This window comes from Gymnoscopelus braueri (genome assembly GCF_963280865.1).
Source record: "Gymnoscopelus braueri genome assembly, chromosome: 6".
In the NCBI taxonomy this organism is placed as follows: domain Eukaryota; kingdom Metazoa; phylum Chordata; class Actinopteri; order Myctophiformes; family Myctophidae; genus Gymnoscopelus; species Gymnoscopelus braueri.
Window position 1 is genome coordinate 15,860,286 of NC_137607.1, and position 129,234 is coordinate 15,989,519.

Sequence of the window (129,234 nt, forward strand, 5' to 3'; positions counted from 1 at the left end):
GGGTGTTTTTATGATTCTGAATCCATTGCAAGCATTTGTTTTGCACCAAAACCACTCCTTGGGCTAAAAACGGCCATAGCCATCCTTTTCCAGGTATACTTTTTGTGTAAAAAGCCCATTGAGATTGGGCCGTTTTTAGCCCAAGGAGTGGTTTTGGTGCAAAACAAATGCTTGCAATGGATTCAGAATCATAAAAACACCCTAGATTGACACCTCACATGCTACTTAAAACAGAATTAAATTTTGATTCTTTTTTTTGATTTTTTTTTAACCAAGGTTATGGTGGGTACCCCAACTTTAAGGAGCTGTCAAAAATTCTCCTAGGGGGACTGCATTTCAGTCTTTGTGAGATGTGTTACTAGACACCTTTACAAACACATTGGTGAAGATTTTTTTTGGTAAGGAATTTATTCCAAGATTTTTTTAATGACTATGACCCCTGACTATAGGTGGTTAACCCATTAAGACCTGGAACTTCTTGATTTGAGCGAAAAAAATGCATTATTTTACACTTTGGCTATTCAAAAATAGCAGATATACAAGCTCGTAGCGCGGCACCGAGTGCCGCGCTACGAGCTTGTAGATCTGCTATTATTGAGAAATCGTGAAAATGTGTGCAAATCTTGGAATATATATTGTTTTAAAGCGAACATTTTTAACTCAAATCTTTGCTTCTGGGGGGTCCTGGAACAAAATATTTTGAGTTGCCGGCCAAATAAATATAATTTTGGGGGTCCTTGACGTGAAAAAGTTTGAGCACCACTGATATAGAAACATTTTTTTTTCAGAATACTGTTGGGATTTAGAAAACATTTGTAGAATCGGCTTCAGGTCTTAATGGGTTAAACATGCACACATAATATTCTTGACTGCTCCACCCCCCCCCCCCTCCTCTCTCTCTCAAACAACGTTAGTTGTATTGATCAGAATCCCCAGAAGGAAACTTGAGCACACACACACACACACACACAGCTGTGTGATTGTTATTTGATGACAACGAACGATGCATCTTCGTCAGAGAGTAAAGTGTTGCTTCTCTGTGGTTCTATGTGTGTGTGTAGATCAGCCGTTTGGAGCAGACGTGGACCGCACTGAGAAGGAGCTACACACAGACGGCCATCAACTACGAGAAAACACTTAAACCCTTCTACAAGAGCCTGTATGAGGGCACAGGTACTGGAGGCACACATGTGCACACGCACGCACTCACACACACACGCGCGCGCCCGCGCGCCCACCCACCCACCCACCCAAGCACCCACACACACACACACACACACAAGCAAGCGTCTGTCTGTGTTAGGCATGTTAACGATGCACTCAACTCACGATACGATTCGAATCACGATACTAGGTTCACGATACGATTTTTCACGATTTTTTAAACAAAATTAGTTTCCAGATTTTTTTTTGTCTTACACAAATCCAGTATTTTCTTCTCTTTTACTTTTTACAATACTGTGTTTTCTCTTATCCTCTTTTCAATACAGTAGCAAATGATGATTCTTTTTTTGTCTTGTCTCAAGTGCGCCCTCTGCTGTTTACATCATGATACATTTTTGATTAAATGGATTTAAATTGTCACCAGTTTGAATCGATTTTAATTACACTAGTCTGTGTGCATGCACGACTGCAGTAGATAGATAGATAGATAGATATATAGATAGATAGATACTGTACCTTTATTGATCCCGAGGGGGAACTCAGTCGCCCAAAGGCAGCACAGCAGTTAAGAGTTACTCAGAGTTACTGTCGTATACAGCCATACAAAGGCAAGGAAAACATTAAGAAGCACCGACAACACTAAACAACAAAATACAGTTCTCATCAGCTCTCCTTTAGCTCTCCTGATTGTTATTGCCTGCAGGTGTTCCACTCCTAAAGCAGGTAGGAGAAGGAGAGAGAGAGAGAGAGAGAGAGAGAGAGATGAGAAAGAAAGAAAACATTGCAACAAAAAGTACCATCAATGATGAACAAAGAGTATACAACAGTATAAACCCTGTACGAACATCCTGTAATAGAGAGAGAGAGAGTATGTGAGAGTGTGTGGGTTGCAATAAGGTATATCCAGGCCTTTCACCCAGAGCCACACGTAATAAAAGTCACACAAGTAGATAAAGGTTAAACAAGGCCACTCACTCTTGATTTGTGATAAACAAACATTGTTGTCATTCTCAGCCTCCCTCCCCCCTGTGGTGTGTGTGCCTCTGCTGCTGCCCCTCCTCGCCCTGATGGAGCGGCCGTCAATCACTCCCGAGGGGGCGGAGCTGTGGGAGACCAGCGAGCAGGGCTGTGACATCATGCTGCGCCACCTGCAGGCCGCGCGCGGCGTTGCGCACAACGCACACAGCTACACGGCCAACGCACAGACGGCTTTACAAGGTAACCCACAGTTTATTAGCCTTTATGGTTTACTGTATGTAATCCCATCTGATCTCACACAAGCTATACATATATATCGTCGCTGTCCTGTGGAAACCTTGTATATCCCATACTGTTACTTTTCAGAAAAAGAAAAAAAAAGAGCCCGTGTTCCACTGGATCCAGTGCAGTTATTATTCAGTCACAAGCGCTTGTTAATACTTTTCAGTATCCATTGATTGGTTCAGTAATTATAAAACCCACAGACAGACGTCACCACTTTGGCTTTCACTCAAAAATAGCCGATCAAAAATAGCCTATCTACAAGCTCACAACAGCTTGTAGATCTGCTATTTTTGCTACTTTTGTGTGATACACGAGGTACGGCAATAATCTACAAAACAAAACAAAAAGTTGAATTATGGAGACACAAGGTTTCTCCCCGTCACGACAGCGACTATATATATACATAAAGTACTGTTTTGTACTTGGGCTCCATGTTAGTGTGTGGACTTCCAGAATTAGTGCAGATTTAGGTAATAACTTTGAAGACTCGAGAAGACTATTTATTTCTTCAAATGTGTCTGTGTGCGTGCGTGTGTGCATGCGTCCGTGCATGTGTGTTCATTCAATGAATTGAGTACAAAGGACCCCAATGGAAACAAGCCAATGTGTTTAAGATCCTCTTAACAGACCTTGCATTGAACTGTACTTCCCTGTGCTTGTCTTTGCAACACACTTTATTAAAGTATTCAATCACTGTGTGTGGGCGTGTGTAGGCTTCCAGTGCGACGAAGACCTCCTGGAAGTGTTCAAGACCGACTTTCAGCTGCGGCTGCTCTGGGGGAGCCGCGGAGCCACCGTCAACCAGTCCGATCGCTTCAACAAGTTCTCCCTCATCCTCACCGCGTTGTCACGGAAACTGGAGCCCCCTCCCAAAACACACACCCAGATCTGACGAGCGGAGAGAGGAGCACGGACTTTCTGAGAAAGATCTTTTCTCTTCCTTGTTTGTTGTTGGAGTATAACGTTAGCGGTTGGAGTGGAAAAACACATTCTGCAAGCTGCTCCGTTGCCACAGTGTGTTTTGAAACACTCTCGACAGACAGTGTGTTACTCAGTAACGTGCACTCCTGCTGATAGGTCTGATAGATCTGTTCTGTGGTGCAGTGGTTTCTCAAAACGTTTCAGTTTCAAGGAAAACCCATAACTCTGAGGGTGTACAAATGAAACCAAATGGACACAGACCCGTAAGGGCCCATTTGGTTCCATTCGTACACTCTCTGAGTTACAGACCCATAAGGGTCCATTTGGTTCCATTTGTACACTCTCTTACAGACCTGTAAGGGTTCATTTGGAACCCCCAGCCTCCCCCCCACCCCCAAGGAACCCTGAGGATCCCACTTTGAGAACCACTGATATAATGTCTCGGCTCGATTTGGAGAAAAGCGGTGAAATAGTTCCAAACAGAGCTGTGGATGGACTGACTGACTGACTGACTGAATATGACCACTAGTGGGAATATTATAGTCAACAGCCATGTTCCATCGTGCACCACCAATACCTGTAACTTCTATGTAGCTTATGATTCAATGCCAGCTGATTTTTATTTTATTTTTTATGTTGGACATCTTGCAATGTGATGATGTAATATAATTTAAACACTGAGGTTTTTTTTTTACTGTGGGGATCATTTAGCCAGAGAACCTAATATGTAGCTCACACACACACACACGTTCAATGTACAGTATATCTATAGAGTTCATATTGTTATATTGTGGCTTACATACTGTACATAAATAGCAGAGTTATTATTGTTATTTTGTGATGGGTTCGAAGACCAGCATGCTTTAATGAAACCTGGGTTCCAGGATGACATGACAACAGCAACCGTTTAACATTTCACTGACTGCAACATACTGTACATACAGAGCAATTTATCATTGCTGACTTGCAGTATGTTAACATTAGGCATAACTCAGGTAATTAACCATTTCTTCTGAGACTGGATGTATGGAAAGTACAAAATGCAATGCTTCCTCTTTCACGAAAAAAAAGTCACGTTTGACTTCCACTCCAGCCAGTAGCAGAAATTGACGCCTTTTTAAAGGGATTGGCCGGTGTTACTGAAACAAATACTTAAAGGGATGCCTTGACATCTTGAATTTTTGTCTATTTATTTCCCGCCAAGGTACTTTGGATAAAATGTTTTTTTGTTTTGTTTTTACATTGGCACTCCAATGAAGAGCATTTCCCTTCGTACCAAAGTGTTTTAACTATCAACAAGTAGTGATAGGGGAGGGTTTTGCTTATCGATTATGAATAAATGTTTTACACACTTAATGTGTCAAACAGCAGTAACATTCAAAATATCAGTGCATCCCTTTTAGACACTTAAATAGTGTTTTTTAATTCCTGGAGTAAAAAGACAGAATGGAATAATAAAGCTGTAAGAGGAGGAGGGGACGAACACTCCTGCAGAGCCAGTGCTACTGTATATGGGTAACAGAAATACATATTTAATAATGTTAATGTATAATACAGGTTGTATTATACAACCTGTAAAAAAGCGGGGGGGGGGGGGTCTACATGTCTGTCATATTAGCCTGTTGTCCCCTATGGAGATTCTTGGCTGCTTTAAAATAGGAAAATCATAATTAGTTTGAGGGACAGCGAGTGCATTTTCCGGCAGCGGCAGCGGCAGCTGCCGCGGAGCTGCTGCGGAGCTGCCGGCGGCGCCAGCTTTGGGAGTGTGCTGCGTTTGTGTAACGCAGTCCCCACCAATATTGTTTACGATTCTGTGCCTATCGGTACATAACTCGGACGGCACTTAGTCGACTAGCAGACCATCGGCCGGTCGTCGCGGGCACTCGCGCCTGGAGGCGCTCGGGCGCGACTCCTTGGCCTCAAGGTCTGCTGAGTCGGCGCGCCTCCGTCATGGTCTAAAACTATACTTTATCGGCGGAAAAAAATAAGTTGACTGCCGCTCCTCCACCGGCAGTTCCGCGGCAGTTCCGCTGCTCCGCCGGCAGCTGCCGCTCCACCGCCGGCAGTCACTGCCGGCAGCTGCCGCTCCTCCACCGGCAGTTCCGCGGCAGCTTCCGCTGCCGCAAAATGCACTCGCTCCTTCTGATTAGTTCATGTGACCAGTTTTGTGATTTCTCCTTTTTGCTGATCGCTAAATATGGATAAACCATCTGATCAATTCATTGAGTTTATAAAAGGAAAAACCCTTCATCTTGGGTGAGATAGTTAATACTTGGATTGAATGACACTGTTGGTTTGTCCTATTGTACTAATAGCAACAAAACAACAACAACAAAGATCTTAACCCTAGGCATTATTTATGCAAGAACATTTGCACAAATCTGACCAACAACAAAAAAAGAAAGAACATTGAAGTCATTTCATTTAGATGGCCTTGACGAGTATTTTGTTAGCTAATGTGAATTTAGCTAAATATGATCTCAGCATTAACATGTATTATGTTTTTTTTTTGTTATCCCTGTCCCAGACTGGGTGAATACAAGTACAGAAAATCTGATTTCCAGTCCTCTGAATCTAGACCTTTTGTTGTTTCCTCTAAACATCAGATCTGGATACCACAGGTTTACAAATCTGAATTTCTGTACTTTATGTAAAGACAGACCTAATGGTATAACTGGTAAAAGTATGTCATTGTGTGAAGTACTAAAGGTGTACATAATTATTTTAAGCATCGGCATGTTAATACTAGACTGTAATATATTTTCTCTAGGAGACTTGACTGTAAAAAGATATTGATGAATTTTAATGTTAAATACATAATAAATATACAATATAATCTGTAGAGGATGATTTTTATGTGTTGTATCAGTAACCGTTTGTGCATTGAGGTGGACAAAATCTAGTTGGCCTCATAGCATAATTGCCTAAGTCATATTTTGAAGGTTTTCAGGAAAGAATATTAAATGAAAATTTGACATAGGCAAAAATAAAAATTACTTTGTGACTTGTTCAAAAAGTGCCTTAGTCAACACACTCATTTTGCATAAGTCATGTTTATCTACCTTTATTTATATCTGCCAACTCTATACTTGTTAACACTGCTGATTCATCCTGCCTTGTTGCCTATGTTATCAGAATGCTACATTCAAAATCATGTCTGCCTAAGTCAAATTAAATAAGTTAGCCTCAAAGCATAATTGCCTATGTCATTTTTGGAATGTAACTAGCATTCTGGTTGACATATGGCAAGGCTGAAGACATATGCAATAAGGCACCATGAAGCAGCGGTGTTAGGAGAGTAGAGTTTGGCAAAAATGTCAATTTGGCCAAAAAATTACTTAGGCAATTATGCCATGAGGCTAACGCCATGATGCAACAACAGCAATTATATACTGTACTACCAGAACATCTTTGAAGCAGGTTAGTTGATATTTAGATATTTATATTTAGATTATAAATGTGTCAGTGTCATTCATTTTGATTTGTCATGTATTAACACCAGTGGTGGAAAGTAACTAAATATATTTACTTGAGGTATTTGTTCTTTACTTGAGTATTTCCAATTTCCAATACTTTTACTCCACTATATCTCAGAGGCAAATATTGTACTTTTACTCCACTACAATTATTAGAACATTTTAGTTACTAGTTACTTTTCAGATATATATTTATGATATCATGAAACATACATTAACCACTTTAGCCCTATTTTATACATAGGCTATTTGAAAATAGCCAATCTACAAGCTCACAAAGCGTCCCATCGCGACACATTGTGAGGTTGTAGATCTGCTATTTTCAAAATATTTTAGAACTTTAAGTACATTTAGATGCCAATACTTCTGTACTTTTACTCAAGTGAATTTTGAATTCTGGATTTTTACTTGTACCGGAGTATTTCTAGATTGCAGTATTGGTACTTAAGTAAAGAATTTGAGTACTTTTTCCACCACTGATTAACACACAAACAGTTTTTTATTGACAAAACCATGCCTCAAGGTTGTGACATGAACTTGGTCTGAATTCACAGCTTCCTTTATATTAAAGAGTCATGGTAGCACTTCCTGGTTGTACACACCATCCAACATTACAGTATTACCTATGCCAATGGAACAATAAGTAAACCAATGTACTTTTCACTGCTGCTCATTTTATTAGAACAATATCTTGGGGTAGGGGGGGGGGCAGTTTGTTCAGAAAGTGTCTGACAACATTCAAAGTAAAAAGTGATGTGCACAACATGGAGAAAAAGTACTGCCATGGGTTATTACAATGTACTGTATACAACGATAAAAACACGCTACAGGGTTTTGACATATTTGTCGTCAGCATCCGGCGAAGAAATAAAATGTATTGATAGTCAGTTAAATATAAAATTGCATGTGAAAAGATGAATTGTCAAGAAGTACAGTGTTTCTGCAGGACACTGATGATAGCATAGTAGTTAACCACCTAAACCCCAGCATCTGTATTCTGGGGAAAAACCTTCACAGAAAATAGCAGATCGACAAGCTTATGTCGCAGCTATTTTCAGCGAAGATATTTAATGTAGCCTAGGAGGGCAGAAACAGAAAATACACTAGTAGAGAGCCCTGAGGGACTAAGACAAGAGGAGAGATGAGAACATGTCTGGTTTAAATTGTGTGGGTTTTACCGAGTTGAAACAGCACCACCCCCACAGTATAGCTTGCTAGGCTAGAAAAGCACTGGTTGTACATATTAAGTACTTATACTGCACAATTCCTACTTAATCTTCAATTCCTAAGATATTCTGTTCAAATACTTTTGCATAATATTCAGAATTACAGCACAGTGGATAATGATATGCGGCTCACAGTTTTCATACAGGGTGAAAGAAAGAAACCAAACAAAGTTTGTAGAGTGGCATTTGGCAGATCACATTTGTGTCATATAGCTCATTTATCATTAATGCTACACCGTGTTGTCAATCATCAGCACCTACTGTATGTGGTTCTCAACCTTTTCAGGCCGCGACCCCCCAAAATAATCATATTTGAACCGGGAACCCCCTTCCCTGACAAGCACTTGGAATTGTAGGAGACGAGGCATTACATTTTGTTTGACTCGGTTCCACAGATAAATAGTATGAAAATAGCAGATCTACAAGATCGATGTAGATCGGTTATTTTCAATTTCTTTGCCTCTTTCTTATATCATTTGACAATTTGGCCAATGTTTGACTAGTTTTTAACAGTATAGTTTGTGGATTACTTTTGATGTAATGGTATTTTCCTTTTTTTGGAGGTATTACAAAGGTCTTAAAAGTCCTTCGATTGTGACTTCACTGTCATCTGGGGACCCCCCCAGGTCCCAACCCACAGGTTGAGAACCACTGCTGGGCCCATGAGTTCACCTATAAGAGGAAATGTGATTTAGTCGGTTCGGCACAGTTCATTAAAGTTAATAACACATTGCTGTGTGGTTACGGTTCCTCACTGCTACACACACACACACTATAGTGACAATCACCCAGAGAAAGACTTTGGAACGGTGTGTACCGGTGTGCACTACCAGCATGACAACACAAGCTAATGTTACTGTACACCGCTTTATCCATACACTTAATCCTCAATTAATCCATTAAAGAATGGACACTTACAGTAGGATTTTGCTGTGTAGGCCAGTGTAACTTACTATAGGCCCCATTTTGCCAAATGGTTAATACTGCTTTTACCATTTTCACCATTTAGCATTTTCAATCCGAGTCGAAAACGAAGGTGACCAAAAGAGAGACTTGCAATTGTGGGTGGTTGTGGTTTTGTTTGTTTTGGGGTCCTCTGGCACCTTAGTAAAGTGGTTCTCAAACCTTTTTAAAGAGAAGGACCCTCAAATTGATACGCATTTGGCCGCGAACCCCCATCTGAAAAGGATTTTGTGCCAGGGGACCCCATACAAGATTTGTGTAGTTAAAATGTTTTTTTTTTATAGATCTACAAGCTCACAATGGGTCGTGAGCTTGTAGATCTATTTTCATTGGTTAGTTGTTATTCAAATTTTCAAATATGTATAGGGTTAAGGTGGTTAAACTGATTTGTATGCTATATTAACACATTTTGCTGGGGGCCCACTGGAACCCCCTAAAGGACCCCTGGGGGTCCCCAGAACCCACTGCCTTGGTACAGTATATTCATCAGGCATGAGTGTAATGTTCCCAGACTCTGCCTTAAAACCCATTAAAACCGGAAAAGCATCTGTCATTTTTGATTGTAGAGTTGGCTATTCAAAAATAGCAGATGTATAAGCTTGTAGCTATTTTAGATTTTTTTAAAACATCTTTAAAGTGTGAGAACTGCTAATTTTGAAGGCCTCAGGTTTTAATGGGTCAAAGGAGGCAAATGCTCCCAGACAGAAGCTGGCCCATTAAGAGCACGGTATAGGACAGCATGGTTGGAGTTGAAGTTCAAGTTAAGAACCATATCTACGGTTATCATTCTGTACATTTCACAGCTTCTCATGAAGAAACACAGTTTACAAACACAGCCTATATTCATTCACTGTTCCAAAATGACCGTGGGAAAATAACCACATTTTGGTTTAGAATATTATGAATCAGAGACTTTATGCTATGTTGGCTGTGTTACAATGCCTGACCTGTTGAATCAACAGCATAGAAAAGAGTGTGATAGTGTCACCAGAGATTTACAGGCTTAAACCAGTCTAAACGTTAGGAAAAAATGGGACTCTGAATTAAAGGAGTAGTTCACCCAAAAAAGTACTTATTTTTTATCAATTAGGGTGAACTACTCCTTTAACTCAAATGTCAAGACAATCATTTTTGAAAAGAATCATGCAAAACAAAATTGGGACATTGCTCATAAAGTTACAAAAAGGCTTCAGAGTATTAAAAAACCCATTAAGCAAGAAAATTAAAAGACTCATCTCGCTCACTCTATATCTCTTTTATAGCTAAAGTGGTCATTCACAGCAATAACAACGTTCTCAGCAAAATAACGGACCATTTCATTCATACGTTCGTTCGGTCATTCGTTCATTTCTTTATTTAGTCATGTTCAAATGCTATAATAATAATAGTACTGTAGGGCAAAGTGCATCGGTTCAATTCAAACCTTGTTGTCTCTAATGCATCGTAGAGTGGGCAGTTTGCCATCGTTATGATAGGAGCTACCGCCTGTCAAAACTATTAAAAAGAAACCACCCAAAAACAATCATGGAAACACATTCAGTATGACGCAAAAAAGATGTTAATTATGTACAAATCATTCAATGGTAAAAACTAAACTAAACACGCACACACACACGACACACACACACACACACATTCTCATGTCTATATGCACATTAGTGTGTAATCTATGCGTGTTCCAACACATTCACAAATACAACCAATTAATGGAGGAATGTTGTCATGTAAAGATGCTACTTTCAGCCACTAGGAGGTGGGGTTGAGCTTGTGGAGCCTACAGGGGACTATGGGAGTTGTAGTTCAGAGGAGGGGGAGAGGGGGGGGAGGGGGGATAACCTGCTGTTTTGAGCGTGTACATGTCTTCAGTAACAGTCCCCTGGTTGAAACAAGTTGAAGTTTTAAGGCAGAGTCTGACTGCAAGGACATTCCGGAAGGCTTCTCTCTGTCTTCTTTGCTGGTTTAGTTAAGCTCGCTGTAGTAGTGTTTGTTTGTTGGTTTGTTGTTGATCAGATCCAATTCTGAGCTATGGTGGTGGTGTGGTGGTGAGAAAAGGTCGCCACCTGCTGGTCAGCTGGTAAAATGACACCAGCGAGAGGAGGAGGAGGAGGAGGAGGAGAGTGGGATACAAGGGAAAGAGGAGAGGAGAGGTGAAAGTATAAGAGAATAGAGAGGAGAGGAGATAACCGGACGAGGGAGAGAGGAGAAAGGTAGTGCTATATTGCCTTTCCCCCAGTCCTGCCGTCTGTCCACTGCTCTCATCTAAATGGTAATGGTGTTAGGAGTTGGCATACTCAAGACCACATGACATGCTCTCATTAGATATAGATTATATGGCATTCAATGTCACAGACACCACATAGCTCAGCCAACTGATGATGACACTGTACAAACACATTCGCGCGAGCTAATAAATTACATACAACTGTGACGTGGTTATTGAAGATTATTTATCAACATGTTTTAAAATGTTAAACACAATGGTATTACAAGCAATTCATTTAAGTAATGTATGGAATTCACTTGTGGCCGCAGCCTGTTAATTGACGCTAATTGTGATCATGTAAGTTAATTGACTACGGTGAATGGTCCGTTTGAAATTGAAGGGTCAATTATAAAGAAGGACTGCAGCCTGCCAACGTACAGGTGCTGTCACTGACTTGGTGATTTAATTATATTTCTTTGGCTATTCAAAAATAGCATATATACAAGCTCATAGCGTGGCACTGAGTGCCGCGCTATGAGCTTGTAGATCTGCTATTTTTTTTAAGTGTGAAAATGTGTGCAAATCTTTTAATATATATATTTTTTAAGCGAACAGAAGCAAAGATTTGAGCATGGATTTGAGTTACAAATGTTCGCTTTAAAATATATAGATATATTCAAAGATTTGCACACATTTTCGTGATTTAAAAAAAATAGCAGATCTACAAGCTCATAGCTATGAGCTTGTAGATCTGCTATTTTTGAATAGCCAAAGACATCTAATGTGACACAGATGTGTTCCCGGATTGAATGGGTTAACTGGTGAGATCTCTAATAGACCTGTCATTTGAGATCATTAATGCTTGTTTTGTTTTTCTCGTGCTCTCCCAGGCTGAAATTTTAAACCCTTCAAAGTTTTGCTTCCTTGTTCATCTTTGGGTTTTAACCAGTGTTTTACTCCTTAATTTCTGATCCTACTCACTCGCTCCCACAAACACACACACACACACACACACACACACACACACACACACACAGGGTGGGTCCATGGTGTTACCGTCAAAGATGCCGTGTAATGAAACAGGATCACATTTAGGACACGTTTAAGAACACGCTACGTTCATGCTGTATGTACATGTAGGTGACACATTAGAGCAGGCATGAGGTGCAGAGTGGCGCAGGCAGGCAGGCAGACATCACCAACAGAGCACAGATACAGACAGCATGGAATATTATCTTGAGAGGAGCAACAATGTCGTTGTTAGTGGTAGTTTTAACATGCTGCCAGACAAACAGCATTATCAACCACAAAGGCATGCCCTGACATTTTTTTGTCAGCAAGTCTGTCTTCAACAGGTACTTGTCACAAGGGTAAACATACTATGTTTGTACTTCAATTACCGTAACTGGAAAAAAATGCCATGTTAGCGTACCTTGTTGAAACCCATGCTGGCTCCAAACTGCAAGTTGGCATGCTAGTTTCAAGTTTGTGGTAACCACTGGTTTAAATGAGGGATGCTGACATGGTTTAGTCAATGTTTTTCAAGGCAGCTGTGATGAAAGACAAACAGTACTGTTTTTACACACAATCTGACAGATGCCTGTTGAAGATATAAAAAAAAAAGGCCATGGCATACCTTCATCACGGAAATGGATGACACTGATTGATTGAATGGATGAAGCGGGGAGTTGCACCTGTCCTCCAACTGCTACAAAACTAATGCTGTTATACAGCCATCATAGACCTTTTCCTGCCTTTTATAAGATGGCTGCTGCTGCACCAAGAGGAATTGCTTGGAAAACGTTACAGCACTAATACAGGGTTATCGTAGGGTCCGACTTCTAAAATGGCTACCATTGTCTTTCCTGTTCCAAAATGTGTATTGACATCAGTGCTTGTTTTAGCAACAAACCTGTTCTCTCTCCCGCATACATTATGCGTGACCAAGCCCCGTATGGAGGTCTATGTCCTCAAGTTGTATTACCGGCCAGGGATGTATGAGCATGCAGACATGCAACCTGGCTCCAAAGCTTGCCTCTCTCTCTCTGTCTAGCCATTTCCCCCTCTCTCCCCCTCGGTTTCACTCTCATCTCTCTCCTTCCCTCCTCCCCTCTCTGTCAGCCACACCCCTATCTCAACCACCACCACCAATCAGCAATCAGCGTGAGCCCCTCCACCAGCCAACCAAATCAGCCTGGCCACCCTGCAGACCTCAGGAACCTGCAGTCACACAGGAGAAAGAGAATGTTACCAATAGCACACACACACACCCGATATGTCTGCTCACGCATGCACACACACACAACACTCAAATACATACTCGACAGCAGTGGTTCTCAAACTTTTTCATGCCAAGGACCCCCAAATTGATATGTATTTGGCCGCAGACCCCCATCTGAAAATATTTTGTGCCAGGGACCCCCCATACAAGATTTGTGTTCATTACAACGCGCCGCTAAGCGACTTGTTGTGATCTTGTAGATCGGCTCAAGTGGTTAGACTGAAATGAATGCAAAATTAACACATTTTGCTGGGAACCCCCTGGTACCCCCCCCCCCCCAAGGACCCCTGGGGGTCCCCGGACCCCACTTTGAGAACCAATGCTCTACACAGGCGCAAGTGTAAGGCATGTATAACATGACCGGCGATGTTTTAACAGTCGCGGAACACAGCCATTCCCCAAGAAGAGCGTATATATTTACTGGAACACATTACCAGAGATGAATAAATGCAGTTCTGGATGTAATATTTGTACAGAGGTACTGTCTAAGTAGTGCTGTCATTAAACACGTATCACATCATGTGGGTACAGACTACTCACTATCAGTTCACCTTTAATTACACTGGAATGTATGGAAGATATATGAAAAACTGTAAAATATCAATACATGTGTTGTGTACAACGCTCTCTGAATTGGTGGCTCTGTTTGAAAATGCACAGGTGAATGCCTACAGTAGGTCTGCCATGGAGTGAACCACAACGGAACCATCCACAACGCCAGAATTCCGATCGACGCCATTGGCTCATAACCAAAACGTTTGCATGCACGACTCAAAGAGTGAAACACAAACAATCAGAGAACTCATACAGGTATGACCGCGTGACAACAGACACGGTGCACTTGACAGTATACAGCAGATATTTTGGGCAGCGGACAAACACCACCAGATTTCTGGAACTACTTTTGAACAGCTGTACAAATTTTACTTAAACTATCGTAATGGCTTAAGTAGTCAGATTTAATTGTGATATCAATTAACTTAAGTTAACAGGCAGGGCTCTCAGCCCTGGGCCAACTAATAATTCCTATTAGTATATTTTACAGTGAACTACTCCAGAGCAGAGTATAGACTATATTCCTGATGGGTAATTTATACTTCGCCATACTACATGTCGCTTTACAACTTGGCTATAACCTGACCTACTGATGTACGACATGAACACTGTTTTAGCATGTATCGGAAGAAAACCATAACATACATTTTTCATCCTGCTCTTCTCAAATAGAATGGGATGGCGTCATAATTTAATCGGATCAAAATTAAGTAGTGTTGTTCTACATGTAGTGAATAACAGGAATAACAGACAGGTATGCACACACGTGTGCACCACACACACACACACACACACACACACACACACACACAGATAGATACATCCGCTCATGTCTTCACTGTATTGATCCAATGAGCCTAACATCAGGGAGTGGAACATCTCTCCCACTAAAAACAAAACGTTTACAAAAAAAAAGAAAAAATAATTTGACACAAAAAAAAAAAAAAGAGTAAAAACAAACAATACACTGCTGTTGAAACATTAAATAAAATCTTCTAAAATGTCTTGATCGATAGATAGGAGGTGTGGCTTTTATACAAGCAGCTCCGACGAGCGGCAGGAACACCTCATAAGATACATAGTCATTCAAACACTGTCAAGAGTGGTTGTCGTTCTGGTTGTCCGTGTGCTCACACACACACACACACACAAACGCGCACACACACACACACACACACACTCGCGCACGCACACACACACACACACGTTCCACAGAGAGGAAGAGGGGTGAGAGCAAAAGGGAATGCGGAGTTGGATGGTTAGAACCAGTGGTGGAAAAAGTACTTAAATGTTTTACTTAAGTAAAAGTATCAATACTGCAATGTAGAAGTACTCTGTTACAAGTAAAAGTCCGGAATTCAAAATTTACTTGAGTAAAAGTACAAAGGTATTGGTATCAAAATGTACTTAAAGGTAGGGTAAGTGATATTTTTTGGCACATATATACTATATATGTTTTTGTTAAAAGGTTAAAGTACTATATTCTGATAGTAATCATTGCTACAGAGCGTTTGTTCGGTCACAGGGGTCTCTCCAGCTCTTTAGTAAACAGAACTGAAAATGCATTTTCTGTTTAATAAAGAGCTGGAGAGACATGGAGACTCCTTTTACTGAACAAACACTCTATAGCAATGAGTACTATCAGGATATAGAGCTATTTAACACTTATTTTAACCAAAGTAAATCACTTACCCTACCTTTAAAGTACCAAAAGTAAAACTGCTAAAACGTTTGAAAATAGCAGATCTACAAGCTCCCAACGCGTCGCGATGCAACGCGTTGTGAGCTTGTAGATCGGCTATTTTCAAATAGCTTAGGTATAAAATAGGGCTAAAGTGGTTAATGTATGTTTTATAACGTAATAATTTATATCTGCAAAGTACGGTAACTAGTAACTAAAGTTTTCAAATAATTTAAAAAAAAGTACAACATTTGCCTCCGAGATGTAGCGGAGTAGAAAGTAAAAAGTATAGACAATTGGAAATACTCCAGTAAAGTAAAAAAAAGTACCTCAAAATTGTACTTAACACATCAGGTGCCAGCATTTTTTCATAACAACTTACGTTGGGTGCCAGCATTCTCCCCATTGACTGCGCTTTGCTGTTTAAAGCTCTAGACTCCACGAGGAGCAAATCCATGTAAAAAAAAACATCCATTCATGTTGCGCGATGACCCTGGCTACAGCCTGGAACGATAACATTTCACTCGCGAGTTACAATGGGGGGGGATCGCGCATCGCGCATGACCGGTTTTCCCCACCGGAAACAGATTCGGAGATATAGGTGTTTTAAAGAAGGAAATAGACAGGAAGTGGATGGGAGCCATGTTTTTTTTTCCGGTGATCTATCTGGCCTATCCTTCTCAAGATCACAATGGGTACTCCCAGAGCTGCTCTAGCCCCGCCCGTGTGGAGAAAAACGAAAAAAACAAAAAGACATATTTCACGGTCTGGACCGTGTTCGGCACCGGACCGCTACTCTGCGCAAACACGGTTCAGACCGTGTTTGGCACCCGATGTGTTAAGTACAAGTACTTGAGGAAATGTACTTAAGTTACTTTACACCACTGGTTGTAACAATGGAGCGATAGGAGGATGGAGAAAAGCATGGTGAGGGGGGGGGTAGTGGGGGAGGGGGGGTGCAAGGGGTTGAATGGCAGACAGGTGAATGTCCATGCAGTTTATTAATCCGGGCGCTGTATCTCCTCCCCCCTTTCCAGTGTGTTATAACTCAGACAGGAAGAGGAAGGAGAGGTTTAGGAAAGAGAGAGAGAGGCGGATGGATGGATGGATGGATGAATGAATGGACAGCAGGTGTGTGGTTGGTGTGCAGCACAGTAGTAGCTTCAGATGTACGTGACAGCACCTTTGCTGTTTTTCTCCATGGTGATCTCTACGTAGGAGGAGGGCACGTAGCCCTCCTGTCCGCCCTGCTTCCTGGCCCGGGTCCAGCCGTCTCCTTTGTCCTCCTCGATGATGTACAGCACCTGCGTTAGACAACAACAACAACAACAAGAGTCAGGGTGATTGGTTTACTCAGCCTGATGCAGGGCGTCACGCCAGCACACAAACACAAACATCCGATACACAGTCAAATCCACATGTGTACAAGTGTACCTAAATAGGCTCTTTGCACAGCAGCCATATTGGAATGAAATTGGGCCTCTTCCTTTCTTCCTTCACAGGGGTTACCAATGATACTAATGAAGGCTCTTGTTCCATTCAGAGCCATATAAGTTGCGTCACCTCCGTTCACTTCATGGGGCCAGTCTTCTACAGAGCCTTCTATTGGTGAATAGCGACAAAGCCCTGAACCGGAAGTTTACGGAATGCACTGGAGTCTATGAGCGTTTGTCACTATTTCGAGTTCACATGAAACCACGTGACCGGTGCTGTTTTCTGCCCCCGAGGTGACGCAACTCTCTAATGGCTCTGGTTTAATTCTGGTCAAACAGAGTCAGGGTGCTGATATTGTGCATGTTGGCTCACTGAAAACAATCTGCTACGCCAGTGAGTCTCAAAGTGTGGTCCAGGGACCCTCATGGTTTGTATGTAACTGAATTGTTATGGAAACGATAAATGAGAGAATTAAAAGATGGGTTAAAAGACACTCACCTCGTCCTCTGCCATCACCAACGTCCCCTCGTTCTGACCTGGAAATCAGTGAAACCACAGCGAGTGAGTCCACGTGTCATTATAACAATACACAGTATTTATGACTCCTTCCCGGAAATGAAGTTTGGTGGGAACAGAATGCTGAGAAACCGAACGAACGCGTTCCATTACCGGTGTTTATCTTGGCGGTGGATGAGCGTCAGTGAATGATGATGAAAACAAATAGCGGAGATCCAGGTGACTGAATCGAATCACTCAAACCGTATAAAACAAAGTTGTCTGTAGAGAACTTTGTTTGGTTTCAGCAAGCTTAAGTAAAAGTACCAATACTGCAATATAAAAATACTCTGTTACAAGTAAAAGTCCAGAATAAAAAATGTACTTGAGTAAAAGTACAAAAGTATTGGCATCAAAATGTACAAAATGTAAATATTTGAAAATAGCCGATCTACAAGCTCACAACGCGTCACGCTGCGACGCGTTGTGAGCTTGTAGATCTGCTATTTTCAAATAGCCTAGGTATAAAATAGGGCTAAAGTGGTTAATGTATGTTTCATTATATCATAATTTACATCTGAAAAGTAACTAGTAACTAAAGTTTTCAAGTAAATGTAGTGGAGTAAAAGTACAATATTTGCCTCTGAGATGTAGTGGAGTAGAAGTAAAAGTAATGGAAATTGAAAATACTCAAGTAAAGTACAAATACCTCAAAATTGTACTTAAGTACAGTACTTAAGTAAATGTACTTAGTTACTTTCCACCACTGTTTATGGATAGGACAGTAGGCTGACAGGAAATGGGGAGAGAGATGGGGAGTGACACGAAGCAAAGGCCATCGTGGATCGGGACTCGAACCCGCGACGCGCTGTCACCCTACACTGAGCCTATAGGTGCCTGGACCGCTACGCCAGTGGTCCAGGCCAAGCCAAATCTTTTTTTTACTTCTTTTGAAGCTTTACTGTATGTATGCGTGATGCTGGGTTGTTATATATCGTCGCTGTTGGGTGGAAAACCTCATTATGTCCAAAAATGTTACTTTTCAGGATTCAAAAGTAGCAGATCTACAAGCTCAAAACGTGTGTCACTTCGCATTTTCGAGCTTGTGGATCTGCTACTTTCGATGCTTTTTTGTGATCAAGTAGGACACTAATTTACGAGAAAACACCAAAAGTTAAAATATGGAAAAAGGAGGTTTCTGCCTGACAGACATACCCATTCCTAATAGTTTTGCATCTGAATAATATGCTCCGTTTAGTTTGTTTGTTCGTATTTTAACCCTTTAAGACCTGAGGCGATTCTTAACTCATTGAGTGCCATTAACGTGTTTCACGTGTTTTACCGCTATGGTGCAACGTGCCATTAAAAATGTTTTCTAAATCCTAACAATTTTTTTTGAAAAATAAATAAATAATAATAATAATAATCTAGATTTTTCAAAAATAGCAGATCTACAAGCTCATAGCGCGGCACTCGGTGCCGCGCTATGAGCTTGTATATCTGCTATTTTTGTTTTTGAATAGCCAAATAAATCTAAAGTGACACAGATGCGTTCCAGGTCTTAATGGGTTAAATCGCGATCGATCGCGATCGATCACAACGTTGCGACGACGGCACAGAGCGAGTTTCCTCACCGTCGAAGGAGTACAGCGCCTTGCAGTGTCCGATGACGGGAAGAGGCTCGTCGTCGTCGAACTCGTCGTCAAATTCGTGCGGGTCGGCGTGGGGGGGTCCGTGCTGCGGGGGCGCGTGGTGCTCCTGACTGGTGGTGTCGTCTGTGTAGCTGCCCTCAGGACTAAAGGAATGGAGAGAGAGAGAGAGAGAGAGAGAGAGGGAGGGGGACGAGAAGGCAGCAGGATTAAATCAACACTTGTTTCATCATCATAAACCTTTATGTCACCTTGAGGAATGACCCTCATTCCTCAAGGTAATAATGCTAAACTCCTCCCTCCAAGGCAAAACCACCCCCCCAGAGGGGTGTGGCTTTGATGGGTACCTGACAGGTACTGATCTAGTGGGTACCCAACGTGATGATCTCAACTGGCTACCACTGTATCTATGTAGTTATAAAATATATATATATATCATAAAAAAATTAAATGCACAGGATATCATTATGCAAAAAAAAGAGTAATAATAAGAAAATCAAACAACTTTATGAATGGACTTTGTTATTTCCGTGTGTGTGTGCAGTGATGGATTTTTTTTTGTACTTAAGTAAAAGTATCAATACTGCAATGTGTGTTACAAGTAAAAGTCCGGAATTCAAAATGTACTTGAGTAAAAGTACAAAAGTATTGTTATCAAAATGTACTTAAAGTACCAAAAGTAGAAAGTACTCATTATGCAGAATGTCCCATTTTTTCAAATGTATAAAATGCATTAAAATCTTTTGAAAATAGCAGATCTACAAGGTCACAATGTGTCGCATGGCGACGCATTGTGAGCTTGTAGATCTGCTATTTTCAAATGGACGAAATGTATACAGGGCTGAAGTTGTTTTGTAATAATAATCAAAATCTACAAAGTAACTAGTAACTAAAGTTTCAAATACATTACATACAATTGCCTCTGAGATGTAGTGGAGTAGAAGTAAAAGTACTGAAAACTGGAAATATTCCAGTAAAGTAAAAAATACCTCAAAATTGTACTTATGTACAGTACTTGAGTACATGTACTTAGTTACTTTACACCACTGTGTGTGTGTGTGTGTGTGTGTGTGTGTGTGTGTGTGTGTGTGTGTGTGTGTGTGTGTGTGTGTGTGTGTGTGTGTGTGTGTGTGTGTGTGTGTGTGTGTGTGTGTGTGTGTGTGTGTGTGTACCTCTCTCTGCCTTGAGGGGTGTGTTGGTGGTTGTCTGCACTGTGTCTTCTGTCTCCTCTGGAGCTCTGCTTTCCCTCTACCTCCGATAGCCAGGACTGGGGGGGGGGGGGTGAAAGGACAGACAGAGATGAAAACATTACACTGCAAAAACACAGCAAACCGTATGGTGTAACTGGACGGTGCAATCAGTGCCACTGCACCAACTATCAGGACTAGTCACCTATAAAATGTCAGAAAGTGTGCACTAACTGTGGGCTAATCTGTGGCCACTGAATGATAGCGTAATGGAGTGATAATTGTATTAACCCATTAAGACCTGAGGCGATTCTTAATTTTTTTTTCTAAATCCTAACAGTTTTTTTAAAATAATGTAAAAAATATTTTTTCACGATTTTTCAAAAATAGCAGATCTACAAGCTCGTACGGTGCCGCGCTATGAGCTTGTAGATCTGCTATTTTTGAATAGCCAAAGAAATCTAAAATGACACAGATGCGTCCCAGGTATTAATGGGTTAATGCAAGCGATTGTGTGACCAGATGCAGTTATGTTTCATATTGTGTAAGCCTACTGTGCTTTTTTGGCAGCTATTAGTTCAATGTTTGCTTTTATCTACAAACTGATGAGTAAACTGCCTTTGTGTTTTTTTCTTGGTTTGAGAACATTAGCCATAAATTGCTGATCTACATGCTCACAAAGCTTCGGAGATATAGGTGTTGAGGGAGAAAAAAAAGAAGTTTAATCTGAAACATAATTTTATACATTATAGAGGGGGTCCCTGCTTCATCTCTCTCTCAGCAAGGGGGTCCTTGGCCCGAAAAACGCTGAAGAACCCTGTATTAAGTCTGTACTTGTAGTTACTGCAGTTGACCAGCAGGGGGCTCTAATCCTGCATGCTCCATCAAAGACCCACGCACCAGTCAGACTCGGGGTGCAACAGAGGTCAAGATAATACTTCTCAATTATCAGGTTAACTGGAAGAAGAAAAGGGGGCTTGGACAGCCTTCCTCTTTGTAACCTCCCTGTTATTCGTCCATCCATCCATCCTCCCTTTTGTATTTTAGATTGCTTGTTGTTCCATACTGTAGCACTTGGTTTAGTTTATTTACAGCGGTTTCCAACCTTTTCTGGATCAGGGTTCGACGTCCGATCACTTCACACGGCAGCCGAACGTACAGTTCTTCACCTTAACCTCCCTCTATCCTACAACGTGGCTCGCTTTATCTATCCCTCCCTTCGTCACCACCCTCCTCCCACCCCCCCACCCGCCAGCCCGCCCGCCATCCTTTCCTACCTCATTTTTGTGTATTTCAGAGCGTAGTTTCTCCATATTACACATGGTCTCTGATATTTTAGGCTGCAGGCTGCTGGGGTCTCCCATCTGGGGGTTCTTCTCATAGACGTCCTTCATCTTGTTCAGGGCATCTCTGAGAGACACACACACACACACACACACACACACGCACGTGCACGCACACACACGCACACGCACACGCACACACACACACACAAATGTGACCAACTGCAGGTTTTTTTTAGGCCACGTTGTCCTTCAAAATGCTGCACCAAACGCAGCAGGATTTCAGTGTGCCTGACCTCTTTCTAGAGCTCTTCACTGAGGAGTGCTGCTTGATGGGCGGTTGGCATTACGCAGAGGGATTGAGGCGAGTTTTAAGGGCCCGAAATAAATAGACCCAACAACAGCGGGGATTCCAAGCGGCACAGGTTGCCAAAAATTGGAATTCCAATTTTCCTTTATATTACCCTAATATATGACTGATTATTGATGATGATTGAGATGAAAAAGTTTGAGAACCACTGATATCATAGCAACATACGGTTTTCAGAAAACTGTAAGGATTTAGAAGACATTTGTAGATGCGTTCCCGGATTGATTGGGAGGTACTGCAGGCAGTTATGCTTAGGACTCTTTTTTTAACGGAGGACATTTAATACCTCTGATCCATCTCCTTCTTGAGCTCCTTGCCGAGTTCATCGATCCTCTGCTCCAGTCTTTTCCTCCTCTGCTCCGGAGGCAGATGGCTGAAATCCTCCAGGGAAGGGGCCTGGTGGGGGAGAAGAGAAGACATTGCAGTAGGGTTCTTCTTCACACCCACCCACACACTGCACAAACTCTCATAGGCCATGCCTAATCAGAGAGGGAGTGCAAAAGGATATACTGTATACCCAGTGTTTTCCCCACCAGAAATGCGTCTTTGTAGCCTGGAAGGGGTTTTCTCTGACACAGCATTTATATCATGTGACTCCAGTACTTTATGTCATTGAACCACATGAACCCTAGCGTTCCTCTTCTGTGAAAATACCAGGTATACAAGCTACACGTGTCGCAGCGTGACACTTTGTGAGCTTGTAGCTATTGGCTATCTTTGGTGAAGAGATTTGGTGTGGACGGGGGGGGGGGGGGGTGGGGGGGAGGAGGGGACCAAGTATAGCCTCCTGAGGGACCCCCGGACAAAGTATATAGGGTTCATGTGGTTAACCCATTAAGACCGGGAACGCATCTGTGTCATTTTTTGATTTCTTTGGCTATTCAAAAACAGCAGATATACAAGCTCATAGTGCGGCACCGAGTGTGTGTGCAAATCTTTGAATATATATATTTTTTTAAAGCAAACACTTGTAACTCAAATCTTTGCTTCTGGGGGATTCTACAAAAGTCATCTAAAATATATATTTTTAACGTATGTTGCTATAACATCAGTGGTTTTCGAACTTTTTCATTTCAAGGACCCCCAAAATTATATTTATTTGGCCGCGGACCCCATCTCAAAATATTTCGTTCCAGGGACCCCCCAGAAGCAAAGATTTGGGTTAAATGTTCGCTTTAAAAACTATATATATATATATATTCAAAGATTTGCACACATTTTCAAGATTTTTTTAAAAATTGCAGATCTACATGAGCTTGTATATCTGCTATTTTTGAATAGCCAAAGAAATCTAAAAATGACACATATACGTTCCGGGTCTTAATGGGTTAAATGCTTTGAGGCAGGATGACAACTCCTTGCTAGGTCAGTTCAGACAATTCAGTGTTAATGCGAAGCTGCACTCTGGTAGATCCTTGTACTGCTACCTGGTCATGATATAATACTGTAATTCCAAATACTGTTGATCATCTTTATCTTTTGCGTCTGTGAAAGAGGAGCTGATAGTAGGGATTCTATTCAATCTCATTGTATGAAGAAAGAGAATCACACTTTCAGCACCTAAATGAACATGTGTATTATGACAAAACATAAAAATAATTGTCATGGTGCTTAATTTTGGGAAGGAAAAATGGCTGTATTCATGCTATATTACTTTGACGGAAGTTCTCTAGCACAACAAAAAAATCGATGATGTCACCAATATTGGTGTAACACAAGCACCTCCGTTGTGTTACTCGTTTTATTATTAGCAGCAGAATACACTTTGTCTAGTGTTCCTTTATGTGCTAATTGATTTTGAGAACTGTCACGTTATATACAACGAGAGTGAAATTAATTGCCATTTCCGGTCACGTGCTCACAGATCACAGAATCAACAGATAAAAATGAAAACGATATGTTGACTTATATCATGTCCAAGTACACACACACCACACTAACTCACCTCTGCCTCAGAGGTGAGTTAGTGTGGTGTGTGTGCGTCTTTTAGCTTTAAAACAAACCTCAGAAAATCTAAAAGTACCCAATGAAGAGACACCGTTTTGGAGCTCCTTTAGAGAAAATTGTCTGTCAGTCTGAAGTGAGGATGTAACCTATTCTAACCAGTTTTGGAGGGCAAATAGTTAAGTACCACTAACGGTTTCACACTACTGTAGGTACTATGGGGAGTTATAGGGTCTACGGGTTATAGGGTTGACTCGATTGGCTAATTGGCTATAATGGGGAAACATGCACTTACTGGGTCTAAATACAGGATTATAACACTTCTCGCACACACACACACAAACACACTTACCATCTTGACTGACCACTGAGCAGTAATGTGTCAACCATGCCAGGCAAAGAGACAGACAATATGGACAGCATGTTAGAGGTCAGTATGTCGGCCAGCCAGGAGTGCCAGCATATTAATTAGCACATCAAACATCAACACGCCTGCCAGTCACCCAGTAAAGAAAGCCATCCAGCTACTAATAAGCCAAAACAACCGGTTAAACAGTAGTATGTTAACCCCTTAAGACCGGGAACGCATCTGTGTGTCATTTTTAAGATTCCTTTGGGCTATTCAAAAAATAGCAGATATACAAGCTCATAGCACGGCACCGAGTGCCGCGCTACAGGCTTGTAGATCTGCTATTTTAGAACAATTTTGAATATATATTTTAACTCAAATCTTTGCTTCTGGGGGATTCTACAAATGTCTTCTAAATCCTAACAGTTTTTTTTTTTAAACGTATGTTGCTATAATATCAGTGGTTCTCAAACGTTTTCATGTCAAGGACCCCCAAAATTATATGCATTTGGCCGCGTAACCCCCATCTGAAAATATTTTGTTCCAGGGACCGCCCCAGAAGCAAAGATTTTAATTAAAAATGTTCTCTTTTAAAATAATAAAAATAAATAGCAGATCTACAAGCTCATAGCGCGGCACTCGGTGCCGCGCTATGAGCTTGTATATCTGCTATTTTTGAATAGCCCAAAGTATAAGATAATGGTTAAAAGTGGTTACACAGATGCTTTCCTGGTCTTAATGGGTTAAGCCAGCCAGTGCGGTAGGTAGGCACAACAATGTCAGCCAGTGCCAGCCCTTACAGTCAGGATGTCAGCCAACCAGCCATCTTACTCAGCCAGGCCAGTTCTTCTCTCTGAGTGCCATTAGACAGATTAAATCTACTATATGACTGATCACATATAGTAGGTCTGACAGGATTGATATGACTTTGAGCAAACAACAACGGTTTGAGCCTTGGAACTGAGCTGGGGGGGGGTGTGACATTGAGTAGTTGGTGTTAAAAACTGTCCGGCAGGCGGACAGCTCTGTTTCACAGCAAACTGACACATCATTAGCAGAGCCATGTTAAAACACACACTCGCACACCCCTGCACACACACACACACACAGAATTGCAGACTAGCGTCAAAACCAAACCTGGTTTTCTCGCCCCACACACTGCTGAAATGTCAGTGTCAAGCAGTGTTGACTTCGTCGACTAAAACGACGACGAAAAATGTTCGTCGACTACCTTATTTCACTGACAAAAATGAAATAAAAACTAAGCTACGATAACTAAAACTAAGACTAAATTTAATATTCACAATTTCGTCAACAAATAAAAAGTAGACTAAAATGTTAGGGAGGGACTTCCAGTAGTCATTTTATGTTCGGTTGCGCTCAGGTGTTGCGCTCTGAAAATAGCAGATCTACAAGCTCACACAACGCGTCGCAGCTTGCAGATCGGGCTATTATCAGCATGAAACCAAGTGTAAAATCAGCCATTAAGACGCCACCAAGGCAACGACGAAATACATTTTAAGTCGACTAAATCAACTGTAGATTTAGTCGACCATATAATCCTATGATATTTAGTCGACTAAAACTAGACAAAAACTAAAACGTTTCAGATGACTAAAATATGACTAAAACTAAATGGAAATGTAGTCAAAAGACTATGACTAAAACCAACATTTGCTGTCAAAATCAACACTGACCCCAAGCACCCCCCCCCCCCCTGAAATCCACCACATCAAACCAAGGTAAAAACACAGCACACATCATCAAAAAACACACACTGCACACACTGTCCATCAGCTAGGATCCCTATAGTCCTGTGATTGGAACACAAAGCGTGTCTGATTCTAAAGCAGGTCAGAGAGGACAGGGTCAGAGAGACAGGTCAGAGAGGACAGGGTCAGAGAGACAGGGTCAGAGAGACAGGGTCAGAGAGGGAAAGGGGAAATGAGGGAGAGAGAGAGAGAGAATGAGAGAGAAAGTCAGAGAAAGGGCAGCGAGAAATGGACGAGAAACAAAGAAAGGGACTTTAACCCATTCAAATCCGGGGGAACGCAACTCGTGTCATTTTTAGATTTCTTTGGCTATTCAAAAATAGCAGATATACAAGCTCATAGCGCGGCACCGAGTGCCGCGCTATGAGCTTGTATATATGCTATTTTTTTGAAAAATCTTGAATATTTTGTGCAAATCTTTAAATATATATATTTTTTAAAGCGAACATTTGTAAAATATTTTTGTTCCAGGGACCTCCAGAAGCAAATATTTGAGTTACAACAAGATTGGCACACATTTTCACGATTTTTCAAAAATAGCAGATCTACAAGCTCATAGCGCGGCACGAGTGCCGCGCTATGAGCTTGTAGATCTGCTATTTTTGAATAGCTAAATCTAAAATGACACAGATGCATCCCCGGACTGAATGGGTTAAGACTAAAAACGGGGGCGAGAGAGAGAGAGAGAGAGAGAGAGAAAAAAATCACTTCAATCCGTTTCACTCTAACACCTTAATCGGCCGGGCTCACCCCTCTCCTCAGGACCCTGAAAGATGGAATTCTGGGTACTGTAGTCTTTATCTCCGACAGACAGTAGCCTACGGGGTCGGTGCTGAACCGAGGGGGAGAGGGGACGTACGTGGTGGCAGGTCGAGGGCGGCGGTGGTGGCGAGGGTGGGAGGAGGAAGAGGAGGAGGGGGGAGGTGGAGGGGGGGCGGGAGGAGCGGAGAAAGGGTACTGGTATAGCAGCGGGGGTGAAGAGAGGATACAAGGGGGAAGGTCAGAAGAACCACATACTGTATGAATTGGATTTCATTTGCTCTCTCTCCCTCTCTCTCTCTTTCATCCTCTCTGCAATGACATCACCGCCATTGCAAATTCGGCTCTCTGGTTCATGAGTTTAAGAGGGAGCGGTTCATTTTGGTCAATATTGATTGGACACGTGTCTCAGCTGTCCCAATGACATCATCTTTTTTTGCATGAACAAGCAGCAGTCCCATAAGACCTCTCTCTGGAACAGAAGCTTTTAGGGATGAGAAATACTACTACTACTGTAGGCTATATATATATAAACTGTTTATACAATGTAATTTCATTAAAACTATACACAGTAATATGCTTGCATGTTGATTTAAATTGGACAGTGCAACAAAAAAAAAAGGACAAGTTCCTTGTTACTCGGCGAACAGTCACATGATGGTATAGTTAATGATTGACCGACAGCCTTTATGGAGAGGGGCCAAGGTCCACTCCGTGCATCCGGGTAAAGGCTAGGTTTGCTCTGGCCTATATTATTATCATCACACACACACACAGTATAAATCACAGGACCGGCTAAAACCCTGCCACAGAACACTGACAGAGCACACAATTGCAGGGGGAAAAAAAAAAGAGGAAATAAAAGAAAAATATGTGAAAGCACTTTTCTCCATAAAGAAAGGGTTGCGGGTGACGTGTGGAATGCGAAAGACAGGAAGTTGTTGTATAGTTTACGTCCTCCTGCGTTTGTTACACCTAATTTAAACCACGGATTATAAATCAGGCTTTAGGTACTGTAGTATACATAGGAAAGACAGAAAAGGTCATGTTGTTGCGTGTTCCGACCATATTCACACGGGGGCCCTTTTCCCTCTTAAAGCATACACCTACTCCCCCCCCCCGAGTATGACGTAAGAGCAAAATGGCCACCATGTGGATATGGTAAAAATTTGAGTGTACGGCTTAGCAGTGTTGATTTCGTCGACTAAAACTATGACGAAAAATGTTCGTCGACTACCTTTTTTCACTGATGAAAACTAGATAAAAACGAAATAAAAATCTAGCTACGATGACTAAAACTAAGACTAAATATACTGACAATTTCGTCAACAAATAAAAACTAGACTAAAAGGAGATCCAGTAGAACTAAGACGAGTCATTTTATCTTTGGTGTCAGGTGTTGTGCTCTGAAAATAGCCGATCTACAAGCTCACAATGCGACGCGTTGTGAGCTTGTAGATCGGCTATTTTCAGCATGCAACCAGGTGTAAAATCAACCATTACAACGCCATCAAGGCACCGCCAACATACATTTTAGTCGACTAAATCAACTGTAGTTTTAGTCGACTAAAAATCTTATTTAGTCGACTAAAACTAGACAAAAACTAAACATTTCAGATGACTAAAATATGACTAAAAAACTAAATGGAATTTGATTCAAAAGACTATGACTAAAACTAAATAAAGATTTGCTGTCAAAATCAACACTACGGCTTAGCCTTTTTGAGTCAGCAGGTGACCCCCCCCCCCGTCCGTACCTTGGGTTTCTTTCCAAACAGCCAGAGTTTGTTCTTGGCTTTGCCCATGGAGTGTTTGGGGTCGGTTCGGGGCCCGGGCGTGCCCCCACCCCCACCACCACCATCTCTTTCCCCTTTGGACGTGGTGCTGATGGTCCCGTCCGAACCGGTTCTGCTGAGATTCTGACTGAAGTCCTCGAAGGGGAAATCACCCGGCGGCTCGAAGCCCGACTTGAAGGACTCCACCACGATGACGGAATCCTGTTGGAAGAGGTGCGGGTGTCAGGACAATACAGACCAAACAAATGCACAGACACAGGGTAAAGAAACATTATCAAAAGCCTGCCTTCCTGTCTTCCTCCCTCCCTCCCTCCCTTTCCTTCCTTCCTTCGGTACAGGTTCAAATGACAGCGTTAAAGGAGAATTCCGGACATTTTAAGTGTTGTCTTTGATGTGTCGTTACTCACCTACCGACGTAAAAAGTGGCATTGTTTTTTTCCAGAGATTCCCCTGTCGTCATTTTTTCAACCCCCTCCGTTGTCATAATGGGAGCGCGTGGCTTAGGGAAATTCGTCTATTATAACCGATGCAAAGTTATTTTTTTCTCTACTAGTACTCATTGTAGAGTCTCATGATAGTCAAACATGCGCTGAAAGTTCCTGAGAGGCTAGCGCTACTGCCGAACGATTTAACACTGGTTGCTTGTTTCTCTCCAGAATCTGGCAACTTGGTGTTGCCAGGTAGAGGAATTCTCCTTTAACACCTTTACCGCCGGGCCCGTAGTTCTACGGGCCGTTAAATCCAACGGTTAAGCGCCGAGCCCGTAGTCCTACGGGCTGCGGTCTTTTCGCGCATGCGCGGTCCGGGTGCACTTTCGGAATTTTTTTGATCCACTTCCGTTTCCGGTTTGATGACAGGAAATAGAATTATTTGGGATCCGGTTTCGACGATCACGCCCGCTCCCATTCTACAGACGAAACTGAAACTCAATTCTCTTCCTGTAGTTTTTTCTCCTCGCATTTCACTGTTTAACGTAATCCGCTCTAACTACAGTCATGGAAGTCCGTTTGACATGCGGTCTTCACTGGGAGATACAGGGAGATCTCGCGGATGTAAACAGACCGTTCACGGCTCAATCTTAAGGATTTTAACAAGATCTATGGCGACATGAAAAAAACAAAAAAACAACAAAAACACCTTGGCACTGGTGAGTACATTATGAGATTAACCTCTGGCGGTGGATGTGTTAAAGGGATAGTTCACCCCAAAAAAATACTTTTTTTCTATCGATGAGTCACCCCATGGAGACTTGAATTCATGGATATTTTTTTAGTTTTTTGTCCGATTCCTAAGCCAATAATTTGATGACCAGCGGACCGGTAGGCAGCGGTTCCGGTAGGAGACACAAAGGAGACTCTTTGTGTCTCCTACCGGAACCGCTGCTGGTCATCAAATTATTGGCTTAGGAATGTGACAAAAAAAAACAAAATAACCATGAATTCAAGTCTCCATGGGGTGACTAAAAGTAATTTTTGGGGGTGAACTATCCCTTTAACTTCTCTCAGACTCCATCTCTTTTCTCCCCTTTCCTTTTTCCCCCTGCACTCACACATCCTTTCCTTTCTCGTCTTTCTTTCCCCCTCTATACTTACTTTCCGATCGTCGACGGCTTTGGCGGCGGTCACCATGCCCTCCAGGCATTTGGAGATGATGGGGATGACTCTTCTCTCCACCTCGGCGAAGCTCCGAAACGTCTCTCCAATTTTGACCGTCCGACGCTGGTCCATGTCCTGCAGGTTCTGTAGCACAAAAAAAAACTCGGAATCAACACCGGCTACTACTAGCAAAACGCCAGGTTAACTTAACCCATTAAGGCCTGAGGATCCGATTCTACAAAATGTCTTCTAAATCCTAACAGTTTAAAAAAAAAAAACATGTTGCTATGTCAGTGGTTCTCAAACTTTTTCATGTCAAAGACCTCAAAATGTATATGTATTTGGCAGCAGACCCCCATCTCAAAATATTTTGTTCCAGGGATCCCCCAGAAGCAAAGATTTGAGTTACAAATGTTCACTTAAAAAATATATATATATATTCAAAGATTTTCACAAATTTTCTCGCTTTTTCAAAAATAGCAGATATACAAGCTCGTAGCGCGGCACTCGGTGCCGCGCTACGAGCTTGTATATCTGCTATTTTTGAATAGCCAAAGTGTAAAATAATGCTTTTTAGCTCAAAGTACGTCTCTTAGCAGTGCTAGCTCTTTTGTCTGGTAACCAACTATAGTGGGTATTGTATTGGCCTCTTTGGCACGTGGCCAATGTGGTTTGATTACACTATATAATGAAAACAAAACGAACACTTAGTCGGCTAAAAAATATAATTAGCTGAATTGGGCGGTTAATGAAAAAAGGGACAGGGGGAAGGTTTTGATTTGATTGGATGGGATCCGTTGAGGATAAGGTCTGGCAGTAGCAACGCAAATGTTAAGGGTTTCCACTGGTGTAAAATAAGTACATTTACTCAAGTACTGTACTTAAGTCACATTTTGAGGTATTTTTACTTTACTGGAGTATTTCCAATTTTCAGTACTTTTACTTCTACTCCGCTACATCTCAGAGGCAAATATTGTACATTAGTTACTAGTTACTTTGTAGATTTGTATTATTATTACAAAACATACATTAACCACTTCAGCCCTATATACATTTAGGCCATTTGAAAATAGCAGATCTACAAGCTCACAATGCGACGCATTGTGAGCTTGTAGATCTGCTATTTTCAAAAGATTTTTATACATTTTGTACATTTGAAAACGTGTGACATTTTTTACTTTTGGTACTTTAAGTAAATGTTTGTACCAATACTTTGGCACTTTTACTCAAGTACATTTTGAATTCTGGATTTTACTTTTTTACTTGTAAATATTTCTACATTAGTAGAAGTATTTAGCAGTATCGATACTTTCACTTGAGTAAAAAATGGGAGTACTTCTTCCACCACTGAGGGAAGAAGAAGTTTCAATTTCTGCACAGCTCAGTGGGTTCATTTGTGTTGGTTTACCTTGAAGATGTGTGGTATGGCGTTGTTGAAGTGTTTCCACTGTTCTGCATTGAAGTTCTGGAGCTGGGCAGCGTACTCGTTCTTACTCTCGTCCGCCATGTGAGTTCGCAGATAAAATTGAGATTTGGCCTGAACAAAAACACAAACAATACAGCCGTTTATATTAGGAAAGTATTATCCCCCCCCCAGCATTTACTAAATGTGGTTGATGACGATTGACTAGGAATAACCTCTCGTTTTCAAGGGGGTTGGTGTGTGAGAGTACTGTTTCACAAGCTTTTATCCAAATCCAACAAGTAAGAGAACCAGTAAACAATAAAGTGTGGGTCAGCTGACTAGTTACAATATAAAATGGCAGTGGTCGAAAGTAACTAAAAGCTCACAACGCGCCGCATCGCGATGCTTTGTGAGCTTGCAGATCTGCTATTTTCAAACATTTTAGTACTTTTACTTTTGGTACTTTAAGTACATTTTGATGCCAATACTTTTGTACTTTTAATCAAGTACATTATTTATTCTGGACTTTTACTTGTAACAGAGTATTTCTATATTGCAGTATAGAAACTTTTACTTAAGTAAAGAATTTGAGTACTTTGTCCACCACTGATAAACAGCCATGTTTGGTTGCACAATCACTGTGAGCCAAGAAACAAAAAATAAGAACATGATTTACTCACTGCAATCACAGTGTAATTGGATGAGTTTGAGTTAAGTTACACTATAATTTAGATTTAGGCCATCGAAGAGACAAGTCAAGCTCAAGAATCTAGGTCAGCATTTCCTTATTAAATCATACTGAACCTCAATCAGATCAAAGCATTTTTTCCAGATTAATTACATAACTATATTAAAAGTGTCTGTGTGGCAGATGGAACCAGCAGCGTACCGTACCTTCTCGCACTCTGACTTGGTGGCGTTGATGTCGTTATCCAACCTATCGTAGCTTATCTGAGATTTCTCTGCCTCCTTACATTCTCGCTCAAACTTCTTCTTACTCTGAGGACAGAACAGGAGAAAGGAGGGTGAACAGAGAAGCAGATAAAAAGATGAGAGAGAGAGAGAGAGAGAGAGAGAGAGAGAGAGAGAGAGAGAGAGAGAGAGAGAGAGAGAAGACAGGGCACTCTGTGAATGCATGGACACAGAAAAATCTTTTATATATCCTCTTAACCCTTTAAGACCGGGGGACGCAACTGTGTCATTTTAGATTTCAACCACTATAACCATTATCTTAAACTTGGGCTATTAATAATAGCAGATATACAAGCTCATAGCGTGGCACCGAGTGCCGCGCTATGAGCTTGTAGATCAGCAATTTTTTCTTTTTCTATTTTATCTTGAAATCTTTGAATATATATTTTTAAAGCAATTGTTTTTTACTCAAATCTTTGCTTCTGGGGGTCCCTGGAACAAAATATTTTTGAGATGGGGGTCCGCAGCCGAATACATATCGTTTTGGGGCTCCTTGACATGAAAAAGTTTGAGAACCACTGATATTATATCAGCATAAGTGTTTCAGAAAACGTTTTTAAACTGATTTAGAAGACATTTGTAGAATCCCCTGAAGCAATAACATTTGAGTTAGAAATGTTCGCTTTAAAACAAAACAAATACATGTATATATTCAAAGATTTGCACACATTTTCACGATGCCGTGCTATGAGCTTGTAGATTTGCTATTTTTGAAAAGCCAAAGAAATCTAAAAATGACAGATTCTTTCCCGGTCTGAATGGGTTAAGAGACAATGCTTTGTCTCTGTTCCTTTTCTTTTTCATAGAAAGAGGGGTGAGAGACACAGGAACTGGGAGCAAAGGGAGTGAGAGAGAGAGACAGAGGACACATCTTCCTGCATGCCAGCACCATCTGGGTTGCATTAGTAGAGGGGAAGCAGAGACAGAATAGTTGAGACATTACAGTTAGTTAGTCACTGCTAAAGATGTACAAACCACACACACAAATACATTCTATACACCTGGAGGTAACACCATGGGGAAAATGACTGGTGGGCCCATAAAACATGAGCGAGCGTTAATATAGGTCAGTGTTGTGGTCTGACATCATGGTTTGTTAAAGGCCCCATGAATGTCTAGCAGATGACTAGCAGTAATACCATTCGATTCCACATGTTTAACCCATTGATACCTGGAACGCATCTGTGTCACTTCAGATTTCTTTGGCTATTCAAAAATAGCAGATATACAAGCTCATAGCGCGGCACCGAGTGCCGCGCTATGAGCTTGTAGATCTGCTATTTTTGAAAAATCGAGGAAAAAAAATGTGGGTTTTTCTTTCAAAAAATTGTTAGGATTTAGAAGACATTTCTAGAATCTTCTCAGGTCTTAATGGGTTAATATGCTTTCTAAAAGTTATCTAGCAGAAGATTTGCTAACGTAGCAGTTAAACGGCCTTTTCAATGTGTTTTCATTGTGCAAAAATCACTCTCTGGAACAAATTCTGATAAGGGCAAAATTTGGTACCCTGGACCTACTTTGGGCAGAGGGGGGGGGGCTTTGTGTGTGTGTGTGTGTGTGTGTGTGTGTGTGTGTGTGTGTGTGTGTGTGTGTGTGTGTGTGTGTAGGGGAGGGGTTGGCCATGTCCCTGGTTCCTGTAGGCCAGGCGGTTTGCCAGTGTTTTCACACTTGGAACATTGTGTATTCCATTTACTAGGACAGTAGTCCATGAAAATAACCTTCACCAATAGATAAATAAAGACATAATTTTTCATATACTGTTTCGTATACAGTAAATACTTTTTGGGTCTAAATGTTTGGTTAGTAATGCTAACTGAGATAAACACGCTTGGACACTGTCGGCAGTTTTAAGGTAGCTGATGGGATAGTGTTGTCCACCACATTATTATGGCATCCCAGGTTCACATATATGTACACACAGTGATGAAACATAGAGAGCACATTTACAAGGTGCGTGACATTTTAGATCTGGCTCTCTTCCTCACCCCCCAAATCCCTCCCATACTCACATTGTCCATCTGCTTCCAACACTGATCCAAATACTGCTGGGCCTTCCTGCCCTCCTGTAGATGCTACACACACACACACACACACACACAAATAAACATTCACATATGTCGCCTCTGTCGGGTGGAAACCTCATATGTCCAAAACATACATGTTACTTTTCAGTATTCAAATTCAAAAATAGCAAAAGTAGCTCTAGTTTCGAGCTTGTAGATCTGCTACTTTTGATGTTTGTTTTGTGTGATGCTGTGGTAGTATGATCAAGTAGAAAATGCACATGCTTTCTTCTGCCCGACAGCAACGATATTGAATTCAAATCAAAACATTTGCGGCCACAAACACAGCCTTGCTGAGGAAAACAAAAAGACTGAGGCCACAAACCACAGATCTACAGAAGTTCAGTGAACCTCGCCAGCTGTACATAACACATCATAATAATAATATAGGACTCTTTATGGGAATACCTTTCAACTAGTTATTGTGCAAGTTTAGAGCCCTCTAAATGGTTATCGAAGGTAGGAGAGGAAAAAAAAATATGACAGAAGCTGGTATTGGTAAATGGTTTGTATTCCCTGTTAGAGAATTCAACACATTTAACCCATTAAGACCTGAGGCGATTCTTAAAAATGTTTTCTAAATCCCAACAGTTTTTTGAAAAAAAAGAAAAAAAACATTTTACAAGATAAAAAAAAAATAGCAGATCTACAAGCTCATAGCGCGGCACTCGGTGCCGCGCTATGAGCTTGTATATCTGCTATTTTTGAATAGCCAAAGACATCTAAAGTGACACAGATGCGTTCCAGGTATCAATGGGTTAAAATAGGATAGCTTATGAATGTTTTGTAACAAAGATAAGCAAACAAAATAACATGTTGTGTTCATCTGCTCCTTCCTAAAGGAGGAACGTTGAACACAGTGCAATGATATTCCAACACTGGGTCTGCGTCCAAATGTGGGTTATAAGTGTCCAGACATTTTAAATCAGTGCAATTAACTGGTCAGTTATTATGATAAAATATGGAACTGTACGATCGTAAGGAAACTAGTTGGAGCTTGAGCTTGAGTCGGCTCACAGCACATAAGGAGAGTTGCGGGCGGGACACGTTGTGAGATTGCAGATCAGCAATTTTTTCAATAATTTGGAATATTTATGTGGTTAACTGGTAGGGCTGTGAATCGTCTGCTATCTCACGAATCGATTCGATTCCGATTCTTGGGGTCACGATTCCGATTTTTATCAATTTTTTCAAAACAAACGATTCTCGATTCAAAATCGATTTCAAAGACGATTTTTTCCGATTCAAACGATTTTCGATTCAAAACGATTCTCGATTCAAAACGATTCTTGATTCAAAACATAGGATTTCAGGATCTACTCCAATCTGCTGGCATGAGAACAGAGTACATGTATGTAGTTTTTATAATTGTAAAGGTTTTATCAACTGATAATAATGTAAACACACAAAGGTAAATCCAAGATCAAAAAAATAAAAATAAAAAAAAACGATTTAAAAAAAATGAGAATCGATTCTGAATCGTCCAACAGTAGAATCGCGATTCGTATTCTAATTGATTTTTTCCGACAGCCCTATTAACTGGTTAAATTAACACATTCACTGCCAGAATGTAGCCATTCACGGACATATCCGTGATTTAAAATCCACCTGTTCACCGCCATTCACGGATATGTCCGTGATTAAAAAAAAAAAAAAAAGGAAAAACGTTTTTTTTTAGTGCTCCATTCACTTCCTGGTTAACTTATTACTTAAAAATCCTGTATCTCGGCTTCTGTGTATTATTTATGAAATACTTTTGAAAAATGTTATAATCGATTTTTTTCGTTTTCTTTTTCTTATGTAGGAAACGATTAAAAATAAATAAATCACTCACTACCCATAACAATTGATCCTTGCCCCGGCGACTTACTGTTTGGGAAACAGTGGCATAAATGCATATCAAATTTCAAGGACCCCCCCAGTCCTTGAAATGAAAAAGGTTGGTGGTGGTGCACTCACGTGTTTCCTCTCAGCTTTGAGGTCTAGGCTGTACCTCATCAGCTCTCCGTACACTCTGTGACCCATCTCCTCCGCTACCACCTCCCTCTGCCCTGCATAGTCATTCAGCTCGTTCAGTATGGAGTAGAACGACAGGCAGGACGTGAACCTGGTGGAGACACACATTAACCCATTAAGACCTGGAACGCATCTGTGTCACTTTAGATTTCTTTGGCTATTCAAAAATAGCAGATATACAAGCTCATAGCGCGGCACCGAGTGCCGCGCTACGAGCTTGTAGATCTGCTATTTTTGAAAAATTGTGAAAAAATATTTTTTATATTTTTTTCAAAAAACATTTTTTATATTCTTTTCAAAAAACATTTTTTATATATTTTTCAAAAAAACATTTTTTATATTTTTTTCTAAAAACATTTTTCATATTCTTTTCAAAAAGCATTTTTTATATTTTTTTCAAAAAACATTTTTTATATTTTTTTCTAAAAACTGTTAGGATTTAGATTTTTTCAAAGAATTGCCTCAGGTCTTAATGGGTTAACCCATAAGAAAAACATTAGTCACGCACTGTGGCTGTACGTACCATTATCACTGCTGCTAGACAGTAAAATCCTCAGTGTTATTTAGCGTGAGTGTAGAAACGGACCTCTTAAGAGTTAACACTGAGGATTCTGGTGCGTATAGAGCAAGGGTTCTCAAAGTGGGGTCCCCTGGGGGACCAGGGGTCATAGCTATGAGCTTGTAGATCTGCTATTTTTAGAAAAATCGTGAAAATTTGTGCAAATCTTTGAATATATAGATTTTTTTAAGTGAACATTTGTAACTCAAATCTTTGCTTCTGCGGGGGGTCCCTGGAACAAAACATTTTCGCGGCCAAATACATATCATTTTGGGGGGTCCTTGACATGAAAAAGTTTGAAAACCACTGGTATAGACTAGAGCACCGAAGTCTGACGTAATTTACGCATCCTACCTGGGTCGCGTTTTTTTTCCCCCATTCAGAATTCCCATAGACGTGTTTAATATCGCGGCATATGAGAACTGTGTTCCAAAAATAAACACATGATCCTGGGCGGTTTGACTCTTATGATATGAAGCATCAACTGACGGTGAGAAAACGCTAATGTTAGTTACTGCCGCCGAATTAATAACATTTTCGCCAGAAAGACATTATCAAATATGAGTGACTGACTATCGTAAACGATACAGTCACCTCCCTGACAACAGCTGTGTGTGTGTGTGTGTGTGTGTGTGTGTGTGTGTGTGTGTGTGTGTGTGTGTGTGTGTGTGTGTGTGTGTGTGTGTGTGTGTGTGTGTGTGTGTGTGTGTGTGTGTGTGTGTGTGTGTGTGTGTGTGTGTGTGTGTGTGTGTGTGTGTGTGTGTGCGTGCGTGCGTGCGTGCGTGCGTGTGTGTGTGTGTGCGTGTGTGTGTGTGAGATCGAGATAAATAGAGAAAGAGAGAGCTGTTCTTCACTTCCTTCACTATGACCACAGCTCTCGTACATTCCCTTCCATTGCCAATTAGTTAAGCAGACGGGTCGGGTTGGCCAATCACGGACTCATACTGGTAAAGCAAAGCTTCACCATTCCGTGAAACCGATGGGTCGGTTTGGCCAATCAGGGAAGCCCCAAACACACAGAGATTCGGTGCGTCCTCCGCAGACCTCCAGAATTGAAAGGGAATTGTATGCAAAAACCGAAGTGAACACAAATTAAAATAAATAGAATAACCCAAAGACAGTAGCACACTCAGATTAAAACACCCACTGCCTTTAAAGGTAGGGTAAGTGATTTGCTTTGTTTAAAATAAGTGTTAAATAGCTCTATATTCTGATAGTACTCATTGCTATAGAGTGTTTGTTCGGTAAAAGGAGTCTCCTTGTTTCTCCACCTCTTTATAAAACAGAAAATGCATTTTCGTTTCAGTTTCATTTCCAATTTTATCCAATCAGGATAGAGAACTCAATCAGGATACAGATTAAACAAGTGAAATTGGAAGTGATGACACTAAGAAATGAGCAGGCAAAATTGGAACACTATACAAATTAAGCTTAAAAATGGGTACTTTCTCCTGATTGGCTGAGATTTTGACACCTACCGGAAAATGTATTTTCTGTTTATTAAAGAGCTGGAGAGACGGGGAGACTCCTGTTACTGAACAAACACTCTATAGCAATGATTACTATCAGAATATAGTGCTTTAACCTTTTAACAAAATACTTTTTGTTTTAACCAAAAAATATCACTTACCCTACCTTTAAAGCACCGACTGTAACTATGGACAGTACGAGTTCTAAAACGTATGGAAGGACTATCTGCTTCAAAGTGCTTTGTCTCTTTTAGGGCCATTTTGAGCCCTTGCAGCCTCTCTCTAACATTCAAGCACCTACCGGGTGTGACGTCAATTAAAAAAGTCTGTGAGGGTTCAGCGCTTTAGGCTTCAGGGAGGACATTGGAATTGGGCCATGAGAAGCTGTGTGTGTGACAGACACAGTGTGGAACAGGAATGCAGCGAGGCGATACAACCAACTGAGAGAGTGGCGTGTGGGTTTTTGGAGTGGATTTTCAGGAATATACTCACTGGGGCCTGGCCCGGGCGCAGAGACAACATTAAGGACCCGTTCTCTCCCCACGACTACGGTGTTATTGTTACATTTTAGTTTGGCGTTGAAACCGGCAGACGGCGGAACGTCGCATCATACACCAGCAGAATGGTCCTGACGCAGTGCAACCAAGGTGACAGTATAGAGTCATGGGAAGATGGTAGGTGCTTATGCCTTATATATATATATCAGTGGTTTTCAACCCTTTTCATATCAAGGTCCGTTATTTATTCGGCATTTGAGTCACGGACTCTCACGACCGAAAACTTAGAATATTTTGTTATCGTTGGATACGATTTATACATGCTGTATTGATGTGGTACCAATAGGAGAGATAACAGGCAAACGCTGATAAAAATAACAATTATTTAATTAACTCATATAGTGCCAATGACGTCTTTTGACGGCCGTTTTCAGTGTGCCATTAGTGCCAATGACGTCTTTTACGTCACCTTTTTTTTTTCTTTTTAATCTCAAAGGAACTAGGAGAAAACGATTTTCAAAAAGTTAATTCTCCATCCACTTCAATGTTAAAATGTAAACGGAGAATTTTTTTTCTCCGTTTGACCCAAAATGCCTTTGGCATATGGATCAACAAGCTTGAAATAAGCCTGGCAGTGAATGAGTTAAGTAATGCTGATGTTTAACAATAATTTAACTCATGAGAGCGTAAAATGTAACGCTCTCAAGAGTTAACTTAAAGATCTATAAGGGTCCATTTGGTTACCAACTCTCCATCATATAGCTGGGGACCACCTGGAACCCCCTCAAGTACCACCCCGGACCACTGGTTGAGAACCACTGCCTTAATATCCTATTTGTGTGTGAGGAAAAGCCTAACTTAATGTTTCTGTGTAAACGGACGCTAGAGTAGGAATGATAAGTTAAGCTGCTGGTTGTATCATAAATAAATGTTCAAGTCAATTACATAACACCAGCAGAAGACCCTAGACATAACAAGAGTCGACTTATTAAATAAACCTGGCTTCTGGATTGACCCGCTGTGACACTATCCTACTACTAAATTGGGCTTAACGTAGGACTGGTCAGTGAAACCACTGTGTAAGGTAGTGGTACGGTGAATGTACTGTACTCACCTTGGCTCCTCATCTTTAGAGCGCTTTGGACAATACTTCTTTACCAGGTTCCTGAGAGAGAGACACAGAGAGAGACAGAGATAGAGAGAGAGAGAGAGAGATGCAGAAAGGCAAGCAGGTTAAAATGTAGTGTTGGACAAAATGGGTGGAAAGCAAGTGAAAAAAAAATGATAGACAGGCAGGAAGATAAGAAAAGCCATTTTAAAGCAAGGATTGATATGATGCGAGTGCATTATTGAAGATGAATTAAATATTTAACCATCAAAGTCTCTGTCTTTTCCATCCCCTGAGGCTCTGAGCAACAACACTGGCAAAGCAGGATGCAAATGATACAGCCTTACTAGAAAGCATGAGTGTGTGCGTGTCTACCGGCGCTTATTCAACACTAATAACACACACACACACACACACACACACTTAACCCATTAAGACCGGGAACGCATCTGTGTCATCTTAGATTTCTTTGGCTATTCAAAAATAGCAGATATACAAGCTCATAGCGCGGCACTCGGTGCCGCGCTATGAGCTTGTATATCTGCTATTTTTGAAAAATCGTGAAAATGTTTTTTTTCCGAAAAACTGTTAGGATTTAGAACATTTTTAGAAGCGGCCTCAGGTCTTAATGGGTTAAGACTTGTGGGAGTTGAATCTTTGATGGTTGTTCAGACGTGCAGTAGCACTGTACTGTACATCGTACTCTGCAGGGATTTCCTTTGATATCAAACACAAAAACAATAACCCCCTGCAGTGGAGCATTCTACTACTGCACTGTAGCACTACTGCCTTTGTGCGCAGATTGTGTGCTTCATGAATGGAGTGTGTGTGTGTGTGTGTGTGTGTGTGTGTGTGTGTGTGTGTGTGTGTGTGTGTGTGTGTGTGTGTGTGTGTGTGTGTGTGTGTGTGTGTGTGTGTGTGTGTGTGCGCGTGCTATACTAGGGGTTACATTGTTTATTGTGCTGAGCAGGTTCAATGTGTACAGAACAGAGTTGTTGAGTTCAAAAGATGAAGACAACAATTTTGCCAGCAGCACGACTTTAGGTTGTGTGTGTGTGTGTGTGTGTGTGTGTGTGTGTGTGTGTGTGTGTGTGTGTGTGTGTGTGTGTGTGTGTGTGTGTGTGTGTGTGTGTGTGTGTGCCTACCGTAGCTGCTTGGCATAGTACTGCTCTATCTCCAGTCTCTCCTTGACAAACTTTGCGTAGCGCTCCAGAAAATCTATCCCCCACTGAGTGTGTTTGTCCAGATTATCAAACTGGTCCTGGAGCGGAGAGGAAGAGAAAAGGAAGGATGAGGGAGACGAAGGGGGAGGGGCGGGCAGAGTGGGAGAGAGAGAAAAGATGGAGATAAAAGTTAGTACTTTAAAGTTAGGGACATGGACTCTAAAATCATCTGTTTTTCCATTTTTTTGTCATTTTCATGCTTTATTCAGAGAGAGACAGTGAAGAGACAGACAGGAAATGCGGGGCGAGAGCAGGGGAGTGACATAAAGCTAATGGTCCGGTCGGTCTGCCACGAAGCAGGTCGTCCCTAAAATCCTCTGTAAACCCATTCAGTGAATGATCCAAGCACCACTGAAGAAGAGTACACCCAGAGATCACGTGATCACAACAAAGAAATCTAGGCATCTTCCATGTTAAAGGATTTATAAAAGTACATTTTTGTTGTTAGTTGTTTTCTAAGTGTTTTTTAAAAAAACAGGCCACATTGAAACGGCCTGGAATCGCGGCCATATTTCACGATTTTTCAACGGTACAATAAAATCGCCGTTTTCGCTGGCAAGGGGACCCAGAGACGATGTTTTAACTCTGGCAGTGAATGAGCTAATGGATTAATTTAGAGAGGGTACAAATACTGTACAAATACATTTGTACACTGGGTCACAGAGTTACAAATGTATAGATTAGCACTGAGGATGTCTCTGTGACGTGTGTACTGTACTACTAGACTATGTTGGACGAAATTGATTCAATTCCTGACTGTAAATCAAGGAGTCCCAGTGGGATCTTATCCACTGTGGTCTCTTCTTCAAGAGTGAATTTGGGGGGCAGATGTCCCACGACTTGCCCAAAAAGTGACCTTTGACAGTGAACTCCCTGGTCAAATCTTCAATGTTCATTTAACTCTAACTGCAAAAATGTTTATTACACTCTTGAGTTAACAACACTGAGGTTTTTACTGTGATAATTGGTCTATGGTGACTGAAGTCTGATGTCTGAAAGGCAAGCGTACACAAGCCTCAGTTCCCAGGTGTAAACCCTAGCAGAGGCAATGCAGAGAGGCAGGCAAACATGCTGACTAACAGGTCTCTCTCTCTCTCTCTCTCTGATCAGTGTAATTAAAACCCAGGTTCAGCTGAGTGGACACAAACGTAAAGATAAAATGGATGTACTACTTCTGCCAGTGACTTGACAAGTGTGGCATTTCCTCTCTGACACACACACACACACACACACACACACACACACACACACACACACACACACACACACACACACACACACACACACACACACACACACAGTTAAGTGACGCGGAGAGATTTTTCAACTTAAGATATTCGCACATGCAGAATATTTATAAAAAGCATGGGACAAGCGGACAAAGAAAATGTATTTGTGATGTACAGTATATTTGTTTTGGGGTATTAACCAAATATTCTCTTTTTTTACTTGTGCAGTTTCTGTTTCCAGGAAGTGAATGTGATATCGTTATTTATGTTTTTGGTGTCCTATAATCCCGTAAGGGATGGGTCTTACGACAAGACACGAAAAAAAATCATAAATCCCCCACACACACACACACACACACACACACACACACACACACACACACACACACACACACACACACACACACACACACACACACACACACACACACACACACACACACACACACACACACACACACACACACACACACACACCTCTCTTTCCACATTCTCGTCTGTTCCTCTCCATCATATTTTTAGGCATATTGCAGTCTCATCCGAGGCTAAATGAAATGAGTCCAACAGCAGAATAATGTACGCTCGTCGCTTAACCATGTACAGTATCATGTTTGTGAGAAGCAGGAGTGCAAGGAACGGGACAACGGTAACCAGTTACCAGTAACCAGAGAATAGAATAAGTGAAAAGAAAACCAGTCCTTCATTCCCAGAACAGTTTCATCATCAACATTAAGTATACAAATGATAAAAGGCAAAGCACACAAAAAAAGGCCTATACTTTCCACAACTCTCTCTTTGCAGAGAGTATTTTCCTATTAATTTTCCTCTTGTTTATCCGTGTGGCAGGTGTTATAATCAGTAATGTTGCTTTATCTGATCGTTAACAAGATAACTTAGAACAGATGGGCCGATTTTTGTGAAACTTTAACCCTTTACAACCGGGAACGCATCTGTGTAACCACTTTAACCATTATTTTATACTTTGGCTATTCAAAAATAGCAGATATACAATATCTACATATATTGTAGATCTGCTATTTTTGAAAAATCGTGAATGTTTTGCAAATCTTTGAATATATGTATTTTTTAAAGCGAACATTTTTATTTTTTAACTCAAATCTTTGCTTCTGGGGGGGGGGTCCCTCGAACAATATATTTTGAGATGGGGGTCCGCGGCCAAATACAGATCATTTTGGGTGTCCTCCACATGGAAAAGTTGGAGCACCACTGATATAGCAACATAGGCCTACTGTTAGGATTTAGAAAACATTTTTAGATAACGTATTTGGCCGCGGACCCCCATCTCAAAATGTTTCAGAAGCAAAGATTTGCCAAAAATAGCAGATCTACAAGCTCTGTAGTAGCAGATTTTGCCAAAAATAGCAGATCTACAAGCTCGTAGTGCGGCACTCGGTGCCGCGCTACGAGCTTGTAGATCTGCTATTTTGGGAAAAATTGTATATCTGTTATTTTTTAATAGCCAAAGAAATATTAAAATGACACGGATGCGAATCCGGATTGAATGGGTTGAAGGAATAATCAACAATAGGCTGACCCGGAATGGGCCAAAGAGGTAAAAAAGAAAAAGGCCAAGATCACAGTCAAACGCTGAAGAAGAGATGTTGTGGGAAGGGTTTGTTGCACCCCCAGGGTTTAATTATTTCATAAATCTGGGCAGGATCTCAAAAGACAGTCACAGAACATAAATGTTTTAGTGGATGCTGCCATTCAATGGCTGTTATTCTAAAATGTTTCACATTATTTACTACTTCATTCTTTATTAGCTATTTCTATGTTTGATTCTTTTCATCTATGGCTTTAGATCAGGGGTCTTAAATGTCTTTCAGGCCAAGGACCCCCTAGCTGAGAGAGAGATGAAGCAGGGACCCCCCTCTATATTGTATAAAATTGTGTTTCAGATAACACTTTTTTTTTTTACTTGGTCTGCTGTTTTTTCCCTCTACGCCTATTGACTCTTTGCCAAAAAAATAGCCGATCTACAAGCTCTGTGAGCTTGTAGATCGGCTATTTTTGGCAAAAGTTCTCCTCAGAAAAGGGATGCTAGGGTTAAAGTGGTTAATGTAAAAAAAATTATAATCATGTCACACAAATATTTGGCGGACCCCGTATAGTAGCTCTGAGGACCCCCCTAGGGGTCCCGGACCCCCTGTTGAAGACCCCTGCTTTAGATGATTGCCGCAAGGTAATGATCGACCGCAATCCAATGAATGTATGTATTCCACCAACCTGACGTCTATACCTCCCGTTTCTCAGGTCATGGTGTGGGTTGTTTATCTCTAGGGCAGATATGCTGGTAGCAGCAATAGCTCTACTACTCAACTGGAAAAACACCATCTTTTACAGCCCCTTGCACACCAGCCCCCCTACCACACAGTAACCACCACGCTGTGTGTACAATACCTAGTGTGAGTGTAATATTTATTTATTCTCTATGTTGCGTTTACAGAAAGTAATTCAAAATCTAATTTTAGGGACTTTTGATAAAAATACACAAGAAATTATGTGAAAAGGTGTGAAAAACGTATTTTTCATGGTTGGGTTAGGCTACAATAATGTAAAAGATGCACATGCTACTGTCTTTGTTTATTTCTGAAGACCAGTTTATGGGCCAATGCAACGCTGTTATTGTAACTTGGATGTAATTGTAACTTGGATGGTCATTTGATGGTCATTTGATGAAAATATTCAAATAATCTTTATTAATAGAAATATAGTAATCAAATTTCATTTTGGTCACTTTTACACATCCCTAGAGTGCATGCTAGCGAACATGTGCATGTTTGTAAAAAAGATCATTTTGGGTACTGCACATAAGGAGCAATGGCATTTAGGGTTAGAATTTGATTGATTGCAAGATGTATTTAGCCTTTAGGGTTCAGTCAGATAATAAATGCAATCAACACAAAGTCCTCAGATGTATAATTTTGTGAGAATTGTACATGATTCGACTGTATACTGCATGCTCACAATAGATAGACCACACCAGGAGAGAGACGCATGATTAGAAACATTTGTGAAAACATAAAAATAATGTTTGGGACTGATTAGGGAGAAATACATATCACGGTTGTTTTGGTAAGGTTTTTTTTTTTGCCTTTATTATTACTCACCAATTTTAGGAAAAAGATGCTGAAACTTTATATGCGAGGCCCCATTTCAAGTGCAAGGAAAAGAAGGATCACATATATTAGCCTAGTTCTGTCCTGGGGTCAGCCATCTTAACCCGTTCAATCCAGGAGCACAGCCGTGTCATTTTAAGATGTCTTTGGCTATTCAAAAATAGCAGATCTACAAGCTCATAGCGCGGCACCGAGTGCCGCGCTATGAGCTTGTAGATCTGCTATTTTAGAAAAATCGTGATAATTTGTGCAAATCTTTGAATACATATTTTTTAAGTGAACATTTGTAGCTGTTAAATGTTTCAACAAATGACTATTGTTGCTAATATCAGTGGTTCTCAAACCTTTTCCTGTCAAGGACCACCCAAAATATGTTGTTTCAAGGACCGCCCCCCCCCACACACACACACACACACACACACACACAGAAGCAAAGATTTGAGTTAAAATGTAGTTTCAAAGAAATATATATGTATAAAGATTAGCCCAAATGTTCAAGATTTTTCAAAAATAGCCCAAAGTATAAAATAATGGTTTAAGTGGTTACACAGTACATGCGTTCCCGTATTGAATGGGTTAAAACAAGAAGCAGTAGTAATATCAGCCTGTAAGGCCCAGATTGTGGCAGACAGGGAGAGCAAGAGAAACGTGAGATGATTGCCTCCTTGACCGTGTATCCGGCGATCATATTCTTCAAACACAAAGACAGCAAGCAGAGAGCAGGCTCTCTTAAAAAGGCATCACAGAGCAGACCAAATTATTTAAACTTCCTTGTAAATGGTGCACCGCATTTATAATATAGAACCTTTATCCAAAGCACTTTACAACGTGCATCACATTCACCCGGTCACACACACACCGACGGCGGAGGAAACCTCGCAAAGGCACCAACCTGCTCATGGGGAGCAGCCAGAGGTTCAGTGTCTCTTGCTCAAAGACCCGGGAACCTTCCGCTTCCCAAGCGGCCGCTCTAACTCCTGAGTAGTGTTGATTTTGACAGCAAATTTTTATTTAGTTTTAGTCATAGTCTTTTGAATAAAATTCCATTTAGTCATATTTTAGTCATATGAAATGTTTTACTGTTAGGCTAGTTTTAGTCGACTAAATATCATAAGATTTTAGTCGACTAAATCTAGTTGATTTAGTCGACTAAAATGTGTTTTGGCGGTGCCTTGATGGGGTCGTAATGGCTGATTGTACACTTGGTTGCATGCTGAAAATAGCCGATCTACAAGCTCACAAGCTTAATGTAGATCTGCTATTTTCAGAGCGCAACCAAACATACTTGTCTTGGTTCTACTGGATCTCTTCTCTAGTTAGTCCCTCCCTAACATGTTAGCTTAGTTTTTATTTGTTGACGAAATTGTCAGCATATTTAGTCTTAGTTTTAGTCATCATAGCTTAGTTTTTATTTCGTTTTTATTTAGTTTACGTCAGTGAAAAAAGGTAGTTGACGAACATTTTTCGTCATAGTTTTAGTCGACGAAATCAACACTACTCCTGAGCCACTGCCGCCCCCAGTTGTATACTATGTACTCATACTGTACTACTAGTAACTGGTGTACTGACCATGGTATTACTGTGCTTTGACTGACCAGCCAAGTGGCCTGACCCGGAACCACATGGATAATCTGTGTGGTATTGTCAAGAGAGAAGATGAGAGACACTCAGACTCAACCACACAGATGAGCTTAAGGCGCCGCTATCAAAGCAAACCACGGGCTTCCATATCACCTCAGCGGTACCACACAGGCTGATCACCTCCAATGCCACGCCCCATTGATGAAGTCGTTAGTTCAAAAGTAGCCCAGAGTCAGACCAAGTACTGAGTGAATAAATTAACATACTTTTCAGATGGTCGACTTTTCTGTATTATGAATCCTTCTTTTGAGTGGTTCCATGTAATATTCTAATATTTTGAGATATGGATTTTTGATTAGCATGAGCTGTATGCCATAATCATCAAGAGTAAAACAAAAATATTTCACCTTATGCGCAGTGAATCTAGAATATATCAAAGTTTCACTTTTTGAATTTTATTACAGAAGAAAATGAACTTTTCCACAATATTATATTTTTTCTTTAGAAGGATCTGTATGTAGACATGAGTATGATAAACAAGCATGTCATTTACTAATAGACCTGCGCTTCGGCTTGACCATTTTGGACTGACAAGACACAGTGGCTTATAGTAGATGTTTACAAACAAACTTTTATGGTAACCAATAGCCACTGAGGTTATCGGTTCCTGTCTATCTCTTATGTCTGTTTCGTCTCAGAAAAGCAGGAAGCGCCATAACGCGATAGATCAATATTGGACGGTGCATTGAAAATTATTTTGTCTTCTCTCCTCGTGTGTACAGTATGTGACCGTGTGTGTGTCAGTGGTTAAGTTGGGCCTCTTGTCTCTGTAGTGGTGTGTCTCTTCATGAATTAATAAGGGAGCACTATGAGCTCATCATCCTGTGTAGCTACTGGCTGAATGCAGTCAGATTGGCTCACTGGGGAGATGACAGCATATTACTGAGCATAGCTTAGCTCTCAGCTTGTGGGATTGTAGGATATAGTGGTGGAGGAGGATTATGACAGCATCGCTGACGGGAGACCGCTGAGCTGAGAGCCACAGTCTGGCTCACGATGAACCCACAGCTCCATATCTGCACCTTTAACCATACCTACACGACAATATACACAGTAACATCCAGATTGTTCCTTTAATCCATTAAGACTGGGAACGCATCTGTGTCATTTTAAGATTTATTTCGCTATTTAAAAAAAGAATAATTGTGCAAATCATTGAATATATATGTTTTAAAGCGAAAATGTTTTACTCCGATCTGTGCTTCTGGGGGTCCCTGGAACGATATATTTTGAGATGGGGGGCCGCGGCCAAATACATATCATTTTGGGGGTCCTTGACATGGAAAAGTTGGAGCACCTGCACCACTGATACACCACTGAGCAACATACTGTTAGGATTTAGAAAACATTTTTAGATATGTATTTGGCCCGCGGACCCCCATCTCAAAATGTTTTGTTCCAGGGACCAACCCCAGAAGCAAAATTTCAAAAATAGCAGATCTACAAGCTCATAGCGCGGCACCAGCTTGTAGATCTGCTATTTTTGAATAGCCAAAGACATCTAAAAAATTTCACATATGCGTTTCCGGATTGAATGGGTTAAAAAGAGTTAAAAAGAGGCTGCGTCGTAGTCACACAACAGAGCTAATGCTCAAAGTTGTGTGTGTGTGTGTGTGTGTGTGTGTGTGTGTGTGTGTGTGTGTGTGTGTGTGTGTGCGCGCACTGGGTTCAGTGGCAACTCCCTTTTGAAGGGAGTGTGTTTATGTTGTGTTGTCGGAATGTGTGAGCAACGGAGTAGGTGTAGGGAGGGGGTTGTGTGTCGTTGTGTTGTGTCCATGTGTCCAGCAGTTATGCCGGTTTATTGTTTCTTTAGACGGTATATTTTAGTTGTGTAGTATATTTGTTAAACTCATTATTTTGTTCATATTATTTGGTCGTTGGTTGCTTCAATAGCCTCATTTTTATTGTCCCCTAGCCTAGACTATCTCAGAGATGTAACGTGATAATATTCCAACTTGAAAATTCAAACGTCTTATTTTGGTCAGCTGTTGCAACTTGCCCTCGTTGTCTCCAACCTATTACACAAGGATTAATAACCATACACACACATAACTCATTTCATCATCAATCCAGTGAGGCTCACAGTGGAACAATAAAATCACAGAAAGAACCATTTGATCAAAGACAAGCACAAAGTAGAAAGGCCTTACAAATATTAAGACCTGGAACGCATCTGTGTCATTTTTAGATTTGAGCTAAAAAGCATTATTTTACACTTTGGCTATTCAAAAATAGCAGATCTACAAGCTCATAGCGCGGCACTCGGTGCCGCGCTACGAGCTTGTAGATCTGCTATTTTTGAAAAATCGTGAAAATGTGTGCAAATCTTTGAATATATTATTTTAAAGCAAACATTTTTAACTCAAATCTTTGCTTCTGGGGGTCCCTGGAACAAAATATTTTGAGGTGGGGGGTCCTTGGCATATCATTTTGGGGGTCCTTGACATGAAAACGTTTGAGCACCACTATATAGAAACATACGTTTTTCAGAATACTGTTGGGATTTAGGAGACATGTAGAATCGGCTTCAGGTCTTAATGGGTTAAAAATGTCTTATTCCAAAATCGTCATAATAAATTGTGAATAATACTCATGATTACAATATTCAGCTAAAATAATTGTGGTTATCATTTTTGTCAGTTATACTGCCCTAACCCATACCCTTTTTACACTCTGAAGAGTTAGCCTGAATGACCACTGCTTTTGCTGTGTAGGGGAAAAAATAGACTATGTTAACGTGACGTGTTATCAGTACACGCCACGTTATCATCACCACAACATCCTGTTTTCATGATAATCACAGGAAGTGAATGTGAACAATAACAGGGAGAGCCTCACATGGTTGGGAGCTCCTCGCGAACTCCAAAAACAACTTTTAAAAAGAAAGGAAACAGTGGAGCCATCGGACAGAAAGGGAAAGTGGGACAGGAGGACTATTGAAACAGCATGTACACACAAGGATCTGACTTCTTGTATCCGTCCTGTGATTCTGAACTGCTGTGCTGCCATGACAACAGCATTTCCCCTGTGGGATCAATAAAGGTCTCTATCTATCCATCTATCTAATACACGCTCACAAGCCCCAGAGTGTGCAGAGGGTGTTCTGAGCCTATCCATGCGTTTTTAACCCATTAAGACCGGGAACGCTTCTGTGTCATTTATTTTAGATTTATTTGGCTATTAAAAAATAGCAGATCTACAAGCTCATAGCGCGGCACCGAGTGCCGCGCTATGAGCTTGTAGATCTGCAATTTTTCTTTTTTATCGTGAACATTTTGAATCTTTGAATATATATATATTTTAAAGCAAACATTTTAACTCTTTTTTAAACTCATTTAAATCTTTGCTTCTGGGCTTTCTACAAATCTTTTTTTTAAACTTATTTTTCATGTCAAGGACCCCCAAATTATATGTATTTGGCCGCGAACACCCTATCTCAAAATATTTTGTTCCAGGGACCCCCCAGAAGCAAAGATTTAAGTTAAAAATGTTCGCTTTAAAAAATATATATATAAAATATATATATATTCAATGATTTGCACACATTTTCACGATAAATAAAATAAATAGCAGATCTACAAGGTCATAGCGCGGCACTCGGTGCCGCGCTATGAGCTTGTATATCTGCTATTTTTTAATAGCCTAAGAAATCTGAAAATGACACACAGATGCGTTCCCGGTCTCAATGGGTTAAGCGTTGATCTATATCTGGGTTTTCCTTTGGGATCTTAATCTCAAGTCATTTAACAGTCAGTCAAAATCAAAAGGCAGGTCGTAACTTTGCCAAGCCGTGATATTATTACCGTAAAAGGTTCAGTTTGGGCCGAACAACAAACACAGATGTTGCGTAGTAACGCCACATCAAAGGTCATCATAAAAAATATATAATTGTATTACGTTGCAGCAATTTCTGGGAAAAACACCAGAGTTAAGACATTAATGACAACTAAATAATCTTAAAAGATCACGTTGGCTCCTCACACACTGAAAATGTTGCTATAATATCAGTGGTTCTCAAACTTTTTCATGTCACGGACCACCCAAAATGATATGTATTTGGCAGTGGACCCCCATCTGAAAATATTTTGTTCCAGGGACCCCCAGAAGCAAAGATTTGAGTTACAAATGTATATATATATTCAAAGATTTGCACACATTTTCACGACTTTTTCTTTCCAAAAAATAGCAGGCGCTATGAGCTTGTAGATCTGCTATTTTTGAATAGCCAAAACAAAATCTTAAAATGACACGGATGCGTTCCCGGTCTTAATGGGTTAAGTGTGGATAGGATACCTACCACAAGCCCATGTGGGGGTTAAAGGGAAAAAGTGAGTGAGTATCCTGCCCTGATCCGAGACACAAAAATGGGTCACAAGTTGTGTTCCCACATTACAAGGATGCTAGTTCCTTTTAATGAGCCCCCAAGTCTGAGGGTGAGACAATAAAATCGTCATTTGGCTCCCAGAACTGGGAGAGCGTGGAATTGTTTTGTCTTTCTGCACACTCTAACCTAAACCGACCAATCGGACGACAGGGACGATCTTCCAGAGCCAATCGGAGCGGCCAGACACAACCCTAGAGCTCCTAGCTGTGCATTCCGTGGGGGACGGCAAGGTTAATTAGCATAGAAACCTCAACTAGGACAAAAGGCTCATTACGCTATGGCATTCCAGAGCATCACGCACGTATGCACACACACACACACACACATACATACATACATTACACACAGTTAGGGATGGGGTGGGAAATGTCAACTTGTCTGTGCAACACTGGCATCACTCTGAAGACCACCAGACTATGCCTGGAATAAGCCTATTGTGTGTGTGTGTGTGTGTGTGTGTGTGTGCGTGCATCTTATGTTTATGTACAGAGAAGAAGACAACAACCCGTCTCTGTGATGCTTAAGCCATGAGTTTCAACAGACCAATCAGTGTAGCTAGTGGGCGGTAAGAGCCAATAGAATAACATAGTGCTGTTCATTAGTACATTTTGCTGATCGATCCAGGTGCTTATCGATAATACTACCATCGATTCTTTTTTGATCTCCATTCCTCCCAATTCATTAGTAAGTAAGCACTGTATGTGTTCCCTTTTCATGCCAAGTTCAATGAATTAGAGCACAGGATTTGTTTGGGTTAAATTGTTCTGGGGATTTGTTTCGTTTTTTTCATCAAATGACTATCATAGGTTACAATAATAGCATTGCATTGGCCTATTTACAGATTTTTCCCCCCCGATTTTTGGGCGGTGAAACCGCCCCTATAAGTGAGATTTGGAAAAATGTACTAACTCCTGCGCTGTGATCTGGGCCCAGGAAATTAGTAGAATTATCCTGCGCTGTGATTGGCCAATCACAGTCTATTCAGGACTGTGATTGGCCAGTGTCACATGACACATGTGCATAGCCCTATATAAGCAACCATAACTTGAAAAAAACCAAATATTTGTTTTTTTCAAGTTATGAAAGAGTGTTTCAATAAATGTATTTATCTTTTGTACATCATTGGTTGACTCCATTCAGTATTGTGGTTAGCTAGGAAGACACCGCCCACTTCACACAGGGTGTGATTTTTATCCTACAAACGATTATTCGAATATTCGATTATTCGGACCCATCCCTACTTAAATACACATCATATAGTATAAGTATGTCTAAGTATAAGCCCTGCGCTGTGATCTGGGCCCAGGAAATTAGTAGAATTATCCTGCGCTGTGATTGGCCAATCACAGTCTATTCAGGACTGTGATTGGCCAGTGTCACATGACACATGTGCATAGCCCTATATAAGCAACCATAACTTGAAAAAAACCAAATATTTGTTTTTTTCAAGTTATGGTTTTGTCCATCATAAAGAGTGTTTCAATAAATGTATTTATCTTTTGTACATCATTGGTTGACTCCATTCAGTATTGTGGTTAGCTAGGAAGACACCGCCCACTTCACACAGGGTGTGATTTTTATCCTACAAACGATTATTCGAATATTCGATTATTCGGACCCATCCCTACTTAAATACACATCATATAGTATAAGTATGTCTAAGTATAAGCCAAGCCCCCAGAACCCAGTGGTTGCATTGAAGCGAAATGGACATGCTGGCCATTCGTAGGTACTGCAGCTTAAACGGACGGGGCCACTGCACAATGTACGAGCGAAAACTGTTTCGACCAATGGGCTCGACTCACGAGCTTGCGCACAAGCTTGCGCACGGGGCCGCGCACCTCTGTGACGTAAAACGCGTCACTTCTGTGACGCAGAACGTATCACAGTGGCCCCAAATAGGCTACGCCCATCACACTTTCCAACCCGGAAGAAGGGGTGAATTTGCTTCATGCGCTGGGTGAGCAACTCAATGCAAGTGGATGGGAGGGGATTTCGGGTGCCCTCTCTATTATTTTTAACTCTATGGTATAAGCTCATATAGGTGTTAGGGCTGTCAACTTTCCTCAGAAATGATATTCGAATATTGGTCTTAAAAAATGGCAGATATTCGAATATTATTATTATTATAAAAAAATAAAAATAAAAAAATCCAAAAATATATATATTTTTCCATTTCTGCACTTTCTGTAGCCCATGCTACACCTAAAACAAGTCATAATTCACTCCCTATTCTCTCCCTTTCAGAGGAGTGTCTCTGTAGATCACTGTTCCTGTGTACTATGACTGAAAAGCTGCTGTCCTCGTTACAGTGACTGATGCCTGCATGAGACAATAAAGCAAGGCTCCTCAAGTCTGTGGTGCTTATTATACAGTAGTTAGTATATCACTGACTATATACCCTGCCTGCTGAACTCTATAGGCAGCCCACCTACTTGCTTTACTTGCATTCCTAACAGATGAAGAGGAAATTAAACGGAATGGAATGTCAAAGAAATGGGGACCGGGAAGTCATTTTAGATTTCAACCACTTTAACCATTATTTTGTACTTTGGCTATTCAAAAATAGCAGATATACATGCTCATAGATCTACTATTTTTGAAAATGTATGCAAATCTTTGAAGACATTTTTTTGTAACTCAAATCTTTGCTTCTGGGAGTCCCTGGAACAACATATTTAACAAATGTTTGCTTAAAAAATATATATATAGATTTGCACAAAATCTTAACGATTTTTCAAAAATAGCAGATCTTGTATATCTGCTTTTTTTGAATAGCCAAAGAAATCTAAAATGACACAGATGCGTTCCCGGATTGAATGGGTTAATGGCAGTTTTTTCATTGACGTAAAACAACGTTTTTCTTTTTCTTGCATTTCATCAAGTTGTGTGTGGGGTCTATATGGAAAGGATTCTGCTGTGTATATTGAATGTATACCATACCTGAGCAATATCCACAAATTGGGGTAGGAGTTAACAACAACACTGGCACCCCCCGTGCCAGTGGCCTAGTGGTTAAGGCACATACCACATATAGGCTCTAATGCAGCCTGACAGCGAGTCGTGGGTTTGATTCCCAACCTCGACAGCCTTTTCTGCGTGTTACTCCCCGTCTCTCTCCCTGTTTCCTATCACTGTACTATCCAATAGAAGGCAGAAAAGCCCCCAAAAAATAACCAGAAAACCCAGACCTGGTGGTTGGGAGATATACTGTACTGACAATGTAGCCCCTTGCAGCAAAGGCAACCTGGGGGCCTGCTATGTGAATGTGAGGGTGTGTAATGTGAGATGCTGGGGCACACACACTCACAGACAGGAGGAAGGAAGCAGTGGGCTTTCATCTCCAGTAAACCACTGGAGGACTCTATTTTTATCTGTACTCAAGTCAGTAGAGATAATACAACCAACTGCTTACTGCACACGTTTTCAAAGTGGGGGGCTTTGGCTCAGGAGTTTTTTTTTTTTTTTCACATTTTGCAATAGATATTTAACCCATTAAGACCTGAGAGACCGATTAAAAAAAAAAAAAATCTGAAACGCTTCTGAAGTCTTCTGTTGCAATAATATCAGTGGTTACTGGTTATCAAACTTTTCCATGTGAAGAACCCCCGAAATGATATGTATTTGGCTGCGGGACCCCCCCCCCCCCCCCATCTCAAAATATTTTGTTCCAGGGACCCCCAGAAGCAAAGATTCAAGTAAAAAAGGTTCCCTTTAAAAAAATATACATTCGTAGATTTGCACACATATTCAGGATTTTTTGAAAAATAGCAGATCTACAAGCTCGTAGCGTGGCACTCGGTGCCGCGCTACGAGCTTGTAGATCTGCTATTTTTGAATAGCCAAAGTGTAAAATAATGGTTATAGCTAAAAATCAAAAAATAACACAGATGCATTCCTGAATTTAATGGGTTAAGTCTGGGACCAAATTAAAAGGTAAGAAATAAATAAATAAAATATGACGGGATATTTTGGGATCCTCATCCTTGGCATAGAAACGTTTGCGTGAACCCCTTTAAAAGAAGCTATTCTATGGCAGCAGTGCTAAAAACACACACGAAAGCAATTAAAAGGGACGGTCTGATTCAAATCATAGACCAAAATGAATGGACAGAATGAATCAGAGAATGACCACTGTGTGAGTCACAGTGAGGCCGCTTTAGAAATAACACAAGGTTACTTTAAAGGGTGATTTTATACTTAGTCGCACACCAGTGTCGCGCACCGAAAATAGCCGATTTACAAACTGACCAGGTTTCTAGTTGAACGAACCATTCATCTAAGTGCATACCGTAAGGTCCCAATCGTCTAATGAGATCTTATGGTCGACAGTTCTTCTCCTCAAGGCCCACACAAATATGCTTTTTTTTTTTTTTTTACAACTATTCATTTATATTGTTGCTTTATTTTCTCTGAACTATACCGCACCAGAAACGCTGATTGTGTGGACACAGCCAGACACGTTGCAGCAATGTACCCGCGACGCTGAGGTGATGCTTCCAGTGTTCTGAGCCTTAAGGCAACTCTCCACCAAACAGACTACTTCAGACTGCAACAGACTGGTAGTCTGTTGGCAAGATTTGGCATTTAGTTCAGCACAAGCAGTCGGCACACATTGTCGGTACACATTGTTGTGCTAATGCGTTAGAGCTGGCAGGCTGGCCTGCCAGTGTTGCCAGGTCGGCTTATTATACTTTGGGCTTGTTTTCCTGTAAAGTCGCTTGTAAATATTCATAGTTGCTGGTTGCTTTTGTTTGGGCTTGTTTCTGAAGTGTAGTTGCTTATTAGGGCATGCTTTCAAGATTTTTTTTGAAAATAGCTGATATAATAGGGCTCAAGTGGTGAAACTGGTCGCTTCTTCTGGGCTTGTTTTCGTAGACCTGGTCGCTTGTTTCACTCACAGAATCTGGCAACACCGAAGCCAGCTCGGACCAAACCTTTACTCTTTACTGGCTCTACCAGTCGGCCAAAAGTCTGAAAATGCTCGGTTTCTCATCGCCGGGTCGATAGAGGTCCGGACGTGACGGAACGAAGCTGTCCGACAACAAGTCGTCGGCAGCAGACGCTTTCCAACGCCTCCCGCCGTCGAGCCGGGACTAAAATCGGTGCGGTGGAGAGCTGCCTTTATCTTCCCTAGTGATAATACAGCAGCTGACCAATCAGCGCATCCGTGAAGTGAATCAGCTGTCACCGCAAACTAGGGATGTGCGCTGTGACTAATTTCACTGATGGTTTAACCATTTTTATTCTTTTTTTTAAAGATATTTTTGGGGTTCTTTCTGCAAGGTAACAGGAGAGAGAGACACAGGGAGTGACACGCAGCAAAGGTCAAAACCAATGCACGACTCACTGTCAGGCTGCATTAGAGCCTACATGTGGCATGCGGCTTAACCGCTAGGCCATCGGCACGCAGGTTAAACAATGTTTTAGTAAACCGACCAAGTTCTCTTAACATGATGTCATTCACAAACCGAGTGACTGCCGGTTAAACTTTAACCCGTCGGCCAGTATTAGCCAACAACGGCACAAAGATGGCACAGCTTACTATTGACCTAGAAAACAATGGAACCAATTCAACAGCAAAGAACTGTATCGATACAGTTGAGAGGAAGAAGACGCAGATAGAGAAAGAGATGGAGACGGAGAGAGAGAGAGAGAGAGGGGGAGAAGAACATGTGTGCGTCATGTGCTGGAGATAAACATCATGGATGACACAGACTTAATCATCTGACCTCTGTTACCACAATAAACACACTGTTAATGCGGCCCGTGGACGCGGCAACACGCACACAAACATATGCGGACATGCACACACATACCGTACTGTACGCAGATACATATGTGCAGCACACAACAGGAAATGACTATTCATACTGTAGGCCCAAACTGTTTAACCCATTAAGACCGGGAACGCATCTGTGTAACCACTTCAACCATTATTTCATACTTGTCGCTATTCAAAAATAACAGATATACAAGCTCATAGCCATCTGCTATTTTTGAAAAATCGTGAACATTTGTGCAAATCTTTGAAAATATTTTTTAAGCAAAATTTTTTAACTCAAATCTTTGTTTCTGGGGGGTCCCTGGAACAACATATTTTGAGATGGGGGTCCGCGGCCAAATACATATAATTTTGGGGGTCCTTGACATGAAAAAGGTTTGAAAACCACTGATATAGCAACGTACGTTTTTTGTTTGTTTAACTGTTAGGATTTAGAAGACATTTGTAGAATCCCCCAGAAGCAAAGATTTGAGTTACAAATGTTCGCTTTAAGAAATACCTATTCAGAGATTTGCACACATTTTCAGGATTTTTCAAAAATAGCAGATCTACAAGCTCGTAGTGCGGCACTCGGTGCCGCGCTATGAGCTTGTATATCTGCTATTTTTGAATAGCCCAAAGAGATCTAAAAATGACAGATGCGTCCCCCGGATTGAATGGGTTAATAATGGCGAGGGAGAACAGCAGAGAATTCAGCCACGGACCATTACTATGGGATCATTGGGGACAAATGGCTCAGAGATATAATCCAATTTATCTCCACTTGGGATATCAATGCCCTTTAATAATGTGTGAAATAGGCAGATAAGTCAAGTAGCTTAGATCTGGCATGTCGCACCGTGGTTATTAGTATTGACTTTTAGTGAAGCACAATATCAAATTACTTTCTCCACAAGGCTATATATATGGATAGGCTAACGCTAATAGCAGGGGTTCGACTTCAGACGTTAAGTGCTGCATCAGGTGCCAGGTGAAATACAGCATTTCCAATCCCCAACCCGTCTTCCTATCCAGCCCAGATGAGGCCCTGAATCCATGGAAAACACAATGGGAAACGGTAAATAGACAATTATGTTTTGGTTTTTGGTCTCTTATGTTTTGGTTTGTGATCAACGCAGATTTCCCACAGAGTTTGCCACTGCCTCTCTTGGTACTGTAAAACCAGTCCATGCCTGTGTAAACCTCTTCCTGGATATACAGTGGAAAATACACACACACACACCTGGGCACACCTCTCTCTCTGGGGTTAGCTGGTCAGGTTTCATAGCAACCTGATCTCCTCTATTGTCTTGTTCCCCCGGCTGCCTCACATACGCTCACCCTGACTGACTGGTTAGACAAGAGAGAGAGAGAGAGACAGACAGAGAGACAGAGACAGAGACAGAGACAGAGAGAGAGAGAGAGAGAGAGATGCTAGAATAAAGTTGGAGAGATTTGATATATCTATCTTGGAGATAATTGATATTTAATCTTCTACAAATAATCCAGCTACTGTATGATCGTGCCCTGGCAAGCACAGGGTAACGCAACACTTTATTCCATAAAGCAAACATCTACGGATACAAGAGTTCAGCCGTTTTCAGTGGTAGTAGTAATGTCTACACACTACTTCAGTATCTGGCGTCATGGGCAAAAATTGCGTCATGAGGTATTTGCGAATGATTGCATAATTCTATACCAGCTGATCTTCAGTATGTTAGCCATCTTTGCTGTGATGAAGCTATGGAGGGCATCTTTTACATGTAGCAGTGGTTCTCAACCTGTGGGTCGGGACCCCCAGGGGGGTCCCCACGTGATTTTGAGGGGGTCCCCAGGTGACAGTGGAGTGACAATTTAAGGACTTTTTTTAAGACCTTTTTAATACCTCAAAATGAAAGAAAGGAAAAAGACCATTATTGTGACAAAAGTAATCAATAAAACAAATTGTGAAAACAGCAGATCTACAAGCTCACAACGCCTCGCGTTGCGAGGCGTTGTGAGCTTGTAGATCGGCTGTTTTCACAATATTTATCTGTGGATGACGAAAATGTAATGCCTCAACTCCTACGGACTGAAAAGGTTGAGATCCACTGACATATAGCAACCCGCCCAAACCTTTTATCTCTGGAGAGAGACTGAGGCAGGAAGATCTTTCATCTATTTTCGTTGAAACGTCCACACTTTCCAGGAAAGCTACTACCCTTTAGTGTGTGTGTGCTAGCCCTGGTCAGTTTGACTGGCCAAGTGGCTGGCCATCATGTTTTGGTTCAACTAAACCGCTTTTATAAACAGTCTCTCTGCCGTCAAAGTAGCCCAGCTGCAGAGTGCAGCAAATCAACCCAAATACTTCTCCGTCTCCCAAAAGATCAACAGCCAACACAAAATGACCAGCTGGGGCACTTTTTTTTTTCTTCTTGGGTCAGGGCAGAAGGTTGTCATATGATTGTCCATGGTAGCCTGTGCGAAGACATAATGCCAAACTGAACAAAGCATTACTGTGCTTGTCAATTTGCTTCAAACTTTGGTTTGGTTCGTATTAATCCAGGTAGGCTATTAATAAAGGCTTTTTAAAGATATGATGAATCAGAGAGCATTGGATTTTTGTTTTGTCTACTATTACTACAGTACCATCTAGGGATGGCCAACCAGTAACCGTTACCAGTTAACCGTTAAGAAATTGGCAACCGGTTAACACTAACGGCTAATGGCAAACCGTAAAAAAAAAAAAAACATTTTATTTTGAAGGGCCAAGTCTACACCACTATACTAACACTAGTAAACACAAAATTAAGAGTACGAGGAGTGTAATGTGAAATCAGCCGTCTTATTGACACAGAGTATATCCGACAGACACACAGCAAACAACCTGGCAGCTAAACTAAATGATGCGGTGGAGTCTTGGGGACTCCACCGCATCGACGCGTTGTGAGCTTGTAGATCGGCTATTTTCAAAATGGGAACACATTTCCTTGACGGTTAATGATTAATCAATCTGTAAGGCCTAACGGTAACCGGATAAGAAAATGTGCAGATTTTTTGTGTGTGAGTGTGCGAGTGTGTGTGTGTGGGGTGTGTGTGTGTGTGTGTGTGTGTGTGTGTGTGTGTGTGTGTGTGTGTGTGTGTGTGTGTGTGTGTGTGTGTGTGTGTGTATATATTTCTTTGCTCCATTAGCAGCGTGGCTATGAGGATAACCATGTCAGTCTGTCGGTCGGAACATTTCTCAAAAACTGCTGCCATGATGACATTCTGCGCCGTTTCATGAACCCAAGACAATGGCCCCTACTGTTTGGTGATGGTGACCCCCATGGCCTTTCTTCTAGCGCAAACATGAGGTCAACATGTATTTCACTTGCATACAATTTAATGAAAAATACTGCCTTAGATTGCCACGGAATTCACTGTGCATTTATCTTCAGGCCCCCCAGAGGATGAGCCCTACTGATTTTTTGGTTACCCAATAATATCCCATCCAGTTTCCTCTAGTGCCAGCATTATAGGCCACAATTTCCACTTGCACACACGATCTCTCCAAAATCTATCTGGAGGAAGAACCAAAACATTTGGTTCTAGTATTCTCAGAATTTGCCACTTTAACCCAAGACCGGGAATGCATCCGTGTCATTTTAAGATGTCTTTGGCTATTCAAAAATAGCAGATATACAAGCTCATAGCGCGGCACCGAGTGCCGCGCTATGAGCTTGTAGATCTGCTATTTTTGAAAAATCGTGAACAAATATTTGTTATAACTTTTTTCAAAAAACTGTTTGGATTTAGATTTTTTTTTTGAATCGGCCTCAGGTCTTAATGGGTTAAACCTGGCCTACTTTTTTATTTAACCTTTATTTAACCAGTAAAAAACACGTTGAGACACAGTCTCTTTTTCAAGTGTGAACTGGCCAAGATACAGCGTTAAAATTACACAGTCTAAGCTTAACATACCAATACAAAAACAAACAACAAAATAGTCATCCAAGATACATCACAAATACATAAAATAACTCCCAATGCTACACTTTATACAATAAAAAAACAATAAAAATAAATAAAAAAACAAACAAAAACTTTGGGCATGTCATTATAGGCAAGAATTTTCAAAAGGTTTCCAAAAACAAGCAGATCTAAAAGCTCACAACACATCACGATGAGACACGTGTGTGAGCGTATAGATCGCCTATTTTCGCCTTGCGACACAGTCGTACGACAAAGTATAAAGTAGGGCATAAGTGGTTGAATTAACACTCAACATTTTACAGTTCCATCCTTTCCCTTTGACTTCTTTGACAACAGACGCTGTGTATTGACCAAGATTAGATCTCCACAAGACTGGTAGGACCAGAAGGGTTGTCTTTGGGCTCGGCCAGTCTTGTCTATGACCGAGTGACCAATTGTGTGTCTCTGTCTCTCAAAGGTGAGATTAATTCATGACTTGAGGTTCACACAAGGTCACACAAAGCACACCAACATACTACATGGTGCAGACCAGCTTGAATCATGCTAGTGAAAAAGTCGATATACTGAGCGTGTTCTATTTACGTCTGGCTAGTCTTGTCAAATCTCATCTTATGCCAACACTGTCTGATCCATGCATAAACAGCTGGAAGGCAAGTCTTCACAGTCAGTCACACCCACCCACCCACGTAACACACCAAGGCAAGCATGCACACGCACACACAGAGTCACACACACACACAGAGGAAGAGGGAACCAGTATTGTCTGTGTGTGATCCTGGGGCGAGGCAATGGTTTGCTTCATAGCCACACACACACATTAGCACAATCAGTTTCAGTGGTTATCCACTATTTGCCTCACCATTTCCTGAATGAGGGAGAGTATGAGTAGTATTACATGAGCGAATGTGTGGTGTGTGTGTGTGTGTGTGTGTGTGTGTGTGTGTGTGTGTGTGTGTGTGTGTGTGTGTGTGTGTGTGTGTGTGTGTGTGTGTGTGTGTGTGTGTGTGGGGGTGTGTGTGTGTGTGTGTGTGTGTGTGGTCTAGTGACACAGCTTGTTGTACTGTCAAACAGGTCTACTACAGTCATCATTACATCCTGCTCTCTCATGTTTAACAAGCACGTAGACACACATTTTTAGCATAGCTAAATGCCTCAATATCCCCAATGTATCACCAGCTCAATAAGGTTCCATGAATCAGAGTCAGAGTTTAGAATGTGGCCTTATAGCTATAAAGTAGTTTGTGTGTAGCTGAGTCTTCAGCCCAATACCAGCAAGTGATTGTGATTGTGGTAGGCTAGTACACACAGTATAATAATAATTCTGTGGAATATCCCTTTATAGAGGAATGGGATTTTCCTTACGTTATTAATCATTTATAAAGTGGTTTAAATATATATACTGTATTTTTTTTGCGAATTCTCTTCATTACAACAATTCATTTCCTTTAGATATTTAATATTTCCTGTGGAATTAGAATAACTTTAATAATGAAAATATTTTCCTTATTTTCAGTGGAATTCCCCCTTTATAGAATCTCTTTTATAGCTGGATGGAATCTCCCAGTATTTAGTGGAAAAAAACGTCCGGAAATATCCCTTAACATAATTCCCTACAACAGTATAAATATGTCTTTATGTTCTGTGGGACACCCCCCCCCCTCTTTCCCCCTGCAGTGAGTGACTGAGAACTGATCTAAATCAGTCATGAGACTTTGACCCCTCAAATCACATGACTCCTATAGACAGAAAGACAGCTACTGTAGTGTAGATCTAGCCAACCTGCTGAGGTCGAATCTCTTTTCCGAGCTAAAGCAAACACCGGCACAGAGTATTACAGACAAAAATGAGATCTACAAGCTCATAGCGCCGCACAGAGTGCCGCGCTATGAGCTTGTAGATCTGCTATTTTGGGAAAATCACGAAAATGTGTGCAAATCTTTGATGATATATTTTTTTTAACCGAACATTTGTAACTCAAATATTTGCTTCTGGTAGGGGTCCCTGGAACAACATATTTTGAGAATGGGGGTCCGTGGCCCAAATACGTATTATTGTGGGTGGTCCTTGACATGAAAAAGTTTGAGAACCCACTGATATTATAGCAACGTACGGTTTTCAGAAAACGGTTAGGATTTAGAAGACATTTGTAGATGCGTTCCCGGATTGAATGGGTTAATTGAGTGTTTTGAGTTTTAAACGCATTCAAACAGTGCATTAGAAACAGTTTCTAACTTTCTAATGCACCCACATTCCTGTGGAACCAAGGAATAGAGTAAAAAAAAAGAACTAGGGCGAGGTCGGTGCCACATACAGTATTTTCAAGTTGAATTGCGTGTTTGAAGAGACAGAACAGTGTAAGATGGTCACCATGGCTTACTTATACGTTGTGTGTGTGTGTGTAATGTGTATGCAAGTCATGTAGATTAACCATTAACCCCATATCACCTCATGGCTGATTATATACCAGGCTAAAATCTGTGCATAATGCTACGACTTCTGTCACTACACAGCAAAAATACTCAGTGCTTAACAGGTTCATTTTTGTACACTCTTAAAAGTTACAAATTGATAGAAGATTACTGAGGATTTGAAAGTATAGCACCAGTAGCACTAATATTACAACTTCTACTGGTGCCAATGCTTCTTAAAATATGGGACAAACACTATACTGGTTCTCTAGGTTGTTTATAAATCTTAAAGGGATAGTTCACCCCCAAAATGACCTTTTTTCTATCGATTAGTCACAGACTTGAATTAATCATTAGTTATTGAAATAATTTGGTGACCGGCAGCGATTCCGGTAGGAGACAGAAAGAGTCTCCTTTGTGTCTCCTACCGGAACCGCTGGTCATCAAATTATTGGCTAGGGATGCGACAAAAACAAAAACATATCCATGAATTCAAGGCGTGGCTAATCGATAGATGAAAAGTATTTTTTTGGGTGAACTATCCCTTTAAAGGTTTTCATCTCATGAATCTTAATAAACTTAAACTGGTCTAGCGTAGTAGTAAACTTACATTTCTTTACAAGAACGGGCTACATTATGAGCTAAAGGTGGGGGTCACAGGGCTATCTCCCTCCAGGGATCAATAAAACGTTTATCTTATCTCGAAAGAACATTCTGGACACACCGGTTTGCAGTCCAAAGCTACTGTAAGTAAACTGTATGGAATCTCAATCAAGCAATACTTGTTCTCACACAACGATGCCGTCTTTGAAGGATCTTAGCCAAGTTCCACTATTTTGTATAGATAACTGAAGTTTGCTTATTCCATTAAGACCGGGAACGCATCTGTATCATTTTTAGATGTATTTGGCTATTCAAAAATAGCAGATATACACGCTCATAGCATGCTATGAGCTTATAGATCTGCTATTTATTTTTTTATCGTGGAAAAATTGTGAAAAAAAAAAATATATATAAATATATAAATATATATATACTCCGATCTGTGCTTCTCGGGGTCCCTGGAACAACACATTTTGAGATGGGGGTCCGCGGCCAAATACATATAATTTTGGGTGGTCCTTGACATAGAAAAGTTGGAGCACCACTGATATAGAAACATACCGTTAGGATTTAGAAAACATTTTTAGATATGTATTTGGCCGCGGACCCCCCCATCTCAAAATGTTTCGTTCCAGGGACCCCCAGAAGCAAAGACTAGAGTTACAAATGTTCGCTTAAAAGAAATATATATATTCAAAGATTTGCAAAAAAATTCATGATTTATCAAATAAATAGCAGATCTACAAGCTCCGCGCTATGAGCTTGTAGATCTGCTATTTTTTTATAGCCCAAAGAAATCTTAAAATGGCACAGATGCGTTCCCGGTCTTAATGGGTTAAAATGCAGCAGCGTTTTGCCCCAAAACGTTGATCTCAGTCAGTGTTGACTTCCATGGTAAAGTACCACCTGACTGACATACAGTATATTATGGTCTGGGGGGGTAACTAACTACTGGGGTATCTTGGCAAACTAGTGTAGCCCCTAGTACTGCAGGGGACAGGCAGCATAGTGACCTTGTTACCTGGGTAACCCACAAAACCCTCCATCCCCAAACAGCTCCGGAGAATGTATTGATATGCAGCACGGCAAATGTGCACAGACACACAACAGACACACACACAACAGACACACACACACACACACACACACACACACACACACACACACACACACACACACACACACACACACACACACACACACACACACACACACACACACACACACACACACACACACACACACACACACACACACACACACACACACACACACACACACACACACACACACAGCATTTCATAGGGGTCTGGAACAGGAGCAGTCAAAATAGCCCATTCAATCCGGGGACGCATCTAGTGTCATTTTTTGATTTCTTTGGGCTATTAAAAAATAGCAGATATACAAGCTCATAGTGCGGCACCGAGTGCCGATGAGCTTGTAGATCTGCTATTTTTTTTTTTATCTTGAAAATCTTTGCAAATCTTTGAATATATATATATTTTTTAAGCAAACCGTTTTAACTCAAATCTTTGCTTCTAGGGGGTCCCTGGAACTAAATATTTTGAGATGGGGGTCCGCGGCCAAATACATATCATTTTGGGTGGTCCTTGACATGAAAAAGTTTGAGAACCACTGATATAGCAACAATAGTTTTTCTGAAAAATGAAGACATTTGTTGAGACATTTGACAGTTTCAAATGTTCACTTTTAAGAATATATATATATTCAAAGATTTGCACACATTTTCACGATTTTTTTTGCAGATCTACACGCTCATAATGCGGCACTTGGTGCCGCACTATGAGCTTGTATATCTGCTATTTTTGAATAGCCCAAAGAAATCAAAAAAATTACACAAGATGCGTTCCGGGTTTAAGTGGGATAAATAGCCTGGGAAAGCTGTGGCTGTTAGAAACGACATTGTTCTCTCCCATGTAAACAGAATGTATGTTGGGGGGGGGGGGGTGATGGAAGAGAGAAGGGAGGGAGAAGAGAGCGAGCAAGGTAGGACAGGAGGAGAAGAAAAACCGGGGAGAGGGAGTGAGAGGGGAAAAGAGTGGGAGGGGAGGAAGGGAGGGAGAGCAGAGGCGAGGGGGAGGAGGAAATGTCCTACTTCTTTTTGTATACAGTATAAACTATGTGAACTATGTCACATAATGTCTATTTATGGTGTATGAAGGAAAGTCCTCGAGGTATACAGTTTCCCCTACATGGCTTCATTGGCAGCTCGCCAAAAATTATTAGACAAACACATGCTGTACATTCAATGAAAAGTGTTTCGTTGCAATGCTGTCGTTTTAGTTGTTGTTGATTTCTAATGAAGTGTAGTTTAAAGGAGTAGTTCACCCACAATAATTACTTATTTCCTATCAATTACACACCCCATGACATGAAGCATTGAATTCATGGAGATGTTTTTCTTTTTGTCGCATTCCTAAGCCAATTATTTGATCTCTCCGGTAGGAGACACAAAGAGTGTCCTTTGTGTCTCCTACCGGATACATAAGCATCTTTATTATCATCATCAAATTATGGGCTTAGGAAAAAAACTAAAAAATCTCCATGAATTCAAGTCTCCATGTGTAATCGGGTGTGTAATAAATAGAAAATAAGTCATTTTGGGGGTGAACTATCCCTTTAATGACAATTTGACAACTATTAACCGCAACTAGTAAATTAGTCATTTTCAGCGGATTTCTGCCCTCTGCCTGTTTTTTTCTGATGACACATGACACCCTTGCCTTGTGTGTGTGTGTGTGTGTGTGTGTGTGTGTGTGCCAGGCCTGGAGCCAACCACCACCACAACCAAAAATACCCAACGATGATGAGACACTGCTGTCTGTGCTGCTGACATTGCTGATGGGTAAACGTGGTACAGGCATCAACTTGTTTTCTCATGGAAGTAATAATGAGGAGGATAAGGAGCCCTCGCTCTGCATGGAGGGCCATGCTAGAGCGAGAGAGATGAAACAAAAAGGGGTGCAAATTATTAACCATCTAATATCTAGGACAAGAGGTGACCGTCAAAATGAAACATACAGTCACCATCGCCCATGGATCGTGCACTGGCACACACATTACAATAACGTGCATCCACACCACGCATATCATTATTAACCCTTTAAGACCTGAGGCGATTCTTTAAAAAAATCTAAATCCTAACAGTTTTTGGAAAAGAAATCTAAAACATTTTTTTTCAAAAATAGCAGATCTACAAGTTCATAGCGCGGCACTCGGTGCCGCGCTATGAGCTTGTATATCTGCTATTTTTGAATAGCCAAAGAAATATAAAGTGACACAGATGCGTTCCAGGTATTAATGGGTTAAGGCTCATGTGGTTGCAGTGACACACACGCACACACACACACACACACACACACACACACACACACACAAGAACGTCGATCTATGGTACAATGGTAGCTAGGGGAAGTGTACACACACAGCCACAGTGACCCTCGCTCACACAATGCTGGAACGTAACCCAGAATGTAGCTAAATCATGAAAGCAGCACAAAGTAACTGCCTGGTTGGTTTTTACTGGATTTCTATGAGAATTTGACTGAATGACTAAGCAGATTTTTTTTACCCTTTGACTGTGTCCACGTATCAGGCCCTTTGTAGTCACTAAGTGAGTCAGTCAATCGATCATGTGTCAGTCAGCCACTTCTGACGCCAATTTATACGAGTGTTTATACGAGTGTCGGTCCCCGTTGGTCATTTTACACTGGTCTGTCAATCTGTAATTTTGTATGGTCTGCCTACGCAGCAGATAGCCATCAAAAACAGCGGAGCTCAGCAGGTTCGTCAGGCAGCTGATGTGTTTAGTACACACTCAGAAACACAAGGACATCAGCTGATGTCCCCCACACCTCCGCATTTACAATATGATACACATACTGGACGACGTACAACCTGTGTTCTTCAGGGACAGGGTCAAGGTTTCTGAAGTGAGACTGTGTGAATTTATCTAATAGTTTCAGTTGCTGTGTTCTTTAAAAACTTTAAAGTCCTCCGAGAGGCAATTTTGGGTACAGCACAGAACCTATAGTAGACAAATAAAAGCATATAAAATGAACCAAAAAAAAACACAATAATCCAAAATAATCTGGAAGGGGGGGGCAATGCCGTTTACCTATTCTCAACCGGTATCACAGTTTGAATCCATTAAGACCCGGAAGGCATCTGTGTCATTTTAGATTTCTTTGGCTATTAAAAAATAGCAGATATACAAGTTACATACATGTTTTTTTTCGTGAACATTTGTGGACCCCCAAGAAGCAAAGATTTGAGTAAAAATAAATCGCTTTAAAAAAAGAATATATATATATATTCAAAGATTTGCACAAAGTTTCACGATTTTTCAAAATTAGCAGATCTACAAGCTCGTAGCGCGGCACTCGGTGCCGCGCTACGAGCTTGTAGATCTGCTCATTTTGAATAGCCCAAAGAAATCTAAAAATGACACAGATGCTTTCCCGGATTGAATGGGTTAATGCAGGTGTGTAGGTTAGCTTTCGCTGCAAGTCCACAAGATGAAAAGATACTCATCAGCTTGTACCTGGTGTAGCTTGATCACGGCTATGTTTAACCCCTTGAGCATACTGTGCTGCAAATAGATTATGCCATCCAAAAAAAAGGATATCATCATCTTTACCTATATAGGCCCTATTTGTATGGTTACCGACGTATTGCCAGGGAGATGGTGAGGTTATTGTGTGTAAGCATGTTACACCACTACAGTATGCACGAGGCTCACCATCCAGCAGAGGTTTTAGCATAATGACTGGTTTGGAAATCCAGGGAAAATTCAGCAGAAAAAAAAGGAAATCACGCCATCTTCCAACTTTCCAATGCACCCCAAAGCCTGCATTTTTATACACTGTCTAATAAAACAAAAAACGGACTGATAAACAGATGGCAGACATGAAGACAGTCTGACTGACTAGTAGACTACTAGACTACAAGACAAAAAGAGAGACAGACAGATAACAGTGGATATACCTGCAGTAAAAGGAGTCTTGTGTGTCTAGAGTGGCTGTTTGTGCTGAGAAAAAGGTCTGTGATTCAATCTGTACTTCCTGGAAAGAAAGCTTGTTACTCATACTCAGCAATTAAGGCTGAACCGAATGTCATTTCTTGACATTCAAAGCATCTACTGAGGTTGCCAAATGAATTTTCGAACGTCTGACATCATGGTGAAGTCATCATTAAATCCATGGGAGAAAAAAAAAACATTTTAAATAAAATAAAAGTTCACATACGGTGGTGGTCGGTAATCGTGACATTGATTTAAAAGTCATATCGCTCAGCCCTACTTAACCCCTTAAAGACCCGAGGCCGATTCCACAAAGGCCTTCTAAAATCGGCAGTTTTCAAACTTTCAAGATTTTTCAAAGATTTTCAAAAATAGCAGATGTACAAGCACCGCAAGCTCGTACATCTGCTATTTTTTATTATTTTTTAATAGCCAAAGTTTTGATCCACTGACAATGGATGAGACTCAGGGGCTTACACAAATTAATGTTAATATCCATCCATGTGCATTTTGTTGCAATTCATTACAATTTGTAATTTACAAACTCTATATATCAGCTACACTTTGGCCTCACCGTTAGGACTTCAACTGCTGGAGTATTTGGGGGATTGCGTCTGTTTCTTAGAATGTAAGTATTGGACATTCGATGATGGCCAAACAGCTGGCTGGGGTCGTTTGACCCAGCTTTGACTGCAACCAGGGGAGGACAAGGGGATGCGAGGGAGAGGAAGAGAGGGAAAGAGGGAGATGAGGGGAAGAAGAAGAGGAGGAGGAGGAGAAGAGGGGAACACATTCTAGAAGAGGAGTCAACAGGAAAAGACAGGCAGCTGTGTTTTCAGGGGGTGGGAGGAGGAGGAGGGAGAAACGGACAAGGGAGATAGGAAAGAAAAGGGTGGGATTGGGGGGGGGGGGGGGATGAGCGACCAGAAACAAGGTTAAGGAGGCTGAATAGAACTTGATGTTGCAAGCACATGCAATCCATCCAATGCAAGCTGCTATTATGTTTGTTTGGTTTCATGCTCACTCAGCATGCAATGTGTGAAGATCTCTAAGAAATACTGAATGCTTAACAGTAAAGTGTGCTTTTGCAATGCAAAACATGTGGTCAGGTGATTTTTACTATTTGAATGCCCATTATGATTCCACAAGAACAAGCCTGTTCTCTTTCAGAATTCACTTTCTCCATTCATCAATACAGACACCTGTTCCTCTGTCCTTCACTCTTGTTTCAGCACTTTTCTGTCTCTCCATTATTTATCGTCTCTCCTTCCCTGTGTTCTTTCTCAATCTACAACCACCCCCCTCCCCCTTCTCTCCCTCCCTCCATGTGCCCACAAGGCATTTTGTTAACACAACATCCTTAATTAAGAAAGACATCCACCCTCACACATAGACATGCTAGCGCACACACATGCCCTTGCTCCATCTTTATTTCACTGTTTAACATATTCTTTGCAGTGGCACGCGCGCGCACACACACACACACACACACAATCTGTGTCATTTAGATTTGAGCTATAATGTATTACTTTCAAAAATTTTAAACTATTCAAAAATAGCAGATGTACAAGCTCATTGCGCGGCACTCAGTGCCGCGCTATGAGCTTGTAGATCGGCTATTTGTGAATAGCTAAAGAAATCTAAAATGAGAGAGAAGCTTTCCTGGAATTAATGGGTTAACAGCATGCCAATGCATGTAAGGGCAACCATGCCCTTACATTGCATGTGACTTCACACACACCCTCTACAACCTGTTAAGAAACTAAGCTCTTGCCCTACTAACCACACAGAAACCTTCTCTACTGCCTGTCTGGCATGTTTATCTCATTGACTGAGTCACGGTACACTGACATTACCGCCGACCGTTTTCCAAAGCATAGTTGGGTTTGTTTGATTTTCAAGGAAGCCATTCGGTATGAAAATCAACTTGCCGAGTTTTGAAACTTGCTCGAGATATGTAATCCAACACACTAAATATAACTGTGTAGTAAGTTTTTGTCTAACTGAAAACAGACCCCTGGAGAAAAGATGTAATAACAAAATGCCATGATTTATTGACTGCAGTTATGTTTGACTAACATTTCGTAGCATCTGGTAACGTTTTAATAACTCTGGAGAAATGTAAACAAACAATAAGTCTACACATTAAGCCATTAATGTTAAAATGGTCTACAGTGTGTTTATGTACAATATATGGCCAATATGGGACTTTAAATGCAGTTTTATGCCTTATGTAAAGCACTTAGAATTGCCTTTGTTATGCTATACAAAAGCTTGCCCTGCCATTTTCTAGAACTAAAAGATAATGTAACTTACTAGTCTTATTTACTTAGTGCATTTCAACCACTTTCAGTTTTTCAAAAATGTAAAAGGAATTTACAAGGTCTGAGTCTTCAAGCAGCTAGATTGTCTATTTTCGCTGTGCGATGCCATCGTATAACAAAGCATAAAATAGGGCTTAAGTAGTTAATGAGAGACTGAAACAGCGACTGTGGCAAATCAAACGTTTGAGTTTTGGACTCTCTGCTCATACTCTCTCCTCGTCTTTCAGTTTGACCAGTCGGTAGAGTGGACCCCCTGTCTGTCTCTTGTCTTTCAGTCAGACAGACAGTCAGACAGCCATACTTCACTTCAATGGGCAACAACTCACCTCAAGCAGACAGACAGACCAGGTCACAGCATGGCAGCATCTCAGTGGCAGCACACAGCACACACAGCTTTCATTCAGGCAGACACCCTCCCTCTGTGCATGCGTGCGTGCGTGCATGCATGTGTCTGTGTGGTGCGTGTGTGTGTGTGTTAGGCGGCAGGAAGCCAGCCCAGTAATAGGATGTTCCTCATTGGCAACATGCCTGGCACACACTAGATGCTACAGTACTTCCGACACTAAGCAGAACAAACACACTAGCAGGTTGTAGGCCATGTTACCAAAGGTAAGAAGAATCCACTGTAAAACTAAAATGTGCCAATTCCTGTGATTTTATTCCATTCCAACAACAAAGGTTAGTTAGAACAGATATAATCTTAAAATTGTTTTGAAATTACATGAAAACATAATACCCATCTATTGACAATGTCTTTGTAAACGTGTGAAGTGGTGCTACAAAGATATGGGCCGGGGCATATTTTATAATCATATTCCACAAGTGTGAATCATTTACAAAAAAACAAACACTTTCCGAGTCCCTGAAATAAATCTCCAATTCAGTGCTGATGGCCACGTGCACCGTTGCACACGACACAATTATCTTCAGTGTACTTGGGTTCAAAATGAAGCCATAGACCCCAATAACAGGTCTATCTCAACTTTTTTTGACATACAGTATGCACACATTTAACAAGCTGAGAGAAATCAGATCAATGTTTTTACACAGCTTAAAGGCTAGAACATGAATCTAGGTGTGTTGACCGGGCTATGATTTAACCAATCATTAGTTTAATCTGATTAGGATGAACAGATAAAAGTGTTTACATAACAACAGCATTTGCGTCAGATTCAAATCAGATTATTGGGGGTTTATGAAGTCTACCCATTGTCAGAACACAAACATTGTTTCAGTACTGGAATCCGTTTTATCGTGCAAATTATGTAATTATGGAAATAATATTCGTATTAGACTGAATGATATAGCAGTCTGTAATCTTAACCCATTAAGACCGGGGACGCATCTGTGTCATTTTAAGATTTATTTGGCTATTCAAAAATAGCACATATACAAGCTCATAGAGCGGCACCGAGTGCCACGCTATGAGCTTGTAGATACGCTATTTTTGAGAAATTTTGCAAATCTTTGAATATATATATTTTAAGTGAACATTTGTAACTCAAATCTTTGCTTCTGGGGGGTCCCTGGAAAAACATTGAGATGGGGGTCCGCGGCCAAATACATATAATTTTGGGGGTCCTTGACATGAAAAAGATTGAGAACCACTGACATAGAAACATAGGTTAGGATTTAGAAGACATTTTTTGAATCGGCTTCAGGTTTTAATGGGTAAATTATAGATAGGATTGACAATCATTAGTAAATTCTGACACTGAACAACCTGCAAATGACTTTTAAGATGGATGATAAGAATTGTATGTGAGATGATGGTGATTTCCACCACTGATGCCAACTATCATGTCATCATGGGATACATTTAGAGTAACGTCTTGTGTGGAAAAAGTTTCTTCACTTTGCCTTTGGTTTCTTTTTGTTTATGGTTTAGCTTTTTTCATTGAAGCCTAGGGGCACTGTTGGACAGTAATCCTGTTTTAGGTATGAGAACAAATATAGACATCTTCAAAGTAGTAGAGCCCTAATTTAAGTACTTTTCCTCTATATAAAGTGTATTAATTAAAAATTAGTATTCTAATAAAGTGTTATAAATGTGCTACATGATACTGTATCATCCAATCCAATATTTTGTACATTTACTGTATGTCTGAAGATACTGTTAGCATAACTGCTAAGATATTCTTTCTGAAGCCTGGGGTCCAGGAAAAGTAAAAAAGTAAATCCAATTACTTTCAGATAAAATGAACTGAATGAACTCACAAGCTTCGCTACAATATGAAGGAAAAGGAAGTTGAAAGCTAATCTTCTGGCCTCATTCCTCTGGTACCCTCTAAGTCTGTCTCAGCCTAACAACTAATAACTACTCTATCCTCATATTCCACAACCAAGGACACGAAAATGAAGTAAGCTCCCATTCAGTGGTGGAAAAATATATTTTAGAAGTAAAAGTCAGGAATTCAAAATTCACTTGAGTAAAAGTACAAAAGTATTGGTAACAAAATGCACTTAAAAGTACCAAAAGTAAAAGTACTAAAATGTTTGAAAATAGCAGATCTACAAGCTCACAACGCGTCGCATCGCGATGCGTTGTGAGCTTGTAGATATAAAATATTTTCAAATAATTGTAGTGGAGTAAAAGTACAAAATTTGCCTTTGAGATGTAGTGGACTACAAGTAAAAGTACTGAAAATTGGGAATACTCCAGTAAAGTAAAAATACCTCAAAATTGTACTTAAGTACAGTACTTGTACTTAGTTACAGTACTTTACACCACCGCTCCCATTGCACATGGAAGAGTTGACACACACACACACACACACACACACACACACACACACACACACACACACACACACACACACACACACACACACACACACACACACCTCAGATTTAGGAGAGTGCTGCCTGGTTGCCACAGCTGACCACAGCTTTTGATAGCCAACACCCCAGCAGCACACAGGCTGCCACACTTACTACACTGTCTGAAATATCATTCTACTAGTCCATTCACAAATATCCACAATGGCAACGTCACCTACTTGCACATATTTAGATTTTTTTTCTTTTTAAACCATGATGTCAACCCAATAAGGAGCCGGCTGATGTAAGTCGGGATGAAAAGTGAGACACTGACACACAGCCTGAAATCTACTGAATCTGACCAAGAGCAGAGACTGTGACTCTGGTCTAGTCGAGTGAGAAAACACCATCTGATCAATGATCAGTAATCTGCTTATAAAGGGGTGGGTTGGTGGGGGTATAGGATATGCATTATGAGGGGTCGGATGATTCGGCTGCTTCACAGTTTGAATATCCATCCACCCATTCCCTGCTTTAACATTTTAAGTTGTAGGGGGGGAAAAAAACATGGGACAAGACCACAACACACACACACACACACACACACACACACACACACACACACACACACAGTCAATAAATCCATAAAGAATATACCGATGCATTTTCCATTGTGGATGTTATAACCACTTAAACCCCATGCATCCGTACAATAACAGAAAACTAAATATACTAGCTACTATACTGAATTTGAGCCCTGAGGGACTCCACTCAACCATTTAAGGGGTTTAAGTGGTTAAAGGACTGGGGGGTCTCTCTCTCTCTCCAATCTGCACACGTTAACGGTATTCTTTCTGTCTGTCTTGTCCTGAGTCCCCATCGCTGAAACAGGGTGTGACATCCACCAATCCGCCTTAGGACATAATACTCCATAAATACACACATGCTGCTGCTCTCTCTCTATCAGCCAACAAAATCACTGCAACGCCTTTTTGTCTAAAGACAACAATAAGCTAACCTGAGAAAGAAGCCAAAAAGATTCGCCACACTTGACTTGACATTTCAGTGTGCAGGACGTTTGTCTATTGTTCAGCCGGTAACCGGAAGACTCGCCCCAAAACACAGGCGCCCCCATTTTTTCTTTTCGCCGACCGCTCGCCACCAGCGGTTCTTGTATTTGTTTTACTGAGGTAAGGTTTAGGAATAAGGTTAGGTTTAGACATAGTTTATTGAGGTTAAGGTTAGGAATAAGGTTAGGTTTAGGCATAGTTTACTCAGGTTAAGGTTAGGAATAAGGTTAGGGTTTAAGCATAGTTTTACTGAGGTTAAGTTTAGGAATAAGGTTAGGTTTAGACATAGTTTAGTGAGGTTACGTTTAGGAATAAGGTCAGGTTTAGGCATAGTTTAGTGAGGTTAAATTAAGGAATAGGGTTAGGTTTAGGCATAGTTTACTGAGGTTACGTTTAGGAATAAGGTTAGGTTTAGACATAGTTTAGTAAGGACTAAGGTTAGGTTTAAACATAGTTATACTAAGGTTACGTTTAGGAATAAGGTTAGGTTTTGGCATCGTTTAGTGAGGTTAAATTAAGGAATAGGTTTAGGCATAGTTTACTGAGGTTACGTTTAGGAATACGTACATTTCCATAGTTTTACTGAGGTTACGTTTAGGAATAAGGTTAGGTTTAGGCATAGTTTACTGAAGTAAAATTAGGGAATACGTTTAGGGTTAGGCATAGTTTTACTGATGTTACGTTTAAAAATAAGGTTAGGTACGGTCGCCGGTTTTGCCCCGGGGGCGACTGTGTTTCGGGGCGAGTCTTTTGGTATTCGCTGTCACCACCATGGTCCCCACGGTGCGTTGGCTTCGTTTTAGACTTCGTCCCACGGCCGTGGGGGGGGAGAAAAAACCCGTATTTTCAACAGTAAAGTGTAATTTCAGTGGGGAAATACGTGACCATGTGCATAAATATAATAAACATGCGCCAAAGTAGTCAGTGGGCTAGCTGGCTAACGTTAGCCCCGCCGCTCCACACAAAGCTAAAGGTAACACAGCACCTTCCAGTTCCTTCCCCTGGATCCCAAGTCTGCAAAAAAAAAAAGCCTGAACAACAACATGAACGTCAACACAGAACACAACGCAGCAGTTTAGTCAGACACACACACACACACACACACACACAGGTTAATACAGTGTTAAATATACATACCCAGAGCTCTGTTCCCCATTGCCCCATCGCGGCTTCCACTTAGAAGATAAGTTCTCCCCAGATTTGACGCCGTACTCCCCGCTCAAACTCGCCTCGGCTGCCGCTTGGCTTTGGCTTGGCTTCTCCCAGTCCAGTGTGTGTGTGTGTGTGTGTGTGTGTCACTTCCTTGGCCACAAGCTCCGCTCTCCTCCTCCTCCTCCTCCTCCTCCTGGCCTCCCAGTCAGAGACCCGTGCCCTCGGGGCCCCCGGCCCAAGGTTTTTGGGGGCCATTGACAAAAAGTTGGAAAGTCTAATTAATGGGGCCCAGGCGCTCCTTAAGGCTGCAACCATTGGTTATTTATTTTCTTGGCGATTAGGGATGACTTTTTCGATTAATCGAATAACCGTGAAGCATGTTTTTTTATTTTATTATTTTGTAAAAAAATAAATAAATAAAAAGTTTAAGAACGATGAACCATTTAAGCATTCGGCTTATTTTATAGCCTACTACTTCATCGCACAAGTATTGTGCAAAAAAAGTTAAAATAGCAGATCTACAAGGTCACAATCTGTCACGTGAGTTTGTGGCTATTTTAATTATTTTTTCAATGATCTAATTAATTATTCTTTTAAAAATGTGTTTAAGCTTTCCGCCACGCCTATAACGAAAATATTTTTCGATGAACTGTTGCACCCCTACCTCTTTACCTCTACTACATCCCGGCCCGGGTATGGATTAGTAATAATAAATAAGGATAATAATAATCATTATTATTATTGTTTTGAAAGGAGGGGGCCCCGAACCAATCGCCGGGAAGATTAAACGTAATGTTTACAGTTGAGTTGGGACTTGGGCAGGGTGGCCCTGGTCAGTGGTCAGAGATGTACATAAACTAGTACCTCAGTACCTCTCATCTGTGTACACATGTATATGCAAATCAAACCTCTCAGCTCTCTCCTCCCTGCCTTCAACCAGAGATTACAGTATGATTGAAAAACTAGTAAGATTGAAAAAGGAGTGCTTGGTATCTTCGACTTCACCTCCCGCACTCCCCCGCGGCGGGGAAGGCCCCCTGTCAAAAAAAATAAATGACGTCTCGGAGCCGGAGGTACCGAGATTAGGGGGGGGGGGGGGGGCGATGATTTACGATTCTGTCCCTATCGATACACAACTCGGACGGCGCTGAGTCGACTGAAGGTGACTTCGCAACGCTCGGCATGGCGACTTGCTCACCTAAGCTCGCACGGCGGTGCCTCTCGTGGCTCAAGTCACCTTCAGGCGGCGCTCTTCCGTCGTGAAACCGAGTGCACCTTATACAATCTGACTGGTTTTCCAATCGTACTGTGACAAATACACACACCTCAGCTCCCTCCTTCCTGCCTCAGAGATGTAAGTACATACATACACACAAACACACACCTCTCAACCCCTCCCTCCTCCCTGCCTTCAACCGGGGTTGTACATACACAAACAAACACCTCTCAGCTCCGTCCCTGCCTCAACCAGAGATGCAGCCATATCACCCAGGGCCCCTGGAACAGCATCCAGGGCCCCTGGATTTTACTGTAGGTTACAAAGGTCAGAAAATGACCCCTGAAGCTCTTAAAGTCCCCCGAAATCTGGATAAATGAACACTGAATATTTGACTGTGTTCTAAGGCTATTGTGCTATTGTTGACCCCTGAGGCTGAAACTCTTAAAGGCCCACCCCAATCAAAAGGAGGGAAACGAAATGGTTATCTAAATTAATATGATAAATTGCACTTTCTGGGACAACTCCGATATGAAAGTATTTTCAAAGAAATGTTAAAATATATACTTGTGACTTTTACATTAGAACATAAAATATCTATAGCCTAATTTATGTCTGGCACAAGTGTCTCCCATTAATGTGTCTCCAACAATGTAAATTAAAAAGGTGTTTGTAGAGATACATAACAGCATAATTTGTTTCTGCAGAATGGATAAGGTTGCCTCTGATTCTTTCAAATCAGAACAATTTTAATCGTTTGAAATAATCCCTTTTCTTGGCAAATTGATATTTTCCCTTGAACCGTCAACTCGACCAACTCCCGAAAAGAAGACGGACCCGTTAATTAGTGAACACCTTCCTCTAGTGGCGAAGATCTCTCTCTACAGTTCCCTGGTGGATGGAACTTCTACGCTCACCGTTGTTTCCGTACCGGCAGTATTCGGTGTGACACATATTGAATATGTAGTAGTGTTGCCATGTCCGCGTATTATAAGTGACTTTGGTCTTGTTTTTCTGTAAAGTTGCTTGTAAATATTGGTAGTTCCCTGTATTTCACTAGCATTATTGTCATCACTCATCGTAAGAACTTTCACCCTGGTCTGATATTAACACCAAACGCAAAAAGAATAACAGACTTTCTCCATGAGTGGTATTAAAATGTCTGGTTAATGTCTCTTTTATTTCAACCTGAATAAGAGGAGCTGGAACAGGGATACCCTGTTGAGCTGGGCAGGGTGGGCACTAGTCTGGACACACACACACACACACACACACACACACACACACACACACACACACACACACACACACACACACACACACACACACACACACACACAAAATATTCAACATTTTTCAAAATGACTTAAAGTTAAAAAAAAAAAAAAAAAATAGCAGATCTAAAATATATTTTCAAATAGCCAATGTTCAAAGTGCCATAGTCGCACCATAGTTGCTTCTTTTTTTGGGCTTGCTTTCATAGACGTGGTTGCTTGTTTCTCTCGCAAAACCTGGCAACACTGATATGTAGTGTTTTGTGTTGTTGTGAATTTCCAATTGGTGCAGTTCTTAAAGATCACTGCCATGTACAGCTGCATATCAAGGTAAGAGCTATTACACGTATGTTATTACACAGTCATGCACTTATGTAATGATCGCTTTTATTTCACTGGAACGTACAGTCGCCTTTAAAATCCTCATGACCTTTGGCATAGATTTACTTTCTTTACATTATGCTGTTTTGAGCCATGGTTGTAATTATAGGCAAACAAGTTGGTGTATAAAGTAGCTGTAACATCAGCTTCTGCATTTATTTTGCATCAATAGGACTGTAATAATCTGTTCATTTTAACATGTTCATATATATAGTCAAGTGAGCCCTGGTGACAGTTACCCCACATGACCTGTGCACAGTGGTGGAAAAAGTACTCACATTTTGTACTTAAGTAAAAGTATCAATACTGCAATGTAGGAATACTCAATTACAAGTAAAAGTCCGGAATAAAAAAAAGAACTTGAGTAAATGTGTATCTACTCAAAGGTGTATCAAAATGTACTTAAAGAATCAAAAGTAGAAAGTACTCCTTATGCATAATGTCCCATTTCACAAGCTTTCAAATGTATAAAATGTATACAAAAATATTTTGAAAATAGCAGATCTACAAGCTCACAATGCGTCGCGAGTACTTGAGTAAATGTACTTTGTTACTTTACACCACTGCCTGTGCATACATGCTTGCCTGCATTGCCTCTGCACGTGTTGTGATCATAATATATTTGGACACCACTTTCTTTTATGTCTTTTGACTTTGTGTAACACTACATACAAACTGAGCCTTACCTATGATAGCATACATGTATCAGCCATGCCCATTAATGAATACCTACCATAACCACCTCTCTATGCTTCTCCCTGTCAGGAATCTATGCAGCAGAGGGAGAGTGTGTCCTGCCTGGCTATCGCCTTACTGTCAGCCTCTATCATGGAGGGAAAGAATCACAAGAGACCAAACGCAAAATTGGTAAGTGTGTGTGTGTGTGTGTGTGTGTGTGTGTGTGTGTGTGTGTGTGTGTGTGTGTGTGTGTACAAAAGGTTGAAATAGCCCTGGAAACATCAGCATAAAAAACATTTACATCCACTCCACCTGTCCCCAGACTGCCCAGCTCGACAGGGCATCCCTGTCCCAGCTCCTCTTATTCAGGTTCAAATAAAAAAGACATTAACCAGACATTTACCACTAAGAAAAGTCTGTTAGTCTGTCTCCCGGTCTTGTTTCCCTCTACACCACACCTCTTACAAGCTCACAACGCCTCGCGCTGCGAGGTGTTGTGAGCTTGTAGATCTGCTATTTTTGGCTAAAGTTCTCCTCAGAATAGGGATGGTAGGGTTCAATTGGTTAATGTAAACAAAATATCCTATCACTCAAAGATTTGGCGGCCCCCCTGTAGTAACTCTGAGGACCCCCTTGGGGTCCCGGACCCCCTGTTGAAGACCCTGCTGTAGGTGAAACACAGAAAGAACTACATACCTGGACCCCACACCCACCAGGCGACACAGTAGAGTAAATCAAACAGAAGTTTCAGATACTATATTATACTTTATACATATTGTTGCATCTGTGCTGGTGCCTGGTGACATTGCTTCTTTTTTTTTGTGTTACCCTCTCTATGAAGCAGGTTAGGTCAAGGGCAAGGCCAGTGTGTGGTCCGCTCTATGGGCTCTGTAGCCAGGAGGAAGAGAGGGAGAGCTCTGCCCAGTGCCTTCCCAGTGCTGGAACAACCCCTCCAGCCTATACAGCAACACGTCTATGAAGCTAACCTCCGAAACAGTATTGCCTGCCAAAACAAGTACGTTCTGTTCCTCCCTGCTCTGTTTTATGCTGTATATTATTTGTTTCTACTCTGTTCTTTTTATATAAACATGCTGATTTAGCCCCAGTTTGAAAAAAAAATCACATCCCTGAACCTTCTGTGGGATATATGACCGGTTTCATGTGCCAACTGGCAGTGCCAAGCTAACATAGGTTAAGTTAACTTTCTAGTTCAAATAGTAACCATGGATTATAACAGTAGCCTGGTGTAAACTTAGCAGAACATTATGCCAGCAGCGGAGGGCAGTCTACTACACTGGGAAACATGTTAAGTGACAGTAAGTAGGAGAGCACTAATGTATAGTAATTGGCTTGAATCCTTTCAAGTGTTACAAGCCAATAGTTAAGCCCTTGAAATATGATGACTGTTGTCATGTTTTCATTCTGTTATTACTGCATAAAATCTTCTGTGTTGATTAAACTCTGAGAGTGCACTGTAACCAATTGGATAAATTACCACTGAGGATTTTACTGTGTACTCTCACAGTCAGTCTCTCTCTCTCTCTCTCTCTCTCTCTTTCTCCCTCCCTGTCTCTCTCACTTAATACCCACGCACAGGTATGTGGAGTTAAGGGAGCAAATCCAGAAAGGAGGTGGGGAAAATGCCATAGTGAGACACACTCAGAGGAACAAGAAGCTGCTGGTCAAGGAGCGCCTCCGCCTCCTGTTGGACGATGAAGACTACCTGGAGCTTTCCCCGTTCGCCGGTCTGGGACTGCCCTACGGAGACATCCCTTCAGCTGGCTGTCTGACCGGTCAGTGACTAAGTAACCCACTACTGATGATATACATACAGACAGTACCAACCGACAAGCTAAACAAAAACACAGTGTTTGGGAATCACAACCAGCCATGGGGTTAAGGGAGTGTGTAGCCAAATACAGTATATGGACTGCCTCAAAGTGTGTGTGTGTGTGTGTGTGTGTGTGTGTGTGTGTGTGTGTGTGTGTGTGTGTGTGTGTGTGTGTGTGTGTGTCCGTCCAGGCATCGGCAGGATCAATGGTCTGTGGTGTGTCTTCATCGCCAACGATGCCACAGTGAAAGGTGGCACGGCTTATCCAATCACAGTGAAGAAGCAGCTGCGGGCACAGGATGTGGCAATGCAGAACCGACTCCCCTGCGTCTACCTGGTCGACTCTGGAGGGGCCTTCTTACCACTCCAGGTACACACAAACACACACACAAACACGCAGCAAAGGTCATCGGGATCGGGAATCGAACCCGCAACACGCTGTCAGGCTGGATTACCAGCCTAGGTGCCCAGACGGTTACGCCAACCGTCCGGGCCTCTAATGTAACTTTTGATAATTACATTTGTAAACTCTCAGAGCTATCGCCTCACAGCTAGAAGGCCCTGGGTTCGATTCCCGTCGGGGAAACTGTGTCTTCTCCTCCGCATCATCAGCGCCCATACCCTAGGTGGGGTTGGCGAAAGGGCCTTTCTGTGTGGAGTTTGCATGTTCTCCCCGTGTCTCTCAGGGTAGTTAATACCCTCACAAAAACATGCAGTAATCCTCGTCGCTATACCGCCTCCCCCATGACAGCCGGGGCGCCTGATGGAGGAGAAGGGAACTGGTTGGAATAACGTCTTCCTTCCACGCGCTACGTCCAACCAGGGAAACTCCCCCCTGTCAGGTGACAAGAAGGTCAGTTGGCTCTCATGCATTGAAGGAGGCATGAGCTCGGCCCTGGCCTCCCTAGGCTGGTGAGGGGAGTGTAGCGCCCAGGATCACTTAGAAAATTGGCACCAGGTGAAAAACAAGGGTTACAAAATCACGGGATAAAAAAAAATAAAAACTCTGAGTTACAAATATCAAACATCTCATAAAATTCCTCTTTTCTGTGTGGTTCAATTGATATACATGTTATCTACAGCTTGAGTTTGATTCATACTGGCAATCTTTTCAATGTATTCTACATGTGTGTCTGTGTGTCCAGTCAGAGATCTTCCCCGACAAGAACCAGGGAGGGAGGACGTTCTACAACGAGGCCATCTTGTCTGGCATGAAGATCCCTCAGGTAAAATAATAACAATAATGTAGGATGCTACAACAGTAAAGCAAACACAGCATACTTGTGCAATATATATTTAGAAGTGAATAAATACAGGCCTAAAGTGCTTGTGTACAAATAAAGCTGTTCAGTCACTGCTAGTGACAATTCTCACTGTGTCCTGCAGGTGGCAGTAGTGTGCGGGTCATGTACAGCCGGTGGAGCTTACATCCCCACCATGGCTGAGGAGACTGTTATGGTCCACCGGATAGGGACCATATTCCTGGGTGGGCCACCTCTCGTCAAGGCTGCTACCGGGGAGGAAGTCACACCTGAGGACCTAGGAGGAGCCACACTTCATGCTGAGTAAGTAGGTCAATAAATAGAAATTGAAAAAAATACCTTAAAGAGTTTTAGCTTGAACACAAAAATGCATTATGAGGAATGTGTCAGACTTGCCTTGCTTAACCCCACTTTGTTGTATGACAAAAAGTGAAAATAGTCGAACTGCAAGCTCGCACAAGCTTGTTGATCTTGTAGATTTGTGCTTTTATTGACAATTTTGGACAATTTCCACCAATAATGACATGCCCAAAAAATACTTTGACATGCCCCAAAAATACTTTTAACCTGCCCGGCAGGTTAAAAGTGGGTAAGGAACCCAAAATAGAGCCCTCCTGGTCACATGATGAACCGAGAAGGCAAAGGAATGTGTTTACATTCATCCAGTGAAGTGTAATAATGAGCAGTGGCAAAACAGACCTGCCTCTGTTTAAATGGAGTGCAAGCTCCACAAACCAGTTTGTCAATGCACCAACATGGTGCACAACCTTTTTCCTCTGATAATGGGAGACCTGAACCATTGCAATAAAACACACTTGATTGCAATAAACAATGAACTGATGTCTGATGGTTGTTTATTGTATGCTATTCAAAAGATGCATCTGGACTTTTAATGACTTTAATATTGTCTGGAATAAGATCAGGCCCGGCGTTACGGGGATGCCCCCTCAACCGGACCATCTCGCCCAAGACTCCAAGTTAAAAAATCAAACCTTCTGGTACTTTTTAATAAATAGCGTTTTGGTGCCAAGCCTTCCTCAGCGTGTTAAGAAAGTGGTCAGTGGTGTTGTGTGTACCAGGAGGGACTGATAGACAGACAGACATGACAAGGACCCCCTCCCCCCCCCCCCCCCCCACCGTTGTCGGCTAGAGCCGGGCTTGAATAAGATGCATCACAATAAACTTATTTGAAACGGCAATAAACAATCAATTCCTAGCGTTAAGTTGCCCTATACATGATTTTCTAACTCAAGAGGAGCCTAGAGAGGAGAGGACATGAGGGCTGTGTTGTGTGTTTGACTCTCTCAACTGTGCTTCTGCTTGTCTGCAGTAAATTTAAATTTGAGCTAACATCCTTATCCAGAGCATCCTTATCAAGTGACTGGCCCCCTCTCTTCTGTCTCTCTGTATCACTCTAATAAATGTCCATTTCTCTACCTGTCTGTGTGTCTGTCTGTCCACTTCTCCCCCTGTCTGTCTATGGCCTTGTGGTTCAGGGTGAGTGGCTGTGTGGACCACTTTGCCTGGGAGGAGAAGGAGGCGTATGAGTACACCAGAAACATCATATCCACCCTCAACTATGAGCTCCCTGAGGAGGAGGAGGAGTCGCTAAGGAAGGAGGAGCCTGTTAATAGTTCAGAAGAGCTGATGGGACTGGCTCCTCTAAACTATAACCATAGCATGGATGTGAAAATGGTACATTATAACACACACTACAGAGAATACATGTGTCTGGCTGGTGAAAAAGGTAGCAAATATCGTTGCTGTTTTGTAATAATAATCAAAATCTACAAAGTAACTAGTAACTAAAGTTTTCAAATAATTGTAGTGGAGTAAAAGTACAATATTTGTCTCTGAGATGTAGTGGAGTAGAAGTAAAAGTATTGAAAATTGGAAATACTCAAGTAAAGTAAAATTACTTCAAAATTGTACTTGAGTAAATGTACGTAAATGTTACTTTCCACCACTGCTTTCACTTGCACTTAAAACATTTTCAAAAATAAAGTAAAGGCATTCATTTATGGTGGAAAAAAACATAAAAAGTTGAAATATGGAGATACAAGGTTTCTGCCTTGACAAGACGGCCCACGGTACTCAAGTCATACCCTCACCATATTATGGTGAGGGTATGACTTGAGTACCGTAGCCGTCTTGTCACCATGTTCCCACATGCCACAGTGATAATGACTGTTATTGTTTCTGTCCGTCCAGGTAGTAAGCCGGCTGACGGACGGGAGTCGATTCCAAGAGTTTAAAGCTCGTTACGGAACCACACTGGTGACTGGCTTCGCTAAAATACATGGGTAAAGGACACACACCCACGCACATGCACACCCATGCACACACACACACACACACACACACACACACACACACACACACACACACACACACACACACACACACACACACACACACACACACACACACGCACACATGCACACAGTGTGTGAATTCTTCCAGGAATGCTCACATACAGTACACAAATAGGTAAACATGTGCACACACTAACTTTGCTTGTGCTTTGACGTTGACTTTGACGTCTTTCGTTACTATTTATTCTTCTGTATTTACACCTTGAGATAATAAGTTATGCTAATGATTTGTCTGTTAAATGGTAAAAATCTATATGAATAAATTCGAAGCAAAACAACAAGCAATTAACATACAATAATTTGTCTCTGTGAAACTGGTGTCATGCACATCAATTTGTGACATGCATTTACTGACACACAGGGACTAGATAGAGTCTTATCTATGGTGGAAAAGATTGCAAGACAATAAAGAGGACTCATTTGGTAATGTGTAGTAACAGACTATCCTGTATAGGCTTTAGAATGAAATCAGCTTATGTTATGAACCTCACTGGACCCTGTAAACAGCCTGTAAAACCTTGGATGAAGGCTGCAGTCCTACCCTGGCCCACACCCACAAAAACAGTGACCACCCACCCACACCCTAATGAGATTAGGAAGCCGCCATCCTACTTAACTACTAATCAGATTATCATACTAATGTCAGCAACCAATCCAAACCTTAACTGACTGGGTTAACGGCCAGTTAACTTAAAATGTCCCCTTGATCCCCCCGTTACCCACAGCAACTGTGGTAATGGTCTTTGGTCACACAATAATTGCAATTTGATTGTGTCTGTGTTGTGTACATGTGTGTATACTTGTACTTTGTGTGTGCTAAATGTATGTGTGTGTACTGTATGTGCCGTGCTAGCCACCAGGTGGGCATAGTGGCAAGTAACGGGGAGCTGTCGAACCAGGCGTGCCTGAAGGGCTGCCATTTTGTCCAGCTGTGCGACCAGAGAGACATCCCTCTTATCTTCCTGCAGAACACGGCACCCACACCAGGGCTCACCCTCTCTACACCTCAGGTATTATTCTGTCTCAACACAGCGCCCATACCATGGTTCTCAACCTGGTGGTCCGGGGACCACCAGTGGTCCTTGAGGGGGTTCCAGGTGGTCCCCAGCTAAATGATGGAAGAGTTGTAACCAAATGGACCCTTATAGATCTTTAACTCTTAAGAGTGTAAAATGACACTCTCATGGGTTACATTATTGTTAAACATCTGCATTACTTAATTAAAGAATTGTTATTTTGATCAACGTTTGCCTGTTATCTCTCCTATTGGTACCAACATCAATACAGCATGGAAATGTGGACAAAATCTTATCCAACGATAACAAAATATTCTAAGTTTTGGGTCTGAGAGGCTAAATCTCATCAAACGGTGGTCTGTGGCTCACATGCCGAATAAATAATGGACCTTGATATGAAAAGGGTTGAAAACCACTGGTCTACACCAACCACAGGTATTATACTGTCTCAAAAAGACAAGGGATAATGTTGAGGGCTATAAATCTAGCTTAATGCCATTTTGTAGCAGGTCTGTTACTCTGTGTTCATATGTTTAGAAAAGTGGGAAATCTTCCAATAAAATGTAAGTAAATTGGCTTAACAAATACAATAACATTGATGTAGTTTTGCGGTCATTGCAGCAGAAATGCCTCTTCTCCAGATTTGTGTTTAATTTAAAATGTGACCTTAATGTGTGTGTGTGTGTGTGTGTGTGTGCGTGTGCGTGTGTGCGCATGTGTGTGTCCGTGTGTGTCCTTCAGGCAGAAATCAACAGCAACCGTCTTAAGGCACAAGGTTCAATGATGTCTGCAGTGGCGTGCGCCTCAGTCCCCAAAATCACCATAGTGATTGGAGGGTGCCACGGTGCTGACAGTTATGCCATGGTGAGTGGCACCAACAAAATAAGTACGATCGACAATATCTGGACTTGGCGCCACTAGTTAACCTAATGGTTAGGGTGCATTCCACATAGGCTCTTTAATGCCAGACAGATGTCTGGACTTATATCATGCACAGGTTACAACCCAAGGTTCTACCAAAGTTCAACTTTGTTCGGCCTGAAGTTGAATCCCACTGCCTGTCTTTCTCCAGTGCGGGCGAGCGTTTGACCCCAACTTCTTGTTCCTGTGGCCCAATGCCAGAGTGTCTATGGTGGCCCCGGGTCATTGTGACTCGCTGCTGCCCCCTGGCACAGAGGAAGAGGAACAACAGGCGAAGAAGGAGCTTGAGTTGAACAGACGACTGGAGAAGGAAAGCTCAGCGTTCTTCTCCTCCGGTCGACTCTGGGACGACGGAGTCATTCTGCCTCAGGACACCAGGAAGGTAATGTAGTACGATTATACACTTATATATCTCTTCATTCTATGCCACTCTATGGAAAAAGTACTCAAATGTTTTACTTAAGTGAAAGTATCAATACTGCAATGTAGAAGTACAAGTACAAGTCCGGAATTAAAAATTAACTTGAGTAAAAGTACAAAAGTATTGGTATCAAAATGTACTTAAAGTACCAAAGGCAAAAGTACTAAAATGTTTGAAAATAGCAGATCTACAAGCTCACAACGCGTCGTGATGCGACGCGTTGTGAGCTTGTAGATCGGCTATTTTAAAATAGCCAAGGTATAAAATAGGGCAAAAGTGGTTAATGTATGTTTTTTATGTAATAATTTACATCTGTTAAGTAACTAGTAACTAAAGTTTTCAAATAATTGTAGTGGAGTAAAAGTACAATATTTGCCTCTGAGATGTAGTGGAGTAGAAGTAAAAGGTATAGACAATTGGAATTGCTCCAGTAAAGTATAAGTACCTCAAAATTGTACAGTACTTGAGTAAATGTACTACTTTACACCACTGCACACATATAAATATGAAAGTACATGAAGGATATCGTACTTTATGTCTACTATGTACAAAACATCCTCCTGCCTTTCTGCTGTTATGCCATAGTGATGCATTTACACGCACACGCACACGCACACACACACACAGTGAAACAGACTCGAGACTTGGAAACTAGTACTGATGTGGCTATATCTTGTTGCCTTTATGTTGTCTGCCTGTCCGTCTATCTCTCTGTGTTCTTTCTGTTTTGTTTATGCTCGTCTATATGTCCACCCCTCTGTCTGTAGGTTCTCAGAGACTGCCTGGATATCATCAAACAGCAGCAGTATCAGCTGTCCACAGAGAGGCTGCGAACTCCACTACTTCGCTTCTAGAACCCTCCTACTCCTTTTCATCCACAGGCTAGAAACGTCTATCATGGATAATTTCTCGTCAAGCAGGAATGGTTTGAAAGGCTCTTGGAAGAGGATGGTGTCTGCCTGGTTTGTTATTTATTTTATATAACATTATACTAATACACAGGATGTGGTGTAACTCTACTGCTGTGAATTGAAACAGAAAAATTCAGAAATACATGTTATTTTACTATTGCTATTATTGTTTTGCAAAATCAACACTAATGTGCCCTGTATCTCTCTCTCCCCACTATTTGTAATTTTTTAAATGGTGTCTACCTATTGGTTGTAATACAGACTGAAGAATGATGAGAAGGTATTTGACTTGTAACAGATCCCTTTCACAGAAATGTAACTTTTCATTATTTCAGTCTTGCACTCAATGATCTCATTCATTTCCATTCATTTCTTGCTTTGTGGCCAGTTATTGCCTATTTTTGTTTTGGTTGACTTTGCACCACATCCATTACTTCCAGGAATCATACGCTTGGTGCCTTTTTGTGGGGTTTTGTCCACAGAAACCAATGACTACCTCGTTTTGGGCTGATCTGGGTTGTATAAGACAAACTGTATAAAACAATGCCTTGGCCAGCGGTAAGTGTGTCCTGGATCTTTAACAGCCCCTCCAGTAATTTGTGATTTGGATACTGCAGTAATTAATGTAAATTCAGCCAATTCCCACCATATTTGTGAAGATGGTTAGAAAAACACTGCGCTTGGTGGGACTGTTTACAAGTGGGATTTTCTCTACATTTTAAAGTAACTTGTGATTACAATCTAATTTAAACAAAATGTTTATGTTATTTTGGTTAAATCTTTTCATTTCCAATTCCCTATAAAGTCTGTGTAAATTTGAATTAGTAAATCACACAACACCGTAGAGGAGAAATAATGAATTGCTGCAAGGAAGTTGCCTGTTCATTGGCGCTATGGAGCGTAGCACTAATATTTGTTATCACAATTTATTTCGCTCTGATGTATATAGAGAAAATCCTAACTTGAACAAAGAGTGTTTTTCAAATTGTATATCTGTGGAGACGTTATGTCCATGCCTTTTTGACGAATGTATTGTAACAATAACAAAATCTTTGTTATGCAATTGTTTTTTATTTGTATAAAAATACAAAGAACATGTTTGTAAATAAATTCTGGACCGCTATTTAAGCAGTCTATCACATAGCTAATGTGCCTGTGTTTTTATTAGAGATATATTGATTCATAGGTTGGAAGGGGGTTTTAATACCAAGATAACAACTCTAATTTGTTTTGACAATGCCACAGTTCTCTGAAACATGTAGTAAATACCTGGTAAACGCGGAAAAACTACTATATATTTCATACTAACCCTATAACAAGTCTTCCATTTTAGAAGGAAAAGACATACATTTTACATACATTACATAAACATAGTTGTTACAGAATGGTTCTTTACCATTCCATATGTCATGTGTACACGAATACAAGCAGTGACAAACTTTCTGTGTGAAATACTTAAGTAAATGTACTTAGTTACTTTCCACCACTGAAATAGGGTAAAAGTTTTAAGGCCAAAAGATGGTGGTGCCATGCATGACCTTCCCAACACCTTCCTCGTTCTGGCCTGTGTCTCTAAGGCCATTAATTGGACTGAAGGACGTGGTTCAGGGTTTTAGGATCATGGTTTGTACAGCCCGTGGAGGGTCATCGGTATCATAGTGTTGACCTCTGCTCTGGCTAGCTCTTTCAGTTCCTTGGCGTCCAGCACCAACAGGCAGCCTGGTCTCTCTGCCCCCGGCTTTACCAAGATGGTCAGCAGCACACCTGGAGCACAGAAACGCATGGTCAGAGAGTGTGTGCCTGTGTAATACGAGCCTGTGTGTCAAACTATGTTTGTCCATGTGTGTGTCTCTGTACACATTGAAATCCTTAGCAGTGTTGGGCAATATTACTCAGGAGAGTAACATGTTGCTTATTACATATTACTCCTTAAAAAAGTAATAATATTATATTACTTAATACTTGGAATCAAGAGTAATATCTTATATTACATATTGTATTACATATTACTTTTGCCCCCTGCAAAAAAAAAGAAAAAGAGAGATGTACAACAACACAATCTGTTTAGCCAGCTCTTTTTAGAACTGAATCATATTTTTTGGAATAATAATAAGAGTCACCAATTAGCCAAAAAGGCTATGAAATAAAGCCTGAGTAATATGTAATATGTACTATTTTTTACTTAGTAATATGGTATAATATTACTGTTTTGGCAAAGTAATACCTTACACACTCGTTACTGGGTAAATTAATAATATTACAGTAATATATTAAAAGTAACTTGTTGCTGCCCAACACTGATCCTTAGTGTTAATTTAACTCTGAAGAGTGTACAAATGGAACCAAATCGTACTGTGTGACTATGTCTCTTACCATCGTCCTCTTCTGTAGCTGCCGGTGTCGGTATGAACAGTGGTTCTGACGGGTAGGAGTTCTCTTCCTGCCACACCCATGTCTCTTTGGTCTGCACATTCAGCTTAACGATCTACAATGACACGCAACCATGTCAGTACTTGTGTGTGTGTGTGTGTGTGGTTTTTGTTTTCATCGTTTTCTTTTTACGATTCATTACAAATAGCCGTCTCCTAAAGGCCAGTCCACACCAATGCAACTCCTTGCAACATGCAACTACTCGCAACCATTATCCCCAATGGCAGTTGCAAGGAGTTGCATTGGTGTGACATGGCCTTAAAACTGTTTTGTTGCAAGGAGTTGCGACTAGTTGCATTGGTGCAGTTTGGCCTTTACACATGACTGTGTACTGTATTATTTGTTAGGTCTTCCATTCCTGGCCATAAAGGCCACTCCACACCAATGATTCGCCATGCAACTCCTTGCAACATGCAACTACTTGCAACCACTTGCAACCAGTATCCCCAATGGCAGTTACAAGGAGATGCATTGGTGCGGTTGACCTTAAAACTGTTTTGTTGCAAGGAGTTGTGACTAGTTGCATTGGTGCTGTTTGGCCTTTAAGATAATCACATTTTTATTTGCTTGTGAGAAAGCCATGTTAGGGCAGCTGCCAACTTATTTAGCCAGGAGGTGGACATTTATTTATAAATTATACTTCAAAAAAGTATAATTTGTATACATTTTCCCCTCACAAGAACTAAGTTATGATAACTTAATTTACTGCAGAGAAATTGAGAAAGATTTCTCCCATTTTAGTTGTAATAATAATCAATCAAATAATAATTTTAATCCGAAATTTCCAGAAATTTCCTGCACCCCTTAAAAAAACGTAAAATGGCTAAATCCAGTACAAAGATGTATTGGAACGAAGGAAACCACATTGGTTTTCTAGGTTATTTCCTTATGTATACTATTTATAGTTTTATTTTAATCATTTGTAACAAGTCAAGCAGAACCAAGCTATACAACAATGAACATGCTTGTACCCTGTCTGGTATGAAGTGGTTGAGTCCCAGGCCGTAGGCAAACTGATAGTTCTTGCCATTGCACCTTGAATAGTTGATCTGGGGAAATTCAAAGGCTGAGAGAGAGAGAGAGTCAGACAGACAGACAGACAGACAGACAGACAGACAGACAGCAAGAGAAACCATGAGATGGAAAGGGAGAGATATTGAAGATTTACGCATACTGTGTCATAATAAGATGCACTGTCTGTGTGTGTGTGTGTGTGTGTGTGTGTGTGTGTGTGTGTGTGTGTGTGTGTGTGTGTGTGTGTGTGTGTGTGTGTGTGTGTGTGTGTGTGTGTGTGTGTGTGTGTGTGTGTGTGTGTGTGTGTGTGTGTGTGTGTGTGTGTGTGTGTGTGTGTGTGTGTGTGTCTCACCCTGTCGGGGTCCAGAGAATAGGACTTCGGGTTCCAGCCAGACAGTTCCATCCCTACAGAGAACAGCTGTTGCCGTGGTGTATGGCAGGGAAATCAGATTTTTCCCCTGCTCTTCCTAACACACACACACACACATACACACACACACACACACACACACACAGACAATATACATTTGAAAACAGCCAGTCACTTTTTTCTTCTTGTTTCTTTTTACACCTTTTTCTCCCCAATTTAGTCGTTTTGCCAATTAATTCCTCCCCACACACATTTGTTGTATCCTATTGACTCATCTGCCAGTGAGGAGCCCCTACCGGGAGGCCATAGAGCCTTCGTTCTACTCCTCCCGCCAAACACTCCCTGCCGACAGGTGCCGCCCCAGCCTGTACGGTTACGTGCAGTGGCGGAACAACTGAAATTTGCGGGTTTCGGCCGGATTGTGTTCGTTTTTGTGTTACTTTATTTTGGTTTTAGGGTTAGGGTGAGCTTCCATCAGTGTATTGGGGTGTCTCGAATATATTTACAGTTCCATGTAAGCTGGTGAATCTCTGGGAAAGTTGCTGAGAGGCGGCCGCGGAGAGGCGGAGAGGCGGAGCACGCAAAGTGCGTCTATTTCTAATAAAATAAAGGTCCATGTGATCCGACGGCCCGGGCCCCGGGGGTCCCGGGCCCGTAGGCGGCCGCCTACCTGGCCTACCCGGACGCTCCGCCACTGGTTACGTGCAGTGACAAATATCACCCTCCCCGCCCGGCTTCCCTCCCCAGAACACGGCCCAAATGTGTTCGCACAGACACTCGACAAAGCCAGATGCACCACTGTGGATTCAAACCCACGACCTCTGCAGTGGTGGGCAGGCACTTAACCACTGCGCCACCCGAGCGCCTAGCCATTCACTTTTGATATTCACACTGAGATATGGGAGGGGACGCATTTAAAAACTTCCGGTTCTGAATAAATTTGAAAAGCCCACCGTGCGTATATGAACAGTCGCAGTACATCACACTACATGGTAGCCTGGTAGTGGTGTGTGGTACCATGTATTACTATCCTCGTAGAGACCCAAAATCCTCACAAGGATAGGAATATCAATCCAAATTGACCTTATGGATCCCTATGAGGGAACAGGACATTTTTATGGTTATGAAATATTTGTGGAGTTAGGCTTACAGTTATGGAAAGGATTCTGGTTGGGGTTAGGGATAGGACTTTTGAGGTTAAGATTAGGCTTAGGCTTAAGGGTGGTGTAAAAGAAAAGGGTTAAATAGCTCTATATTCTGACAGTAATCATTGTTATATAGAGTGTTTGTTCTCCCTGTCTCTCCAGCTCTTTAGTAAACGGAAAATACATGTTCAGGTCAGGATACCAATTTCATCCAATCAGGACAGAGAACTCATACAGGCTAAACAGTTGAAACAGGAACTGATTAAACAAACAAAACAAAAAATTAAGAACTGGAACTGGTAAAATTGAAGCTGATAAATGTTCCAGCTACTGATTGGATATAATTGGCATCCCACCTAAAAGGTATTTTCTGTTTGTTAAAGAGCTGAAGGGAGGGGTAGACCCCTGTTACTGAACATACACTCTATAGCAATGATTACTACTCTCACAATGTAGAGCTGTAACCTTTTAACAAAAGCTTTTTGTTTTCACTATTTATCACTTAGACAGACAGCACCAAAAAAAAACGCTTCTGGCCTCCCCATATGAATAACAATACAAGATGTGTGTGTGTGTGTGTGTGTGTGTGTGTGTGTGTGTGTGTGTGTGTGTGTGTGTGTGTGTGTGTGTGTGTGTGTGTGTGTGTGTGTGTGTGTGTGTGTGTGTGTGTGTGTGTGTGTGTGTGTGTGTGTGTGTGCTTACCCTGTGTATATCCAGAGGCAGAACGTATCGTCTGACCTCAGGCTGTGGGGCTGTCATTGCTGATTTCTTCACTTCTTCCCACTCCTGCTTCAGGTTAGCTAAGTACAAGTAGTTAAACACAAACTCATACCTAGAGAGAGACACACACACACACACAGACAAAGAGAGAGAAAAGGGTTAGTCACTGGAAGTCATTTGCAACTGTTTCATTAGAAAACTACAGGCATACACACTGAGTGGTTAGTATTAATGTAGTTAATTGTGTGTAATTCACAATAATCATTAGTGTAGATTTTGCTGTGTAGTTGCAAAATCTGTCGCTCACTATTTACTTATACATACATGCACGTGCAATCGTGCATGCATGACATATACGCACCCTTTCCATGTGCAGAGGTCAACGACAATGAATCCCTGGTCTTCATAGGTGTTAATATGGTGGAACAGGTTGAAGGCCGAGGTTCTGAACCTGTGGCTGCTCAGATATTCTGCTGGATCTTTTGTGGCCAGGTGGATCCATGTCTGCAATATAGTGTGTGTATAAATGTCAGGAACATGCAAGAACAAAGGCACACGGCACCACACACACACACACACACACACACACACACACACACACACACACACACACACACACACACACACACACATACACACACACACACACACACACACACACACACACACACACACACACACACACACACACACACACACACACACACACACACACACACACTCCTCTCCTACCCCTATGGTGTCGTTGGACTCAAAGCAGTCCATATAGCTGGTTCCCCTGATGGTCCAGGCAGTCAGGAACTTCAGCAAGTTGATCTTTATTGGCTGCTCCACAAACACAAAGTGGTTCTCTGTCATACCAAAACTACAGAGAGACAGACAGACAGACAGACAGACAGACAGACAGACAGACAGACAGACAGACATGCAAACCAAGAGGCGGACACATGTATGACAGACACATTGAAAGAGACAGATTGGTAGAAACACACAGACAAGCAGACAATTAGTTTATCATCCATTTATGAAGTCAGACAAAACACCTGTAATTCTAAGTGTCTTTGCAGTATTTGTCAGATTCTATGATCCTGATGCACTACAGTACCATGTAGTATTGGTGTCATCATCAACATGATCAGCTCTCATTATCAACATATCCATCTTTTGTCAGAGATAACACACACATGTAGGCTATTACTTGTGATGAAATATGTGTCAAAGATGTGTTGATACAGTGTATATTCTATCTTTTACTAAATGCACTATGTACTATAAATAAAACATTCAATTATTTCTCATTGTTGAGAAATAATCAACCTGTTAAAAAATGTTTATTTTTTATTCCTGACAATCCTTTGTTGAAGGGTTCAGAAATCCTGCTCAGCTCAAAAGTGACCAACATGTATATCAGGGTTTGTAACTCGTACCCAGACTGTTTATGGTGGAGAGTTTGCAATGATCACTAAAACCGGTCTAGTGAGGAAGCTTTAGAATTCATAACGGAATTATGTGAATGTAGGATTTTTTTTTTTAGAATTAGCAACCTACCTGTGTATATAGGAGGGTTTGAATCTCTCATTGCTGGGTAGTTGTACCACAACCTGGGCTTTCTCTATGGGATCTGACCTGTCTGGATCACACACACAAGGTAAACAGGGACTCAACATGATCTTGATTTCACAAAGAATAAAGAGACCAACACATAACATTAGACATCATCCAAGACTAGACCCTGTCTAATAAAATGTATATTATCTTTGTTTCTTTTTTATGTCCAATGTATTTGTATTTAAGTTCATAAAGTTAATATACGTATAACTAAATGCATTTGAAATCAAATAAAAATGTCACTTTTCAGGATTCCAATTAAAAAATAGCATCAAAAAAATTTGTACATTTCAAAAATAGCAATTTTTTGCTGTTTTTGTGTGACATAGAATGGCGAAAAAAGTTAAAATACGGAGAGACAGTATATGCAATGTGGCCCTCTGGAGTGAGTGTGGAAATATAGTGGCCCTCTCCATCATCAAAGTTGCCCACCCCTGTCTTAGATTATATTTTCTGATTCACTTCACAAGGCAACATTGCTCACCCTCACATATAACTGATTTGCACAATTATTGATAACAAAATAAATATAAATAATGAGTATAAAGGTGTCACAAGCTTATCAGTAAATAATCATCAATTAATAAACAGCTTAATCAATTAATTGACCCACCTTCCTGGATGGGAGGGATCTTAACTATGTTGTAGGCCAGACTCATGTTCTTCCCAAAGCAGTTGCCGATATTATAGACAGTGCCGTCTGCCTCTATGTGGGGGTGGGCAGTCACCCCGTTCACTGAGATGTAATTACACAGGTCCACCTGTCACAGACACACAGACCGCATGTGAATGTTGCGTCAGAAAATACAAAATCCTGAAAAGTCCATTATAATTCTCATGGAATGGGAATGGAATTTTGTCAGTGGTGGAAATATTACTCACATTTCTTACTTAAGTAAAAGTATCACTACTGCAATGTAGAAATACGCTGTTAGGGCACGGCCCCACCGCACTTTTATTTTACCGGAATCTGCCAATGCTTTGTCAATGCAAATGCGTGGATTCATGGTCTTTTCATTTTTTCCATGAATCCACGCATTTGCATTGACAAAGCATTGGCAGATTCCGCCCCAGAGGTAAAATAAAAAGTGCAGTGGGGCCGTGCCCTTACAAGTAAAAGTCCGGAATTCTAAATGTACTTGAGTAGAGGTACAGAGAAGTATTGGTATACATTTTTACTTGAAGTACCAAAAGTAGAAAGTACTCACAATGTCCCAATTCACACGTTTTCAAATGTATAGAAATCTTTTGAAAAAGTTAAGTTAAGGTTAAAGGTAGGGTAAGTGATTTACTTTGGTTAAAATAAGTGTTAAATAGCTCTATATTCTGATAGTACTCATTGCTATAGAGTGTTTGTTCAGTAAAAGGAGTCTCCCATGTCTCTCCAGCTCTTTATTAAACAGAAAATGCGTTTTCAGTGCTCTCTCCTGATTGGCTTAAATGTTGTCACCTACCTGAAAATGTACTATATTCTGTTTACTAAAGAGCTGGAGAGACCCCTGTGACCGAACAAACGCTCTGTAGCAATGATTACTATCAGAATATACTACTTTAACCTTTTAACAAAAAATGTAAAATTTCAAAAGAATATCACTTACCCTACCTTTAATGTATGTTTTGTAATAATAATCCAAATCTACAAAGTAACTAGTAACTAAAGTTTTCAAATGATTGTAGTGGAGTAAAAGTAAAATATTTGCCTCTGAGATGTAGTGGAGTAGAAGTAAAATAATTGACTTCAGTCAAGTGAAAATACATCAAAATGGTACTTGAGTAAATGTACTTAGTTACTTTCCACCACTGAATTTTGTGCATAAGTCAGCTAATAGGTTTCATCATGATGTGCATATACCAATCTGCCAATGTGCTCTCACCTTCTTCAGGGTCTGCAGTGTTTCTGGATCCACCTTGGTGATGAAGTTGGTCTCTGTGACAGCATAAAAGTCTTCACCAACCGGATAGATGTTCACAACGCAGTTGTCGGTCACCTCGATCCCCTTAAAGTAGGTAAAGAATCTACAAACACACGTAGATGCACACAGTCACACACATACAAATGCACAAGGGAGACAGATTGTCTCTACAAAACAGTACCTATTGAGAAACATTAAAGGCATTCTATATTCAATGTTATGTGGTCCGAAATCAAATGTAGTCTCCCTAATCACTAAAGATGTTCATATAAAAACTCAAAGTAAAAAACTGGTTATTATGTTCCCGATGTCGTATGTGTATGAGTTAAATTGGACGTAAAAAGACATTAACTGCATAGTTAACCTAACACTTGGTGTACAATAAGTGCCTCTTTTCATAAAGTGTCAGTCAAATTGGTTGGCAAACCTTTTTGACCCATCAAAACGGTTACCTACTGCAGTGGTTCTCAACCTGTGGGTCGGGACCCCCAGGGGGGACCCCACATGATGTTTGGGGGGGTCCCCATGATGACAGTGAAGTGACAATCTAAGGACTTTAGACCTTAAAAACAATTACCATTACAGCATCAAAAGTAATCAACAAACTGTACTAATAATATAAGAAAGAGGCAAAACATTTGAAAATAACCGATCTACAAGCTCACAACGCCTCGTGTTAGATCTGCTATTTTCGCAACATTCATCTACCCAATTCAAATATGATTATTTTGGGGGGTCACGGCCTGAAAAGGTTGAGAACCACTGACCTACTGCTTACAGTGTGTTGGACTATTGTTTGGGGTTTGGGGGCTTACCTGGAAAATATGTTTTTGCATGGGTCTGGGTAGGCTGCTGTCCCAAACTCAGTGATGACCAGTCTCTTCTCTGTCATGGCCCGCACATATGCATCAGACTGTAGAAACCTACACACACAGAGCACACACACACACACACACACACACACACACACACACACACACACACACACACACACACACACACACACACACACACACACACACACACACACACACACACACACACACAGCCACACCATGAATGAATGCCCAGCAGGAAGAAGATCTTGGAATCCAAATTCTGTGGTTAAGCATTATTCTGTTAGCATGCAGCTTGGTTCCATCAACACAGACAATCCTGCAATGTAACAAACCACTTTATTCCAGAAGGAATTGGAAAAGGAATTTTTGTGGCCAACAGCTACAATGTGCGTGTGTGTGTGTGTGTGTGTGTGTGTGTGTGTGTGTGTGTGTGTGTGTGTGTGTGTGTGTGTGTGTGTGTGTGTGTGTGTGAGATTGGTGGTTTTAAACCAGCAACATTCCAGTTCTAGTAAGTTTCTTGTCAGCTAAACAACTTATCCTACCATCGGTAACACAAATCCGCTGGGCATTTACAGAATAGGAAAGAAAGTCTGTGAGAGGCAAGCAATGTGGGGATAGGAGTGTGTGTGTGTGTGTGTGTGTGTGTGTGTGTGTGTGTGTGTGTGTGTGTGTGTGTGTGTGTGTGTGTGTGTGTGTGTGTGTGTGTGTGTGCGTGTGCGTGTGTGTGTGGAGTTTTGGAGTTTTGGAGTTTTGGTCTATACACTGTGGCTAAAAAACAACAACCAAACTTTTGAAAATGGTATTTTTGATTTGTTTTCATAGCAAGTTATTTAAATTGCAACGTTAAAGTGTTTCACATTCCTTAAAGAGAATCTGCTGCAGTGGGCAGTGCATTTCTAATGCAATCAGCAAACAATGTATCAATCAAGTTTGGTCTTGGTGATACTGTTGTGCAGACTTGTTCTTTCTTTTGATACTTACTAGGTGCTGTGCAACAGAATATATGGATGTGCCAGAACACATCACCAGAAAGTGTGTGTCTGTGTCCTGTGAACAGCTACAGGCACTGCTTAACCGATAGGCATGAAACTTTGCACGCAGACTCCCAGTGGGCAAAGGAAGAACCTCTACCCCACATTTTTCAAATCTGCCTCATGGTGGTGCTATAGCGCTTCATGTTTTGGCCTATAACTATTGAACCTTAGGTCGTAATATTATGGAAATGATTAAAATGAATATCCAGTCTCAGGGTGAAGTGTTGACAATTTATTGAAAAATATTCAAGCAGAGAACCAGCATTACGGATCATAGCATCAGACCTCCTGGCCTGGGCTGGCAGCCCCTCGGGGCAGAAGCCTCCTGAGGTGTCATATTGGACACCTGTTACACCCAGAGATGTTCTCCTAAATGGTCATATAAGTTAAGAACGTCCATGTACGTCCATTGTAAAACACATTCTTCTGACAGAGTATAGGAGTCCAACCCATGGGGGGAGTCAGCTGTTGGAGTGACAGCTGCAGTCAAAGAGCTATGGTTCAAATACAATTAAATAGAACAGAAATTATTTTTGAACAGATAGCGTTCTAAAATTTCAGATTCCACTCCGATTGGCTCGCAAAGTTTGAGGGAGGGGCCCGTTGTGCAAAAAAAGAAATGACACAAATGCTGAATGTAGTTTCCGATCTGCTCTAAATTTGAATCACACATAGAAAGTGCCTCTAAACAACACAGGGCCAAATGTGATTTCACTTCCACCCACCGCAAATGTTACAAATGTCACTGTTTGTTGCACCAAATTAAGTGCAAATGGGCTTGTGAGTCATGTGATAATGACTGTCAAACAGGGTTTTAACCCATTAAGACCGGGAACGCATCTGTGTCATTTTAGATTTCTTTGGCTATTAAAAAATAGCAGATATACAAGCTTGTAGCGCGCTACGAGCTTGTAGATCTGCTATTTTTGAAAAATCTTGAAAATTTGTGCAAATCTTTGAATATATATATTTTTTTAACCGAACATTTGTAACTCAAATCTTTGCTTCTGGGGTGGGGGGGGGGGGGGGGGTCCCTGGAACAAAATATTTTGAGATGGGGGCCAAATCATTCATCATATCATTTCATGTCCTTGACATGAAAAAGTTTGAGAACCACTGATATAGCAACATAGGGTTTCTATAAAAAAAAAACTGTTATGATTTAGAAGACATTTTGTAGTATCGGCCTCAGGTCTTAATTATCCTATTCTGTTCCATTCTGTTTACCTGTAAGTAATTGGCCGGGACCCATTTGTGACCTATGTATAGACTTTTACTTTCTCATAGTGCTTACCTCCTGTAGTAGGTCACATGGCCATCCTTCAGGTCAAACTTGTGTATAAGAGCCTGTCCATCAAACACGTGGTTTAATGGTTCTGACCCTATCTCAAAGAGACCCGGCCCCATCCGCAGGACACTGCCTCCAAGCCATGACGGTATAGTACCTACACAATAAACACACACACACACAAACAAAACAAGTAACGTAAACATAACCTGTTTTGAGAGCATTTTGAGTATGTAAACATTTATAAAAGTGGAAAGAGAAGAAAAGTCCAATGCACTCAGAGTTCTGGTTAAAAAAAATAAAAAACCTTCGTAAGAACATGGCTGACGTGATGCCTACAGCAGACAGTGGTGAAAAAAGTACTCGCATTTTTTATTAAGTAAAAGTATCAATACTGCAAGGTAAAAGTCAGGAATTCTAAATTTACTAAGTTCACTAAATGTAGAATTACTAAATTCTAAATGTATTTCAATCTTTTGAAAATAGCAGATCTACAAGCTCACAATTGGCGTTGCATCGCGACGCATTGTGAGCTTGTAGATCGGCTATTTTCAAATGGCCGAAATGCATATAGTGGTTAATGTATGTTTTGTGATAATAATCAAAATCTACAAAGTAACTATAATACCTAAAGTTTTCAAATAACTTTAGTTAAACTGTAGAGTAAAAAGTACAATATTTGCCTCCGAGATGTAGTGGAGTAGAAGTAGAAGTACTGAAAAATGGAAATACTCCAGTAAAGTAAAAAATACCTCAAAATTGTACTTAAGTACACTACAGTAAAACAATAGTAAATGTACTTTATTTACTTTCCACCACTGCCAGTGCCTACACATTTAATCGGCAGCCATTGGTAGAACCGTCACACACACGTTGTTGCCTACCAGTGACTTCAGCAGATATGGGTTCGTTCAGCTCCTCCACCGTCTCGAATATCTTCCTGTAGCCCCCAGCTGGATGCTCTATCCTGGACACACAGAGGGCATGTGGTCAGTTTTTATCTCACGACCCCATGATGATGACATCCTCACCTCTGAAGGTGTTTCGGAGAACTTTAGAATTCTTTTGACACGTTTTTGAAAATGTTCACCTATAATAATGACATGCACAAAATACGGATTAAATTATAACTAGTGGGGCTATGTGTCAAAGTCAATCTATTTGAGGGTCTGTGATATCAACAGTTTTTGGGGGTCCCTCTCTACCTAATGTCAACTCCCCAAACTGTTTCATGTCAAGGACACCCAAATGGACACTTATTAGCCCGTGGACCCCCATTTGAAAAGATATGCCAGGGACCCCATAAGAGAAGATTTGTACAGCTCTAGCAGTGATTCTCAACCATTTTTATTCAAGGACCCCCAGTTTGATTAGGCTTTAGGCTATGTACGGACCCCTATATTTCTATCTCTGGGAGCCCAATTTATGTTGTAAAATCAATGTTGATTTAACTCTGAGAGTGTACTGGAACCAAATGGACCCACAATCCATCCATTTGGTTCCTAACTATCTATCATTTAGCTGGGCACCCCCTGGAACTCCCTCAAGGACCCCTGCAGTTACAAAACAACAACAACAACAACAACATGTAGAAGACAGAATGTGCTAATGATTAAAAAAAGAAAGAAAAAAGAAACAACTGGAAAAAGGACTGTTATATCTTCATCCAAACTAGCTCTAATCCTGGCATTTATCTAGAAACATCTAGAATAATCCATGGGAAGGAATACTGCGGTACATTTCTGTGTCTGAGTTTTCTCCTGTTTTTTTGTTTTAGAAGAAAATGCTGAAGTAGCTCTTTGCTTTTACTGGCAATGTTGATGGAAAGGAAAAAAGGCAAAAGTTACTCACCGACTGACCATCTTGCTTCCCCAAAAAGATGCACGCCACACACACCCTCTACATTCACAAATAATAACTTGTGAGATACAAACAAACACACTCTGAGCAGCTGACTGTTTGGTATTGGTGTTGTTCTCAGACCACAGTGTAGTTTCCTGTGCAGAGAGATGGAAGCTAAAGTCCCCCTGTTCTCGTCACCTCCCCCTCTCTCTCCTCCTCCTTTTCTGTTGCCTCTCAATGTCTCTCTCCCTCCCCAGTGTTATTCTAAACTCTCCACTCCTTGTGCTCCCCTTTTCTGTCATTTATCACTTTCACCATTTCTGTCTTTGGGCTGTCCATCTCCTCTCCTTTAGTTTCTCACTTCATCATCATCCATCTTTTATGCCCTCTACCTACTTTCCCTCACTCTCCTTTTCCCCAACACGTCCTCTCCACCCAGCCTTCTCCTCTTTCTTTCTTTCCATCTATCCATCTCCTCCCTCCCTTTCCCATATCCAACTGTATGTTTTCCTGTCCATTGACCCCCACTTTCTCCTTCCCCTTGCTCCCTCTCTCTCTCCTCCCCTTTCTGGTCCTGTTAGCCCGTTAGAACAGCCTGTCTTTTGTCTCCTCTCCTTTCAGTCGTCTGGCCCTTGGCTACCTCCACAATGTTTTCCAGGCCCTGAACAAGGTACTTGCTAACCTGGACACACACGCACGCGCACACACACACACACACACACACACACACACACACACACACACACACACACACACACACTCACACTCACACTCACACTCACACGCATGCAGAGATGCACGCACGAAACACTTGGGTCATGCTAGTAAAGTTGCCAGTGCAGTGTGCATGTGTGTATGCTGTATGTATGGTATGTGGAGGGAGACTCTAGTCAGAGCCCACAGCCCACAGACTAGCTAATCAGTTCCAGACAGACAGACCCCAACAATCCACTTTAATTGGCCAGCAAGAGAGAGAGAGAGAGAGAGAGAGAGAGAGAGAGAGAGAGAGAGAGAGAGAGAGAGAGAGAGAGAGAGAGAGAGAGAGAGAGAGACACACACACACACACACACAGGGGGGGGGGAGAGATTAATCATTAATGACACCTATTGTCTTCTGTGATCTATAGATAAATGGACGCATGAACAGAATGATGAATGGATGAAAGCACAAGGGTCCTGCAGATGAATGTTTTATTAATAAAGTTTAGGCAGAACCGTAATGTATCATTCTAGGCCCTGTTGCTGGGAACTTTCACTGCATATAGCAGGGCTAACTGCAGGATATCCTGCCACATAATAACCCCCATTCTGACCTCCTTGCATTGGCTCCCATGTAAATATTAGAACCCATATGTGTCCAGAAGGACTCTGAGATCCTCATCCTATCTTGTGCCTCTCCACAAGATTAAAGACTAAGGAGCCTTTGCTAGTTTTGCCCCTAGGCTATGCAATAATGTCCCTTTAGACCTAAGGTCTGTGACCTCTGTGGACATTTTTGAAAGACTGTTAAAGACTCACCTGTTCAAACAGGCTTTTACATAGCTGCTGTGATTACATCTGTTTGTGCTGTGACATGTCCTGTACTGTGATGATGTCCAGTGTTTATGATTCTCTTCTCTTCGTTTCACCCACTCCTTTTAAGCCTGTAAACTTGTGACAAAAAAGTGACATTGAAGTTGAGGTTGAACTTGAAGTTACTTTGGGTAAAATATGTAAACATGTGTGGCAGGGGGGTGGGGGGGGGGTGAACTTTGCTTGGGAAGCCAGGGTCTTCTTGCAGAGAATATGGCCAGCACATGAATCCAATTGACCTTCTCTCACCCTTTCACAGTCAGAGGTAGGCTCCGCTCCAGAGAGTGACTGAAGTGAAAGACGCCACAAATCTGGTTCTAGTGCAGGGTCTCACCTTCAAAACCTTATAAAGAAAGAGAGCTACTTTTGGATTGACATTCATTATTTACACATTCCATTTTGCCATCTATTGTTAATTATGTCTCTGTTTATGACTACGGATATGCTCTAAAAGTGTATAGAAACATATTTTTCATTTCAGCTGTCTTTAATGCGGTAATTGTAACAACTCTCTGCACATGCTCAGTAGGATTCTCTCTTTGTCTGAGGAAAATAAATGCAATCATTTCACCTTTTCAATAACCTTTTTTTTACAAAAGAAAAGAAAAAGATTTTGAGTTATCAAAGTAGTTTTTTACAGACCCAGTATTTTTTTTCTTCTGTTGTGTAAAGTTTTGATGCCTAATATGCATTTTAAATTTGATCTCTAAGTTGTTAAAAACAAAAATAGTGTAAGAAAAAATGACTTAAATAACAACATAACTTGACCCCCATTTGGCCACATGCCCAAATGTAAGCATCCTGTTTGTGATGACATACTGTGAGCTACTGTTCTGTTCTGTTAGACAATTATCGTATGTCACTACATTTTAATGACTGAAATAGGCTGTATACATATCTATCATCTATCTATTCATTCAGTGTATCTTTGTCTGTGCGTCTGACTGTGTGTCCGGCACCGTACGACCGAAAGGCCTCAGACTTGGCGTGTGTCCCATAAGGCCCGGGGGTTCAGTGTACCAGTGCAGAGTGGCAATCAGACCAAAAGTTTCCAAGAACCGAAAAACCACAAATATCTATATCTGTGTCTGTGTGTTTGGCAGGAGTGTAGGCAGACATGTGCACAGATAGGGCCCAAGGGGGGCTTGAGGCCCTGCCCTTTTGCCCTCATTAGAGAGAGAGAGAGGTGAACTCATTCACCCTCACCCTTGGTTCTGTTGGAGAGGTTAAGGATCCAACCTACCAAACTAGGGTCAACACCAAAGTAGTTATATCAGTTTTAAGATTTACTGACCAAGGTGTTTGAATAATAAGTCAAGGAAGGAGGCAGTAGCATCCTGTACGCCAAGCCCTATGTCAACTGAAACGGATCAAGAAGAGTGTCGAGGTTCTTGTTTCATCAGTTTCTCAAAGGACTTCAGGGAGGACAGGGCAACTGACCTGCTGACATTCAGGGGTGGTTGTTTTCTCTCTCTCTGTGTGTGTGTGTGTGTGTGTGTGTGTGTGTGTGTGTGTGTGTGTGTGTGTGTGTGTGTGAATGACCTTTACTGATCCAAAGGGAAATTCTGTCGCTGAAGACAACACAGCAGTTAAGATACAGGTTTATATGGGCAAGAATACGGTACTGTAGATACCGCATCAATCAGGGTAATCTGGGAAAGGGTCTGCTTTCTGTCCCTAAAACCACAATTGTACAGCAGCATTTAGTTTATGCACCACATATCTGGAACAAAGTCCCAGAAAACTGCTGCGTCTCTTATTTCTTTTAAAACACAACTAAAGGCCTTTCTGTGACACTGCCTTTTTTCCTTCTCTTCTGCACTGTACTTGTATGTGTTAGTTTTTACTTCTTTTGTTTTAAGCATCCTAATGCAGGCATGCAAACAGCCCCGAGGTGAAAAAGGTGACATGTTGTTTTCTTTCGGGTCAGGTGTCACTCAATTGCCCTATTTGGGTTCAAATAGGTGACTGTAGCTGAAAAGTGACACTTTTGCATGTCTGCTAATGTCATTGTTTCCTTTGCTTGATGTTCTATGTAAAGCACATTGAATTGCCTTGTTGAAATGTGCTATACAAATAAAATTGCCTGGCCGAATGATTTTATTTTGCAGTTATTTCCTGGCACATTTAAAAACTAGAAAGGGGTGCTCAGTGGAGTGCAAATCTCTGCTAGGAGACACATCCCAATAATACTTACAGTTCTGTGACACAATTGTCAAACTGTGTTTCTCTGTGTATCTCTCTCCATTTATTTTATATCGTCAGTGTCCGGGACGAACCAGCTAACTCCATTTTCAGCTTCTTTTTTTTTTCCATAAATCAACGCTATTGAACACCCTTTACGTCTGTGTAAGAAATGAAAACATTTGAACCAATGAAAAGTATTAATAAGCGCCTCTGACGAAAACTCCCAACTCCATTGGATCCTCAAACTGTCCGTCAAAAACAAACAACTCCCCCTCTCTAGTCTGCTGCAGCCTTTCCACAACACAGAACAGAGCGCGCTGCGCAGTGAGCTAGGAGGAGTATCATGTAAACAAACTCCCCGTAGTCTGTTAAAACTATGCAGTGTACCTGTTTATCAAACTTAGCACTGACGCTAATGTTATGAAAACAAGTAATTATATTTCTAAAATCTATGAAGTGTTCAATGAGGAGAGCAATGTGACAAGAAGAAAGGCATTCATAGCATTTCTGTCGCGCTGAAACCTCTCCCTCAGCATCAAGTGGAGCTATTGTTTGGACAACAACTCCATTTCTAGTCAGGGGATATTAGCAGTAAGATTTCCAATCTTGGAATAAATTCCTTACCAAAAAGAATCTTCACCAATGTGTTTGTAAAGGTGTCTAGTAACACATCTCACAAAGACTGAAATTCAGTTTCCCTAGGAGAATTTTTGACAGCTGCTGAAAGTTGGGGTACCACCATTTCCCTGCATTTCCATGCAGGGCAAAAAAAATCTAATTTTAATTTTGTTTTAAGTAGCATGTGAGGGGTCAAACTAGGGTGTTTTTATGATTCTGAATCCATTGCAAGCATTTGTTTTGCACCAAAACCACTCCTTGGGCTAAAAACGGCCATAGCCATCCTTGTCCAGGTATACTTTTAGTGTAAAAAGCCCATTGAGATTGGGCTGTTTTTAGCCCAAGGAATGGTTTTGGTGCAAAACAAATGCTTGCAATGGATTCAGAATAATAAAAACACCCTAGTTTGACCCCTCACATGCTACTTAAAACAGAATTAAAATTTGATTTGTTTTGCCCTGCATGGAAATGCAGGGAAATGGTGGGTACCCCAACTTTCAGCAGCTGTAAAAAATTCTCCTAGGGAAACTGAATTTCAGTCTTTGTGAGATGTGTTACTAGACACCTTTACAAACACATTGGTGAAGATTTTTTTTGGTAAGGAATTTATTCCAAGATTGGAAATCTTTCTGCTAATATCCCCTGACTATTCAGCTTGATTTCTGCTCGTCTGAAACTACTAACTCCACTAGCGCTGGGTAAAGTGTTGATTTACCCGCGATTTGGGTAAAGTGTTGATAATATAATGACACATGCAAGTATCTGACAATATATAAAGTCACTATACCAACTTTGATGAGGCAGTATTGATTTGTTTTAAAAATATAAGGTTTTCTTCTTTTCCTGAAAAACTTATATTTTGTTTTCTCGTTTCCTGAACAATGAGCGGTTTCAGGCTGGACAGCAGAGATATACAGTATATACTGTATCTATATTCAAATAGTATATATGAGTTTTCTTTCTCCAAACAATGATTAATCTATACAGTATACCATAGAATAGAAGATCATCATGAGTGGTATCTGACATGCAGCTAAATAGCCAACAAAAGAGATGAGGCATTAATAATAAAACGACTTTACTTTAGACTATTTCCCAAGATTGTTGCATAGAGTATACATAATATTCATTGTACAATCATCCAATGAATAGCTTAGAAAACACGGACCCATTAAGGGCTAACATGCTGCGCCACATGCACACACACAGTACACAGTCCATCTGAAGAACAGAGGTACATGCATCAGAGAACTAATACTTCATAAAGCTCAAAATAAATAGAAAAATAATAGCCTGGTACATTTCTTCAGCAAACACCGTCATAATATTATGGGATTTTTTTTCTTTTTGTAATGGCATATTGGTTAACCAATTAACCTGTTGGCATTCTTCACTATGGCTTATTATGGTCCAAATCCTCTTTCATTAGAACAAACTTGCTTGGTGCGCATCTTTTGAGGTAGACAATACAATAGGATAATAAAGATGATAATTGACAGGTGCCTGGTAAAGAAACACGTCAGATTAAAACAAACAAAAAGTTATAGTATCAATTTCTTGTGTGTATTCATGTAAAACGCACACAAGTGTAAGCATGCTGGTCATTCATATAGTGCAACAATGAACTAACGGCAGTGGTTCTCAACCTTTTCTGGATTAAGGCCCACTTGAAAATATAATATAATTGATTATATAACAATATTTAATAATCTTTAAATTATTAAAGGACGACTTCACCCATTTTCAACCCATCTTCATATAATAGGTCCTCACTAATCCTCAGAACATGGTAACATTTTTGTCTACTTCGTCTGTGTCTCAGAGGATGGCTGTGGACAGTTCAGAAACCCGCCTACCAGTGACATCATCAATGGGGAATCCAAGCTACTAGAAACTGCAGGCTATCTATTCCTGGAAAGTTAGCATGCTATAATGGAGGCCATTGTTCTCACGTTAATACAAATCTTAAATCTTGTTCGAAAAAAAAAATCTGCCAAATAATGATGTCACTGGTAGTTTTTTTTTTAAAGTGTCCACAGCCCTACTGGAGACACAGACCAGGTACAAAAAAAAAGGGTACCATTTTATCATGACTATTAGTGAGGATGAAGATAGGTTGAAAATGGGTGAAGTCGTCCTTTAAGATTTTTGCCAATTAGGGGGCCCACTTGCAATACCCTCGCAGTCCACAGGTCGAGAAGCACTGAACTACTGTAAGCGGGGTTATGTGATCAAGACAACAGAAACACAAACTGAAAGGGGGGACTGAGACTGAGAAAACTGAAGAGTCTAGGTCTGAATAGGCCACAAGACATAAACCACATCCCATTAAAACCGATACACAAGAAAATCTGGAGTTTTAATTGAACCGAAAGAGTAAAATGTCTACCCAACAGTTAAAAAATTGCACTGAAACGTTTGGCGTACAGAGATGACGCAATGGTGTGTAAATGGTGTAAAACTAATATTTTCAAAAGAAGAAAAAGTTCAGTGCCAAATGTGAAACAGATGCTCTGGTCTAGAGTGAGCACCGTCTAAGAAAATAAATTAAATGCAAAACAAAAATGTAAAAAAATTGTTTAGTAAACATGTAAAGCAAGTAATGATAGTCTAGCATGGCTCCCAATATAATTTATCTAATTAAAGAAAGCTATCATCAAATCTTTCCCAGTGATACCTTTAAAATCCTATCCCAAACATCGTGCGAACACACATGGCAACACATACCGACGTGCTACACAGTAAAATCCTCAGTGATCATTTATCCATTTGTAACTCTGAATGTACAAATGTAACCATTTTGTTAGATTCTAATTAACACTGAAGAATGTACTGTGTTGCAAGGATATAAATGAGAAAATGGTGGTTGTGAGAAACATACTGTAAATGTGGATCCCAGAGAACACGTGTGCATAGACACTGTTAGTAAAAACAATGATTTCACAATATGACAATATCATACAAATACACCTGAGAGAATCCAATACAGGTGGCTGTAAATGATGGGAGCTGAACTGTGGTCACAAACTGCTCTAACCACATGCTGACACATAACCCCCCCACCTCAACACACACACACACACACAATGTAAGTATCCCATCCAAATTCACACAGTGTTAAATTTAGCACCTCCCCGTTATACAGCAGCTGCATATTTGTATAACGTAAAAAGAATAATAAATCAGTCTACTGTCTCAGACGTGGGCTGTGTGGATAGCTCGAACGTTTTCCTGCTGATGACATCAGCATGAATTTCAACCTTTAATTTTTTTATCCACGCAACAACCGTGGCTACCATTTCAGGAAGAGAAAGGCTTTAGTTAGCTTGATTTCCCCGCCTTTGCGTAAACAAGCAATTACATTTTTTCCTTCATAAAGTCCGCCAACTGACTGATTTCTCAAACTTACTGTAACACATGCAATCAACAGTGACACGTCTGCAATAGTTCCACCTGTATAGGGCATAGCATTGGCCATTCCATCGTTCCAGACCCCCTTCATTTTTCCCATAGAGATTTCCAAAAATATTTATATCAATTATTTCAAGCCTAGAATCAAGCCATCCAGGATCCTGGTGAATCATGACCATAAAACATTTTATTCTGTGAAAAAAGTTTTGTTTTATATTTAATTATATGATATACTATATTTAATAAATACCTTTTGTTTTGCGGTTTTCAATAATTTATTTTCACACAATGATTGATATACATATTTTTGGAAATCTCTATGGGAAAAATGAATGGGGTTTGGAACGATGATGGAACCAGAAAATGGCCGCCACTGCCATGCCCTAATACTGTACGTAAAGAATAAAATCCCAGTGGAAGATTGTCTTCAGCCAGGTTGCTGAAGCCCATCGATGGTCTCTGTAAAAAGGTTGCAAACGTGCATGCTCTAAGAATCTGGACGCAGTTCAGAAAGTACTTTGGTCTTCATACACGCTCCACTAACAGCTCCAGTGTATATAGTTTAACTCTGGGTTTAAATTACCACTCAGTTCCTTATGCTGAACACTTTGGTCTTTTTTATGCTGAGGAGGGGCGGTTTGATCTTTGGTTTGCCGTCCTGCTTGTCGTCTCTGTCTGAACAAGGGAACCGACGGCTGTAGATGTCTGGGTATTGTTTCTGGAACTGTGGGTAAACAAAACATCACCATAAGTCCCCCGACTTAACACCATTTAGACCGGGATAGCATCTTGTGTCATTTTAGATTTCTTTGGCTATTCAAAAATAGCAGATATTTGTAGATCTGACACACACACACACACACACACACACACACACACACACACACACACACACACACACACACACACACACACACACACACACACACACACACACACACACACACACACACACACACACACACACACACACACACACACACACACACACACACACACACACACACACACACTAGTGTCTTGTCACTAAGACAGTCACAATGGCTGCCTGTGCTCAATATTTGTGAATTCTCTACTGCTAAAATTTGTCGACCAAACATAAAAGAGCATCTGGGTTACGGTACCTGCTTGAGTTTCTTGCGCCTCTCCTTTTCAGTGATGTTTTGGTCAGTCAGCAAGATCTCCAGCAGCTCCGCCATTGCCTTCTGGGAAGACGTCACTCTTTGCTCTTCAAACTCGGCGGTGCTGATCTGCTTGCAGAACGCGTGGAGAAGCATCGGGCCGCCACAGAGATCTCTCTCGTTCATATCTCTACCAGCTGGGAGCTATGGGGCGAGAGGAGAGTCAGAAAAGAACCCTAGGGTGGTGTGGTGTCACTGGGGAGGTGTTTGTGTTGTGAGACCTGTTTTGCCCAAAATTAGCATCCCTATTCTGGGATTTCATAATAGGCGAACCTTCTGAGAATAAAGGCAACATTTCTGCAAAAATAGGTGAACATTTGGCAAAAAATAGCCTATCCACAGCTTCTCACATCACAGCTTTACAGGTGTAAACATTGGGTGAAATACATTTTTGTACAATGTTGCATAGTGAGCTTGTAGATTGGCTATTTTCGCTATTTGACATACAATGAAGTATATAGAGTTTAAGTGGTTAATCAAATGATCAAATCTGTATGTCACACAAGTGAAGAAGAATAGTATCTATCTATATAATGCCTCGTGTGTGTGTGTGTGCCTCCAAAACAGTTACTTTTCGGGATTTAAAAAAAAATGTTCAAAAAAAGCAGATGTACAAGCTTGCAGCGCGGCATGAAGTGACGCGCTGTGAGCTTGTAGATCTGCTATTTTTGAATAGCCAACATGTAAATGGATGAAGTGGTTAAACTGATTGTGATGCTGTATTAACACACTTTGCTGGGGACCCCCTGGAACCCCCCCAAGGACTTTGAGAAGCCTACATGGCGTGAATATACCTGTGCTGTGCGGAGGTACTGCACATGCTCAGTGACGGCACGGACCAGGTAGTCGGGGACAGACAGGATGCTCTGCTGATGGTCCATGAGGAAGGACACTAGTCTGGTGGCCAACAACTCATCCAGATCACACTCCTCAGAACTGCCCAGCACACAGGCTGAAAATGTATGCACCATCTGCAATACAGGGAGAACAGATTAGATGGAAACATGATAGATAATACTACACAGACAGTGGCAGACTAAGGAAGACGCATACTATCAGAAAACCAAACAAAACACATATTTTTTTGTAGTCTGAAATCTCAACCATCTGACATGTTTTGGCGAAAGTAAACAAAAGCAAGGCATAAAATAATATACATAGTGGATTATATAAACGGTTCTGAACTTCTTTGATTGTGTATATACAGAAAAATGTGTGTGCATGCATATTTCAGAGTTCAAACAAGAACGAGAGCCACCCTCACCAGTGTGCGTGTTCCGATGGCGTGGTGTAGGCGGGGCATGTCCACGTTCTGACTGATCCGTGACATCATCCTCATGAGGAGCTGTAGCTTCCTGCGGGAAGAAGGGGGGAGGAGGAGGGTGCACAACTGCAGGGCCTCAATGGCCACACGTTCGCACTGTGGTTTGAGAAGTCCTACGCGCACACACACAGACCAAGACAGGTTAATGAGATTGACACAGATATAGGCACTGGTGTGTGCGCCCTCTTTCTCCCGCACAGCACACACACCACATGCGCACACACACACACACCACAAGCATGTGCGCGCACGCACACACAGTATCAGAAGAGTAACACTGATTCACTCTTCAAAGTCACATTCATCCATCACTGCTGCATCGCATTCACTATAGGCATGGATGGATGAATGGATGAATTCATGTTATAGTTAATCACTAAGACTACAGTTAACAACAATACATAAAGGCGGCTACACACTGTACGACTTTTAAAGTCGTCGGGGAGTCATCAGATGTATTTCACACTACACAAATCTCTTTTTGAAATCGGCTGTCACACTATACGATTGATCGGAAGATATTTCACAGATATTTTGCTATTTGCAGTCGGGAAAAGGCCCTGCAAAATCGCCCACTGTGCTTTACTTAGCAAGATATGAATATTATGTCTACATTCAATCAGAGAACATAATTTCCCCTACTGGGTGGGTACAGCGGAGCGGAGACTCTCTTTCTCTCTCAGCCTCTTGCCCCCTTTCTCTCTCTCTCGTATGTGTTCCAATTCTAAGTGCGCAGCAGCTCGTCGCAAAATAAACAAACCATTTCTCTGCGTGTACAATTCCACTCAAATAAACAACCCCCCACCCTCGCTAACTCTCTCATTCTGTTTTGTAATGTTTTTGGATCTGAATGGAAATATTGCAGGCTTATACAGGACTGGACGGTAATATGCGGGACTAAATGGCAAGACATTTTTAGTTGCGAGCAGGAGCGGCCCTCCCCTAGCCACCTGGCTGTAATGAGCTCTCATTGGCTGTAGCACGGATCTACTCGGGTAGTGAGTGCAACTCCATTCATACTGTATGATTTCCAGTCGGCGACAAAGCCAAATATCGGCAAGCACTGGAATCGCGTCCGGGTTCGTCTCGCATAGCCTTTCACACACAGCGAGCAAAACCTCGGCGGCGAGCGGAGTCCGATCTTGCGTCCGCTCGGGGGTTTTGACGGCGAGCGCCAAAAAAGGTCCCCGACAGCATAATCGGAGCAAATATCTTGCAGTGTAGTAGCCCTAATAGGATTGTCTCTCTTATACATATGACAGTATCCGTGTTGTCAATTAGAGTAGCTGTGATGACAATCTAATGGGTAAGACTTCATATTAAGGTCAGGTCTATCATGCGTTATAACCACATTTGTAATGCATAATTTATAATGCACTTAAATGCATTATAACGCTTGTTATAAATGTTCATAATTATGCATAACAACTTATAACAAGGTTTATGAAGTATTATAACTTATAATATGATTTATAAGTGCTGGTCATAATGCATTATAAACTGAGTGGAACAACACATCATTAACACATTATTAATTACGAGGTAACACTTTACTTAAAGGTTGGGTCTATAATGCATTATAATCACATTTATAATGCATTATAAATAATGCATCATAATGCGTCTCATAATAATAATATCATGCATAACAACTTATAACAAAGACACTTTATAACTAACTAAGTTAAGGTAGTTATAATGTGCCGTTTCACTGAGCTTATAAAGGAATGACCAGCACTTTCACCTACGTATTTTCCTTTGATTCTGTAACATTTTCACTGGACATCTCCACCCTAATTAAGCTACATCTTTATAGCTGGAGTAAATAGATTTTTTAGATCGAATTTCTTATATTTGGAAAAATTATCCTTAGAGACACAATACATTAAAACCACCAGAGGAACCATGTTTTCAACAAACTTCACGACACGTTAAAATTGTATACATTTTTACAAGCTATATTCTTCACTACATAAGAAGAGGATGTTGGCTACTAGTGTTCACTAAAATGTATGCCAACAACAATGACAGCTCGAAATGACTTTTAGCTAGTAGCCTGTAATCTCACCCTACAGCTGTATGGCACCAATAATCACAAAACCCCAAAATGGCAGATTGGCAGTGGAATGTTTTCATTCATGTCTCAATTCAAAACCTTACATGGGAACCCTGAAGCTTCATTTATAATCTGACGCTCGACTACTACAGTGTTACTCGTTTGACGAAAATAATGGATTTATAGTATATTATCTACTATAACGGTGGTTCTCAACCTGTGGTTCGGGACCCCCAGTGGGGTCCACAGATGATAGTGAAGTGACAATTTAGGACTTTTAAGAAAATAGATCTACAAGCTCACAGGCATTGAGAGCTTGTAGATCGGCTATTTTCACAATATTTATCTGTGGAACGAAGTCAAACCAAATGTGGGGTCCCCAGTTCAAATATGATTATTTCTCAACCTTTTCACCGCTTGAAAAGGTTGAGAACCACTGTACTATAACACTATGTCTGAAGCTAATGACGAGTCAAATTGTTATTAATCTATTATTTATAAATCTGTTATTTTTGACGTGATTTTTTAAGTGATGCCGTCGTGCAATGGAGTATAAATTAGGCTTTAGAAAATCCTCAGTTACTCCTTGTTCCACTTCTCCAATTCAACCCCCTGACCGTGTTTTAAAAATTGTATATTGTATTTTTTCAAAGGAGGTTTTTTGAGTAATCTTGAGCAACTTAACTAGCAAGAGTGGGTTAGATGTTAGATGATGTTAGACATGCATCAACATTAACAACAACACAGACAGCATCGACATTAACGACACACAGACAGGCAAACAGAGGCAGGCAGTGGTGGAGGTGTCTTACTGTTTTCAGTGTGGGGCTGTGTGAGCTGAGAGGAGCTGGCGGACAGACATGCGGCCGGTTTGAACAGTGAAACGGGCCGGGACAGCTTAGTCACGTCCAGAGAGCTGCGGGTGCGCCGGGCGGCTAGAAGAGCAGCGCCAGAGCTAGGCGCTGCAGCATTGTGGAGGGTCCACAGACTGGAGGTCGTGGAGAGAGGTCTACACCTAGGAGGTGCTCTGGCCACGGCAGACGGCGGGGAACAGGAGGATGGGCGGGAGAGAACAGAGGCAGGATAGGAGGAGGAGGAGGAGGATGTACGGGAGGAAGACAAAGACGATGAGGATGGACGAGAGGAAGAGGAAGGAGGATGGGAAGATGAGGAGGAGGAACGTGGCTGGTCTTCAGGAATGTTTACGTTCAAACAGCTGGCCGCACGGCACTGGCCCCTGATCTCCATGGCAACCGGCTCCTCCCTGGTCTCCTCGACGATGTCCAGGCAGCTGCCCATGCTGCGCGGCCGCAGGAGGCGGGACTTCTGTTTGAATGACATCGCTGCCGTGGAATTGACAAAACCGTGGTTTCCGGTGGGATCTTCTGGTACGTTAGTAGAGGAGGAGATCGATGCAGACTCTGGACCGTTACGGATCGTCAGGGCGGCAGCAGCAGCAGCAGCAGCAGCATCATCATCCAGACTGCCTTTTAAGTCTCTAACGACCGCCAGGCTGTCATTCGACAGAAGCAGCTGCTGGGAGAAAGGGGCGGAGTCATCCAGGACCGTGTCCACCAATGAGCAGCTCCTGGGGCGACGCTTGGCGGGACCGGCCGAGCGTTGTTGTTGTTGTTGTTGTGACTGGCTCAGGCTCAGACAGCTGCCTCCGAACTGGCGGTTGTCGGCGCCGGCCTCGCCTTTCAGAGCGTGCAGTCGCGACCGGACCCGGGTGCTGAAAACCTCTTTCATTGGCGAGTCGGTCTCGTCGCACGAGCCCTGCCTGAGCAGTGACAGCAGGAGACACTCTGTGGAGTGGAAGGGCGTCTTGGCGGGAGGGGGGAAGGAAGGGGGGTCAGACAATTTGCGCTTGCCCCGCTGGTGTCTAGGGGGCGCTGCCACGTACCCACATAGCACTGGTACGTGACATAGAGGGGGGAAATAGACCGAGGTGGAGCGAGATAAGAGGGGGGGAAAAAAGAGGGAGAGAGAGGGTTTGCAGGCAGAATGTCAGTGGCGGACAGAGGAGCAGCGTTAGTCATTTCAAACCAGACGAACATACATACATACAGTATGTACTGAGTACATACAGGATCATCACTGGTCAGACAGACACAGACACAGCAGGCCCACACATAGAATACTGTTAAGGCTCAATGAGAAAAATAACCCAAATCTTTGTTAGGATATAAATAACAACAAAAACGAACAGCAGGCACTGTTAGGTCAATGCACATACAGTGACAACATCAACATAGCACATCTAGAGTATTTGTGCTCCAGAACCCTGTAGGAAAAGTGTGTCCGAGTTATCAACCCATCTATTTTGAAGGCCATATAGAACTAGAATTGTATATTGCCTTCTCACCCCACCATAGAGTACACAGTGGTTATGATTAAAAAGAAAATTCAACTGGCATTTTAAGAGAGCTCTAGTCAGTGATACGTTAAACTGTAATATTATCTGTAAAGGTAGCATCTTCAAGGGTGGAACTTCAATCTGCAACCACTGGATGTAGCAGACTAAAACTAATTTCAAGCTGAAATTCTTCCCATTGTCGTGGCAACGTGTACCTAATTGACAGCTAGAAGTCTCTTTTGATGCCAGGCGTTAACAGCCATATACTGTATATTTATTTTACAAGGGAAAACAGGGAGTAAATGATAGCAGGGTGAAGACAAAGTGTTAATGTCAGGACAACACTTACACCAGAGTTAATGTGAGAATGATTCAGGTTTTTTTCTTTTGCATTTGTCTTTCCGTCTTTAAAATTGGCTGGCAAATCTAATTGATTTATTTCTCACTAAAGAGCAGCATGAAAGTTCTGAGCTTCCAATGCAACTTGGCAATTCCTTTACACCGTTTTCTTGCATATAACACTTCTGAAACTGAACTGCTTGGAGTAGGGGTGCGAACATGTTCTAATAGGCTGTGTGTGTGTTGTCTAAGCCTAGAATTTTACCAAAAGGACAAACACTTCAGTTGCCTTCAGTGAAGTCCTAGTGCACTCCATCCTCTGTCCTCAACGACTAATCAGGACTGTTAAGGCATTGTTTGTATTGTTCCATCATGAGCAGTAATTGGATACAATAAAATCCCCGCTGAGTAGAGGATCAATAGTCAACCATTTGATTGACACTCCACCTGGCACCTAATTCTGTAGGAGTCCAAATACACACGCCCCCCTCCCCCATAAGTACCTACCTAGTATGTTGATAAACAGTTCATAGAGCTGGTATGTGAGTAATGGCTGTGGTAAGCTGTAGAAGTAATCAGACACCGTTTTGAAGACATCTCTCTCAAAGCCCGGATAGGACGGCTGTCCGCTGTCATACTTCGGCCCTGAAAGGCAACTACAGGTTAAAGCAATAATACCGGAATAGACAGATTATTATTACATTTATTAACCCATTAAAACTGGGAAAGCATCCGTGTAATTTTAGATTTTAGCTATATATATCTATATATATATCTATATATATATATATATATATATAGCAACGTAAACAGTAGAACAGTGGTAAATAGCAGGTCATACAACAGCTTGTACATCTGCCATTTTTGAACATTAAAAACAAAAATATTGGATATATATTTTTTAACACAGATCGTCTCTTCTGGGGGTCCCTGGCACAAAGCATTTTCAGATTGGGGTCCGGCGCCAAATACATATTATGTTGGGTGTCTTTGCTCGAAAAAGTTTGAGAACTACTGGTTTAGAAAGCATTTCGTTAGCCTCATAGCACATATTTTTGAGGTTTTCAGGAGAGATAAAACAAACAAAAATCACTTTCTGCCTAAGTCACCTAGATGACTTGCCTAAGTCATGTTTATCTGCCTTTATTTATATCTGCCTAAACTCTACTCTCCTAAAACTGCTGATTCATCCGGCCTTATTGAGCAAGGCAAAAATGTCAATTTGACCAAAAAGTGAGTTAGGCAATTATGCTAGGAGGCTAACGATTTGTAGAATCAGCCTCAGGTTATGGGTCAAACAAGCATGATGTATGTAGCTGCCGATATTTACCGTACTTAACCCATTTAGACCTGAGGCCGATTCTAAAAAAGCCTTCTAAATCCTGACCTACCTTTTCTGAAAAATCTAACTTTTTATTCAAATAAATTACAAAAAAATAATGTTGCTACATACTGTATACGGCAACATTGCAAACGTGTGCAAATCTTTGAATATACATTTTATACATTTTTTTAAAAATTTGTAACTCAAATCTTTGCTTCTGGGGATTCTACAAATGTCTTCTAAATCCGTTTTTTTTTTTAAACCTATGTTGCTATAATATCAAATGTTCTCAAACTTTTTCATGTCAAGGACATTTGTATATCTGCTATTTTTGAATAGCCTAGTATAAAATAGTGGTTAAAGTGGTTACACAGATGCGTTCCTGGTTTTAATGGGTTAATAACAATTTTGATATACACAAATAAAGATACATTAAGAGTATAATGTGCTTCCTGCAACTTACAGTTGGCCAGACTCTTCATGGCAGACAGAACCCAGTGGGGGAGGTCGTCTAGAAGACAGATGATTGACAGGTCAGACTGGTAGAACGGGTAAACGACAGAACTAAACTAAAGTAATTTATAGGTAATTTGCAGGCAAGCAGTCAGCCAGCCATTATTACACTTACTGGTCTTGTCGTCCAGTGTGACTACTCCATGCTTATTGACTCTGGTCACGTTATGGATGATGTTCTGTGGGTTAACATGACGCTGATCTAAAACCTCATCTAGTGACGCCAGACCCAGAATCTTCTGTAGACTGAAACACACACACACACACACACACACACAGCAAGTCATTTAAAAACATATTTTACACCCCTTTATGTATTTTAATCTCCATACATTGTAATGCTTAAATCTCTTGGTATGATATTGCCAAACAGACTATCAAAACCTAAGGCTAAGGCAAACGTCGAAAGAATCTCAGGTTTGCGCCAACTGAACTCTGACTACTCCAGACTATTGTAACTACATTGTAAACGCCTATTGTAAATCACCCTGAATGGCTTTTGTGCATGAAATGCGCAATACAAAACCCTTCCCTTTACAGTTTCGACATGCTCAAATCATATTTATGTAATACACGATGTGTGTGTGTGTGTGTGCTCGTACTGTGTCAGGGTAATGTCTCTCCAGAGCTCCTGTTCATCCTCCTCGGTCAGTGCTCGTTGTTGGGCTGGCTTCTCTGGCTGACTCACTTCCTCTTCCTGTGCCTGGACTGCAGGATCTACATTTTCCTGAAAAAGTAAGCAATAGCCAAAGTCAAATTAAGCCCAGATAAAACATTTTTAGCCCGACCACTGCCAGCATTTTTGGGTCCGATGCTAATCCCGATTTTGGAGACTCCTAGACCGCCAATTACTGATGTTTTGACCGATATTTTGCAAACATTTTCTAATCAATTTGAAAAACTTAGATTTGATCAAAGTTTCTATTCGAGAAGAATTAACTTATAAGCAAACAAAATAATAATAAACACATATAACCACATAAGGCGTACTCGAAAATAGCCAATCTACAAGCTCACAACGCATCGCGCTGTCTTAAACAGTCACCATAGGTGTGGCGTTCTGATGTGGGTTTTGGAGGCAATATTCCACTGATAATGAGCAAGTTTGACTAATGCATTAGTGGCCACATTAGTGGCAGCCATATTACTAGATGGTAAACAAATACTACACCCCTATTCTGCTTTATTTACTCGAACCGCATAGACTGGATACTAGGGCAGACAAACTGTAAAAAAGCCATTGTTCCTGTGGTGGGTTCTCCCTCTTGATTTGGCCCACCTACAGTATAGTCCGTTAGTGCCCGCTGTACCGGCAGAGCTGCTGTGTCAAAATTCCTAATAAATATTAGCGTTACCACCTTCAAACTAGAGGCTCCTGGCTCTTAGATGAACATTGTAAGTGGATAGGCACTATGTAGGCAGGTAAACGAGTAAGCAGTTAGAAGAATACATGAAAATCTTCAAATGGAGTGTTACATATATGTTTTAGACATTGTGTTGGTCCAGTCAGGCTCACCTGTGTCTCTTTATCGTGCTTCTTAATGCTCTTGAACCTGAAGAAGCCATCCTTGTCCCTGAAGGAAGACCTCTTCTTAATAGAGCTAGTGGCTGCGGTTGGGGCCGGGCATGGAATGGGTTTCAAAGGAGAGGTGGTTGGAAACCTGGGATAAGAAAGAAAAGGAATGGAAACAGGACAGAAAAGTGCCTAGATTGTGGCATCACCAATGGAACCGCCATCTAAAACTATTGGCGTATAACAGTGGTTCTCAATCTCAACCAGTGGTCCGGGGAGTTCCAGGTGGTCCCCATGATGGAGAGTTGGTAACCAAATGGACCCTTATAGATCTTTAACTCTTAAGAGTGTAAAATGATTTGGTTTCATTTTACACTCTTTATAGTTAAATGATTGTTAAACATACTAGTTAATTTACAAGAAGTCTACACAATTAGAGAATGTAGAAGGATAGTTATTTTGATCAACGTTTGCCTATCATCTCTCCTAATGGTACCAACATCAATACAGCATGGAATTGTGGATAAAATGTTATCCAACAACAACAAAATAAAATATCTTAAGTCTTGCAGAGGCTCATCAAACGGTGGTCCGTGGCTCAAATGACAAATAAATAATGGACCTTGATATGTAAAGGGTTGAAAACCACTGGCATATAAGTTTGATATGAAAAAAGTATTTGAGTTGCGAGTACATAATGCAGAAAAGGTTGTATAGTTTGCTTGCTGTGGCTCCAGTGTTTGCAGAGTAGCACATTACAGCTGAGCAGACACAGCGTTGATTTCACACTAAGTTGCTAGTGTAACTAGTTTGTGAAATGCCTTGCTGGAAGAGTCAATAAACAATGGCCCCATTATTTTCTCAACAATAAAACCTTGACAACCGTCACTAGTTAGCCCTGCAGCTTTGTCAAACACATCATTATCCTTCTGCTAGAACAGTGGTTCAACTTCTCCCCTCCCCTCAGGGAGTCCCCTGCTAACTCACTCAATCCGGGAACGCATCTGTGTCATTTTGGATTTTAGCTATAGCCATTATTATTTATTTTATACTTTGGCTATTCAAAAATCATGAACATTTGTGCAAATCTTTGAATATATATATTTTCTAAAGCGAACATTTGTAACTCAAATCTTTGCTTCTGGGGAGTCCCTGGAACAACATATTTTGAGGTGGGGGTCCGCGACCAAGCTCATAGCTCATATGAGCTTGTATATCTATTATCTTTGAATAGCCAAAGAAATATACAAATGACACAGATGCTTTCCTGGATATATATTAAACCATCTATACTTAGTAAACTCGACCTGAGTTGGCTCTGCACTCTTTTTTTCCCTCTACAGAAAATAAATCTCTTTACCAAAAATAGCCAATCTGCAAGCTCACGACACGCCTGCAGGTGCTAGGGTTCAAGTGGTCAATGAGATCCATTACTGACGCCTGTCTGCTTCGTATACCTGTACAATATGGTGTTCTCCTCAAAATCGTCTGTTCCCCAGCGCCCCTTCACGTCCTCAATCACATGGTTCTTGAGAAACTTCTTCAGGAGTTGCACCGTCTGTTGCCTGGTAACGTCCGGGCCAAAGTTACTGTTACTACAGAGCAGCTGGTGTAACCAGTCCACGGCAGCAGTGGCGGTGAAGCAGGCGGCGTGGACCCGGAAATGCAGACGGTGCTTCCTCAGGGGCATGCCTGACCGGAACAGCCTGGTCACCTCATTCCACTGGAGGGAAACAAAAGAGTTTTATCAAAGTAAATTATGCACAACAAGGAACCTCAGGACTTTGTGATTCAGTGCAACCATCTCCCTACCTACACACAGTAAAACCATTAGTGTTCATTTAATCCATTGAGACCGGGAACGCATCTGTGTCATTATAAGATTTCTGTGGCTATTAAAAAATAGCAGATGTACAAGCTCATAGCGCTGCACCGAGTGAAGCCCTATGAGCTTGTAGATATGCATTTTTTTGAAAAATCATAATTTCTTTTGGCAAATCTGAATATATATATACATTTTTTAAAGCGAACATTTCTAACTCCGATCTGTGCTTCTGGGGGTCCCTGGAACAACATATTTTGAGGTGGGGGTCTGCGGCCAAATACATATCATTTTGGGGGTCCTTGACAATGAAAGGTTGGAGCACCACTGATATAGCAACATACTGTTAGGATTTAGAAAACATTTTTTAGATATATATTTGGCCACGGACCCCCATCTAAAAATGTTTTGTTCCAGGAACCCCCAGAAGCAAAGATTTTAGTTACAAATGTTCGCTTTAAAAAAATAATTATATATATATATATATATATATATATATATTCAAAGATTTGCACAAGTCTTGTATATCTGCTATTTTTGAATAGCCAAAGAAATCTAAAATGACACAGATATGTTCCCGGATTGAATGGTCTAAGTGTTACGAGAACAAGAAAACAGCCAGCAGTCAATTTAAGTCTACAAATGGAAACCAAATGGACCCTTATGTGTGTTCAATTAACAGTCAGGATTTTATAGTGCATCAGAAAGTTCAGACTGTGTGACCTAGCTAGGAGCCAATGATATAATTCTGCTCATGTTCACTGTGGGGGTTCTTTCTTAAAACGTTTTTTAGCACCGACCCCAAAGGAAATACATAAATACCAATCTCTTGATTTTAGCATGTAGGCCCCCGGTTCATGATAATCCTAATAAGTAAGTAAGGTAAATCTCACAATTACTTGAATGTGTCTGTCCACACACACACACACACACACACACACACACACACACACACACACACACACACACACACACACACACACACACACACACACACACACACACACACACACACACACACACACACACACACACACACACACACACACACACACACACACACACACAGTATTTGTGGGGGTGTAGCATTCTTTCCATGTCAACTGTAGTACAGCTTTGAGCGAGAACACATTTTTGCTTTATCCTCAATCTGGATTTGGGCACAATTTATTACTTAATCCATCTTCATGTAGAATTCTGTGCATCCCACTAAATCATAATAATAAAAAATATAATTCTCCAAAGTCTTCAAAGCAAAATGCCCTCAGCTGTGGTGTAGTGTTCTAGTCTATAGCTTAGAATTCAGTGATGGAAGAAGTACTCACATGTTCTACTTAAGTAAAAGTATCAATACTGCAATGTAGAAATACTCTGTTACAAGTAGAAGTCCCGTATGCAAAATGTACTTGAGTAAAAGAACAAAAGTATCAAAATCTACTTAAAGTACCAAAAGTGAAAGTACACATTATGCAGAATATCCCATTTCACATGTTCAAAATGTAATGTATCAAAAATCTTTTGAAAACAGTAAAAGTATTGACCATTAAAAATCAAATAAATACCTTAAAATTGTACTTAAGTAGAGTACTTGAGTAAATGTACTTAAGTTACTTTACACCACTGTTAGAATTCACACCAACGTTAAAAGCAGCAAAAGCTTCGGTTTAACACAAAAGATACTACTAATCACAGTCAATCAAACATGTAGTTCCGTTAATATCACCTAGATTGGGTGTTAGCCGCTAAGTTCAGTTACTTCTTACGTTAGTTTACAGCTCGCCATTGATGTAAAGTTATAACTTACCAGTTTAGTGGCTCTGTAGGGGCCCGGGGTGATAACATGGGAACTCATCATGCTTATCAAAACAACATGAAGTTATGATTTATAAATGTGAATCATCTGACCCTACCACTGTCTGAGTGTCTGGTCGATCCATAAAGACTGAGAGTCTCTTCTTACTGTACAAACTAACTTTACACATGGATGGATCCGCCTTCAGTCTTTAGTCCAGTCTCTACCCCAATGCTGAATGCTGAATGCTCTGCGTTCTTCTGTTCAAAATTACCAGCCGTGTGTTTTTCTGCCACATGATTGGACGGTGCGCGAATCACGTGACTGGTAACCTTGCGTCACCAGTCTTTACGTGGCTGGTAATTTATGCGTCGTCGCACGAAATAGCAACAGCAGACCTATAAGCTCACAGTGCGTCGCCTCCAGGCCGCGGTGTGAGCTTGTAGGTCGGGCTGTTTTCAGCCCGCGAAACCGTCGATCGACGAAGTATAAACCGGGCTTTCAGAGCACAGTCGGGGGGGAGGGGGGAGGGGGGAGGGGGGAGGCAAACAAAACATCCGTTTGTGCGACATGTGGCCTTTAGGCTAATAGTAGATTTGTACTTTTAAAAGCAGTATTTTATAAGTTCTCCAAGATGATTGTATTTTATATATTATTATATATATATATATATATTTTTTTAATATAATGTTTTTTTTTGTTTAACTTATCTTCCATAAGATACATGAGAATGTTTAAAATTCTGCAACCTAAAGGCAGTGGTGTCAAGTAATTAAGTACATTCAAGTACTGTACTTTACTGTACTTTACTTAACTTTTTACTTTACTGGAGTATTTCCAATTTTCAGTACTTTTTCTTCTACTCCATTACATCTCAGAGGCAAATATTATACTTTTACTCAACTACAAGTATTTGAAAACTTTGTACTGTTGATCGTGATTATTATTACAAAACATACATTAACCACTTCAGCCCTATATACATTTCGGCCATTTGAAAATAGCAGATCTACAAGCTCACAATGCGTTGCGATGTATGCTTGTAGATCTGCTATTTTCAAAAGATTTTTTATACATTTTAGACTTATGATAACTTGTGAAATGGGCCATTCTGCAAAATGAGTACTTTTACTTTTGTACTTTAAGTACATTTTGATACCAATACTTGGGGACACGTATTGGGGGACAGTCACAGGAATGTGGGAGGAGGGCATTCTTGTAAAACCAGAAAGGCGCACAGCAGAGGAGAGGAGAGCATGGAGAAAAGAATCACAGCGGGGAATAGAAGAGGGATAGAGGGATGAGTATGGGGATCATGAGAGTAGAAGAGGGGAAGGATGGGTATCCCAGGCCTACTGCCATAGACATGCAAATGCACACAGAGGAGAGTGATTGACTGCTTTAACAATAGAATTGTCTTGTACTAGTAGTCCTGTTGAGAGAGCAGATGGATGCATGCCAAGATTGGGCCTCAAAGTCAGTGGCATTGATGTAAGAAAAATTATAAGATTCATGGAAAAATAAATAAATAGAAGACACAAACAAGGCAAGACAGTACATAGCCTACTATTTAGTTTTGGGGTTTTGTTTTATTTATTTGCACAAATAGCAGGAGAAAAGCAACATAGTCAGCAACAACGTGATAAAAACAGACTGTGCAGCTGAGATTGACAAACCCTATGGGGTCAACACTTCCTGTTGATTGGAATTGAATGCCTGACGACAGGAAGTGATTCTCATAATTCCCTAGGAAACTTGTGGATACGTTTGGTTGCAGTGCTAGTGTCATTATGGTGATGTCAGTCATATCCATATAATTATGGAGCAAGCGATGTCAGTTATGCCCAAAGATAGGGTCTATGTCATAGACTCACTTTGTCCCAACATTTAGCGTATTCTATATTATGAATATTGCAATTTAACAGGAGTTTTGTGAAACATTTTCCTTTCAATACAGACCCAATATTGTTTTATTACACATGTATTTGACTATTCGTAATCGACTGTCAATGCAGCATAAAGTGCCCCTTTATAAACTGCCGTGACCCGGACTCGAACCGGGGCTCCTGCGGCCACAACGCAGAGTACTACCCCTATACTATCACGGCGAGCTACGCCCAGGCGTACGGTTCTATATTGAATATTACCTATATAAACTACTTACTTAATCATATTACAAAATGTAAAAGCAGAAACATCCAAGACTGACATCATAGACTCTATGATGTCAGTCTTGGATGATTCTGCTTTTACATTTTGTAATATATAGAAGTCTATGATGTGATGTCAGACTTGGGTAGGCCGGTTGTCTCCATACATGGGGATATCCATATATGGGAAGGTTGAGATTGAATAGGTCACTAAAGGTCGGGACTGAATAGGTCTCCCCTATATGAGTATGCTCTGAATGTTCTCTACACTCATATTAATTCATAACAAAAATTCAATACAAATAGAAAAGTAGTCAGAAAAAACACAAAAAAAAACCAATATAATTAGCAACCTATTAAAACATACGCATTACACAGTATAAATGTACAATTCAATTCCTTCTTTATTTCAGACTCAAGGTCCATATCACATACCAAATGACAAACTACACAACCAATAAATAACGAAACATGAAAAACATAAAATCAGTCCAACCTACAGCTAACCCACATAATATGCTCACAGTCATAGAGACTCTTCCAAACGACACATGATTTTGTACATTACATTTCTTAAAAGGGCTTTACAGATATAGGCACCTGCACCCCCAAGTTAACAAACAGCTGGCTGGCACTGTGTCTTCTTGGTACCCTCACCAGCAACCACAAAGCATCATTGTATAATGCAACCTTTAGTTTGTGCATGCTGCTAGCCCTGTAGTTACTCCACAGGTGAGCAGTATACAACAGTGCACAAAATGCGTTGGAACAATAATGACCTAGATCAGGTAGGAAAGGGAGATATTTAACCACAAAAAAGGAATAGAAAAAAGCACAGGAAGGGAGGGAGGCCTCAAGATGTATAAGAAAGTTGGGACATTAAAGGTATAGTATGACATTTTTAAAACATCATAATTGTAATAGTAGTAGGCTATAGTAGCCTAGTAGTAATACTACTACTAATCATAATAATGTAGTCCTACTTTATGCCAGATGCAACTAGCTAAATAAATCCTACCAACACCAACACCACACATCCCTCTCCGTACATCTCCTGAACAATGCTGCCCTCAGCTGGTCATGAGTAGAAAGTCAGCTCAATAACACATTACAGTAGATTATTATGGGACCATAGCTATGTTTTTAGATTAGATTAATGTACTGAAGTGGATCACTTTGGTATATTTCACTTTCAATGGCAGTAGGCTAGTAGGCATAACTGTTGAGGTGGACATTAATTAACGGAATATATATCTCCCTGAAGCATTATTATGGTCCCATTTGATGTCAACTGATTCTGAATTATTTCATAATAGCTCAAATAGGGATAGCTGCAGTGCCTCACTTTGTCCCAACATTTAACATATTCTATTTTCAGTACTTTTACTTTTGGTAGGCCTACTTTAAGTACATTTTGATACAAATACTTTTGTACTTTTACT

General features: G+C 41.1%; 5 protein-coding genes across 11 annotated transcripts in view; 2 read left to right on the forward strand and 3 right to left on the reverse strand.

The window, feature by feature from the left end:
• Window positions 1–4,029, forward strand: part of LOC308087592 (breast cancer anti-estrogen resistance protein 3-like) — a 60,999-nt gene extending 56,970 nt beyond the window's left edge. For all 3 annotated transcript variants that reach the window (XM_080431554.1, XM_080431555.1, XM_080431556.1), the window contains 3 exons: window positions 1,062–1,173; window positions 2,179–2,382; window positions 3,141–4,029. In XM_080431554.1, coding sequence (XP_080287680.1) covers window positions 1,062–1,173; window positions 2,179–2,382; window positions 3,141–3,319 — 495 coding nt within the window. In that variant the 3' untranslated portion in view covers window positions 3,320–4,029. The remainder of the gene's footprint in view (window positions 1–1,061; window positions 1,174–2,178; window positions 2,383–3,140) is intronic.
• Window positions 4,030–10,340: 6,311 nt separating this feature from the next.
• On the reverse strand, window positions 10,341–77,267 carry LOC308087599 (formin-binding protein 1-like). 2 transcript variants are annotated; one of them, XM_080431567.1, is made up of 16 exons: window positions 77,131–77,267; window positions 41,601–41,716; window positions 40,462–40,512; window positions 36,766–36,913; window positions 34,753–34,815; window positions 32,666–32,770; window positions 31,775–31,903; window positions 30,364–30,510; window positions 28,733–28,972; window positions 22,438–22,547; window positions 21,776–21,908; window positions 20,484–20,578; window positions 19,297–19,457; window positions 17,666–17,703; window positions 16,917–17,037; window positions 10,341–13,436 (listed from the first exon to the last, which is right to left on the reverse strand). In XM_080431567.1, the coding sequence occupies exons 1-16, from the start codon at window positions 77,155–77,157 to the stop codon at window positions 13,429–13,431; spliced, it is 1,692 nt and encodes a 563-aa protein (XP_080287693.1). In that variant the 5' UTR covers window positions 77,158–77,267; the 3' UTR covers window positions 10,341–13,428. The 2 variants fall into 2 exon arrangements, with proteins under 2 accessions (XP_080287693.1, XP_080287692.1); XM_080431566.1 differs by lacking the exon at window positions 10,341–13,436 and having other exon boundaries at window positions 15,656–17,037.
• A 2,637-nt stretch (window positions 77,268–79,904) lies between these two features.
• LOC308087597 (methylcrotonoyl-CoA carboxylase beta chain, mitochondrial-like) lies at window positions 79,905–89,414 on the forward strand. 2 transcript variants are annotated; one of them, XM_080431562.1, is made up of 13 exons: window positions 79,905–79,965; window positions 80,782–80,883; window positions 81,536–81,709; window positions 82,291–82,487; window positions 82,717–82,895; window positions 83,671–83,751; window positions 83,912–84,090; window positions 85,284–85,482; window positions 85,999–86,090; window positions 87,016–87,172; window positions 87,920–88,042; window positions 88,251–88,481; window positions 89,288–89,414. In XM_080431562.1, the coding sequence occupies exons 1-13, from the start codon at window positions 79,946–79,948 to the stop codon at window positions 89,372–89,374; spliced, it is 1,821 nt and encodes a 606-aa protein (XP_080287688.1). In that variant the 5' UTR covers window positions 79,905–79,945; the 3' UTR covers window positions 89,375–89,414. The 2 variants fall into 2 exon arrangements, with proteins under 2 accessions (XP_080287688.1, XP_080287689.1); XM_080431563.1 differs by having other exon boundaries at window positions 81,539–81,709.
• Window positions 89,415–91,021: 1,607 nt separating this feature from the next.
• On the reverse strand, window positions 91,022–104,031 carry LOC308087601 (all-trans-retinyl ester 13-cis isomerohydrolase-like). 3 transcript variants are annotated; one of them, XM_080431570.1, is made up of 14 exons: window positions 103,644–104,031; window positions 102,677–102,759; window positions 101,799–101,949; window positions 99,447–99,554; window positions 98,593–98,734; window positions 97,332–97,479; window positions 96,659–96,731; window positions 95,843–95,975; window positions 95,472–95,614; window positions 95,093–95,222; window positions 93,228–93,342; window positions 92,833–92,927; window positions 91,805–91,916; window positions 91,022–91,195 (listed from the first exon to the last, which is right to left on the reverse strand). In XM_080431570.1, exons 1-14 carry the CDS (start codon window positions 103,652–103,654, stop codon window positions 91,050–91,052), a joined length of 1,590 nt encoding a protein of 529 aa, XP_080287696.1. In that variant the 5' UTR covers window positions 103,655–104,031; the 3' UTR covers window positions 91,022–91,049. The 3 variants fall into 3 exon arrangements, with proteins under 3 accessions (XP_080287696.1, XP_080287695.1, XP_080287697.1); XM_080431569.1 differs by having other exon boundaries at window positions 96,659–96,740; XM_080431571.1 differs by having other exon boundaries at window positions 96,659–96,740; window positions 102,677–102,754; window positions 103,644–103,887.
• A 7,742-nt stretch (window positions 104,032–111,773) lies between these two features.
• Window positions 111,774–125,844, reverse strand: LOC308087593 (DEP domain-containing protein 1A-like). The gene is made up of 12 exons (XM_080431557.1): window positions 125,655–125,844; window positions 123,486–123,751; window positions 122,032–122,176; window positions 121,118–121,242; window positions 120,631–120,761; window positions 120,466–120,513; window positions 119,186–119,323; window positions 116,796–117,896; window positions 113,868–114,040; window positions 113,398–113,574; window positions 112,547–112,747; window positions 111,774–112,146 (listed from the first exon to the last, which is right to left on the reverse strand). Exons 1-12 carry the CDS (start codon window positions 125,703–125,705, stop codon window positions 112,009–112,011), a joined length of 2,694 nt encoding a protein of 897 aa, XP_080287683.1. The 5' UTR covers window positions 125,706–125,844; the 3' UTR covers window positions 111,774–112,008.
• Window positions 125,845–129,234: the final 3,390 nt, after the last annotated feature.

Coding starts and splice junctions, on each gene's coding strand:
- LOC308087593 (XM_080431557.1), bottom strand. CDS start 125,705: ATGATGAGTTCCCATGTTATCACCCCGGGCCCCTACAGAGCCACTAAA. Junction 120,762..121,117: donor AGAGACATTACCCTGACACA/GTACGAGCACAC, acceptor TGTGTGTTTCAG/TCTACAGAAGATTCTGGGTC. Junction 112,748..113,397: donor AGTACCTCCGCACAGCACAG/GTATATTCACGC, acceptor CTCGCCCCATAG/CTCCCAGCTGGTAGAGATAT.
- LOC308087597 (XM_080431562.1), top strand. CDS start 79,946: ATGTACAGCTGCATATCAAG. Junction 88,043..88,250: donor GTGCTGACAGTTATGCCATG/GTGAGTGGCACC, acceptor GTCTTTCTCCAG/TGCGGGCGAGCGTTTGACCC. Junction 88,482..89,287: donor TGCCTCAGGACACCAGGAAG/GTAATGTAGTAC, acceptor CTCTGTCTGTAG/GTTCTCAGAGACTGCCTGGA.
- LOC308087601 (XM_080431569.1), bottom strand. Junction 99,555..101,798: donor CATGTGACCTACTACAGGAG/GTAAGCACTATG, acceptor CTGTGTGTGTAG/GTTTCTACAGTCTGATGCAT. Junction 97,480..98,592: donor CACTGCAGACCCTGAAGAAG/GTGAGAGCACAT, acceptor TGTCTGTGACAG/GTGGACCTGTGTAATTACAT.
- LOC308087599 (XM_080431566.1), bottom strand. CDS start 77,157: ATGGGGCAATGGGGAACAGAGCTCTGG. Junction 40,513..41,600: donor TACTATGCCAAGCAGCTACG/GTAGGCACACAC, acceptor TCTCTCTCTCAG/GAACCTGGTAAAGAAGTATT. Junction 28,973..30,363: donor AAGCCGTCGACGATCGGAAA/GTAAGTATAGAG, acceptor CTCTTCCAACAG/GATTCCGTCATCGTGGTGGA.